This window comes from Lynx rufus, unplaced genomic scaffold (genome assembly GCF_022079265.1).
Source record: "Lynx rufus isolate CCGP_SWC_20201006 ecotype Redwood Valley unplaced genomic scaffold, mLynRuf1.p SCAF_2, whole genome shotgun sequence".
NCBI classification, from domain to species: Eukaryota; Metazoa; Chordata; class Mammalia; order Carnivora; family Felidae; genus Lynx; species Lynx rufus.
The window spans coordinates 203,922,275-204,055,484 of record NW_025814834.1 but is presented as its reverse complement, the minus strand read 5'-3'; the positions used below and the strand labels follow the sequence as shown (position 1 = coordinate 204,055,484).

General features: G+C 55.8%; 1 protein-coding gene across 1 annotated transcript; it reads right to left on the bottom strand.

Annotated features, from left to right (window-relative positions):
• Positions 1-26,425: 26,425 nt before the first annotated feature.
• On the bottom strand, positions 26,426-85,922 carry RUNX3 (RUNX family transcription factor 3). Its single transcript, XM_047083618.1, has 6 exons — positions 85,740-85,922; positions 54,441-54,724; positions 52,374-52,530; positions 45,026-45,130; positions 34,119-34,277; positions 26,426-29,481 (listed from the first exon to the last, which is right to left on the bottom strand). Exons 1-6 carry the CDS (start codon positions 85,795-85,797, stop codon positions 28,958-28,960), a joined length of 1,287 nt encoding a protein of 428 aa, XP_046939574.1. The 5' UTR covers positions 85,798-85,922; the 3' UTR covers positions 26,426-28,957.
• Positions 85,923-133,210: the final 47,288 nt, after the last annotated feature.

Genomic DNA, 133,210 nt, shown 5'->3' with positions numbered 1-133,210 from the left:
CACTTTGTGCAGTGCACAACCTATGCAACCGCATGTGGCAACCCTGACCGGCAGAGGTATAATTTGGCTAGTGAGGCAGGGCAGAGAGATACTGTAGCCTGAGAGCAGGCAGGGCGGTGGTTAATAGCGGGCCACACGTCAGAGCGGTAAGGATAGCTGGCGTTTATGGAGCATGTACTCTGTGCGGAGCCCTGCACCGAGTGTTGTACAGAATTCTTTCATCCTTTCTTCATGTCCCCTGTGGAGGAGGTGCCAGTTTTATCCTCATTCTAGGGACGAGAAGACAGGCTCAGAGAGGCTCGGTTATTTGCTCAAGTTTATAAAGCTCATAAGTGGCAGAGTCAGGGGTCCGCCGAGGGTCTTCTGACTCTTGGGATGGACCCTTAAGAATTGTGCCCCACGCTGCAGTTGTTAGGGGCCCAAGAGCCTAATTCTGGGGCTGCCAGGGCAGTGGGGATTCCGTGTAGCAGGTCTGAGGAGGGAGACGGGCAGTCAGGTTTGCAATGAACAGGTCCCTCCACCCTAGCCTGGGGTGACCCTGCTGTGTCCCCAGCCCGCCCCGTTGAGACCCCCTGGATGGCGGGAGTACGTGGAAATCCAGGACCCCAGTCCTCTTTCAGCCACTGTCACTGTCGGGGGCTGCTTGCCAGCCTAAGTCCCCGAGCAGAAGTCGAGTCACCTGGAGGCTAATGATGGGGGGGGGGGGGGAGGGTCAGGAAGGCATCAGGAATCTGTGACTCAGGCCCCACAGGCCTTGTCAATCCCCGGCCCTGCAGCCAGCGAGTGGCCCTACCCTGGCCGTGACTGTCAGCTCGGGCCTGGAGGGGCTGCAGGGCGCGATCCTGAAGCCTGTGGCTCCAGTTCCCTAAAGAAGTAAGGGGAGCGAGGTCCGGTCCGGAAGCAGATTCTGAGCACCCCCCGCTCCCCGAGACCGTCCTTCAGACCATGGGCAGTTTACCACACCCCCGCGCGGACGTTGGCTCACGTTCTGCGTTCCGCGGGCTCAGGGAGGGCTTCAGGGAGATCAGGCACTTAGGCTGTGAGTCCTTCTGGTTTGTTTGTTTGGAGGGAGAGGCACTTGGCAGACATTCTTGACTGTTGCCCCCGGCTGTGGGGGCTCCGAGGTGAGGAGGGGGCGGCCGTGGGCGAAGGGAGCGCCCGCTGCTGGAGGGCACAGTGGGTGGCGTCAGATCGAGCCGTGGGTCCGCGGGGAGATGGGGCCCCAGACTCCCAGGGAGGACGCTGAGGCTTGGAGTAGTCAGGGGCGGGTCACAGTCACACAGTTGGAGGCGAGGCACAACCGAGGACACCTGGCGTCTCTCCAGGCCACCCTCCGTCCCTCTTCTTGGTGCCAGAACCCGTATCTTCCCTCCCCCGTGCTCGGCAGCAGACTCCCTGCCCCCGTGCACCTCCAGGCTCCTTTTCCGACGGCCAGTGACCTCAGACCTCACCCCGGCTCCCTCAACTGCGTGAGGCCTCACCGGCTAGCAGACCCTCACCCTCGGCTGCCTCCTGACCACTGCTGCCCCGGCTCGCTCATTCCCTTCCCCTTCCCACCCCTTGGCCCGGGCCCTCCCAAGGTCACTGCTAATGATAAAAAGAAAAATAATGCCTCCCATGTACCGGGACTGTACCAGACATAGCGCTAAATGCTTACAAGCATCACTGGGCCCTCCCACAGCTCTACGTGGGGGAAAAACGGTCTCGTTCTGCAGCCTGGCGGGGGGGGGGGGGGATGGGGGTGGGGGGAGCTGGCAGGTTTGGAGAACACAGAGGGCCTTCTGATGGTGTAGCTGGTTGGTCAAGAAGCTCCCTCCACCCACCCAGAGAAAAAGAAATTAAAGTCGTGTGTGTGTGTGTGTGTGTGTAATGGGTGTGAGTGGGTGCAGGTGTGTGTGAGAGAGACGGAGAGAGGCCACGTCTTGTACCAGGCCCAGCTCCCATGCCTGAGGAGGGAGTGGGGGGCGGGGGGGACAGGAAGAGAGACCCGGGCCCCCTGCAGGGGACCATGACTCTGGGTGGTCTGCGGGACCCCAGTCGAGCATCCACCGGGCAATGGCAGGCTCTCCTTCGCTGCCCGGGCAAGGCCGTGGAAGGTTCTGCGTGAAGGGACTCTTCTTGGGATGGTTCCAGAGCTCTGCCTTGTCGGGTTTGCTTTCTTCCCTTGAGCCCTTCGTCCCCCAGCGCAGCTCTTTCTGTGTGCGTGCCGGGCGTGTGTGCACGCGTGTGAGCGTGCACGGGCACCCGTGCAGTTCCACCCACCTTTCTCCGACTGCCTGCCTCGCCCCTGACTCGGTCCCCTAGACTTTCCGGAGTCGCCCTCGTTAGCGGCCCGTGTGATTTCATCGTGTGAGGGGACTTAGTGCCTCTCGTAAAACTCCACTTCGCGTTGTTTTCTTTTCTCCCCTCTCTCTCCCGGCCCCTTTGCTACGTACCCTGGGTTTCTCCCCTGCGTTTGGCCAGATATGGAAAATAAATACATCCACTGCGCGGGAGGAAATGACCTTCGGGTTTGGGGGCCGTTTTAATGGGGCCTGAGCGCTGCTGACAGCTCCCCACTCGCCCTGGTTTCCCCTTTCCCGATGTGGGAGCCTGGGAGCCGGTGCTGGGAGTCTCGCAAAGCCCCCCCCGATTCCTCATCTGGCTTCATCCTGCCTTTCCTCTGCCTCTGGGCTTCCTCTGGCGGTGGGATTTTTCTTTACGGTCACAAAGGAAATGTGCGCTCGCCTCTAACTAGGACTATCGACAGTATAGACGCGAAGACTTTCTCCTCTTCGTCCGAACCTCCCTCAGGGCAGGAACCAGGCGACTGGCACCGTCCTAAAGCCGCTGCACGGCTCTCGTCCCCCCCTTTCCGGCATGTAAATGGCTGGAGGCCACTGTTGGAAGGTCTGTTCATCCTTGATAAGCTTGAATGAATGCATGAGGCAATGAATGAATGACAGAAGCCGTGCGTAGTAGTCTATTCCCAAGGGGGCAGTTGATCTCAGAAGACGTGGCTTCAGCCACCCCAAAGTTGGCAGACCCCGCTTTGGGAGGCGGTCCCTCTCCTTCCTCCTGCATGAGCTTGGGCGGCTGTCTCTACTCTTTAGGCCTTCAGTTTATCCCTCTGCAAAATGGGGATATCTCCTGCCGGGCTCGAGTCACCCACCTGTGAAGGTCAAGCGGCAGGTGGGAGGGAACACGGTCCGTGGACGAGAAAGCATGGGACCTCTCTGGGACAGGGCGCTAAGTGGCCCTCACGTGAGGACCGAGGGACACAGGATGACGATGCTAATCAGTTTAGCACCTCCCCCCACTCCTTTATTTCTCCAGAGGAGGAGAAAGAACGGGAAGGTTACCCGACCAACAGTGGTTCCAGGAGCTTCTTCAGCTTCATCTGCGGTGTTTCAAATTTTTGGTAACAGAAGTGTTCCGAGGTTCTGCTTTTGTATCGAAAGTACACGTATCTAAGTAAAATAACATTAGCAATAGTCTCCACGTATCAAACTCTGGCTCCGTAGCAGGCCATGAGGATTATTATGGTGCCCATTTCGCAGATGAGGAAGCCAGAGCCTGAGAAGTGAATGGCCCAGGAGGGGCTAAGCCCTATTTGCTCGTCTTTGAAAAGGTCGAGAAACTACCTACCGTACAGGTTTGGGTGGATTGAGCATGTTGTGGACACAAAAACACCGGGTAAACTGCAAAGTGCTGCTTATTCGTTCCTGAAATGAGCATTTTATAACGTACGTACCCTTCTCTGGGGTCTGGGGAAATAGCAACACGCAGACAAGGTCCTGGTCCCTGGAGGTGACCTTCCAGGGGTCACAGCCGGACGATCAACCAGGAAACCAGGGGGACGGTTTGGAGGGCGAGGCAGTGGGGGACCCGTGAGGACCAGCGCCACGGCGCCACCTCGGAGGAGTCCTTTCTGGGAAGGTGACATCCGGACAGAGGCTGAGAGGTTGGTTGCTGAAGCTCTTTAGGGGAGGTGTTGTAGAGGGACAGCCCCGAGGAGGGGAAGAGCTGGCACGAAGAGGTGAGGCACGAAGGGAGGCCGGCCGGGGTGGCTGGAGCGGAGCAGGGGTGGGAGGCAGGTCTGGAGTCCGCAGGGCACGAGGTATGGAGACATGGGGAAGATGGCGGGTGGCTTTCCCAGGGCTGCTGCTGTGACTCCTGGTCCCCACCCTGGTGAAGCGTCCATGGGGTGGTGGCCGCATACAGGATCTCAGGAGGTGGGCGTGTGCTGGAGGACGTGTGTCCTTTTATTGAGACAGAAAGAGGTTTCCCAGCCTGGATGGGGGGGGGGGGCAAGAAAGCAGGAGGGGTCCTGAGGTAGGGCCACTGGCGGGGGGTGGAGGGGAAGACACACCTTCCAGACCCCCTGGTGCCTCTGGCCCTGGCCGGAAGTTGAGGGGGCAGGAGCAGGGCGTGGGCAGAAAGCAGGGGGCAGCAAGGGGCGAGAGGAGCCCCGAGGTCCACAGGTGCAGGGAGGTGTGGGCGGGCTAAGCAGGTGCCTGGAGCTGGCCCCCCAGGAGGCTCAGGGGCATATTTCCAGAATGGCCCCAGCATCCCTACAGGCAGGGCTTGGCCTGGTCAACCCAGAGTCCCCCACACGCTCCAAACCCCCAAATGCCCAGTGTCCATGCACTCACTGATCATGAGCCTTAGCAAGATGGGTCTTTCCAGGAATGTCATTTTCTCCCCACTGCAATTGGTTTGATTGAAGGTGTTTTCACTTTTAATCTCCCCTGGCGGTCGGCTTTGTCCTTATGGTTCCTGGCTGGAGTGAGTACCAGCCTTTCCATCTCTCTGGCTGTGTAGCATTGGGCAAGTCGCACAACCTCTCTGTGCCTCTGTTTTGCAGAGGAGCTAAAGGCAGGGCTGGCCGAGGTCTGTGACTGTGGTGACAACTCATGTTCAGCTCCGGGCATATGCGTTCACAGACCGGAGGCCTCTCTCAGAGAGGCTTCTGGGGCTTCCCCAGAGGGCGGGACAGCCTTCAGTTGTGAGCATGGCTGGGGGGCAGAGAGATTCGTGTTGGCCACAGGAAGTGCAGCTTCAGCTGCCCGCCTAGGTCACAGTGTGGGGAGGAAGGGGACTCTGGGGGGGTGGGGTGGGCGAGGGAGGCAGCCGCGCCTGGGCCTTCGTGGCGACCCAGACAAAGGACAGTCATCGTGGAGCTCCGAGTGGCCGTGCCCTGTGATGGTGAAGTCCACAAATTCCAAGACACGGCGGTTGTGCCCCCGGGTCCAGCCCTCACCTCTCACCCCCCACAAAAGGGCACCCCACTTCTGGCTCAGGGGCCTCACTGCTCCACGTGTGGACTTGTAACGCCAGCAACTCCCGGGAGGGGGTCAGGAATGCAGATTTCCCGGCATCCTGCTGAATCGGACTCTGTCATCTCCCAAGAGCGCCGGGTAGTTTGGGAGCAAAGTGTGAGCAGCGCTGGGCTAGGGGACAGGTAGGAAGGACGGTGTCCAGCCCTGTCTGTGGGAGGCGTCCGCACTGGGGAGCGGGGAGGGGAGCGTGTGCCCGCAGGGACACGCAGGGATCCCACGTCGTGGGCTGAGTGGAAGAAGCGGGAATGGGGACAAGAACCCACATACTGGAAACGTGCACGTAGAAAAATGACAGAAAGGACAGCGCTGGGCCGGCTGGTGAAGGAATGTGGTCTATATGTCAGGGAACAGTGTGAACTCTCCTGGATGTGATCATTGTCCCGGGTTGTGTAAGACAACGTCCTTCTTCTCCGGAGGCACCCGGGACATTTAGGGATGACGCATCCTGATGTGCACAGCATACTTTGCTGTGGGTCAGCACAAAGAAAGTATATAGATATGTGGAGAGAGAATGCACATAGTCAGATGTTAATAATGGCTGAATCTAGGTGAAAGCGACCCCTTTAGTGTGTTTTTCTTGTCATTTTTTTGAAGGCTTAACTTTTTTCAAATTTATTAATTTTTTAAAATGTTTATTCATTTTTGAGAGAGAGAGAGAGAGAGAGAGAGCACAAGCAGAAGAGGGGCAGAGAAAGAGGGAGACAACAGAATCCGAAGCAGGCTCCAGGCTCCGAGCTGTCAGCACAGAGCCTGACTCGGGGCCCGAACTCATGAACCGTGAGATCGTGACCTGAGCTGAAGTCGGACGCTTAACCGACTGAGTCACCCCGGGCCCCCCCCCTTTTTTTCCCTCAAATTTAAAGTAAAAGAGAATACTAAAAAATTCAGCACAATACATGTGTGTCAATTTAAGGCAGTAACACCCTTTATGAGGACACAGAACCAGACTGACTGGTGAAGGGGACCTCTTGGGGAGGGGAAGTGAGTGAGAGCCGGGCTTTGCTGACTGGGGCCCCTGTGGCTCAGGAGGGCAGTGGGTGCCACGCCTTCCCTGCAGGCGTGGACTCTTGGGGGGGGCCTGGCCCTCCCCTGCCCCCCCAGCCCTTTCCTTGTCTGTAGAACAGGGGAGTGGTAGTGCCCCTCCCTCAGCTTTGCCGTGAGGTTTAAGGCTCTAGAGTTGATAGGACCCTTCACACAGCACTGGGCCCAGAGTCAGGACTCGGCGAACGGGGCTGTCCCAGGACCGGCTCCTTCAGTGACTCTCGGGGTGGAAGGGACTCTGAACATCAAAGAATCAACCCTCTGTCCTGCAATTGAGTCACCTCTACGGTGTCCTGTGGGCCAGTGCCCAGCACCAGCTTGATCTCCCCCAATGACAGGATGCTCACTCCCAAGGCAGTTTATTCCATCTTAGGTTGGTCTGTTGGCAGGTCTTTTTTAACCTTTTTTTTTTTTTTAATGGGACGTAATTGACATACCACAGTATGTGAGTTTCAGGTGTGCAACGTAATGATTTGCTATCTGTATCGACTGCAGGATGACCACCACAGTAGGTCTGCTTAGCACCTGTCACCACACACAGTGACGTCGCTTTTCTCGTGACGAGAGCTTTCACAATCTAGCCTCTTAGCGACTTTCAAATAGGCAATACAGAACTATGAACTGCAGCCATCAGACTGTACGTCACATCCCGATTTTATTATAAAACTGCAAGTTTGTGACTTGTGAGCCCCCTTCACCCCTTTCACCCACCTCCCCACCCCCAACCTCTGGCACCGCCAGTCTGTTCTCTGTGTGTAGGAGCCTGGTTGTTTTTGTTTTTGTTGTTGGTTTCAGACTCCAGGCATAAGAGAGATCATACAATGTTTGTCTTTTCCTGTCTGGTTTATTTCACTTAACCTAACGCCCTCAAGGTGCATCCTTGTTGTAGCAAACGACAAGAGTTCCTTCTTTTTATGGTTGAAAAACATTCCCTTGTAGATATTACCCCATCTTCTTCTTCTTTTTTTTTTTTAATGTTTATTTCCGAGACAGAGACAGAGCACGAGTAGGGGAGGGGCAGAGAGAGAGGGAGACACAGAATCCCAAGCAGGCTCCAGGCTCCGAGCTGTCAGCACAGAGCCCGACGTGGGGCTCGAACCCACAAACTGCGAGATCATGACCTGAGCCGAAGTCGGTCGCTCAACCGACTGAGTCACCCAGGCGCACCCCCCCCTTCTTCTTTATTCACTCGTCTGTCGATGGATGCTCAGCTTAGTTTCCATATCTTGGCGATTGTAAATAGTGCGGCAATGAAGATCTGAGTAACAGATCTTTTTAAACCAGTGTTTTCATTTTCTCCAGATAAATAGCCGGAAGTGGAATGACTGGATCATGTGGTAGGTGTCTTTTTAATTTTTTGAGGAACCTCCATCCTGTTTTCCACAGTGGCTGCACCAGTTTACATTCCCAGCGACAGTGCACGAGGGTTCCCTTTTCTCCACATCCTCCCTGACGCTTGTTATTTCTGGTCTTTTTCATACTAGCCATTCTGACAGGTGTAAAGTGACATCTCACTGTGGTCTTGACTTGCATTTCCCTGACGATAAGCGATGTCAAGCACCCTTTCATGTGTCTGTTGGCCATCTGGATGTCTTCTTTGGGAAAACGTCTCTTCGGGTCCGCTGCTCATTTATAAAATCAGTTGTTTGTTTCGCTATTGAGCTGTAGGAGTTCCTTATATATTTTGGCCATTAATCTCTTATCAGATGTAAGATTTGCAAATATTTTCTCCCATTCAGTAGGTTGTCTTTTCATTTCGTTGGTGGTTTCTTTTGCTCTACAGAAGCTTTTTAGTTGGATGTGGTCTCACTTGTTTATTATTGCCTTTGTTTCTTTTGAGTAGGGCATCAAATCCAAAATATTATCACCAAGACTAATGTCCAGGAGCTTACCTTCTATGTTTTTTTTCTAGGAGTTTTATGGTTTTAGGTCTTTTTTTTTTTTTTTTTGAGACAGAGAGAGAGAGAGGGTGCAAGTGAGTGAGGGGCAAAGAGAGAGAATCCCACAAAGGGAAGAGAGGGAGAGAGAAAGAAGTGGGGCTCATCTAGGGTTTATGTTTTACCTGAAGCAGGGCTCAAGCTCACCTGATATGGGACTCGAACGCATGAACTGTGAAATCATGATCTGAACCGAAGTCAGATGCTTAACGACTGAGCCACCCAGGCGCCCCTTAAGTGAAATATTAAAAACAACTTTATTAACTGTTCTTAGAACAATGGTGCGGCCGTTGGCAGCCACGTAAGTATCATAAGGGGTTTACAGTGAAAAGTGAGTTATTTCTGGGTCCAGACCCCTGCTCCGCCCCAATACTGACCCCTGCTCAGAGTTCTGTCTGCGCTCCTTAACGTGGGCTCCGTCGTGAAGACACAGCAGGTGGTGAGACCATACCGCGTGTGGTCTAACGGTCACCCAGGAGCGCAAGGTGTGGACACGCCGTACTTGGGACCGACCCCCTGCTGATGACACTTAGGTCATCCTTAGCCTTTCACTTTTATTTTGTTTTTTTTTTTTAATTTTTTTTTTCAACGTTTTTTTATTTATTTTTGGGACAGAGAGAGACAGAGCATGAACGGGGGAGGGGCAGAGAGAGAGGGAGACACAGAATCGGAAACAGGCTCCAGGCTCTGAGCCATCAGCCCAGAGCCCGACGCGGGGCTCGAACTCACGGACCGCGAGATCGTGACCTGGCTGAAGTCGGACGCCTAACCGACTGCGCCACCCAGGCGCCCCAGCCTTTCACTTTTAGACAAGGCTACAGTCATCCCACCGCACGTCCTTAGGCCTGTGCCGGAAACATTCCTAAATGGCGGTGCCCCGGAAGCGGGCGGGCTGGGCCACGGCGGCACCCGACTGCAATCAAGCTGATGCAGTGTCGCCAGTGGACCTGAGAGTTCCTGTCTCCCGGGAGGCGGGTCAGGGACAGGATAACACGGGAGGGGAAAGAGCACTGGCCAGGAGCCGCGACCTCCGGGTTCCAGCCCCCGCTCTGCTGCTTTCTGGTTGGGAATTCTAAAAGAGTCACCTTCCCTCTCTGAGCCTCAGTTTCCTCACCCTCCAACAGGATGCTGGCCCAGTTTCCCGGCTTGCAAGTGGGCCCCAGTCTAAAGCTGTGGAGAGAGGGCACCTCTCTAGCTCCCTGTGCAGTTCTTCCCTGTGGTCTAGAACCGGGCCGTCTCTGCTCTGGGTAACCATGGAAGGGCTATTGGACTTTCCTGGTGGTTGGGGTTGGGGTTTGGGGGTATAGTTTCTGTTCCAGGACTTGTCCGGGTGGGGCTGGCCTGCCTGTGGCCCGTGGATGCCTGGGGGAGAGTCTCAGAGGAACTTCTGGACCAGCCTCCTATCTGTGACTTGCAATCCTGTCACAGGACTGCAGGAGGGTCTTGTCACTCGGGGTCCAACCAAGAAACAGAAGCAGTCTAGGTATTTCAGACGGAGAGACTTAATATAGGGAGTTAGTTACCCAGTTATGGAAGAGCTTAGAGCCAAAGAGGGGATAGTGAGTCAACCCAGAGATTAGCCAGTGTGGGAAACTGCCCCCGCCCTGGGGACGGAGGGGCCAGGGCAGGTGGTGGGGTGAGTGGACCCCAGAGCCCTGGGCTGCCTGGTGCCAGCTGGAACCCAGTTGGGTGGGAGCTGGAACACGGAGGAGCTGCTGCTGGTGACCTCACTTGAGGAGAACTATTCCAGCTTCTCTCTTTAGCCCCCTCTCCCATCCCCCCAGACTGTGCCTCGCCGGGCCAGAACCCAGCTGGAAACCCACTGGCCAGGGGACCGGGGACACACAGCCCACAGACATCAGCCCCCCCCGCAACACAGGGAGGAATGCGTTTGAACTTAGAGGCCCGGGACTGGCCCAGTGACACCTTGTACTTACATGCTTCAGGTGCTGGGGAGCTCACTCTCTAACTCTGGAGGTGGCAGCGACGGCCCATCTCATTGCCAGTTGAGTAGGAGCGTTGGCTCAGAATGAGGAAGAAATGTTGGTGTCCCTGTGGCTCCCCGCCTAAACCAAGGGATCTGTCTTTGGAGCATGAGGCCTTTGTGTGGGACGCTTGGCCGCCTCGTGCCTCCTGGCTTTGCTCACACTATCATATCTGCCGGGAATGCCCTTCCCGCCCTCTACTGCTTGGCTAACTTTACCCATCTGGTGAGGTTCAGCTCTCCTGGGAAGCTTCAGGCACACCCTGCACCCTTCTATGGCGCCTCATACTTTCTTCTCTGTTCAGCGCTAACCACACCACGGTGAACGTGGATTTCCGTGTTTGTCCCACCTGATCCATCGAGGGCACGGGGACTGATGGGCTTGTGTGGCGCCATGCTGCAGAGACCTTCTCTGAGCCTCCTCCAGCGTGCCAGGCCCGCCAGGTGCTCTGCATACGTGTTCTAACTTAATCCTCCCAATAACCCCGAAAGTAGCTATGCTCCATCCCCGTTTCTGAGCTGGAGAATCTGCACAGAGCAGGGATTTGAGCCCAGCTTCTTCCGGCTGGGAAGGCCATGTTCCTTATCCATGGACCACACGGTCTGGTGACAGCACAGCTGCACAGCGGGGAGGGCCCGCCTCACTGGGAACGTTTTCGGTTCAGTTTTCTGGCGCCCGGTCCCCCATCCTGTGTCCAAACCCCTACGTCAGCCCCTCACAGACGAGGATGCTGTTCCCATGGCCACTTCTCCATTCTGAGGTGACCGAGCGGCCAGGCTGGGACGGCGGGTCTCACCGCAGATTGACAGATGTTTCCATGTGTGGAAGTGAGCTGTGAGCCTTCATGCAGTCATCTCGTGGTTCCCTTTTTGGCTCTTTCCCTTGGGCAACGTGTCCCATCATGGTTTTGCTACCCTGATGTGCTTCCATGCTTGCTGCTCACAACCTTTAGACCGTTCTTAACAATCTTGTTTTTTTTATTTTTTTATTTCTCTTTGAGAGAGAGCGCAAGCGGGCGAGGGGCAAAGAGAGCGAGGGAGACACACAATCCGAAGCAGGCTCCAGGCTCCGAGCCATCAGCACAGAGCCTGATGCGGGACTCGAACTCACGGACCGCGAGATCGTGACCTGAGCCGAAGTCGGACGCTCGCCCCACCGAGTCACCCAGGCGCCCCTCTTAATAATCTTGTTTTGTGGGCAGAGCACGGTCCAGTTTTCAGGGGCTGTGTACCCGTGTTAGCTCATTGGATCTTCCCAGCAAACCTAGGACTGAGCTCATTTGACAGATCGGGGTTCAGAAGAGTCTAAGTAATGACTTTAGGGAGCCCTAGACTCAGCTCTTACTTAGCCTGCCTCCCTAAGGCACCTGCTAAACCTCGTTCCACAGCTGTAGGAGGTAGGTAGCATTATTATCCCTATTTTAGAATCAGGGAACAGAGCTCAGAGAGGATAACTGACTTCCCCGTGGTCACACAGCAGCAAATCCAGACTTTAGAACCCCATCTCTTAATTCCTGGCCCGGTGTTCTTGAGAACAGGTACAAAACTGAAAAAAAAAATGCGTCTCTACATTTCAGCAAATCTACAACATTCCTGGATACAGACATACCACTCTTCTCGATGCCACAGGAAATCAAAGTGCTGACAGTTAGACTAAGACAATACCTTCTTATCACTCAGAATCTTTTTATTCCACACTTAACAAAAGAGCTCCTTTAGACTTGGATGTGTGACTTACGTACATCATTCTCGTACATATGTAGAAGGAGCATTCAAATGAAAATAAACTTATTCGAAATGAAATTCGATTTACATGAAAAGAAACTTGTTCACATTCGAAATCAGGCTCTGGGTCAGAGTGACCGACTCTGGTGTTTTTTCAAACGGTATTGTCCTCTGTGTCAGCATGTGTTGGTGACCTCTCTCTCTCTCTCTCTTTTTCTGACTTTAAACACATTTGATTCAGCAAAAGCTTGCATGTCATGAAGCGCACACGTCGTAAGGGTATCTGATGAGTTTTCATCCATGGAAGTCTGCGTCTGTGATCAGTGGTGGCTGATGGGTAAATATTTAGGAATTTGGCAGACCAGCTTTTAAACTGTTTGTTGTTCAAAACCAGCCATCGTGAGAATATTTGCACCACGGAAACTGGCAAATGATGCAATTCAGGCCTTTTCCTCCCTCCTCAGGAGCTGGTTTACCAGCACAGTGCTGAGTGTGGCTACCTCTGGGTTTCGGAGAGATTTCCAGCACCCCTACTAACTTTGTGCTCTCCCTAACCCCCTCTCCAACTAGGGAAGCATCCAGAAGCGGCGTTTCTCAACAGAATCCATAGGTGGACTGAGAGCCACTGGTGCTGGTCCTACACCAGCTTTGCATTGCTCAGTGCTCCTCCCTTTGGACTCCCACGCGAGGAATGCTGCTAAACACGTCCGCTTTCCCACCTCCCCTGCCCTGCGCCCACAACCATCTGGTTCCTGGAGGCTGAAAGAATACTCCTGTATTGTCTCCAGGATTTCCTTCCAAGCCACAGAAACCCATACCAGAGTACCGCTTGGCTTGCATAGGCAATGAGAACTCCATCCAGAGGGCCCCTGGCCAACAGCTATTGTAAGACACATCCCAATTTTCAGAAATATTAAAATGGGAAAAATGGTACCCGTTTGCACATCTTCCCTTACTGAAGTACTTTCCTTTGAGAAGTGGCTTGTCTTGAGGACGGAGCCCTATAAAGATGTGCCCATGTTTCCTCGCGGCCCCCAATCTCGCTGGGCATCCTGCCTCCCGATGGGTGGGTCTGCCCACTTCTCTGGGGTCCACTGGCCGTGACCACCTCTGGCCCCGAGCGGGAAAGAGAGGACTGGGACGCTGCGGGAACTCTGGGCTTTGACAGCAGGCTGCTTCTGGACGTCTCTGGGGATTGCTCAAAGTGTTCTTCTCTATGGGATGGCGCCTCAGACACACACCCCTGTGATGACTGTTGCAGGGTCAGCGTCGTCTTCTCAAGCTGGCCGTGACCTTTTGCAACTGGGCTTTTAATAACCCCTGTGTTCCTCAAAGCCCAGCACGCCCCTGCCTTGGGGCAAGTGCCCAGGAAATATTTGGATGAAGGAGCAGATGACAGACCAGCCATGGAGAGACTTCATTCTGAAGCCTGCCCAGCTCACGGCTCTCGAGGAAGCCACTTCTCTGTAGAAGCCACAGGAGCAACTGAGGGAGGGGATGATGCACAACGGCCTTGCACAGGCTCCCAGGGGTTGAGAACACGACTTATGTGGCCGTCGGGACTGCCTGGGCCGCCCTGCCTCAGTCCTGCCTGCTGGAGCCGAGGCCTGGGCCGGGGCAGGGCAGGGGTGGCAGAAAGGAAGAGGCTCTGGGGGTTGGGGGAGGGGGGTGGCGGGAGCTGTGCCCACCAGGCAGTGGATTCAGAGCAGCGGGTTTAGGGAAAATCTCCGGATGGGCAGGGAGATTGCAATGAGTGAGAAGGCCGGAGCGTTGGGTGTCTGGACTTGACCTAGAATGCTTCAGAGGCTGGGGGAGGGCAGGGGGGACGGCAGATTCTGAAGGAAATGTGCCTGCTCCCGGCGGGCCGGTGAAGAGCCTTCGGCCCGGACCAGAATCCCCGGGCTCAAGTCTCAGCCTTGCCCCGTCCTGTCCTCACGAACCCCGGCAGTTACTGACGTTTCTGGGTCTCTGATTCCCCAACCGGAAAGCCAAGATAATAACCCCGGTCCTGCAAGCCTCCCAGCGGTAGTTGCGGGAAGAACTAAAATGTGCTCACGTGGTGTTTGAGTCCTGGATCTGGCGTTGGACGCAGAGCACTTAGCACGACGAATGGGTGCTGTGCTTCTCAAAGCGTGGTCCGCAGGCCGTCAGCGTCAGCATCACTGGGGAACGTGCTCGAAATGCAAATTCTCAGGCTCCTGCTGAATCTGAAACCCTGAGGATGTGGCCGGCAGCTCGTATTTTGGACACGTTCTCCAGAAGGGTCCGCCGAACCCTAACACCTGCGACTCATAGCGTTAGCTCACGAGTCTGCCCACCGATCCCGTGGCACTGATCTCGTACTGTCATCGTGAGGAGCAAAAGCCTCAGTCGTGCCAGTTGGCCCCCAGTCTGTCCAGACTTGAAGGCGATTTTTTTTTTTTTAGGTGTGATTCACACACCGTACAATTAACTCTTTTATAAAATGTACAATTCAGTGGTTTTTAGTATAGTCATGAGGTCACGCAACTATTACCACTAACTCCACTCCGGGATATATTCATCGTCCCCAAAGAAATTTTGTACCTTTTAGGCATCGCTACGCACCTCCCCTCCCCCAGCCCCTGGCAACCTCTCAGCTACTCTCCGTCTCAATGGATTTGCCTGTTCCGGACATTTCGGAATCGTGTAATATGCGGTCTTTTGTTTCCCTCGCATAATGTTTTCGAGGTTCATCCGTGTTACAGCATGCCTCGGGATTCTATTCCTTTTAGTGGCTGAGTAGTATTCCGTGGTACGGATGGACCACGTTTTGTTCACCCGTTCATCCGTCGATGGACATCTGGGTTGTTTCCACCTTGTGGCTACTGTGAATATTTGTGTACAAGCACTTGTTTAAACACCTGTTTTCAATTCTTTTGGGGATGTATCCAGGATCAGAATTGCTGGGTCGTATGGCAGCTCTGTGTTATAACGTTTTGAGGACCTGGCAGACCGTTCCCCAAAGCGGCCGCACGATTTTATGGTCCCACCAGCAATGGGCGAAGCCTGTAATTCCTTCACATCCTTGCCAACACTTGCTGTTTCCTTGTGTTTTTTTTCCCCTTTAATTCTAGGCATTCCAGTGGGTGTGAGGTGGTATCTCATTGCACTTGGGATTTGCGTTTCCCTAACGATTAGCGACCTGGAGCATCTCCGCGTGCTTGCTGGCCACTCGGGTATCATCTTTGGAGAAATGTCTGTTTAAGCCCTTTGCTTACTTGAATTTTATTTTTGTTGTTGAGCTTTAGGAGCTTGCTCTATATTCTGGATATTAATCCGTTATCAGGTATATGATTTGCAAATGTTTTCTCCCACTCTGCGGATCGCCTTTTGACTCTGTCAACAGTGTCTTTTGTTTGGACGATTTTTTTTTTTTGATGAAGTCCAATGTATCTATTTTTTTTCTTTTGTTGCTTGTGCTTTCGTGTCATATCTAAGAATTCGTTGCCAAAATCAGGGACATGAAGATTTAACCTCTATGTTTTCTCCTAAGAGCTTTATTGCTTCAGCATCTACATTTAGGTCTCTGATCCATTTTGAGTTGATGTTTGTATATGGTGTGAGGTAGGGGTCAAGCCTCATTTTATCCAGTTGTCCCAGCACCATATGTTGAAGAGACTGGAAAGAGGCAACCTTTTAAAGAAAGATGTCAAGTGAAATACATGGTGCCAGAGATGGCAAAAAGTGGGAAGGTGGTACTTGAGTGAGTGAGTTTGGGAGAGGCTGGTTCTAGTGAATTCTTGCTCCTTAAGGATGTCCTCTGTCTTGGGGAGACGCTCTGTTCGCTGAAAGATGTCAGGACTGAGGTGATGTGGCCACTGACCTCTCACCCAACTTGGCAAGACCCCAGCTCTGTTTTCCCTCCTCTGCTTTTCCTATGAAAAAGAACCTGCACCTATGAACAATGGGTCTCTGGGAGCAAAGGGGAGTGATCTCTCTCACTTGCTCACCTAGTGCCCAGCTTCTCCCTCCTCTTCCCCTAACTGGACCTTGGTCCAGTCACCAGGCCCAACACCTCTCCCTTCTGGCCAGACGCAGTTCCAAAAACAACCTCAAGAGCACTTGGATTTATTTTCCAGCCCGGACTAATGACACTTCTGTCCACAGCTCGGACCCAAGTGCCTGTTGGGTGGGGTGGCTGTCCTCACCTCCCGAAAGCTGGTGGAAGTGTGTGATTTTTCCTTTTCTCCTTTTGCTTTTGGAACATAAGCATCTTTCCAAGTCTCTCCGGCCAAAAGATGACGGTGTGGGCCTTGTAGCCTCCCCGTCAAAGCCAAGTGGCTCCACGAGCAGCCTGTCTTCCCATCACCCACATGGTCCCAGGTGTATTCATTTCCGAGGACTATCATAACAAAGTGCCACACACCGGGTGGCATAAAATAACAGAAATGTGTTTCTCTCACAGTCTGAAGTCTGGAAGTCCAAGGTTAAAGTGTCCACGGAGTTGGTTCCTTCTGGAGGCTCCGAGGGAAAGTGTGTTCTATGCCTCTCTCCTGGCTTCTGGTGGCGGCCAGCAATCCTTGGTGTCCCCTGACTTGCAGACACATCATTCCAGTCTCTGCCTTCTTTTTCACGTGCCCTTCTCCCTGTGTCCCTGTCTCTGTGTCTCCTCTCCTAAGGACACCAGTCACGTTGGATTAAAAGCCCACCTCACTTCATCAAGATGACTGAATCTGAACTGATTACTAGCAGCCCAAACATTTCTCAAATGTTTTGCAAAAGGAGAGTAGTTTTCTGCTGCCGAACGCCCTAGGAGCCTGAACCAGCACAACACTACTGGGATTTGCCAATGACAAATTGGGACCAACTGGGATTGGGGGATCTGCCCAATACCCCCATCTAGCTCTGTGGCGTCTTCTGATAAATAGAGCTACCATATAATCCAGCAATTTCCCTTCTGGGTGGGTACCGCAAAGAACGAAACGTGGGGTTTGAAGAGATATTGGTACACTCATGCCCTTGGCAGAGTTATTGACAGTAGCTAAAACGCGGAAGCAACCCAAGCGTCCATGAACAGAACAATGAATAAGCAAAATGTGATGTATCCACACAGTGGGATAGTATTCACCACTCAAAAAGAAGGGAAACCTGTCATATGCTACAACATGGATGAACCCTGAGGACATTACGCTACGTGAAATCAGCCAGTCACAAAAGAACACATACTGTCTGATTCCTCTTGGATGAGATACGTCGAGTAGTCAAGATCACAGAGACAGAAAGTAGAGTGACGATGGCCAGGAGTTGAGGAGGTTATCGCTTCATGGGGATGGAGTTTCATTTTTTTAATGTTTATTCATTCTCGAGAAAGAGAGAGACAGAGCGTGCGTGGGGGAGGGGCAGAGAGAGACCCACGCCGAATCCAAACAGGCTCCAGGCTCGAGCCGTCAGCAACAGAGCCCGATGCGGGGCTCAAACTCACAAACGGTGAGATCGTGACCTGAGCCGAAGTCGGACGCTTAACCGACGGAGCCACCCAGGCGCCCCTAGTGTTTCACGTTGGCAGGATGTAGGGGTCTGGAGATGAACGGTGGCAATGGTTACACAACAACGTGAATATATTTAATGCCATTTAAGATGGTAAATGTACACTTCCAATGATTCCGGAGGTCAGAAGCCTGAAATCAAGGCGTTGGCAGGACTGTGCTTCCTCTGAAGGCTCCAGGGGAGAATCCATTCTTCGCTTTCTCTGGCCCCTGGTGGCTCCAGATGTTTGTTGGCCTGTGGTTTCATTAGTCCAATCTCTGCCTCTGCGGTCACATCGCTTCCTCCTCTTCTCTGTGTGTCTCTTATAAGACCATTTGCCATTGGATTTAGGACCTGCTCAGATAACCCAAGGTTACGTCCTCGTCTTGAGATTCGTAATTGTATCAGTAAAGACCCATTTTCCAAATAAGGTAACATCCACAAGTTTCAGGGACTAGGTCAGGGACATACGTTTTGGTGACGCCCTGGCACGCCTCGGCGCCCTGGCTCGTTTATACCTTCATCAACACGGTGAACTTCTGAATCCTCACGGGGTTTATCTTCCACCCTCTGCCACGTGCATTCTTGCCACACTCCCGGCTCCCAAGATTCACAGCAGCAGGTGGGGGGCGCCGGCCCACGAAGGGGATGTGGGTAACTTTCCAGAAGCTTCCACGGCAACGTCCGCGATCATCTTGACATTCCACAGACATCATCCGGGCCCATCGTGTTGACATCGCATGAGTGTCGGCTGCCAACAGGGCACATCTGCCCCTTGCTCCGGAGAACTGCTCTCCGCCCCGTAGTAGGGATCTTACCAGGGCGGTTACGGGTCTCCCGGGGGTCGGCCACAGTCTGGCTGACTCACAGGGGCGGACGAAAGGCTGGCTCTCGGTGCAGATGGGGCACCTCCGTGGTGCAGTTCGTGCTCCAGAGGCCCCTGTGAGACCAGAGCGAGGCCGGTCTCCAGCCCAAAGGCATCACGGATTAGCTCTCTTTCCCTGCTCTGTCCCCCTTCCTCTCCTGCACGTGAATCCCTACCTCTGGATCTGCTTCTAGGAACCTGACCTGAGACAGTCCCTGACAGTGGTACGTTGGGGAACAGAGCATCAACGTAGCCTTTGGGCCGGGCCAGGAATCTGCTCTGCGTCCCTGCCACGTAAGGGAAACCGCTCTGGCTCCTCTCCGCGGCCGGACGTCCTGAAGAGAGCCCTTGCTAAACCAGTAGCTGCCCACGGAATACCAGACGCCGTGCTGGTCAGCCACACTGCAGATCCCGCCTCCAGCACAGCAGCTGGGGTCGGGCCGTACCTGGCTGAGCTCCCGGTCCTGTGCGGTCACCTCCTGACCCTCCCCGACCGAATGTCGCCTCCCAGCTCCCCATCTTCCTCCCGCTCATTCTCCTATTTTATTTCTTATAGCCCTTATTACTCTCTGAAATCATGCAAAAAAAAAATTTTTTTTAATGTGTATTTCTTTTTGAGAGAGAGAGATCGACAGAGTGCGAACGGAGGAGGGGCAGAGAGAGAGGGAGACGCAGAATCCCTAGCAGCCTCCAGGCTCCGTCCGAGCTGTCAGCACGGAGCCCGACGCGGGGCTCGAACCCGTGAACCGCTAGATCGTGACCCGAGCCAAAGTCGGACGTTCAACTGACTAGGCCACCCAGGCGCCCCTGAGATCATGTAATGTATTTGTTCGTGGCCTTTCTCTCCGACTTAGGGCATCAGCTGCAGGGGGCTGGGACTCTGACTTATTCGCAGCTGTCTCACAAGCATCCAGCACTCTAATAGGTGCATCATCAACACCCACCGAATGAACAGAAGAGCAGGCCAATGTCCTTGCACTTGAAGTAGACAGAAGGGAAGAATCTGGGTTTTCTGTGCAGATTCTAAAGGGAAGGCCATATCTGGGGGTCACCGGGGCGGGAGAAAGCAGGTCAAGGTAGGTTGTCTTCCAGGTGCCGAAAATCCCCTTGGCCCGTGCCAGCCCCTCACCGGCCTGTCTTCTTGTTGGGTCTGGCGCGGACCTCAAGGAAACATAACATTTTTAATAAAACCTCAGAGTCAATAAAGCCGAATGGTCTCGGGTGCCGCTCTTGCGGGCCCCAGCTGTTGACTTTAGAAGTCAAGGGGTTGGGGTGTTTCCCAATTCCCACGTAGTCCAGGGAGATATAAGCTAGGAGGGCCTGGCCCATTTTCTACGAAAAAAAACAAAACAAAACAAAACTCACTGGGCCCTGGAAAGATTCCACCGCCAGCCAGAATCAAAGGTCCATTCAGAGCGACAGAACTCCTCACATTCGCTGCTAATGAAAACCAAATTTCTCGTCCCTCTGAGCATTTCCAGGGGCTACGACTGGAAGGGGCCGCCGTGGAGCTCTTGGCCACCCCTCCTGCCACCAAGAGGGCCCCACCGTGTTAAAATAGTTTTATGATAATATGGGCCTCGTATTTTTCTAATTTCAGGCGTCGGTGATTTAGGACTGAGTTGTTTTCATGGAAAAAGAAATGGCACTTGTTTGAGGCAAGGCGAGACTGCCATCTCGGCCGATACTTGCCCTGTGTGCAAATCCAGGGCGAGGGAGCCCCGCCATGAGGCGGTCTGGGGCCCACCTCCAGGGAGGCCTCATTCACGGGGCATCCTCTCGAATGGGGAAGAACGAGCTGGGGGGTCACCAGAGGGCACACAGACAGGGATTTCTGTCTTTCGATTTCGTGCTTCGTGGATGTCAGAACCACAACTCAGAAAGGCAGACACGTCACCCTCAGAGGCAAAGGGCCATAAAGCCTTGTGTCTTTTCTGCGTCTGCTTTTTTTTTAACAAAAGACGAAAAATTAGAAGATGATTTCTTTTTCCCTTTGACGATCAGCCTTTTCTTTTCTTTCTTTCCTTCTTTCTTTCTTTTCTTTTTCTTTAAAGTTTATTTATTTATTTTGAGAGAGAGAGAGAGTGCGTGTGTGTGTGGGGGGGGGGGGGAGGCTAAGATGGGCAGAGGGAGAGAGAGAATCCCAAGCAAGCTTTGCTCCCAGTGCAGAGCCCGATGCAGGGCTCCATCTCACGCACTGAACCGTGAGATCATGACCTGAGCTGAGAACAAGAGTCAGAAGTGTGACTGAGCCACCACGGTGCCCCGATGATCAGTCTTTTTTTTTTTTAATTTTTTTTTTCAACGTTTATTTATTTTTGGGACAGAGAGAGACAGCATGAACGGGGGAGGGGCAGAGAGAGAGGGAGACACAGAATCGGAAACAGGCTCCAGGCTCTGAGCCGTCAGCCCAGAGCCTGACACGGGGCTCGAACTCACGGACCGCGAGATCGTGACCTGGCTGAAGTCAGACGCTCAACCGACTGCGCCACCCAGGCGCCCCTCGATGATCAGTCTTTATGCAAGTAGGAGTCGTGGGGCACAAACTCAGGTGTGCAGGAAATAGCACCTTTTCCCTAAAGTCAGTTCTTACTTTGACTCTGCAGTATCTTCAATGGATGGAAAACAACCTTTTCAGGTATTGCTGTGCCCTCATTAGGATTAGGAGGGAATTCTGTTCTTGTTCCTCAATTTTCTCATCCATAAAATGGGGATAGTGATAGTACACACCTCAACAAGCTGAGTTAAAAATGGCAAAATATTGGGGCGCCTGGGTGGCGCAGTCGGTTAAGCGTCCGACTTCAGCCAGGTCACGATCTCGCGGTCCGTGAGTTCGAGCCCCGCGTCAGGCTCTGGGCTGACGGCTCAGAGCCTGGAGCCTGTTTCCGATTCTGTGTCTCCCTCTCTCTCTGCCCCTCCCCCGTTCATGCTCTGTCTCTCTCTGTCCCAAAAATAAATAAACGTTGAAAAAAAAATTTAAAAAAAAATGGCAAAATATTTACGATATTGCCTGGCAGGGAGTATGGGCTGTTATTGTTGTTATCATTATTATTTCAAAGATAGAGGCACAGAGAAGGCACCAAACCCAGCATGGGGCTATCAAGGAAGGCTCCCTGGAAGAGGTGATGCCTCAGCTGATGTCAAATGAGGTGGTCCAAACTCAATCTTGAACTCCTTTGCTTGGATATTTATCAAGGTCTAGAAGTTTAATATATGATACCCCTAACAAATGTGCTCATTTTAGAGAACTTGGAAAACACTGAAAAACGTAAAAAATGTAAAATAGCTATAATCCTATCCTTCCAGTGATTTCATTCTAGATTACTTCTTTTTTTATTATTTTATTTTATTTTTATTTATTTTATTTTTATTTTTTTTGTTTTTAAACGTTTATTTATTTTTGAGAGAGAAAGAGACAGAGCATGAGAGGGGGAGGGGCAGAGAGAGAGGGAGCAGAATCTGAAGCAGGCTCCAGGCCCTGAGCTCTCAGCACAGAGCCTGATGCAGGGCTTGAACCCATGAACTGTGAGATTATGACTTGAGCTGAAGTCGGATGCTTAACCGACTGAGCTACCCAGGTGCCCCCTAAATTTACTTCTTTTTTTTTTTTTTTAAATTTTTTTTTTCAACGTTTTTTATTTATTTTTGGGACAGAGAGAGACAGAGCATGAACGGGGGAGGGGCAGAGAGAGAGGGAGACACAGAATCGGAAACAGGCTCCAGGCTCTGAGCCATCAGCCCAGAGCCCGACGCGGGGCTCGAACCCACGGACCGCGAGATCGTGACCTGGCTGAAGTCGGACGCTTAACCGACTGCGCCACCCAGGCGCCCCCTAAATCTACTTCTTAAAATTTATTTATTTGAGAGAGAGAGTGAGTGTGAGTTGGGACGGGGCAGAGAGAGAGGGTGAGAGAGAGAATTCCAAGCAGGCTCTGCCCTGTCAGCACAGAGCCCAATTTGGGGCTTGAACTCATGAGCCGTGAGATCATGACCTGAGCTGAAACCAAGAGCCAGAGATTTATTTCTATCTTTAAAATGCATTAATTGATACACTGTACATAGTGTATACCTGGCTAGAAAAGTGTTTATTCCTAGAAAAGTATTTATGTATTTATAGAAAATAAAGTTCTGGATGGGGAACAAAACACCCTGAAATGATTAACAATGGTTATCTTTGCAGGGATAGGATTATGGGTGATTTTTCGTGTGTGTGTATGTGTGTGTAATCTGTAATATCTCCTTTTCTCCCATGACTATGTATTATTGAGTATAATTTAAAAAATTTTTAAACTGTTTATTTATTTTTGAGAGAGGGAGATAGAGAGTGTGAGCCACAGAGGGGCAGAGAGAGAAGACACAGAATCTGAAGCCGACTCCAGGCTCTGTGCTGACAGCAGAGAGCCTGACATGGGGCTCGAACTAATGAACCGTGAGATGATTACCTGAGCTGAAGTCGGACGCTTAACGGACGGAGCCACCCAGGCGCCCCGTGATTTTAAAGTTTAATATACAAAACTTGGGAACCTCAAACTCAGGGTCTTATAACTATTATACCTTTGGGCCATGGAGGAGAATGGGGTGGCTGGGCCAGACTTTGAACCCTGAACCTTTTAGTCTGAAAGGCTACATGGTGTGGTGGTGAGGGGGTTGTCATGAGGCAGGAGGACATAAGGCTTCACTGAAAACCTGTGGGGGGAGGGTCAAGTTGAGGGCTGGGCTGTTGTTAATGAATAGCTGGCAATACCAAGAATGATGATTGTGGACTATTATTGCAACCTTGTCTTTGGTGACTCCATCAGATGCTACGAACCCTGGGAAAGTGAGAAAAAGCTGAGGTTGGGGCACAGGGTGCCCCCTGTGACTTTAGTGCTAAAGGTGCCTTAGGAATGTGGAGCTCCTCCCCCGCCAAGGCCTTTTCCCTCCTTTGCCTGGACTGTTGCAGTAGGCTGTGAACACGTCTGTGCCCCTGTAGGCAGCCCACATTCCATGCCACCAGGGCAACGTCCCCTGGAATGTGCGGCCACGCCTCGGCTTGGCTCCCCAGGGCTGCAGAACCAAATCCGAGCCCCTCGGATTGGCCTCCGGCCCCTGTAACCCGGGCCCTCTTGTCTCGCTATCCCGTCGCCGTTACTAGACCTTCCCCGCCGCCACGGCCCTGTCCTTCAGGCCTGTGCACGTGTGGTGCCCTCTGCTTAGAAGGCCCACCTGCTGCTCCCTGCCAGGTGAATTTCCTGATCCCTCCGTCTTGTCTCATCCCCACCATGTAGCCCATGGGCCACCGCACCTGTTTTCCTTGTCTGTCGGCCCTAGGCCTCAAGAGCACGGCCGGGACTTACCTGCCTTTTCTTGCTGTCTGGCAGCGGATGGTGGGTCGGGCCGTGGGTCTGCGCTTGGCGAATGGGCGAATGAACTCTGGCCAAGGCCTTGCAGACATCAGGCCGAGAGAACAGAGTCGGGGGTGTGTGTGGCCCAAACAGCTGCCACCCATCAGGACACCAACGAGGCCGCAACTGCTTCCAGCGGTCGGCGTGGGCACAAAGGAAGGGTGATTCCAGAAAGCTGGCTCTAGGGCTGATCCACTCCCCTGCGCCTGAAGGCTTCCTCCAGGCCGGGCTCAGGACAGGCTTTCTCTGCCGGTGAATATAAATATGGGAAACGGCACGAGGTTAGCGGCAAAACTAAAAATAGGAAGCCTGGAATCCGGCCCCCCAGGCTCCTGTAGCCGCCGGACCACACAGGTGTGCATGCGGATGTTGGGGGGCGCGGCCCCTCCCCCTGCCAGCTCCCCAGCCCTCGTGGGGAGGAATGGGGGGCACTCTGGGTTTCCACGAGGAACAGTTCATTCTTTCACACTGGCCGCCCCCACCCCCGTTTGTCTGACAGCTCATTTCATTTACGGCCCCCAAACGAACCAACCCACTGAGGTCCCATTCCTTGCTCACGTGGCAAAGCGGGCGGGTGTCCGGTGTGGCTGGGAGCTGGCCCCTGGGCCACGCTGGGGTCTGCGTCCAGCCCCGCCCATCCCCAGAATACCCGTGATGGCCCCACAGCTGTCTCCTCAGACCTCAGGCACATGTCACCATTCTCCGTCCCCATGGCCATCCCCATGGCCAGAATCCCAGCAGTTGCAGGACTGTTCTGAGGTGGGCGGTCGGTGCTCTGTCTGGGGGCCACGTCAGCCCTCGGGAGGTGCCAAGCACAGCCCCGTGCCCACGAGGTCACCTCCGAGGCCTGCTCTCAGCCCATCGCCAGGCCCGCGGCGGGCTGTGGGGTGGCCGTGGGGCTGGTGAGACTGTAGGCACCGCGCAGCCCAGAACGACTCCTGGAGCCTCTAAAAGGGAATCCTGGAGGCCAAGGGTGTCCCAGACTCTGGGACAAAATGGCCTCCTCCAGTTGGACAGGCCACTTCACGTTCTAAGCTCCTGATGGTGCCTCAGGGGAGGTGGGGGCGCCTGACCGGGGCTCCAGGACGCTGGGGTTGCCGAACTAGGTTTGTCAACCTTTCCTTCAAGCTGTGTAAACCCCTGTCCCAAAGCAGGGCCTTTGGGGATCATGGGACCTGTGATTCCACTGTGCACTCCACACAGTGTGTGCTCAGGTACTCTTTGAATTAAAAAAAGGAAGCTCAGAGGGGGGACAGGGACCTCCCACTGCCACATAGCTGAAGGGGGTAGGTAAGCAAATCCTTCTTCCCACGAAGACATTTCCCAGGCCCTTCTGAAGATGAACCTTCCACGGGTAGGAAGCTCCTTGGAGCAACGACCCTGAGGGGACCGTCGGTGCGACCCATCTGCTGCCACCTGCAGGCCACTGTGGTTACTGCAGCGCCTCCCACACAGCCCTCAAACCCTGGGACCCCTGGGGGGGGGGCAGGGGGTTAAGTCCAGGACTTCTTCCTGCCTCAGTTTCCCACCTGGGTGCACTGGTCTGTGCCTGCTGGGTGAAGGTGTGGAGCTTTGCATCAGGGGCTCTGGAGGCCACAGCTCCTCTCCCATCAGCTGTGGCCCCAGTGTGGCTGGTGGGGAGGGGCTTGAACTGTGGTCCCCTCATAATCTCCATCCTTCCCTACAAAGTGACCCAAACAAGCGCATCTATGGAAGCAGAGCCTTGGCCTGTAGACGCTGCTTCAGGCCCAGCCCCGCTCATCCCGGGCAGACGCCGCTGGGAGCACGCTCACAGAGAAATTCTGCAGCGGTGGCTGGGGCTGCTGGGAGACGACCTGCCACCCCCTGGAGCCCAGGGGGTGCTGCAGGGCAGGGGGCTGGGATCAAGGCTTTAGGCCGAGGAAATGGAAACTTCCTGTCGGGTGTTGGGTTTCAGGCAGACCGACCTAACGGAACGGGGGCAAAGCCTTGGGATTAGTTTTGAAGTATTTCCATTAGAAAATCGGGTCGGTTTGATGAAAATTCCCCTCCACAAGTCCCGCCTGGACGGGCACAGCGGGCCAGGCCCTTTTGCCGGCAGGGACCAAGTCAGGTCCGCGTGCAGTCACGCCCACAGCCCCCGTCGCCAGCCACAAACAACTCTGGGGAGACGTGGAGCCGGTGACACCCCCTCTTTGCACCTTGGTTGTGCCATCTGCAAACCGGGGGAGCTGATGCAGCTGCCTGTAGTTGTGATTGCGGCTAAACTGCCCCCGTTCCAGCAAACACAGGTCCCAGCGCGGGCTCTCACTGAGGCTGTTTTACCTCCTCCCCCCCCCCCCCCCCGCCCCTGCCCCACTCTGGGGAGCGAGAGCCACATGGGGTACACCTCTTCTACTTGTGAAAAGTCACAGGCCACTTGTGAAGGGGGGAGAGGTGGTGGCATCTCAAAGGCCTGATGTCCCTCCGGGGTGCCAGCCACGCCAGGAAGGGGCCTCACCAGCTGCGCTTGCCCAGGGTGGTCTCTGGAGCTGGATGCAGGGAGGCCAAGGCGCTGGGTGTGGGGGCGGGGGGGGGGTGGTCTCCAAGGCAGGGGGTTTAGCCCTATTCCTGTCCCCAGGCCCCGCCCTGTTCCTCCTTGGCCATGGTGGGAGGCCCCCAACCCCCGTACACGCAGCCCTAGAAGTCTGGCATTGGCATCCTTCGACACGTCTCCGAGTTATATTATGGTAACAAATCAGTCAAAATTCCATTTTACAGTTAAATAGTACAGAAGACAGACAGTTTACTGTACAAGCAAGTTGTGCATTGAAAACAAACACATCAAGCAAATTATAGTGCAAAGCAGTTTCCACCCCTCCCCACCCTCTTCCCGGCTCTGGGACGGATTTACTGAAGATAGGTGTGTGGCAGGTACTAACACCTCGACGTGACAATATGTCACAAAGGATCTGTACCCGCCACCAACAGGCTTACAGTAACGTGGTATCACAACCCCTCGGTTTCCTTGTGCTTTCTCAGTGTGTTTGCCTAATACAACTTTAAAGCAGCCTCGTAAATAAGGACCCATTTTTAGCAGCCCCTGCTCTCCGTACCCACTATGGGCCTTAGAATCACACTCGGCATGGCTATCATCACTTTTAGTCAGGGGGCGGAAGGGGGATCAATTTATTTCCTGTCTCTGCCCCTACCAGGGCTTGGCTATCAGGAAGGGCTAGTAATCCAGAGTGGGGCTACAAAGTGCTGGGCGCTGGGAACCCAAGGGTGCCTCCCCCCGCGGGCCTGGGGGCCGGTCTGTAACCACAGAGGACAGGAGTGAGCAAGGTCCAAGGGTGATGGGTCTGTAGCTGCTTCCTGAGAAGGGGTGGAGAGCCCCCCGGGTGTAGGGAGTCAGGAGGACACCCCCCGCAGCCATCGTCAAGAGATGGAGACTGCTCTTTCCAGTGAGGACAGGACGAAAGAAACTGCAGCAGGGGAGGTCTGAGTAAGGTTACCAGAAGGACTTCCTAACTTGCCGGAGTGTGTATCCGGTGTGCATCATCTGGCTGCTGTTACAGGTCGGGGGCGGTACGGCAGGCCGAGAGCTATTACAGAGACGACAGCTAAGGAGGGGAGATTGTCACATCCACAGAGGATGTGGCTGAAACTGACGAGAAACCACACGCTGTCTAGCCCTTAAGGGTTTTCTTGTCCTTTTCCATTTACGCCTTTTTAGAATTAAACTCAGACGTGAGACTCTATGCAGCCTGAACCCCGAGGCTTCCCCGTTTGCAAGCTAAAGGGGCGAGACTTCACCTCTGAGCCCAGGGGGTGCTGAGCTGAGGCTGCTGGGCCCTTCATGGCTCTTCTGTTCCGCCATCACGCGGCCACGGCTCTCCGCCCCTACAAATGTCTACGAGCCACGGATGTGAATTCCAGCATCACCTGGGTTTTCCTCTGGTCCCCACCAACGTGGGCCTTTGGTGGAAGTCGGTGGGACGCTTGCTGGAGGAGCATGGCCTCTGGGGGAGGTGTGGAGGGCTTAACAGTTCCACACTCTCAGAAGGCAGAGGGGATGTTCGCTACGATAGGGCTTTACCTGTGACAGACAGGGTGTCTGAAAACATTCGAGGCTTCTTTTTCTAAAATCAGCTTTCGAAACTGGTTTTTGCTCCAGACCGCTTTTGGAGCACAGACTAGTTAAAGATGGAGAGCTGTCAGAGGCTCTGGCCAGGCCTGCCCACAAGGCTGGGGGTTGGGGGTGCACAGCTTGGCTGGACCTACGTGGGACAGGACGCTGAAATCCGGCCCCACGACCTCTCACCCAATGTCTTCTGCTGGGACCTTTCTGGTCCCTGCGCTCTCTTCAAAAATGGCAATTTCGAGACCAGCCTAGAGGGAAGGGGGGATCCCTGGCCCTCCACCAAGAGAACAGAGGGTGAATGCCTTGGGCTGGTAAAGTGCATGGAGGACCTGCCTGCAGGTGTCTTTCCTGGTTTTAGGGACCTGCTGCCATTGGCTAGTCTACTCTGGGGCCTGGGACCCACAGACAGCTGGGGTGGCGGGGGGTGGCTTTGGGCTGCTGGGAACTGTAGGGAAGCAGAGCTGGGTGGGGAGCTGGCTCGGGGGTCTTATCATCTCATCTCTGCCAGCGATTTCCTGGGCCGCTCGGTGGGTCCCTTCCCCATGTATCCGATGAGGAGAAACCCTCTGAGGGGTGGGGAGGCCTTCCAATTCTCAGTTTGTATGAACGTGGAGGGAGGGCTGGGCCCGTGGGGTGGGGGTGGGGGTCTCTGAGGAAGGTGGGGTGGGGCGGGGAGGTCTTTCCAGGGCCCCGTGGGTAAGAGGCCAAGCCATGCGGGCAAACGTCACCTCTGTCTGGAACAGAGATGGTCTCCGCCCCAGGGGACCTGGGCCCTGTGACAGCACCGGGCGTAGCTGGGGACAGCTAGGTCGTTCCGGGCGAGGCGGCAGGAGACTTTCCCCACGTGGGGTGAGATGATGAGGATCTGGGCCGGGGGCAGTGACCTGAGGGAGGTCCCCGCCTGTCTGTACAACGACGTGGCTGGACTAGATGCTCTCGGAGCCACCTGCCGGCTCTGGAGCCCAGGATTCGCGGACCCCGGGCCCGTGACCGGCCCGGAGCGTTAAGTCCCATTCCCGTCCGGGGCCTCAGAGCTGCGCCGGCCACTTGTCGGGAAGGTTCGTGGGGCCCCTGCCTCCGTTGGGAGCAGTGGGCTCTGACCCCGGGCCGGTCAGTAGGGCCGCCACACGGCCTCGTCCACGCGGCCCGGCGTGCTCAGGGCGGTGGGGGAGTTGCTGTGGCTGCCGTCCGCCTCCACGCTGTCGCTCTGGCCGCCCAGGCTGGGGTTCATGAGGTTGCCGGCGGCGACGGAGGCGCCGCTGGGGCAGGAGGCCAGCATGCGGGTGGGGGAGCGGTCGCCCCCGCTGCCGGCCACCATGGAGAACTGGTAGGAGCCCGAGGACGCGCCGTAGTAGAGGTGGTAGGGGGACGGGTTGGCCTGGAAAGGCCCGCTCTGGTTCTGCGGGGCCCCCGGGTAGGGCGGCGGGAGGTAGGTGTGGTGGAAGCGGCTGGTGGCCGGCACGCTGGCCACGCTGAGGCTGCCCGAGGGTGTGGCGCTGTAGGGGAAGGCGGCCGACATGGCCCCCGGGTAATGCATCCTGGGGTCGGGGAAGCGGCTCTCGGTGAAGGTCTGCAGCGCCGGGAAGGAGCGGTCGAACTGGCGGGGGTCGGAGAAAGGGTTCAGGTCCGAGGTGCCTGGGGGACAGCAAGGGGGACAGTCAGTCGCGGCCTGACACCACCCCAGAGGCTTCCGGCGCACGGGCCCTTCGCGGAGCCCCTGCTTCTAGATCTGCCTCTGCTCTCACTGCCCTGGGCTGCTCGTGGGCCGGAGCCTGCCTGACTCCGAGGCCGGCCCCAGCAGGGAGGCGGGCGCGAGCAGGTGCCCGGGCCACAGGCGGCCCCGGGGGCCTCCCTGGGCGGGCGGAGAGCGGGGAGGGCTTCTCTTTCTCCTCACGGAGTTCTCTTCACAGCCCAGCTGCAGAGGCCTGCCGAGGGGGTGAAGGTGGCCCCCACCTGGGGAAGCGGCTTCTGCCTTCCTCCCTCCCTGTCAATAGCTGGTAAGACCGTGGGTGTGCAGACAGTCTCCAATGACGCTCTGAGCTTGGGAACTGGGGCTTGCTTTTACAGATAAGGAAACTGAGGCAGAGAGAGAGAGAGAGAGAGAGAGAGAGAGATTGATTTTCCTGACGTGGCGCAGAAAGGACTAGAACTCATCACGAGGCCGCTGCTTCCCGCTCTCTGCTGCTGGGTGTGCGAACCTCTCCTGCCCAGGTGGGGCTGGTTAGCTTACCTGAGCTCCCACCGGTGTGTGTGTGTGGGGGGGAGGGGCGGGGCTGGGTCCCCAGCAGCTGTCTGTCCCCCACCCTCACATCCCTCACCCCGGGCCTGTGTCTGCGGGGCTGTCCTGTAGGCCGGAGCGGACTGAAGGCCAGACAATGATGAGATGCCACCCTCCCTGCCTCAGCAGCAAAGCGAGATGGCAGCCAGAGGGGCTTAGTGGCCTGGACCCTGTCTTAACCTGGAGAGACCCAGAGTCCAGCCCAGGCACTGCGCTAGCTCCCTCGAGGATGGCTCCCCGCTAGACTCCGAGACAAGGGCATCTCAGCCTCTGCCCCCTACTCTTACAGTCACAGACCCGCCAAACCTCAGCATTCAAAGGGGCTTCGGGACTGAGTCTAATCCCTTCAGTAGGAAAACTCAGGCTCAGAGAGGGTGAGGCACTTGCCCAAGGGTCACACAGCACATCAGACCTGGCACAGAATCCTAGAGTTCGGGTTCTGAGCCCTGACAGGTGTCTGATAGGCAGGCAGCTGTCCCATCTCTGAGGCAGCACAGCACCTGTCCTGGGTCTGACACATAGTAGCTGTGTGTCCTTGGGCAGGACACTTAACTTCCCTGTGCATCAGTCTTCCTACATGAAAAATAGAGACAATAATAGCTCCTGGAGTTAATGCACGTAAAGTGCACAGACCGGACGCAGAGCAGAGGCCCGAGGAGGGTTGCTGCAGTAGCTGTGACCCTCTGTGGCTCTGAGTACCCAGGAGATCTGGCCACTCCAGGGGCTGCAGAGATAAGGCCCTCCCCCTGGTCCTTCCTTGTACCCTGGCCGAGGGGGGAACTCTGGACAGCAGCAGAGAGGCGGGTGAGCCCCTGGCAGTGGTCCTGAGGGCAAGCCTGTCTGGTCCCCACCCCTCTATGCCACCCACCAACTAGGACTCAGGAGGAGACCAGTCGCTGTCACCCGGCCAGCTCTAGGCGGGCACTGCCTGCTCTGAGGACGGAGAGCTGCGGGTACCCTCGCGCCTCTTGATTCCCCAGATCTGCCCGACATGCCGTGTGATGTCAGGTGAGGCCCGTAACTTCTCAGGGCTTTGGGGTCTTCCTGACTCCACTGGGGAGAGCTGCCTTAGCGGCGGGCTCTAGTTCTGGTCCTGGCTGTGAATCAGAAGGGAACAATGCTCCCAGGCTCGAGGTGGGTGGATGTGGGGACAAGGGTCCGGATGACTGCAGCCTTCTGGAACATTCTAACAGGTCCCTTGGCTGGTCAGTGCTGCCTTGAAATGTAAGGGGCCAGAGGTGCCTGGGTCCCCACCCTCGTCCCAGAATGCCAGTGCAGAAGGCCCTGTCGGCAGTGCCTGGCACCCTGAGCAGAGCCAAGTGTGGGGTTGACAACTCGACTCTGAGCCCAGGAAGTGAGTGGTGCCCACCGGATGGGAGCCGCATTCTCCAAACAAAGGAAACCCGAGCAGGGGCCCCAGGATGTGACAGTAGGGCTGCAGCCCAGGACACACAAGGCTGTGCAAGGTGGCCCCGGGTCCGGTGCGTGTGGCCTGTGGAGACCACGTGGCCCTCGGAGTTGCCTGGCCTGCCACTGTCCTCTCCTGCCTCCCTCCCGGAGCGGTGGGGGAAGCGTCTGCCCTCAGCACCCCTGTGGCTGCTGCCCCCCCACCCCACCCCCAGCCCAGTAGCCCCAGGAAACCGGAGCTGGCCAGCTGTGGAGCAGCCAATCCCAACACTGGAAGGAAATGTTTATTTTCTTCTCCAAATTGCCCCAGCTGCTGCATGGTGGCTGAATGAGCCCTTTGAGCTGTGAGAAGCCCCCACTGTGGGCCCACAGCTGAGGGGGCCGGGGGCTGGGGTATGGAGGGCTGGGGGCCTCGGCACTGCTTGCTAGTGACCAAAGCCAGGGGGGTCAAAGGGCACAAGGGGCATCAAGAGAAGCGGTTGGGGGGGGGGTCCTGAAAATGATCCCAGGATAGATTCTGAAGGCAGAGGCTCATCCCACCAGAGGGGGAACACCAATGAAGGGGCCCCAAATCTAGCCCTGCTGACACCCCTCTGCGGCCGGTACTTTCTTCCTCCCACATTACAGATGAGAATACCGAGGTTCAGAGAGGTGAAGGACTTTGCCTAAGATCACGACCGAAGCCTGGCACAGCCCCTAGCCAGGTCCACCTGACTGCAAAGTTCATGCTCCTTTCCTGGTCCCGGTCATCAAGGGCCCTTCCTTCCACTCCAGAGAGGACAAGCCCGTGGATGGGGAGAGCTGGCTGGGGCAGACGGCCACAAAAGGCTGCTGTGGATGGTTAGGGAGGGGCTGGGGGCCCTGCTTCAGGATGCAGTAGAAGGGGAAGGACCGGGTCAGCCCTGCCCCCAGAGTGCAGGTAGGGGTTCTGGCCTGGCCCTCAGACTCCTGTAGCCACATCCACACAACTGTGGCAGCGAGGAGGGAGGCTTTCCTTCCACAGGAGCTGCTGGACAGGAAGCCACTGTTTACTCTCACCTTCTAGATTCCGGGGCTCCCTGGGCCCCAGCTCTGCCTGTAGCAGGGAAAGGCCTAGAGTGTTAGGCTACTGTACCTTGACAAGTGCTGGCCTGTGGGAAATGGAAGCATGCACAGCTTTGGGCAGGGGTGGGCCATGAGCCCAGGGAGCAGAGTACCTCCCACTGGTTCTTGAGGTCAGACCCTTGTGCGGCAGCCCCCTGGGCTCAAGAACTACTGAGTGTCTCAGAACTCACCAGCCCATGGGTCTTTCCCCACCCTGGGGGCTCAGTAGGGCCAAGAGTGGAAGCTTCCCACACCAGAATAGAAGGGACCATCTCTTCACCCCGAGGGACTATCGTAAGTCCCCCTGACACTGCATCATGCCTGGCGGCAAGGTCTCTCTTAGCGGAGAGCCCCAGGAAGCCCTCATATCAGCCTGGAGCATGGAGAAGGCAGTCAGTTTGTGCCCCTACCCGGGCTCTTCCTCCTTGGGGCCCCCTTGTCTGTGCCCTCAGAAGTGCAGGAAGCTCCTGGGGGTAGGTGCAGTGGGGCCCTTGGACCTGGTCAAAGGTCCAAAGTTTTGGGCTCTGCGACCCAAGAGTGGCCCTTAATTTCTTAAGCCTCAACTCGCTCATCTGCCAGATGGGTTCTAAGCAGGCCGAGAACACCCACATCAAGCAGCAGCAGCTGGCCCTCCCGCCTCTGTCCAGCACAGCTGACCAGGGTTCTCGGCCTCTGCCTGGCCAGGGGCCAGCCTCGCACGGTCCTCTGTGCCCCGACCCGCTGGCTGAGAGGGCCCGGAGTGCAGAGTAAATACTCACCACCCAGCCACTTAATGGGCACCTGCCACGTGCCAGGCATCCTGTCTGCTCTGCAAGGCCCCATCGTGCCTGCTGCGTCCACCCAGGCAATGGGGACAGAGACACGGTCTGGGGCTTCGGCCTAGATGCCTCCCTCCTCTTCTGTTTGGAGGAACTCCCTGGGGCGGGGAGGGGGTTGGGGGAAGGGAGGACTTTTCCCAGGGGGTGCTGTGTGTTTCCGGGGCTGCCACATCTCTTTGCTGTTTACGAAGGTTGTCTGAGTGCAGCCCTGGCATTTGAACATCTGACGCCCCGGGGCTGAGGCAGCCACCACTGCCCCTCTTTCAGACGACACAGCAGAGGCTCCGGCGGGGGCCACTGGGACTGGTCTGTCACAGGCTCCTTAGACAAGTCGTGCCCCAATTTTAATGGGTACACACACGGTGGGATTAATGCCCATCTCCCTCAAGGGACAGGGAGTTCCTGGAGAGCAGGGACCGTGTCTATTCATGCTGACCCCCCAGGCACGGCACATGACCCGTGGTGGGTGTCAGTAAGCGTCTGCTGAGTGAATGAACGAAGGGCCCAGCCCAGGTCGGGGCACATCCCTAGGAAACACCTGTAGGAGCAAATGAGCACCAGCGACCTCCTCCAAAAAACAAGGCGGTGCAGCGAGTGACCTTCAAATGAGCTTTCGGTCCGGAGGCGCAGGACCACGCCCCGGCCCCCCGTCCACCTCCCCACTGCCCTTCCCGCCCGTGCCGCACCTTGGATGGGGGTCTGGGCCTGGCTGCTGAAGTGGCTGGCGGTGCTGATGGAACCGCGGGGACTGGGCGCGCTGGGCGTCACGCGCATGCGCAGTCTTTCCAGGTCCCCGAAGCGGTCGGGGAACGCCTTGGTCTGGTCCTCCAGCTTCTGCCGGTGCCCTGCAAAGCATTGGGGGGGGGGTGTGGAAAGCCCGTCAGCAGCTGGTTCCTGAGAATCTCAGGGGGACGGAAATGCCTCACTCCGCTTGGCGGGGGGGGGGGGGGGGAGATGCGGTTCTCCCTGACACCTCTGCAGGGACAATCCTCAGGTTACTACCGACCTCTTTTCTGAGGTTCCCCAGAGACCTCATGCACAGAGAACGGTCATTATGGGCTGCCCTGGGGCTGCCGTGATGGCCCGCCTCACCCCTACCTGCTGGAGCAGGCGTATGTGCTCTTCTACCTGGCCCGCCTCACCCCTACCTGCTGGAGTAGGCATACGTGTTCTTCTACTTGAACCTCAACAGCCCGCTGTGCAGCACAAGTGTAAACTGAAGCAGCAGCCGTGTGAAATGGCTCAGGTGGGCTCCCGGGGGCGTGAGGGAGAGAGCCCCGGGGGCGGGGGGTGCTGCCACCCTTTACCTCCCCACCCCCCCTGCAAGAATAATTGGCCCTGGCCTGGGACAGCTGGCTGCTCTAGCCCTCAGCCATCCGGAGACCCCCCCCAGCACAGCCCTTGTCCTCGCCGGGCCCCAGACAGAAGGGAAAATTCACCGGGACGTGCGGAGGCGGCATGGGGAGGGCCCGAACTCCCACCTCTGAATGGGAGCTGGGGACAGGGGACCGGGGCACCTGGCTTGGGGCATTACACGCGGAGAGACTGCTAGCATCTGCCACCACTTCTCTGCCACAGCCCACCCGGGGAAGGGCCCCAGCCTCGTCTCCTAGGCCCCAGAGGTGCGGGCAGGGCTGGGGTGGCCATGCGCCTGCCTCTGTGCAGCTGGCTGAGGGCTCCCCGCATGGCTTCTTGAATGACATCGGGTTTGTGGGGACCACCCCTCCCCTGCCACACCACATTTTCAACTATTCATTTTCCATTTCATAAGCAACACATGAATCTCTACAAAAACAAACGCACTGCAGAATTACAGATAAGGCTAATGACTCCTTCCACCCACCCTGAACCCCTCCCCAGAAATCTCCATGTGATCAGTTTGGGGGTCTTTCTTTCCAGCCTCTTTTTGGTTTCACATGCATGGAAAACACAGAGCAAGTTTCTCCCAAGAACCTCTGGAGTGGTCTCAGGCTGGTTTATCATTCTGTAACTCGCTTTTCCAGCCAGGTGGACCACCTGTCTCCTGACCTGTAAAATGGCGGGAGTAACCCAGCCCCACAGAAACAACAGAGCTCCTGCTGAACCTCGGGGGGCCTCCTTGGGGCTCGGTGGGGGCTCAGCAAGTACGAGGAGGGCTGATCACTATGGCAGCAGATGTCCCTTGTTCCTGCTGGTCACAGCCCCTGGTGGCTGCCACTCGCTCAGCCAGTCCTCTAGGATGCTTAGGTCGTTTTGAAATTTTCTCCACTCTCCTTCACATGCAATGTCCCTGTCACGGCCCAGAAACATCCCTATTCACACCTCTTTGTGTCTGGGGCTCTCTCCAGCGCACAGACACTGGCATGGGCTGATCGGTCAGACACTAGCCGTGAGCCTGACACCCGACGCTGGCCTATTCCACTCCAATCAACCCTGAGGGAGGAGGCCAGGCCAGGCAGGGAGGCTAGGTTCTCTTTTTTACCAAGAGAATTGCAGCTCAGAGAGGCGAAGAGGCTTGTCTGCAGTCACACAGTGAGGAAGAGGGAACGATGTTTTGGATCTGGGACCCCTTGGAGTAGAAGCATGGGGAGGAGCTGAGGGAGAGGGAAGGCTTGCCTGAGTCCTCGGGTCTGCAGGGGCATGCCGAGTTTTCTAGATTGACAAGGAGAGAAGAAGAGGGAAGTGGGTAGGAAGTGAAACAGAACTCCTCACCATCCTTCCTGAGGCCTGGAAAAGCATGAAATGACTGTTGACCTCCCTTGGGGGTGAGGGGACAGAGTTGGAGGCCTCAGAACAGGTTTGACTTCTGATTTTCAAAATGGGGATGCAACGGATTCTGGCACCACAGACGCCCAGGCTCCCTGCACACCCCTGCCTCGCACGGGCATCTGAGGGCTCTTGGGGAAGAACTTGGGAGTCCTGGGAGGCACAGTGGGCTCGGCAAGTCACCAAGGAGCCGGGAACCCCCCTTCTCCTCCCAGGAGGCCCCAGGCCTGGAGCCCAAGGGACATTTGTCTGCCGCGGCCTCCCAGGACCTTTGGCAAGGGGGGAAATGTAGGCTGGGTAAGTTCAGCTGGAGCCAGGGCTACGGACTCTGAGGCCTCTGGGGGCCGGCAGGCCATGAATGAGGCACTCGGGGTGGGTGGGGAGTGAGGCGGACTGGAAGAGGGAGTCCTTTGCAGGAGGGGCAGTTGTCCCCCGGTCCAGCCGACGGGTGCCCTCGTGGGGGTGGACCCAGTGTTGCCAGACCCACCAGTTTGGCAGGAGAACAATAAACTTGCTTTTATGTGAAATCTTCCATGCTTTCCATGCTGGCAATTCACTCCAATACCGAGAAACAAAACAAAACAAAGAAAAGGAGAAAAAACATCCCAAACCAAGTCGTAGGATGTGTCCTGCTCAGGGGCTGCCAGTTTACAGCCTCCAAGTTCGAGATTTCAGCGTCCAGTTGGTTGTGTAACCTCAGCCCCTGAGGACTGCTTCATGGCTACCCCTCAGGAGGTGGTCTCGAGGGGGGTGCCGCAGGGCTCGGCCCTGATAAGCCTCGGAAGAAATGTTGTTGCCGTTGCTGCTGCGGCCACCGAAGAACCAGCAGGGTGGGGTGGACAAGCTGGAGGGCAAATGAATTCAGAACGATCTCAACAGGCAGGAAGTCGGCCGGATAGACGTGGAGACTGCAGACTGGCCTGACAGCAGCTTGGGTGCGAAGAGTCTGGGTGTCTTAGTCGACCACAAGCTTGAAGTGAGACAACGGGGGCTGCACAAAAACTCGTGCGATACGTCCGGCCTCCTGATGATTGCCATTGTGGAACGAAGCCCCGTTTCTGAGTCACGCTGTGTACGCGGCATTTGCAGCCCAGCGGAAGGAGGGCAGGGTTCACAGCCAGCCTGGGTTCGAGGTAGGGCCCAGCCACTTGTGCAGCTTGGTGGCCTCACTCAAGTCACACGCCCTTTCCCCCACCCCAAGCCGCAGTGTCCCCATTGTGGCCACACAAGGTCTATAAATGCCCTCCAGCTACATGGGTTACTTCTATACCCCAGCTCCTGCCAAGGGAGGGTGAGATTATCACCCCCATGTCAGAGATCAGGACACCGAGGCCACGACTGTAAGCGTGGGACAGAAAACGGGGTCGGCAGAGCCAGCACTGGCGTGCAGACCCCTGAGACAGAGTCCCTTGACGCTTTCCTTTTTGCTCCCACTGTACAGATGGGGCTACTGAGGCTTCCAGAGGAGATCTCTGCTATGTGGTCGGTTTGGGCTAAAAGTCAGGTAATCTGGCCCCGAAGCATATACTCCACCACGCGCTGTGCTGCCGTCACAAAGGGCCCGCCCCCTGGAGTGTGGGAGTTCTCACAGGGCTTTGGGAATTGCTTCCTTGTTGCTGGGGAACAAGGGAGGGGCAGGGGGAAGCTGAGGTGGCTCCACGTGGCCCGGGCGCCGGAGAGTCTCAGAGCCACAGGGCCCCGGCCTTCACACTTGGAGCAGAACGGAACTTCCTGTGCCCGAGGAAAGATGGGCCCACAGAATAGACCTCTTTCATTTGGCCACCCACAGTGGGAGCCGGTGGTGGTGGTGGTGGTGGGGGGGGGCTTGGCCTCGCTCACTCGGTCATCTGGGGCTCAGCCCTTTCACACCGTGCCTCAGTTTCCCCTCTGCACAGCTTGCTCACTGGGGCCCCTCTAAGCTTTGAGAGTCCCTGGCTTAAGATGACCACTACCGGTGGGAGCCACCGGCCATACTCAGGCCTCCAGAAGAAAAGGAGGCAGGGTTGCTTGCTCCATGGGTCACCCACCCCCCACGCCCCCACCCCACCTCTCTCCTCTTGCTGCTGTTCTTAGAGTTTCTCAAGTATGCTCTGCCTCTCACACTTCAGAGCCACAGCTCAGGCACAGCCCCCACCAGGAATGCTTTTCTGTCCTTTGGGGCTCACCCCAAGAGCCCCTCCCTGGCAGGAAGACCCCTTGTCCCAGCACCGAGCCTCTGCAGCACCCCGTAGGCTGAGAGCAGCAGCTAGCGGTGCCGGAAATAAAAATAGCAGCCCCTGCTTGCTGAACGCTCCCTCCACTCCGGCGTCTAAGGTGTTGACATGCATTGCCTTGTTTCACCCTGCATCTTCTCACTGTCCCTCCTTTACAGGTGAGAAAACTGAGGCTCGGTGAGGGGCAGTGACATGTCTGAGGTCACACAGATGGCTTGAGGCCACCTTCTCTCCCTGGAGTCCATCCTGAAAGCAAGGAGCCTGGGTTTTGACAATCATGGGTTCCAGATAACAGGTGTTAGGGCCGAGCCCAGGGCCCAGGGCAACTCTCTGCGGGCCCAGGAGGATGGGCCTGGGAAGAAGAGGAGAGGGTCTCAGTGGACTCCACCAGGAGCCCCGCCCTGCTCTGCAGCTCAGTGCTGAGCGTCCAGCTCTCTAACCACGTTTTGCTCTGACCCACCAAGTCTCTCTCCTCCTCTGGGCCTTAACCACTGCAACGGTCAAGTGGTTTTCATGCTGCCTAACCCCCAAGGTGAGGATAAGCTGCAGGACAGACCCTAAGTGTTTAAAAGTAAAACACTTTGCAGGGAGGATGGGGGCCACCTGGGTAAGGCCCCACCTTGGCCCACCACACCTGTCAGCCTCCAGTAGCTGAGCTCAAGTCACTGCCGGTCCCTGCAGCATGCCTCGATTAGTGCTGTGACCCTCATTTATAGGAGGCCAAGGTCCCAGTGGCCCAGGCCTGTATGAGGCAGTTCTCACCCACTGGGGATCTTGGGCAGGTCACCTTCTCCCTCTGGGCCTCAGCTGTCTCATCTGTAAAATGGAGATCACATTGGAACTCCGAAGGGTGTGGACAGGCTGCAGGAATTAAACAGGTGGTCCGGCCTAGGCCCTCAAGGAAGGCGTTCTGGGCGCCATAGTTCTTCCTTAACGTGTCTATACGGTAGGCATGCCCAGCCTCGCAGGTGTAGGAGAAGGGCCAGAAGCGGGGGAAAGGAATACTGTGGTCCAGCCACGCTGAGTGATTCACCCAGGGTCACACGGTGCTGGAGGAAGAGAACGAGGGCTGGATTCTGGGCTGGGGGCTCCCTTCCCACCAGTCCCTAGGCATCCTTCATCACCACCAGCTGGGCCGGCACGGGGTCCCTGCACCTGCCAAGTACCTGGTGCTTCTTGGGGACCGTCAGGGCCATCCCTCTGCCTTCGTGCTGCCCCAACACAAGTCCCCATGATGAGAGCAGCAACCACTTTTGCAGGCACCTACGAGGGGCCAAGCACCGTGCTAGGTGAGCCACGCATATCGTTTATAAGGGCCATAACCCTCTGAGGGGCTGCTACCATCACCCCCATTTTACAGGTGGGAAAGTGGAGGTGCGAGGTCAAGGTCAAACCTGGACCGGTCAGCACGTTGCACGAAGCTTGGCGGCTGAGGTCTCGGCTTCCCAGGCGCTCCGAGAGAGGAGAGCTGGGCTGACTGGCGGTGAGGTCTGACCGGCAAGTGACCAGCTCGGCGCTCGGCCTCAGCTGGGTGGGAGAGGGACGGGGAGGCAGGGGACAGGGGACAGGGAGAAGCAGAGCCGGGCACAGGAAGAGCGGCGGCTGCCGGGAACAATGCGGGCCCCAATTACGGGGCCCTTCACCCATCCGAAGCCACTCAGCTGCCTCCTCGGCTGCCTGGCCCGGCTCTGGTGCGGTCACGGCCCAGACACAGCAGCCACTGTCCGCCCAGCTGCGGGGTGGGGCCCCCGGGCCCCAGGCCCGCTCTGTGGCCTGTCAGGAGATTTACACCCGACTCTTAACAACCGCGGGGAATCGCAGGCGGGTGCTGGGCCCCGGGTGGTCTGCCTTGAATCGGCCCCCTGTGAGCAGATGAAAGCCGGTCGGTGGCTGGGCTGGGAAACCGGCTGGCCGGGGGCCAGCGGGCAGGGAGGCAAGCGGCTCCCTCCCAGGGCCGCAACTGGGGCTTCCAGCGGCCTGGGGTTGATTAGGGGAGCCCGGGAGGTCTGAGGTTAACCCCTTCCCTCCTGCTGGGTGCACTCCCCTGGGAGTACGGGCCTCTCCTCAGAGGAGTTGCCTCTCCTCAGCCCAGGCCTCCCTCTACCTCCCCACACCTGGAGCGGAGACCGAAATTGTGGCAAGTCTAGGACCCTGGAAGGCCCCGCTACGGGCTTAGGGTCACGCTTCCTGCCCGTGCCGTCTGGAGCCTGTTTGCTTACTTCCTTCAGGCCTCTCTGGTCAAATGTCACCTCCTCAAGAGGCTTCCCCGGTATCCCCTCCCTGCCCACATCCCATCCCTGTGCGCTCTACCCCTCCCCCCAGCTTTGTTTTTCCCCATAAGACTTCTCACAACCTGAGATTAAGTCGACTAATCATTTAGGTACTTCATTTGTTCAACACATATTTACTGAGCACCTACTAAGCGCTCATGTCTGTATTCCAGGGTCTATGCCCGCACGTGGCAAAGCAGAGGAAAGAACTTCTGCCCCATGGAGCGTATGTAATAGTGAGCGGAGATGGGAAATAAATGACATAAATGAGTGAACTCTATTGCATCTTGGAAGGTGATCAGGGTTCTAGGTAAAAATCAAAGCTGGTAAGGGGTAGGTGCGTGTGCGTGATTTGAAACAGCATGACGGTGGTGGGGGTCTCACTGAGAAGTTTGAGTAAAGCCTTCATTCAGGGTGGGAAAGTACAAGCCACGCATCTGGGGGTGTCTGTGTTTCAGAGAGAGAGAACAGCAGTGCAAAGGCCCTGAGGCAGGGATGTGGCCGCCCAGTTTGAAGACCAGCCAGGAGGCCAGGGTGGCCAGAGTGGGGTGAGCAAGGAGGATGTCAGAGAGGAAGTCAGGGGGTAACGAGCACAGATCACGTGGGGTGCTGTGGCCACAGGGACAATAGAACTATTTATACCATCTTTCCCCACCTCTAATGTAGAAGACCCAAGTGGGACGGAGCCTGTCTATTGGGCTCACTGTGGCATTCCCAGTTTCTAGAACAGTGCCAGACACATGAAAGGTGCCCAGGAAAATATCTGTTGAAATCATTCCATGTACATTTTTGGGAAGAAAGGGCCCACAGGCAAGATGCTCGAACTGTCCCCCTTTGCCTCCGGCCGGATTAAAAACTTGGGTCCTACCCTTTCAGGTGCCAGCACCTGCTAAACCCAATCGCCAGGCACCGGACTGCCTCCCGCCTGAATCCCGGACCCTGCTCAGCCACCTGCTTTTGAACCAGCCCCCGGTGACTATGAGGGACACCAGCATCGAGAACCTCAGAAACCAAGGCCACACAGGCAGGAAGCCACCAAGCTAGCCTTCAAGCCCAGCCAGCCACCTGGCTGCATATCGGGCATGCTCTGCAGGGCACCAGAGGGGAACGACCCAGCCACAGAACCCACAGCTGGGCCTCAGGGATCTGCAGACTCCTACTCCTTGGCTCCCAGGACCAGCCCCTACTCCCACCGCCACGCCACACGAGGCTCAACCCTCACATGGGGTGGGGAGTCACAAAGCAGGAGAAAAGCCCAGAAAGGAAATCCTGTGATAATCCCTGAGGGTTTGGGTACTTCCTGCGGGCTGTGCAGCTGCAGGCTCCTTTAACGCTCAGGACAACTCCCCAGAGCAGATGCTCCTATTCTCCCCATTTTATAGATGAGGCACAGTGAGGCAGGAAGGCCCTTCCAAGTGGCCCTCACTTCCCTGAGCCCCAGACTGGAGCCCATGGGGTGCACTGAAACTCACCCTTGGGCACGTGGCTCTGCCTCCTGGCCTGTCTCCTCCCGGGTGGTCGCAGACCTGTTACTGGGGACCTGGCACACGAGGAGTGCTTGGTGACCAGCAGCATCGATCGGGTCTCTCACCTCTTACAGGTGGGGAAACGGAGGCCCGGAGAGGAGGACGATTTGTCCAAGGTCACAGACAAGGCCAGGGTGGGGATGGCAGCCAGGGTGCGGGTGAGACCTGACCTGAAGGCCTGGGTGGGCGGGGGCACAGGCAAGCAGGCCCTCAGGACGGGAGACCTGGAGAACTGCCTCCTCCCACAGCTGCTCTTTTCTATAAATAAGCTTCTGCGAAGATTTTGTTTGAACAAGTCTCTTTAATGAGACTTAAAGGCCTAGAGAGGGGTGCCATTTGCCTCGGGTCACACAGCCAGCCTGGCCTCGGACTCCGGCCCATCTCCCGGGCTGGCTTCTCTTTCCTTCCTCTCGCTGTCTCCCCTCCCTCCGGCCTCGGGTGCCTTGTCCTGTGCAGTCCCCTGCCACCCCCCCCCCCCCACTGCCTTCCCCTATCAGCTCACCCCCAGAAGGGCTGTCTCAGGTCTGGGGACCCCAGGAGAGAAGAGCCAGCAGGGGATTTGAACTGGGGGCTCCCAAAGGCAGGGCCACACCCCTGCCCTTATCCAGGGCCCTCAAGGTGGGGCGGGGGGGTGGTGGGCAGCTCTGGGCTGAGAATGGCTGGACATGGGGGGTTCTGAGGGATTCCAGGCATTGCTGGGCCCCTGGGAACCTTCCTAGCAAGCTCCAAGACCCCCTGCCACATGCCTCTATGGACTGGGTGCTCACTGCTTTGCGGAGTGGCTCCTAAGTGCTGCATCATCGCAGTGAAGCCGACTGTGGCTCCCGTCCGTCCCGATTCTGCCCCTGGAGACAGAGTGGTGTGCCACCTGTTTGATACCTTTAGGGCCATGGCTTGGGCTGCCCCCCTGCTGCGGACCAAGAGTCACCACCCACCGATGGTGCTCGTGGTGGAAATGCACGGTGGTGGCCAGGTGCTGGGGATAACCGAACACCATGGCTCCAGTGACTCACCAGGACCCTCCCCCTGCCACAGCCAGATGCTATCCACATGCCATCACTGGTCTCTAGGCCTGTGGTGTGGGTGGTAGCACCCCACTTCCTGGAGGCGGGGGGGCTGAGGCTGAAAGAGGCCAGCAGTTTCCCCAACATCCCCAACCAGGCAGGCTGTCTTCCGCATCCTGGTGGCTCATGGCTCACAAGGGTTTCCCAGATATCACCACCTCGAGACTCTTAGGGTCACTGACTCAGTTCACAGGTGACAAGACTGAGGCCCAAAAGACAACACGACTTGTCCAGGGCCATGGATCCCAAGGCCAGGGGCATGGACCCATCCACATCCAGTCCCGGCAAGAATCTGGCTGGAGCAGATGCCTGCCTTTGGGTCTGAAGACCATATGAGGGAGCTAAGGGAGGCCGGAGGAGGGGGCCCTGAGGGCCTTCAGGGAGAGTCATCCGGGGACACCAAGCCCAGCTTTAAGCCTTCCCCAAGTGGCCAGACACCGGAGTGGGCCCCGGAATTGGACAGATGGGGAGCTAGGTCAGTCTGATTCCCCAGGAGGAGGGGCCAGCCCTGGGTGGCCCTCACTGACGACACCCTGGCAGAGCCCCATCTGTTCTGAGCCTCCTGGCCTCCAGTCCCCATTCTGTCTTCCTGCCCCAAGTCCACCCAACTTGGAATGGAAATCGACGATGACTGTCTCTGGGAAGACAGGGCCCCTCCCAGCACCAAAGGCCATGGGAGGCCCTGGCAGGTTCTCAACGTCCCCTGGCCTGGACTCTCTCCCCACTGGAACTGGGGTGACCCTTTGGCTCTGCTGTCGTAAGGATCCCAATGGACAATAAATGTGAGAGGGTTTTCTAAACTCTAAAGGGCCACGAGTAGGAAGGGAAAGGCAGGGTAGCTCCCGATACCCCACACTGAGCATGGTACAAGTTGGGGGGTGGGGTGGTTCAGAATGAGCACTCTGGTCAGGGCTCAGAAAGCAGCCAGTCCAGAAATGGCCAGCTGGCCAGCTGGTTCTCTGTTTCTTTCATTCATTCATTCATTCATTCATTCATTCATTCACTCATTTAGTGAACACAGACCTCTGGCCCATTCTGTGGCAGCTGCCCCTCAAGTGCCCATAATGTAAACCTGCAAACAGCATTATCCTTCAGCAGGCAGAAGCAATTAAACACAAACTCTCTTTGATGCTAAAAGGCACACATCAGGACTCCCTGCGCATAGTAGGTGCTCAGTAAATATCTGCAGAATCAAGTTTGCATTCTTGAGTGTGGGTTTTGGGGTCAGAGTGCCCAGGCTGCGTGTGACTTAAGTCACATACTGAGACCCAAAGAAAGTTTCCAAGGAGGGGATGTGGCCTCACAGCCAGACCAACTCCTGTTTTTGATGGCTCCCTCCCTCAGCCACTGGCAGAGGAAGCTGGGACAGAGTAGAGCAAACCTGGCCCGACCTCCCCCCACCCCCAACACTCACAAATACCCTATTGGAAGACTTTTCCATCTAGTTCCTTTCCCTAACAGATGCCAAACACAAATCCATACTCTCTCAGCTGGCTGTCAGTGGGCAGTCCTGGGGGGGGGGGGTCAAGCTGATTCTGCCATTACCCCTTCCTATGGTCCTTGCTGGCCTCCAGCAGTCCAGGGATAAGCACAGAGGGTTTGGGTTTATTGGCAGGCACCCGGAGTGCGCAGGGATGTAGAGCCCAGGAGTGCAGCCCCCTGATGAGAGCGTTTTTAAGGGGATCACTGCCATCTGTCTGACCTCGGCTGCTGCCCTTCCCCCTGCTGGACCCTCCTCCCCACTGCCCAGCGGGCTCAGTGGCTCGGGCACTTACGTCTGGGTTCCCGGGGTCCATCCACGGTCACCTTGATGGCTCGGTGGTAGGTGGCCACTTGGGTGGGGTTGGTGAACACGGTGATGGTCAGTGTGAAACTCTTCCCTGGGGGGGAGTGGAGAATAAAGGCAGGAGGTTGGCACCTGGAGCTGTTAACAACACCCCGTCTCCCTCCCAGAAGGGGCAGATCTCTCTCCTTCGAACCTGGGCAGAAGATGGGGCTGTGGGTGAAGTTCCAGCTGCTGGCCTTGGCATTCAGGGCCCCAGGAGGTCTGGCACCAACTTTATCACCTTCCCCCTCCCCATGCTCTGGCCACCCTGCTAATTTTCTCCCTGCTTCCTGGCTTTTGCGATTTGGGGGTGCGATTTTCGCAGCCACCCTTGCGATTTGGGGGGGGGGGAGCACCGCACGTATAACTACAAAAATATGTATAAAAATGCACTTATTTTTTCCTAAAGGTAATGAGTGATCTTTATAGAAAATTTGGGGAACACAGAAAAATCGCCCACGGTTCAACTAGCCAGGAATAAACACTATTAACATTTGGGTGTTTTCTCCTCTAATCCTTTTTTGTGTGGGTTATGTGTATTTACAGAGTTGCAATGATACCAAAATACATATTTTCATACCCTGGTTTTGTTTTCTTTCATTTAACCTCACATCATAAGCACTTTCTCATGTCGTTAAAAATCCTTCATAAACTTCATTTTTAATGGCTGCAAAATATTTCAACTCACAGAAGCCTCATCTTTTATTTATCTGTCTTACTCTCTGACGCCCCTGCTGACTTCTCACTGGTGTGTGCAGCTGGGGCTGAAAAGGGGCTGATTTGGGAGCTGCCGACATTTCATTTGTACACGCAACTGTTATTTCCAGAACTCTGTTCTATTTTTAGACAGACATTTGGCTCCAAAGTCTCCATTCAAAATTCCTAAGAGAGGAAAAACTTTTAAAATGATAATTTTTTTTAACCAGTTAGAATAAAATGAAAACGACCTTTCGTTTATAAAAATCTTTGTCTCCATCTCTGCTGATTTCCTCAGAAAAGATTCCAAGAAGTGGTGAGTGATTTCATCGCAGTCAGAGGGTTGGGGCGTATTCAGGGGCATTGATCTCTCTGGCGAGATGGTGCTCTAGAGAGTCACCGCGACCGTGACAGCTGTCAGCGCGGTGCCATCGGCAGCATGGCCGCCTGTCAAGGTGGAAGGAAGATCTTACTGCCCCTGACTCCGTTTGCCTTTTGGCCATGCCCAGTGAGACTGAAAGTTTTGACACGTTCATCCTCTGTCCTAACCCAACGCCAACTATCGCCTCGATGTTCCTTTATGCTTTCCTATTGGCATTTCGGCGCCTTTGGGAGATCGCTCTGCAGTAGCCTCTGAGCGCTTTCCCCGCCCTTTGTGTGGCCATCAGTTTCTCAGCTCAGTGGCCTTTCTGTCTTGCGATTTGCTTTTTGCCTTCTGACCCCGAGCTGGTTTGCATTTCCAGTGCTTCCTCTCGCTGGTGCTTTCTCCTACTGTCTTATGTTGAGGCGGGTTTCCCCGTGTAAAAAGCGAATCGAGGCTTCCCCTTGATAAACAGCCTTCTTCTCTACCTTCTACCTCTAATTCTTTGGCTCTTCTGGGGGTATAAGTGGTGGGTGGGGTATGAGGTCAAGATTCTCCTCAAAGGGCAACCCAATTCTCCTCTCACCTTCGCTGAAGTAGGTCTCTCCTCTCCTGCCCTCTTTTCTAGTAGCATCAAAGCCCCCACACGGTCTGAGACTGGGGAGGGTGCGAGGGGAGCCTCGCTGATCCCCTAATGCCGGCCTCCTCCTTCTCTGCCCCTGAGCATCCCTATCTCTGCACCCCAGTTGCAGACCCAGGGGCTCCGTAAGGGCAGGGGCCTGTGGGCCACGGGCGGGCGCCGAGGGAGGCAGCCTGAGTGGACCCCTCTGCAGCCCCTGTACTCCCGGCAACTCCCCAAGGCAGGCAGGCAGGCAGCCAGTCTTGATGTCCCCGCTTCACAGGCGGGAGAGGAGCTCTCAGGGCAGGGAACGCTGCTTAGCGGTTCTCTTTGCACGGTTGGGTCCAGTGATCCATGAAAACTCTAGCCCCCGAAACAGGAGATCCAGAGCGGAAGGAAATCAGGCTTCCGGGGCCCCGGCACGGAACCCTCGGGCTTCTGAGACACCAGGGGGTGGGTTACATTGAGGTGCGGCTCAAACTGGGGAAGAGTGGGGCCTCTCTGGAAGAATTTTCCTGAGCCAGTCCGCTGGAGGCAGGGACGGAAATGCAAACAGCGCCTGCTCCTGGACTCCAGGGTCTGCAGAAATCTAACCCCTCACGCTCAGACCACAGGGGCACTTTCCACGGTTTCTGGAGACTGGAAGTGCAGAAGGTCTAGGGAAATGCCAGGCCGCAGGCTCCCTGCCTACCCCCTCCTGGGACCTGCCTTCCCTCACTCTTTGGTCACTTTTCTCCTGGACTCCTCCCCCTCCCCAACCAGCTGGGCACTTTCTGGGGGGGGGGTCCCCAGGCCTCTGCCACTTCCAATGCCTCCTTGAACTGCCGGGTGCCAGGCTGGATGGACCCCAATTATTGAAGTGCTCCTGCCACTCTCTCTGGACTCCACTGAAAAGTCACCTCCTCCGTGAGGCCCTCTCTGGTCACTTTATCAAAAGCAGGCATCTTAAACCTGGCCTCCGAGGCTCCTTCTCAGAATTAAGTGGGCCCGTGAGCAGGGACAGGAAAACAAAAATGACAATTGTATTGTCCCTAACCTCTGGCTGCAATTTAGCATCTCCCTCAAGTATGACCGTCGGCAGCAAACCACAGAGGTATTACAGAAGTTCCTGTGACCTTGTCACCAACAGACGTCACAGGTATTTACATATCACATTACTGACGTTGCAAATTTCTCTAAATATCTTTTGTGCTCGTCACAACCTCAGAATCGTGGTCGTCATCAGACCCATTGCCACATCTTACCATTTAATACGCTAATAAAGCAGCACATTTATCCCAATTTTAAAAGACATTTTGCTAACTATGTTTTATTGTCATTGGTTTCCATTGTAATCCTTTGTGTTTTATTTGATTCGGTAAAACACATTATTCTGAAACTGTCAGGCGGGCCATAGGGTAAAAAAAAAAAAAAAAAAAAAAAAAGGAAAAAAAAAAAGGCTAAAGACCTCAATCTGAAGCATCAGAGACCCTCTCGCTCCCACCCTACCTTGGGAGGGAGCTGCTTGTCCCTTGTTCACTGCTGCGTCCCCAGCCCCAAGGACAGCATCTGGCACAATAGGAGATGCTCAGTAGATGTTGGTTAAATAAATTAAGGGAGAGACGACCGTTCCCATTTTGCAGATGAGAAAACTGAGGCTGACGGAGGGGCAACGAGTCATCCACGTCACACAGTATTTGGGCAGGGCCCAAAAGGTTAGAATGTGCCGGGGTCTGTGCCCCCACCGCATACTAAGGACCCCCTCCTGGGGAGTGAGAAGCCCCCACTCTCACCAGGCACTAAACGGTAAGCCATCCCTGAGGTCATCGGCCCTCCTCAACAGTTCCCCCCCCCTTTCCAGGCTTGGCACCATCGTCCCGGGTACCCAAAGAGAGGAGGGAGGGAGGAGTAGCTGCCCTGTGGGGCCCTGAGTGACCCCAGACATTCCCGTAGGACCGGGGTGGCGGGGGGGGGGGATGGAGGGACCCTGGACCCCTGGATCAGCACAAACAGCCAGGTCCGGGAGTGTGGCTTTAGGCAAGTCCCTGTCCCTCTTAGACGGGTTCTTGGGTCATAACCCCTACCACAGGGGGATTCATGGGCAGCAGGAGGGGACAAGTCTCAGGGGACCTGGGGGTTTTCTCAGTGTTGGCCAACAGGCCCTCTGTCTCCTCTCCCAGCGGCAGCTGGTAAGCCACACCCTCATCTCTCAACCCAAACCTCTCTCCACAAGCTCTGGCTGCTTTTTAACCTGCCAGTGATAGTTTAGGAGCTCATGCTTTCTTCATTTTCACCTAGGCCGGTGGCTGCCTCCTAGAGGACATTTAGGGAATTTGTGGCGTCTGGTCCTCCAGAGGGGGGATGTGGGGGGGAGGACGCAGATGTCCAGAACTGCCCAGGGCACGGAGGCAGTCATTCTTCCTGTGTGTGGAGAACTTGTTACAAAGAGTCTCTGAGCCACGAGCCTAACTCAATTTGACATAAAGCGAAGGTTTTTTTCCATGCTTTTAATATCTACTGAATTGTCCAGAATGGGAGACAGGCTTTTTGTTTTTTGTTTTTTTTTTAACCCTGCCAAGAATTGCTCACAACTTCAGAAAACTATGTCATTGACAGCAATGCTGTGTTCAGACCTCGGGTCCCGTGTGCCTGGGCTGGCGGCGTGCCCTGGCGGGCACGGGGTGTTGTGCCAGGCACACAAGCGCCCACTCAACCCACAGTGTAGTCTTGCCCAACATTTACGTGTTCAAATGGGTATTTTATCATAAATCACTTTCTCCTTTCTTCCCCGTTATAGTTATGGAATTGTATAGGTTTTGAAACTGCGCGTAAGTAGGTAAGTTACATCGTCTACGCGTTTCACTGTAGGCTGGTGAAGGGGGCGGAACAGAACATTCGTTTTAAGAAGGGCACTGTGTCTGGTGGGGTGGGAACCTCGGCCCTACTGGCTGCAGGAGACACCGATGGCTTGGTTTCTTTCCCTCCCTTTGCTTGGGCCCCACGTTCAGGCTTATCGCGAGGGCTCTGTGGCGGTGGTGGTGGGTATGTGTCCTTCAAGGAAAGCTATTTTCCTAGAATTAAGACAGAATCAAGGAAACAGGCAGAAGTTTCCATCTGGCTTCTCAGTCTTGGCAGAAGTCAGAGGGCCAGGGAAAGGCTCGGGGTCCCGAACTCCAACCTGTCCCCGCTCCCAAAGTGACCCACTGTCTGTGTCAATCGCTGATGTGTCCTCTCAGTGGGAATTTCCCATTGGGCAACATGGGCACAGCAGATACGCTGCTCCGTGCCACCGGACCCCGGCGCCCTCCTTCCCCTCTGCCAGCCGCCTCCACTTCTCCCACTCGACGATTCACACCTTCTGGGTTTCCCCCACCCCGGCCAAACCGCACCACAATCACAGAATCAGTGACTATACCGCTCAAAGCGACTTCAAAGATCTCCAGTGGCAGGCATCTGAAGTAACAAAATCTGTAACATGTATCCCACTCTCGATGTGTGCCAAGTTGATACGCTTGTGCCAATTTCCTTAATCCTCACAAAGTCTCAACAGGGAGGGATCATCGTTGTCCCCGTTACCCAGATGGGGAAACCGAGGCACAGAGAGGTGGAGCTACGCGCCCCATGTCATCCAGCAGAGCTGGGACTGAAATCCAGGGGGCTGGTTGTTGAGCCCAGGCCGTTCAACACCATGAGCCTCTGGGGTCTGAAAATCTCGTCAGGTTCCCCAAGTACTGGATCTCCCATTCAGGCCCCCTGCCTGTCCTCCGAGTCCCACGAGACTGACACTGACGGGAGAAGGGCGGTGAGAATGGCTTACAAACTCAGCCCCCTGCGTCTCCCAGACGCACAACTTCAGCCTCCAAGAGCAGGCGCCTGAACACTAAACAACGTCTGGGGAACCCGCCTCTCTCCCCCAGGCCCTGCAGGGTAAGCGCAGGTCTGTGCGCACAAACGGCATAGAGAAATCATCTTCCGTGGCCGAGTGGCCCGCTGGCCGGCCATGCCCTCGGTAACTCTGGGAATCACAGGGTCCCCTCTTCCTCCCAGGACAGGGAGCAAGGTGGCACGTTCCTGACGCCTTGCTGGCTCCCGGGACCGACCTCGCCTTCTGCCGGCCTCACCAGGGGGCCACAGCTTCGGTGGGCCTCCCTCGGCCTCCCCTACACATCCTCGCCCCACCTGGGCCTGCACACCTGGCCACCGCCCCCAAGTCAAGCTGCATCCCGGCGGGCCACCACCGACGGGTGGCGAGTGACTCTCCACTCAGGGCTGCGGCCGGGATTAAGTTGCAAAAGGCCTGAGAGATTGGGGATGACAAAAGGGGCTCGGAGACTAATTAGGAGCAGCAATGAAAGCTTAATTCATAAAAGCAAACATTTTCCATCCATCAACCTGCAACCAGTTAAGGGCAACGTTTGAAAGAAATCTGTGCATGGGGAAGGGAGCCAACAGGAACAGGAAATGTTTGAAAGAATGTAAACTATTTCAGTTTCATAAAAAGTAACAAGTAAACAGTTATTACATGCAAATAATGCCCTGGTTTTAATTAATGCTGAAAAGTCAAAATATGTTTGACATTTGTATGTATACATTGAACGGTTGGAGAGGAAAAAATGGTGCCCAGATGCCCGTTTCTGAGCAGGGCTGGCGGCTCAGAGGGAACTAAAACCTTGAGAAGGTCTTGTTTATTGGTGATGAAAAGTACAATTCTGCCTCAGCCTCTGTTGAGACTGGCGGCAGAGGAAACCTAGCTTACTTTCTTAGCGAAGCTGGAGGGGCAGGCTGGGTCTTGGGAAGGGCACTCCCCACTTTTCAGCAGGCTGGTCTTAAAGGGCCAGCGAGCCCTCAAGCCACCATTTCGCTGGGGCAGGGTTTCTAGGACTTCTCCACCCACAAGCGATGATGGGTTTCGGGTCCCAGAAGCCTCCCACTCAACAGCCCCGGGCGGCAGCCACAGTGGCCGCGGCTGGTCCTGCCTTCCTCCTGCTGCCAGAGGTAGATCACAGAGGCAGGGTGGCCGACCAGCCTTGATTCTGGGGTGGGGGATGGCGGCTTTCCAGCCGCGCTTTCCAGCATTCGGCATCCTGCACTGCATTCACCTCTGTCTAAACCACCCTAAGGCTCACGGGGCTGGGGAAACTGTGGCTTGGGGAGACCACAGCTGGGGAGAGGCAGCCTCAAAGCTCGAAGCTCTGGGAGATCCCACCCCCGCGGGGAGGGTGGCTGGGGTGCTCGCCCCCCCCCCGCCCCCGTCCCGCAGACCAGCCATTTGTCTAAGCCAGCTGCTAAACCCGCCTGCCACAAAAGAGCTACGAGGCTGTTAAGCCACGATCTGCTCCCAGCATCTTTTATGAGACCAGAACACTCGAAAAAGGGGTGATGTGGATGGCTTTGAGAGTCAGTAAATCCCAGAAACTGGGAGAGAATTGTGTCTTTCTCCGGCAAAGGACCCTAAGTTTCCTCACATCCTCAAAGGGATCTGTAACACCCCCATGGGGTTCCAACCCACTGTTCTAGACCAAGTCGGGCCTGGAGACTTGTTCCTGGGGCTCCCATTGGGACCCCAAGGGATTGCTCTCAGCTGCCTTCCCCCCCACCTCTGCCATTGCCAATGTCAGGGTGCACAGTCTCCCTTCGGCTCACCTCGCCCACTGCGGCCCACGAAGCGAAGGTCGTTGAATCTGGCCACCTGGTTCTTCATGACTGCCGAGGCATTGCGCAGTTCAGCAGAGTAATTCTCGTCATTGCCTGCCATCACAGTCACCACCGTCCCATCAGGCACATCCCCCAGCGCCACCACCTGAGGGCACAGGGGCAGAGGAGCAGCTTAGAGAGGTACGGGGACTGGACGCAAGGGAGAGGTGGGGAGGGGCCGGGCAGCTCCCCTAGGTCCCAGGCGCACTGCAGGATTTCTCAAAGGCAGGGCGGACAAGAGGCTTAAACACAATGGACACCTTCCCCCCCCCCCCCCGCCAGATAACAAAAGCAAGAAGCCCAAAGCTCTGCCTTCCACACCCAAATCCTAGATCGACTGGTTAAGCCGTGTCCTGAGAAATTATTCTTTCAATTAAATCCGAGCGAGAGCTGAGAATGAGCTCCATCCCTACAGCGTGGGGTGCAGTTCCCTCTTGCCTTCGGCTTGAGCAAAAGAGGAATCGACACACTCCTAGCAACAAAGTCCCTACATAAAAATAATATCAACAACGGTAATGACGGGGCTCCTCCCCAAGCTCAATTAATGCAAGAGCCGTTTGGGGTATGAAATTTGGTCCTGAAATGTGGGCCAGGCCCAGGTTTTCGGCCTCTGCAGAGCCTGAATTCGTTATGCAGGGAAAATGCACAGTGTAAAACAAACCGGTGTTTAGAGGGGTGTTGTACAGAAAACCCCTTTAAAATGAGAGAGGGGTTTCTGATAGCAGGAGGATGCACCTGCTGGGAACTGCAGGATGGGGCTGGAGATGCCTTCCTGATTCGTCTCCCCCAGCCCTCACCCCAAGCAGCGGGGAGAGGCAGATGCCTTTTGAAAAGGAATCAGACTGCAAATACAGTCACAGCCATTTAAACGTGGCCACCGCGTGCAGGGACTAAGGGATCCAGATGGTAAAAATTTCAAGGAGAAAATGTTTGGGGTCTGATTAAAAAGGCCAGATTTCCTGTCAACATCCTGTCTTCTTTTAATTTCAAAGATTCCTTTTAAGCTCCAAGTGACAGTAAAACCTCCGATCTGGGGATTAAAGTCACACGGGCCTCCCCCTCCCCCTCCTCCCCGGGAGATTTTCCCCACTGGCATTTTAAGATGTCACCCGGGAGACCTCCAAGAGCCACTCATCCTTTTTTTTTTTTTTTTTTTTTTCAATTTGGAATCGTCTTAATGGGAGCAAGGACGGCCTCAGCTGACAGAAGCCGCGGTTTCCAGCCACCTCGGGCACCCACCACCCCCAGCGCTGGCCCTTCCTGCCCTGCCCTTTCTCACGGCAGCTGTGAGAGGTTTAGGGGAAAACCAAGGCGTTTTCGTTTCATCTCGCTGCCCCCTTAAAAAAATGAAAATGAAACAGTCGCCTACTCCCTAGCAAAGGGAAAAAAAAGATCCTCTGAATGGCTGGGGTCTGCCAGGGGTGGGAGCGCCCCCCTCCCCATTTCGGCCTGACATTCGGGATTCCCGCCCGCAACGGTTTAGGGTTCGGTGCCCCCTTCTCAGCCCTAGAGTCGCCCGGTGTAAAATTTCAGAAGCCAGAGGTTGAGGGTGTGAGCAGGAAGTGTTTCTGAAGCGGTGCAGGAGGAGGGGTGCTGGCGGTGAAGGGTAGGCCCTATCCACCCTCTGCACCCCACCTCCGGTGTCCTCGCCCCGGTTCCGGGGCTCTTCGTCCCCTTTGCCCGCAAGGCTGTGTCCGCGGGGGTCCGGACCGGAGAGGAGCGAGGCCCCATCCGCCCGTTTCCGCATCAACGTCTTCCAGCAGGGCTCCCCGAAGGTGGAAGGGGCAACCCTCCCAAGAGTCATCCGTGCCGGGTGCCTCTGAGAGGCAACGCCAAGGTCCCCAGGCGGAGCGCGCGGCGAGACCGAAAGCGCCCTGGGCCCGGCTGCTGGGCTCTCGCCGCGGGGTGGCGGGCACGTCCCCTCCCTTCCCTTGCCTTCCCGGGGCCCTGGCTCCTGCAGCCGAGACGCCCGGATCCCCAGGACCAGGGGCCGCCCGCCCCGGGCCCGGCACTCACCTTGAACGCGACGGGCAGCGTCTTGTTGCAGCGCCAGTGCGAGGGCAGCACGGAGCAGAGGAAGTTGGGGCTGTCGGTGCGCACGAGCTCGCCCGCGTGGTCCGCCAGCACGTCCACCATCGAGCGCACCTCCGGCCGGGCGCGCCCGCCGGGCCCCACGGGCGCCTGCGCGCTCAGCGCGCCGCTGTTCTCGCCCATCTTGCCGCCGCCGCCGCCGCCGCCGCCGCCGCCGCCGCAGGGGAAGGCCGTGGAGGGAGGTGTGAAGCGGCGGCTGGTGCTCGGGTCTACAGGAATACGCATAACAGCGGCCGTCAGGGCGCCGGGCGGGCGGCGGCGGCGCGGCTCCCCCGGGGGCGGCCGGCGCGGGCGCCTCCTCGGCCGCCGCTGCCGCGAGAAGCGGGAAAGCAGAAGCAGCCGGGCCGCGGCCTCAGGGCGCAGGGGGCGGCGCCCGGGGGCGCCCCGCCGGGGCCCGCCCGCAGCGAGGCCTCGCTGCCCCGACGGCCGCGCGCAGCCTGCCCGCTAGCCCCGCATCCTGGGCTCCCGGCCCGCGTGCGGCCGCCCCTCGCGGCGGGACGTCTGCCTCGGCCCCGGCGGGGCCCGCGCGGGCTGTCGCCGCCGCCGCCGCCCGCCCCCGCAGCCCGCTCGCGGCCGCCCCACCGACCGCGCGGCCGCAGCCCCAGGACAAATCCTCGAGAATCAAGTGGCGGCGCCGCGCGGGCCCGCGCGGGGTTACTATCCCGGGGCCCGCGGGGGCGGGGCCGGCCCGAGCGACGCGTCGCTCAGCCAATCGGAGCCCCCATCGCCGGCACCTCGGCCGCGCTCGGGGGGGGGGGGGGGGAGGAACCGGGACCGCCGAAGGCCGCCCAGCGGGGAGGGGCGGAAGGCCCCGCCCCAGGGAGGACGCCCGGGTCGGGGGCCTGGCGCGTGAGCCCAGGGCTCCTCGAGAGTTCTGGGGCGCCGGGGCCAATGCTAAAAATTTGGTGAAAACGCCCGGGACTCTGCAGGGGGCTCCTTTGCCGTTGTCTGCAGGGCCGCGGCTCCCTGATGCGCGGGTCGCAGGTCCCCTTCTCGCGCCCTTTCCCCGCCGCCAGTGGCGGCACGTTCCCAGCTCCAGCTGCTTTCGGCCTGTGATGCCTGCACTCTCAGCTGGGGGACGCGGGGGGCTCCCAAGGCCGGTGACATCGAGCGGGGAGCTGCCCCAAAGAGGTTTTTCACCCTTCCCTGGCCCCTTCCCGCAAATTATTTTGACCCATGAGCTTGCACCGCGCACGAGATTCCGCGACCACCAGCGGCCTCTGCAGCTCCCAGCCTAGTGCGGCTTTGGGCCCGGCCTCTTTGGTCCCGTTGCCAACCGGGGACAGACGGAAGGGTGTCCCCTGCGGGCCCGTATCTGGCTTGGGGGTGACTAACCCCGTTCCCTTCCTCTCTGCCCTCAATGCAACTTTCAGCACCGTGCAGGCCCCTTGCCTCGTCGTTCTTCGTTGTGGCGGCCTTCGGCCTTCGCCACATTCTTTGAAAAATACGATGGGGGCTGAAAAACGCGAGTGTTTCCCCCTGATTTTTGCCCGGCGCATATAGCCACTGTTCTGCGTGGTGCAAGAGGACCGAGTCACGGACAGAAGAAAACTGCGGAGAACGCGGGAATGGCTGCCAAGCTAAGGGCGCCGGCTTCCAGAGGAGGCAATTTTCTTCCTCTCTGTGGATGCAGACTGGCCCCCGCGGGCCCATGGCCTCGTCTTCCCCGGCTGTGTGCTGGGGCCGCGCCGCAGGGACGCAGACCGCTCTGCCGAAGCACTGTTGCTTCAGTCCCGGCCGCGCGGCCCAGCGACTCCCAGGGCATCACAGCAGTCAATCCTGTCCTCCTCTCCCGCCTCCTAGGCCAAACGAGTGGGCCTAGGGAGAAGCTACAGCGGGGGGAGGAACTGGAAAGATCGAGCCCCCGTTCATTCTGGATTATCGCCCCAGATGCGCTCCCTGGAGTCTAGGGAGCGAACGAACGCGTGCGGAATCTCCCCGCCGTCTTGCAGATTGGGCTGAATATTCGTTGTTCCCGGGCTTGACAGGTGCAAAACGACGAATTCCAAGCTTCGGAAACCAAGAAGCATAGGATCCGAAGGTGGCCGCAGGATCGCGCCCCAGATCTGAACCCGGCCCAGTACGTGCCATTTCGTCCTCTCCAAACGAATTCAAGGCCCTCGTGTGCCCCAGGGGGGACAGGCCGCGGCCCAACCTCGACCACCTGGAGAGCCGGTCCCTGCCCCCGTCATAGCCTCACATCAGCCCCTCGGGCCATTTCGAAGGTGGGAACACCGAAGGACCCTTGCGGGATCCTTTTATGGAGCCTACATCTCGGAGTTACAGATCGCGAGGGCCAAGGCCCTTGCCGTCTCGGGAGCGCTGGCAGTAGCTGCGGAACCAGAAGCAAGCGAGGGACCGGGGCCGTGGCACGTCCGACCCCTGGGAGCTTCCCGCCTGAAGGCCCACCACGTCGTGGCCAGGTACGGCCCAGGGCCAGCGAGGGCGGGCGACGCGTGTGGCCCTGGAGTGGCTGAGGGGGCCAGGACCCGCTGCGTCTCGCGTTTGTAAATTTGATTCGTCTAATGGTTTCGGTTTGCACCCGTGCCCTTGCTTGTCCCTCCGCCTGATTTCTCCCTCATCCTACGGCGGCGGGTTTACAAACGGATATCCGGAAAATGCGGTTCCTGTGGGTATCGGCACCGGGCACAGGATCCGGCGTGCTTCCAGCCCTCGGGAGGGTGCTCACTGCGGATGGGGATGGGCGCGGAAACCAGGGGAAGCTTGGGTCTCCAGCCTGAGGTCGGCGGGGGGCCGCCGGGCCGGGAGCAGTTTCGGGAGCCACCGCTAGTTGGCGCCTGCACTCTGCCCGCCGCGGAGTTGCCCGGCCGGCCCTGCCCACAGATGTGCGCCAGCTGCAGTCCCTTGTCTAGAGGCTTGCCTCCTATGTACTGCCCTTTCTGGACAGACGTGCGGTACGATTCCTCACCATCTGTGCGACCAGGACAAACCAATGGCTTTGTGTCAGACGGAAGGCTCCCCTACCTGCCCCTGATGGGCACCCCTGGCACCCCAGGGTCCCTGTGCCCTCCCACCCACAGAACATTCTCCCTGGCAGAAATGCACAGTTGCTTCCGGTCCCATTCCGGGGGGCCAATGGGTGAGGAGGACAGCTTCTTCCCAATTTCTGCCAATGGCCAGCCTACATCCTTTCCATCCCTGACTGACAGCCTCAGGGTCACTTCTCTCTCTCTCTTTCTCTCCTTTTGATGTTTCGAGAGGCAGTTGGACAGCTCCCACTCCCTTATGTGGGAAACGTGGATACCCTCTCCCTTCCCCATCTTGTATGGACAGACATCTCCTTTGCCTCTTCCAACGGGCTGCTGTACAAATCTGCTTTTTCTTAAATGGCTCTCACCTAAGAGCACCCTAAACTGTCCGCAGCAGGGCTAAGAAGCTGGGAGGTCTGGGCCTACCTTGGCCCAGAGCTGGGTGAATAGCTGGACCTAACCTGGGGTCCGCAGAACTCAGGATCTGGGGGCCACTCCTCCCGCCAGCATCCTTTGCCCTGGGAGTGGGAGCCATGGGGTCAAAATAACCCTGTGTCAGGGCGCCCTCCTCGGGCAGCCCGAGGGTGTCTAGGAGTGCGCTCTAGGTGGGATGCTGGTAGTGAGGTGCTTGCTTGTGTCTCCCCACAGGCCAGAGAGCTCACAAGGGCAGGTCTGATTCCCTGAGAGTCCAGTGCCCGGGGAGGGGTGAAGATCCCCCCAAACATGCCAGACCACTGGACATACGGGACATGGAGAGTCTTCTGAGCAGCTCACTGGTTGTGGACAGAGCCTGGCGGTTTGCCCAACTGCCTCAGTTGGTCTTCTCCCACCATCGACCGTGACCCAGGGAGAATTGCTTAAAAGCTGTCTGACTCTTGTCTATTTCTTCTGTGAACTGGGAGTAAATGAGCCGTCTCCTCACAGAGACGCGTGAAAGGTGCTTAACACAGGCCTGGCACATAGGGGGTGCTCCATCCATGCGAGCTATCGCTGTTGTGAGAAATAAGGCCCGGTCACCCCTTGTCTGGGGCCTTTGGCAAGTCTCTTCCTCTTTGTGGGCCTCACACTTCCCATTTGTGAAACATCCAACTTTCATGTTCAAAGCTTGCCAGGTCTCAGAGCCTAGTCCATTGCCCTGTCCCCCTCGGTTTGCCTAGAGGCTGCCTTGGGGCAGGTGAGGACCATCTGTGACCTGCCTCCAGGCAGAGGCCACTTGTGGGAGGGTTTTCCAGCAACCATCACGGGGCGGCCTGAGCCTGGATCTTGACAAGACTCACCTTCTTTCCCCGAGGCTCTCAGACCCTCACTCTGGAAACCCATGGGTCCCCACCTCCCACCCCCCTACAGGCAGACAGAACTCTCTCCGCTAGGACCTGGGCTTAGCTGATGCTGTTAGCCTCCTCCCCCTCCCCAAGGACACTTGCGCTCCCTTTATCCTGAGTCCCTGGGGGAGCCAGTCCAGTTACTAGCAGAGGACTGTCTTCTAGAAGTTAATCATTTCTCACAGTCTGGCTTCCACACCCTCACTCTGGAGGCACCTATGGTGAAACCCTCCTGCTTGGTGGCCTGGCGCTTAAGGTGGGACATTTCTGTCCTTCACGGAGCCTCAGTTTCCTTTTCTGTGAATGGAGTGGTTCTAATCGCTCCATTTCATAATCGAGAGGATTTAAACGCTCCCTCTAGAAAGGCGGGGGGGGGGGGGCGGCGGCGTTGCGTTTCACCACATCTAAAATGTCATCAATTGTTCCATGTGAAAGAAAAAGGAAGAAAATCCTGCTAATTAAACCAAGACTTGCCTGCATCCCGATTTCAAATATGTGTGTTTATGCGTATATATTATTACACACACACATATGTGAGTTAGTGACAAAGGGTCATGAAAAACAACAATAATACGGTCAAGAGATTGTCGCTGATGGGGTTGGGAGCCCTTATCCCCAGACAATTTCCTTCTGGGCAGCCTCTCTGGAAGGCTCCTGAATGTGCAGAAGAAGGACCAGTGTGCTTCTCAAATTACAGGGTGCCTTTTTTTTTTTTTTTTGGAAAGGGCCAGCCTCTGAGGGAAGGGAGGGGGGAGCTGGAGAGAGCACTGTGGTTAGGACACCACTCCTGGCTCTGCCACTGACTGGCTGTGTGACTTCTGCACCTCACGGAGCCTTGGTCCCCTGGCGGGTAAAATGGAAAGAACAGCACGAGCGACGAGATCGCCCAGGTGTCCCGGTGCCCAGGCACTGCGTTTGTGCTTTAAGCACATCATTTCAGGGGCGCGTGGGGGGCTCAGTCAGCTGCGCATCTGACTTCGGCTCAGGTCATGATCTCACAGTTGGTGAGTTTGAGCCCCGGAGCCCACCTGGGTCCTCTGTCTCCCTCTCTCTCCGCCCGTCCCCCACGTGCTCTCTCTGTCTCTCTCAAAAATAAACATTAAAAAAAAAAATAAGTACATCATTTCATTCCATTCCAGCAATTGTGTGCGGGAGCTGTTATGCCCATTTAAACCAAGAGTAATGGTGCCCCAGGTTTTCTGGGCTAGGGAGAACCAGAGCGGGGTTAAAATCCTGATCGGACTCAAAACTTGGGGCTCAGAGGCACTCCCTGATTATGCCCCCCTGCACCGGTTGAACAAAATACTGGAAAGAGCCGGGGTACAGAGAGCGAAAGTGCACAATACACGTCAGCTCCCACGACGGTGGTGGAGCCGGAGGCGCAAAGGCGTGGGTCAACAGCTACAGGCGTGGAAATCAGCAGACCCTTGAACCCAGGCTGGGAGGCAGCAAGGGGCTGCACGGGTCATCTGCTGAGGCTTCCCCACCTGGTGCTCTCCTCCGGCCTCCGAACCTGCCGGTGAGGAGACAGACTCGGCTGTAGTCCCCGATGTACAGACAGGCACACTGAGGCCCAGAAAGTGGGAGAGACTGGACCTGTTTCACCGAGGAAGAGGCAAGACTTGGGACTCAGCTCTGGCAAGGCCAGGGGCGGCGTGGTGCGACCGAAAGCAGGGCGGGCTGACAGCCACCCCTGACCTCTGCCCACTCTGCCTCGGCCAAGTAGGTGAGCCAGGCCAGGACCCGCATGATGGTCTCCTGGTGCCACCTCACAGCCTGATGAGACCTTGGGCACCCGTTGCTCCAGGGGAGATGTCAGAGTCTGTGAGTCTTCTCAGGTCCTCAGTGTCCCCATCTGAACAAGGAGAGTGCCCTATCATGGTCCCTGTAGGTGCCAGGCTGGCCCCCCTCGGGCCTCCAGGTAAGTTTCACTGTGACTTTGAGGCCAAGCGCACGGGGCTCCTTTCCCTACCTCCGCCTCCTCAGCACTGGTCCTCCTCCGGTGGCACTGGTCCCCTCTTCCCCACCCCCTCCTCGCAGGTCCTCCTGAGAGGGCACTCAGCTTGGGGAATTGCAGAGACAAGAGGGAAGGATGGAAGAGAGCGGTGGTCTCAGTGTGAGCCTGGCCGGGGGAGAGGACGCAGGCCCCATCAGCGGTCGGGGTAGGGGGCTCTCGTTCCGGCTCCCGTCAAGGGGTCTGGTCTTCCTACTGCCTTCCCTGCTCCTCACTTTGGTCATCTATGAAATGAGGAAATAGTTCTGGTAGAGCCTCTTGGTCTATGACTAATAATTGCCCTCATTTGGGCCTCAGAATGTGAGGGCCCTTCTTGCAACGCGATTCCTTGATCCGGGTTCTGTCTCTGCTCTGCTGGCTGGCCAGAGTGCCTTAGACTCTCCATCCACATCAGCGGGTGGGTGCAGAGCTAGCTGCTGGCAGTCATCAAATGAGAGAATTCTTCATCGGGAGGGGGAACAGAGAGCGGTGAGAGGGACCTGGGTAGCTGGGAGCCCAAGAGGGTTCCGGGAAGGGCGTACTCTTTCCCCCGCCCAGGATGGGGCTTCGGCTCTGGCAGTCAGGGAGAGAAAGGGCTCCTCTCAGTGGCTGTCACCTCTTGCACTCCCTAGAGTGGAGGTTTTTCAGGTTTAAAACGCCTCCAAACCTTAATCAGATGGCAAGGAGAGGAGCCAGTCAGAAACCAAGTTTTGGAATTGAATCGGAACCACGGGATTAGAATCTTGAGCGCTGTTAACCATTACTGACAACAGTTAAGGTCTTCTGGTGTGCCAGGCGTGAGCCCACACTTTATGCTCATTTGTGCCTCACAGTGCTCTCACTGGGGAGGTACAGTCACCCCCATTTTACAGGTGAGGGAACTGAAGACGTGAGCTCGCCCAAGGTCACACAGCTGGATCCCAACCAGGCAGCCTGGCCCCACGCTCTGTTCTCATGGACCAGAATCAGATGCCTGAAGTTACAGTCATGGAAGAGAATTAGAGTCAGAATTTTATAATGTCAGCCTCAACAGGGCTCTGAGCTGCCCTGTCCAAGTCTCCCGTTTGTCCAGTGGCAGAACCGAGGCCCGGGGAGGGAGAGGGTCTCGCTCAAAGTCACAGCCTAGGCCAGGGGCAGAGTCTGGAACCCCCTCCCAGTCCCCCACCCCCCAGGTACTCTGGTCCGGGGGGCCTCCCTCTCCATGGCGGGCCCTCCTCGCCCCACCGCCCACCCAGCGGCTCCCTGGCCCAGTCGGTCCCATTAGGGATTTTCCACCTCCCCAAAAAGGTCCTAATGACTGTCAGTCCTTGTGAAGCCTTAATTAATCTCAGAGGCTGATGGCTCTGAGGAGACCGGGGGCTTTGGCCTTACGCAGATGAAGATTACGGCTCCATTTCATGTGGTAGAGAAGGAACGCCTCAGACATTCCTGCCAGCAATAAAAGCCACATGGCTTTCCAGCGTCGCCCTTGGAAAAGAAAAAAAGCGCAGCCCTTTGCGGAAAGAAATCAACTATGTGCTGTATGCATGGCATGAGATAAAAACGGTGGAGAACAGTTGGCCTTTTATGCTGCTTCTAGTGGCCACCGAGAGCGGCAGGGCCCAGCGGCCATGATCCCAGCTGCAGCCCTGGGGAGAGGCGGTGGCCCTCGGCACAGCGATGGCAGCCGCGGTGGAAGGGCCTCAGCCCCTCCACCTGAACTGGGTTTGAGCTGCCCTAGACGTCCCACAGGCAGGGCTGGCTTCCTGGGCCTGCGCCCCGTGGGGTTGGACAGCGGCCTGCTTGCAGAAGGGTCCTATGCTTGCTCTCATGCTCTGCCGTCACCGCCCCTACATTCTCGATACTTTTTGAACAAAGGGCCTGCATTTTCATTTTGCGCTGACCGCCACCCTACCCCCCCCCCCAAATTATGTAACCGGTCCTGCCCACGAGTCACCCCGACGGCCAATGACAACATCTCCCCTATCACGGGCCTGGGCCTGGGCCCGGGGAGCAGTGTTTTTTTAACACCTACTTTGCTGACATTATCTGAGACGAACTTCCAACCAATCTTGTGAACCTGGCAGATGTGGAAACTGAGGCTCAGAGAGGCTGCCCCACGGCAAAGGAAGCCCGGGTTTGGAATCTGGTTCCTCTCGTGCCAAAGCAAGTGTCTTCACCACCCTGCGTTCCACAATATTTTATCTTTACCGCGCTCCGTGGGGGAGGGTGACACACGCAGTCAAGCTTTTTTGTTTCCAAATAGCGGAGGGGGTAACGGAGGCCAGAGAAGCGAAGGTACTCACGGCACACGGGGTGGCTAACGGAGCACCCAGTACCACGCTGTGCGACAGTGACAGGGGCCTGGATCCACTGCGCTGGGGCTGGGGAGGGGGCGGTGTGCCCCAGTTTTATGGTTGTTTGTTCCCCTTGTGAATTTATTAGCGCTCTCTGTGGGTCGCTGCCTCGAGTCTGGCCTGGGACATTAGCAGGAGTCCCGGACTCCCACTACCCCTCACCGGTTAGAAGTTCTCCTTAGTAACTTTCTCCACTCTTTCGTGTTCCGGTTTTCCTCCGCCACCCTCATTGGCTGGGGAAGGAGTTGCACCTTGTATGTTGATAAACTCAAAGGCGTCCCCGTCTTCAACGAATCCTAGAAAACTGGGGCTGCAGGAGGCCTAAAGGCGGTCGTGACCTATAACTTGGGCTAAGCCCAAGACTCATGGACCTGGCTGCTGGCTCCAGGGGAGCCATCCCCTTATTTCTTGGTGGGTGACCCCAGACATGTCCCTTCCCCCTCTGGGCATCCGGGAGATAAGGGCACTGGACCGCACGTGATCCTCAGGAAGACTGTCCATCTTCAATGTTCTAGAATTCCTTATTAATCTATGACAGTCCTGGGGATACCGCGGTCCAGGAGAGGTCAGGGACTTGCTCAAGGTCACATAGGATGCTCACTGGCAGCTGGAGCTGATCTGAAGCCCCTGCCTGCTGGCCCAGCCCTCCCCTGCACCAGCCTTTGGAGGGCCCAGCCTTTGTCCCGTCCTTCTCAACCTCTCAGGCGCCTTAAGCGCCCAGGTCCGGAAGCCACAGCTAAGGGTACCTGGATGCCTGTTTCATTATTATTCTTTAAACATTATTTATATTTTGTATACTCTTCTGTTACTATATTTTACAATAAAATATTTTAAAAGAAAAGCAAGAGATAGAAAAATGGAAAAAGGTCCCCCCTCCCCCTGCCCAGAGCTCTAAAATGAAAACGGACAGAAATGCTTAAATTTGTATACCGTTGCAAAACTGCCCACGGTACATCAAAGCTGGGGAGTATTTATTATTGGCAAGATCACTGTTTCAAGCAGATCGTCCTGTCTACCAGCTCAGTCTCAGCCGAAGGATCTGGTGGCCCTTAAAGGCATCCTCATTATGGCAACACCCCCATGTGGGGCATTTCTGGGTACCCAGACCCTGCTGAGCATGCTCCCTACTGAGCTCCTTAAATCTCATCAGTAGTCCTTCAGATATGTGTCGTTGGGCCTCCTTTATGGGCCGGGAAATGAATTTCACCGAGTGACTCTCCTGGATCCGGTCAGGAAGGGGCGGAGCTGGGATTCGAACCGAGATCTCTTGATGCTGAAACTGCACTTTGCTCACCCCAGGAGCTTCACCCCAGGGCCCGGTCCCCTCAATTGTAATAATAATGCTGTCTACACTTGTCATGTATTGTTTCATTTGATTCTCATGACCACCTTATGTGTGCGGCCCCCTGTCATCATCCTCGTTATAACGCTAGAAAAACCGAGGCACAGGAAATTTGGGGACTTGCTCCAGTTCACAATGTGGGTAAAGGGGAGAGCTGAATGTTGCACCCAGGCAGCTTTGCTGCCCGTGTGGCTGCGTGGAGACCACAGACGCCATGAAAGCAAGACAGAGCTGTGGCCCAGGGTCCACAGATGACCCCCAGAGGCCAAAGGCCAGCAGGGCTGGATGGCTGGGGTTGGGGGTGCGGCCAGGGAGATCTGCCCTTGCGGAGGTGTTGAGGATGTGGGCAGAGCCAAACAGAGGCCCGAGCAGGCTCGTAAATCCCTGCCTGGCATGTCTAGGCCACAGGCTCAGACACTGGGCACTCTTTGTCATTTGCTGTTGGCATGCATTTGTCACTGGCAAGAGTGTGATGTTCATCACCTGTGTGTCTCTGGCCGTACCTGAGGGGGCTTCTGGAAGGGGATCATAGAAGGTGCTCAGACCTAAGGTGGGGGCTGGGCCCTCTTACTGCCCCATCTTTGAGGCTCAGTTCAATCAGGGATGGGCTCGATGATGTGAAGTTCCTTTAGGTCACAGAGGCCTGGCCCCATCCCTAGGAACACAGGCGAAAATGTTGCCAGTCCTATCCTCGGGGAGCCCTGCACTCGATGGGGGGTGGCTGGGATGGAAAAGAAGCAGAGAAATAAGAAACAGATGGGGAGAAGGCACTAGATTCGTTTGGTCAGCAAACACTCGTTGAGCGTCTATAGTCTATGTGCCAGTGGTTCGTTTAGGTGCCAGGGACACTGCTACGGACGAGACGGGCATGGGGGCTCCATGCAGCTTTGATTCCAGCTGGGAGGGCAGAAGATAACCAAGGAGGTAAATAAACAGACGTGCCATATTTGATAGTGTCTTGCGATGTTGGAGGAAACAGACGAGGACAAAGGAACAGAGAGTGACTGGGTGGGGGGGGGTGGTAGGGCAAGGAGGTGGTCACCGATATTTAGACAGGGTGGTTAGCACAGGTGTCTCGGAGGAGGTGACCTCTGAGCCGAGACCTGGAGGCTGAGAGAAGGACCCAGACAGAGGAAGGGAGAACTGTTTCCCCGCCCCCCCCCCCCCGGCTTTCTCACCCCTCCTCTCTACTGGGCATGTCCACGGTTTCTAAGACATTTTCTGCCTTCCGTCTCTGTTGCTTTTCCCACAATGGCCCCAAGAGCCCAGATGGGGTGAATTTAAGTAGCCCTGTGTGCAGTTGAGGCAACTGAGGCTGGAGATGGGAGGGGTTTGTATGGATTGATTCCACCCCTGGCCGGTGCCCCTCCGTCTGCCCCGCTGCCCAGCTTGCTCGTCAACGTCCAGGTCTGGGCGGGCCGCAGCCGGAGGGGAGTCAGGCCGTGGGCACCGTGTCTCAGGGGTCACGGGGCTAGAAACGTGGGCTGCTGGACAGGGCCCGGGAGGGGTGGCAGCTTGGGGCTGGGCGGGGGTCCGGAGCGGAAGGCGCCCAGTCCTGATTGGAACAAGGTGTCTGCACTGGGAGCCCGGCTTCATTGATCTTGCCCGGTGTTCTGGCCACCAGGCGGGGCCAGCGCCGGGCAGGCTGCCGGTTTTCCCAGGTGTGGGGACACCCTGGGGGAATGGCTTTTCATGTGGTTGTGGGGTAGGCATGCCACCCAGCACGTGGGGGAGGCCAGGGCGTCGGGGGCACGCTGGCAGTTTTGGGGGGGGTTGGTCTGGAGACTTGCAATTCCACAGCCAGCAAATATCAGGCTCCTGGAGACGGGGTCGCAGACTTGAGGCTCTGAGACCGACAATGTTAGAATCCTTGTCACTGGAGCTCACGTTTATTGGGTGCTCCCCGTGTGCTTAGCACAGTCCCCATCACCCCACCCTAGGAGGTGGGCCCGGCGACCTTCCCCACTTCCGGCGCAGAGACTGGGGCTCAGCAGGGTTAGGTAACCTGTCTGCGGTCATACAGTTACAAGGTTTCTGTCCCAGAATATACGATCCCTAGAATCGGAGACTCCTAGGGTGTGGGAATCGCAGCGGGTCCACACTGGGAGAGCCTTGAAGATGCTTAAGTCCAACTGCCCTGCATTGGGGAAACAGGTCTGGGGAGGGGACGTGGCTTCCTGAGGTCACAGGATGGCCAGTGGCCATCTCCTCTAGGTCATCTTGGGGGCTTGGCTGGCCCCTGAATGTGGGGTCTCTGGGGCACTGACCCCCCGACCCTCAGTCAAGACGTAGTCTCTCACGTGTTACCAACCTTTCTGGTAGAAACTGATGATTTCCCGCTAACACACGGGAAGCTCTTTTAAACATCTAACCTGAATCCCTCATGTTGCAGGGAAACCTTCCTTCTAATCTTGCAATACCTCTGGGAGGAGTTTGGCCTTTGATGGGAGTACTCTTGGAGTGACCATCAGCTCAGCAGAACAGGATGGCATTACAGACAGGGTTTGGGGAGTTGAGGGCCAGGAGAGGGGAGGGGCGTCACCAATTAGCTCTATGAGTTCCGCATGACCAGCCCCCGCTCCCCCTTCCATCTCTCTGTCTTCATCTCCTTTCGCTCTCTCCCTCCCCGTATCCAGCCACACTAGCTTCCTTGCTGGTCCTTAAATACCAGTCATACCCCCACTGTAGAGCCTTTGCACATATGTTTCCCTCTCCCAGAAGATCCCTGAACATTCTGTCTGTATGGCTCCACTCGCCGCCTCATTCGGGTCCCTGCCCCACTCTGTGAACAGCCTTCTCTGAGCCCCTGTGTTTCAGCAATGGCAGAATAATGACCCCCAAAGATGGCCACATCCCAACGCCTATCATCTATGAATATGCTCCCTTATGTGGCAAAAGGGACTTTGCAGACGTGATGAAGGTTAAGGGCTTTGAGATGGGGAGCCAGTTCTGGATTCCCTGGGTGAGCTCGATGTATCGATATATCTATATTGTGGAAGTAAAAGAAGGAAGCAGGAGAGGCCAGTCAGAGGATGATGTGATATGGACAATTGACAGGGGCTACCATCCAAGGAAAGTGAGTGGCCTGGAGAAGCTGAACACGGCGAGGAGACAGAGTCTCCCATAGCTTCCAGAAAGAAACACGGCCCTGCCGATACCTTGATTCCAACCCGGTGAGACTCACATAGGACTTCTGACCCCCGCCCCCCCCCCCCCGAACCATAAGATAATATATGCATGTCGTTTTAAGCTCTGAAATTTGTAGTAATTTGTCATAGCCTCACTAGGAAACCAATACATCCCTATTTCTTGATTTATACTTCTTCAGCACATTTATCATCACCTGATAAATTATACCTCTCCTCATGAATGGTCTCTTTTCCCCTGTAGAATGTCAAGTCCAGGAGGGTAAGGTTTTTGTTTTTTAACTTGGTGTTGCGTTCCCGGTTAGAGTTGCCAAGTTTAAGCAAATAAAAATACAGAACTTTCAGTTAAGTTGAATTTCAGATCAACGACACACACTTTTTTCTTTTTTAGTATAAAGTGGTCCCCGATATTGCGATTACTCATTTGTCTGAAAACTCAAATAATCTGGGTGTCCTGTATTTGGTCTGGCAACAAGTGTTTGGATACATACGAGCGTCTCCATAAACATCTATCGAATGAATGAAGTACGTACATGAATGAATGAACATTAATTTCCAGCCTAAAACTCCTTTTGGTTTCCAGAACGCCTCCTGCATAAAGTGCGAATAATAGCAAATAATCAAAGCAAACCGTGTTATTTATAGCCCTGCTTACACAGCGGGTGCTGTTCGGAGCGCATTGTAGTTGTTTCCTCGGTTGCTTCTTATAGTAACTCCCGTGAGGTCATTAGCTCATTTTCCAGGTGAGGAGACTGAGGTCCAGAAGGTTTGGCAACTTTCTCAGAGTCACATGACCGCTGAGTGGCACAGTGAGGCAATTCAAAGCCCTTGAAGAACCTGGCTTGCAGAACATTCTAGCTTCGTCTCCGGACACACCTCCCTGTGCACAGTAGGTCCTCTCTAATAGCCCATGATGCCTTTTCAAGGGGTACCGTCCCCCGATCTGGGACCTCAGGACACTTGCTTATGCACCAAAGCCCTGTAGTAATTTCCCCTTGTTATGAGACCATCTCTGATGCTCCCAGGATGACTCAGCCTCTCTCTCTTCATTACTCTGTGGCCCCTTGTCTGAATGCATCGCAAGGACTTGCCATCGCGTCCTTTACTCCCCCAGACTGTGACCTCCCTGAGGTCAGAGCTTTCAGCTCTTTGGCTGTGGAGCTTAGAGCCTGGCCCTAGGGAGACGTCTAGAAGCATTGAGCATGAATGAATGAATGAATGAGTAAGTGAATAAGTATCTTTTTCACACTGGGCCTCAGTTTTAGAGTCTATGAAAGGACGACAACAATCTTTAATCCCCCACCCTGTCTCTTAAAACACATTTCTTTTTGATTATAAGAATAATACACATTCATTAAAGAAAAATTGGAAAATAATAAAATTATGAGGAAGAAAATTAAAACCACCCATAATCCTGCCACCCAGGACAATTGTTAGCATTTTGGTTTTTAGCCTTCTGGTACTCCTACTGTATGTATAGATTTAATTTCTTCTCTCTTCCCCTCCTCCTTCTTTTCCTTTTTAACACTGGGAACGTAGAGTGCATGCTGTTTTCAACCTGCTTTTGAAATGCACCAACATACTGTGCGAGTTTCTCGCGCCCCTCGTGAAGTCCTATCCCCGATGGCAGGGGACGCGTCTGTGCTGTCGGGCATGGGGACACGGGGTAGGAGTGTGACGATTAGTGCCCCCCCCCCCCCCGCCTTCCCCAGACGGACCACCATAGTGCTCCCTTGGGGCCGGCCCTTTAGGGTGTTTCTGCATTTGTCATGAAGACACTGCCGGGAACACCCTGGTATACGCGTCTCAGTCCGTCCCAGATTCCTCCCTTAGGACCAGTTCTGAGCCAGCCAGTCGCACTGGGCTGAAAAATACCCATTTATCCAGCCATCTGTCCACATGATGGTTGAAGGCTTATGGTTTCCACCCCAGATCCTCGGTTCCAACCAGAATAGCCTCACAGATGACAAGAGGCTGAGGGTGCTCGTGACCTCAGGCCGGGGCAGACATCTTACTTGTGAATAATTTGCTACCTGAGCTCACCATCACCATGTCCCAGGCCTTGTGCATCTCCGTGTGTCCTCACGATCACTGTCCGGGGCAGGGATGCTCCCATCTTACGGATCTCAGACTGAGGGTCTGAGAACTAAGTGGCTTGGCTGAGGTCCCAGAGCAAGGAAACAGGGCCCCTGGGAGCCACCTCAGGTCAGCCTGACCTCACGTGAGGCTGACTGTCCCACCCTCCAGGGGCCACACCCATGTAGACCACCAATCCTGCTCTAGGGAATTGTGGGCTTTGTAGTCTGGGGGTGTGAATATCCTGTCCCACCATACCAGATGCCCACTCTATAAGGGGGGGCACAGTCTGGCATCCCCGGGAAGCATGGACAGGGCTTTGGCCTAAAAGCTGGTGGCCAGATCCTGCCCTATGTCCTGACTCCTCTGTGCCTCAGCCTCTCCATCTGTAAAATGGGTAGGCAGAGACTCAGATGACAGCCCCCTGGGCTTTAGGCTGCTTCAGCAGAGTGGTAGTGATACTCGCTGCTGAGTCAGAGGGAGAAAAACTCTGTCAGATGGGTCACTTTGCCACAGACAGCCGAGCCTTGTCTTGGGCGGGGACAAGCGGCGGGCGGTGTTGGAGTGGGCAGGTCTGAGTACCAGGCTGGGCTAGGGGGACCTGACAGCCCCAGATGCAGCCTGGCTGCACACACCCCCCCCCCCCTTCCCCAGCCCCGGCAGATGGGAGGCTATTTTTTAACTGACCCCACAGGAAGAAGAGGCCAGAAATGAGTTCAGGGGGTTAACCCAGGTCCCTAGGGCCCCTTCCTATTTGCATCCTCTTCCCCCACCACCCAGGGAGCTGTGTGGACTTCACCAGGAGCTCCCTGAAGCCTTCCAGAGCTCCCAGAAGATCAGACTGCTGGAGCTGGAGGGTCCCCACGTGGCCGCGGTGACATGTGGGGGGAGGGGTGGAAGCCGAAACCCAGAGCCTGTCTTCCTCACTGCCATCCCTGCTGGGGGCTTCTACTGGGCCAGGCCATCTCCTCCACTGCCACCTTTCTAGGGACCCTGGGGAGCCCCTCCTTCTCCCGGCCTCAGTTTCCCCGCCCTGTCAGATGATGGGTGCCCTGTAGGCATCTCTGAGGCCTCTCCCAGCTGAGAAAATTTGTTCTGGGCCGGGGCCTGTACTCTGTCCCATCTGTCCTGGGTTCCTGGGAGGCCTCCTCCCTCAAGCTCCAGCCCAGTGGACAGGGGCCAGTGGCAGGTGCTGGGGACCCCCCAGGAAGAGGAGGGATTTCCAGGTCAGAGAAGCAGGACCAGCCTGGGTAGGGGGGGAAAGCAGCTTCCCCCTGCGGCCTCTGTCAGACCACATCACCAGGTGTCCCTCGGTCCCCGCAGGCAGGGGTTCCTGAAAAGTTCGGTGTCTGTTGCAATGGGTGTAGCCTCTGATGTGTGTTTGCCCGTGTGAGCATGTGCGTGTTCATATGCGCACGGTGGGGGTGGGGCGAGTGTGGGGGTCGCTGGCACACAGGCGTGGGGGCCTAAGGCGGAGGTGGGGCCTTGCCGAGCTGTGGCAGAGGCAGCACCACCCCGGCAGATCCTACCTAGAACCCCTCGCCGGGGCTGGTCTGACTTGAAGGCCGAGTGTATGTGGGGGAGGGGCGCACGCAGGGCAGGGGTGCATGCCTGGGAGGGCACAGGGCCCAGATGCTCTCAGGGCCTCCAGAGGCTGGGACCCCCGTGGGTGCTCGACAGATGCTGACTCTGACTCGCCTCCTTTCATTTACTGTCTACTTAAAACCACGCTGTTAATACACAGCATGAATTGAATCCCTCACCCAACCCACCCCTGGCCCTGTGACACAATTAGTTTTGGCCCCTTGAACCGTGTGAGGGTCAGGGGCGCTGACCCCCGTGCAGTCAAGACTCTGCATATGAATTTTGACGCCCCCAACCCTTAGCTACTGTTGCCTGGAAGCCGCACCAATAACATAAGCCGTCAATGAACACGTTTCTTGTGTGTCACATGTATCCTATATACTCAAGTAAGCTAGAGAAAAGAAAATGTTATTACGAAAATCCTAAGGGAAAATGCTTTTACAGCACTGTATTTCTGGGGGGAAAAATCCATGTAGAAGTGGATCCTTGAAGTTCAAACCCGAGTTGCATCAGTGTCAACCATACTCCAAGGACACTGGAACAAATTTGAAAATATAGAAAACCATTCAAAAAATGTTGAAGCCTGAAATCTTAGAGCCAGAGTGAATCCTCCGGGCATCTTTGAGGAGGTAGACGTCTGCGGGCTTCTTGATAAAATCATATTCATTCTCCCAGCTGAGCGTTTCACATGGGCCGCTGGTGGAGCTGAGCACTTTAAACACTGTCTTAGTAAGTTCTCTGAACTGTCATTTCTCCCCATTGTGCGGATGAAGAAACTGAGCGGAAGGGAGGGTAACTAGCTTTAGGGAGTGAGGGCAGAGCTAAGATTCCAGGCCTGGCTAACTAAAAAGAAAAAATTTTTAAATGTTTATTTATTTTTGAGAGAGAGAGAGGGGACAGACAGAGCATGAGCGGGGGCGGGGCAGAGAAAGAGAGAGGCACAGAATTCGACACAGGCTCCAAGCTCTGAGCTGTCAGCACAGAGCTCGAGGCGGGGCTCGAACTCACGAGCTGCGAGATCATGACCCGGCTGGCTAATTTGAAAAGTGCAGATCTTCTCAGGGTCCAGGGCTCGGCTCTCTGAGCAGACTGTGTTTCCCCATTCATCCTTCCAGCTGTATTTCCTGAGCACATCCTATGAACTAGACCTAACTCAGCTGTGAACAAGACAGATAAGGCCGTAATCTGAGCCCCCTAAATGGTCACAGACTGAGCTCCAATCTTGACCACAGCTTGATTGCAAGCTCTGGTTGTCGCCGGCTGAGCCATAGTCCTGCCTCCCCCAGGCAACAGGGGCTTCTATGAGCTTTTCATCAGCCATGATATATTTAAAAGCCCAGGTCAGGTGCCTGTCTGATCAACTCATTGTTCACGTGGGCAGGGAGGCCATCAGGAGCCCACCCACCACTTCCGGCCCACTATTCTGGGCCAAGCTTCCCTGGGGCAGGGTGCTGGGTGTTGGCGTGGGGCCTGGTCTGGCAAGGGAGGGCGTAGAAGCCCAGGTCCCCTCTTGCGCTTGACTGATTGCCACAATACCCAATTTGTGCACTCAGTGCAAAACAAAGATACAGAGCCCCTGTTTAAAAAGCAGGAAAACAAAGCTTTTAGCTTTCTTTCGTGATCTCTCTTAACTTGTCGTGGCGTTGGTATTTGGTATTTAACGTTGTACCCCTTGGACACGGGGCCACCGTGGGGTGCGTGCAGACCCTCATAGACATCCGGGCCCCCACCCCAAACCTTGGTGTACGGGTCATGTGCACCTGTCCTCCCCATGCCCGCAATCATGCCCAGCCCCGCCTGTGGCAGGGGCGGGGGGCAGGACTGAGCCCACCTCTGTCCCCGCATTCTCCTCTGTCTCTTCCGACTTCACTTACAAAGCATAAAGGCAAAGATAAAATTAAGAATTTCAAGATGGCGGCTGCAGGGCAGTAACCCAAGTGTGGGGTCCCCTACTGAACTTGGAGCTTTGTGCCACCCCATAGGTCACAGTCTAAGAAGCTGGCCCTGCCTGAGGGAGGGACCCAGCTCAGATGTGAGGGTCAACCACCCAACTCCCACCCCAGCAACAGAGCCCCTGACATGCAGGGGTGCAGGGAAGGTGTGGGGTGTGTAGGTGAGCAAATGTATTCAGGAACCGCCTCTCATGCACTGGGCTGTGCCTGCGGGAGGGGCGGGCAGAGGCTGGGTTTGAACCCCAGCTCTACCGCTTATAAACTATGTGAACTCAAGCCAGTGACTTCATTTCTCTAGGCCTCAGTTTCCTCCCCTGCAAAACGCAGATGAAAATGTTCACCTCGCAAGGTTGTGAACATTAGCAGTGATGTATATAAAGTGTGGAGCCCAGCCCTGGCACAGTCAATTTCAGAGGTGACTCAGGGCAGAGAGATGTATCACCAGGCAAACCCGGGGGTCCCTAACCAGGGGCAGAGGCATGTCTGTGTATCCCGCGCCCCACATGGGGCACCCGAGAGGGGAATTCCAGGGGACTTCTGCAAGATGCCCAGGCCAGTAGGCTTGGGCATGACGCTGGGCCAAACAGAATCCGCACTCGGTGGGAGAGACCGCTTAGGAGAGGAACCCAGAGGGAGGCGCCCTCACCAAAGTGCTCACGGTGCTGTTATGAGAAGGATAGCACGGGCCCTGGCCAGAGAAGAAAGAAGCCCTTTGTTTGTACCACATGTGGACCTGGGCCAGCCATGGGATTTTGGCCTGGCTTTCTGGAGTGTTTGCAAGCTCCTCTTTGGCCGTGTCCTTCCTTGACCTCCCTGGGCCTCAGTTTCCCCATCTGTGCCCTGGTGAGAGAGAGGGCCACCGTGCATCAAGTGCCTTCTGAGTGGACCGCGCACGGTGCCTTACCAACCTCCCCTCTTTGGTCCTCAAATGTCAACTGGTCCATCTCTCAGATGAGAGAGCTGAAGCCCAGGGAAGGCGATGACTCACCCAGCAAAAAAAGGGACGGAGCTGGCTCGCATCGGCCAGGCCTGGTGCTGGCAGCTCTTCCCAGGAAGGGGACCGGTGCAAGCGAAGGAATGTTCCTCAGCCCGAGAAGACCTCGATTAACTCAGAGCTGCTGTGCCGTGGTAAGGTGCACAGGCTCTCCAGACGCAGGCTGCCTGGGGTGGAACCCCAGCTGGGTGGCCTTGGGCAGGTGGTTTAACCTCTCTGGTCTTCAGTTTCCTCATCTATAAAACTGACTTAATAGCATTTGTCTAATAAGGTTGTGAGGATTCACAGAGGCATTAGTGAGAGCTGTATGTTAAGAGTTTGCTGCGAAAGTATAACTACTTAAGAGTTGAGTTGTTATAATTAGGTTTCCTAGACAATTACGCCTTTATCAATGTCAATTTTGTACTTTTCCTTTTTGTATTGAGCACCCAGGTAATTGGTCTTTCAAGTCTTCGACAATTTCCTCTCTCCTTGAAAAAAAGAATTCCCTGACCCCCCCCCCCCCCCCACCTACCTAGACACGGTAGGTTTAAAGGCTCTTGCTAGAGCAGCTTTTCCCAAAGTGGGTTCCTCAGCACACCAGCCCCAGGAGGAGCCTAGGTTCATTAGCATATTAAAGGCTCTGAAAAGTCCTTCAGCAAAATACTCGGCTGGACCTTGTTTGATACAGCCTTCCCCAGTCTGGTTTGGTCACAGAGCCCCTTTATTTCTGCTCGACACCTGACAACATCTGCCGAACACACGGTGGGAGATACCCCCCTCATTTCCTGGTTTCTAGGAAATGGCAGAGCGGAGCGGAGCGAGACGGATGAGTAATGCCCCTCACAGAGATGCGTGGTTACCCGACCCCTGCAGAAATCGTCTGCACCGAAGCTCTTCCCTCGCTTCGCTGGTCCCCTGTGCACTCACCTTCACTGTCTGATACAGTCCCCACAGCAGCCTGGGGAGGTCAGTAGCGTCGATATCCCCATCTTACAGATGAGGAAATTGAGGTTCAGGGAGGTTAAGTGGCCACACAGACAGTAAGTGGCAGATCCGGGAGACAGACCCACAGGTTCTGATTCTAAACCCCACATTCTTTTTATGAGCATTGATAGGAAAAACAAAAATAGATCTCATTCTGCCAGGATCAATCTTCCCCAGTGACATACATGCTTTTAAAAATCTAAAGTGTTTTTTCCCCCTATACACTGAACGTATTACAAACTTAAAATCTTTAGCGGTTTTTTTTTTTCTGATTACAAAAGCAACCCGTGCTGGCTGTGTGTAAGACTTTTTAAACACTTTGAGTTGGAAAAAGAGAAAGTCCACATATTCCCATGCAGCGAGGGGCTACAGCATTGAGCAGGACAGACATAGAACATTTCCGTCATCACAGAAAGTTCTGTTGGACGGAGCCACTCTAGCCTCTTCCTAGAATCCCGACGTATATGCATAATGATTCTTAACATTCTTTTTTTTTTTTTTTTCAACTTTTATTTATTTTTTGGGACAGAGAGAGAGACAGAGCATGAACGGGGGAGGGGCAGAGAGAGAGGGAGACACAGAATCGGAAACAGGCTCCAGGCTCTGAGCCATCAGCCCAGAGCCCGACGCGGGGCTCGAACTCACGGACCGCGAGATCGTGACCTGGCTGAAGTCGGACGCTTAACCGACTGCGCCACCCAGGCGCCCCATGATTCTTAACATTCTTGATGAGGTTCCCGGATACGTTTATGTCTCTGTATGGCCTCACCCATAAAGGGAAGAGAGACTCCAGAGGCAAATACTAAAAAATGGGGGAAAATAGTCTGAAAGGAAATAGATCGAATGATAGTGGTTTTCTCTGGGTGTTGAGATTATAGTTTCTTTTTAAATTTCCTAGATCCTTTAGGAGATCTACAATATAAAATACAGGGTTTCTGATGGATTTGTAGTTTCCCTAATGTTCTCGGTGCTTCTAAAATCTTTAAGCTCTGATCTTACCCTAGGCTTAATTTATCATTATTATTTTTTAAATTATGCACTCATGCGGGCGCCTGAGTGGCTCAGTGGGTTAATGTCTGACTTGGGCTCAGGTCGTGATCTTGCGGTTCGTGGGTTCGAGCCCCGCGTCGGGCTCTGTGCTGACAGCTCGGAGCCTGGAGCCTGCTTCGGGTTCTGTGTCTCCCTCGCTCTCTGCCCCTCCCCTACTCGTGCTCTGTCTGTCTCTCTCTTTCTCAAAAATAAACGTTAAAAAAATAATAATAAAAATAAATTATGGACTCTATGAAGAATGGAAGCCTGCACAAGTCAAGGGAAGGAGACAGAGGTTTCTTCTCGGGCCCTGGGCCCCTCCGGCCCGGGGCTGTTCTAGGCAGAGCTGGCATTACCACATGCCATCCGTGCAGCCGCTCAGGGTGCTTTGCTTAGAAGAACCCCACACTTGGTGTAATGTCCCGCGGTTGCCATCCTGAAACTCCTAGTGATTTTTTGTACAAGGGGCCCTGTATGCCTTTTGCACTGAGCCCTGCAAACTGTGTCGCTGCCTTGGGTGCCGGGATTCTCCCTGGGATGGGTTGCGTTTTGACTGCTCTGCGCCGTCGCCCTTGTCCTCATCAGACCAGAGATGTGCACATCCATGGGGCGCTCTACGTGCCTGAGAACAAGAATGCTTCGGTGGCTCGGATGTATGTCTAGGGAGTGATAAAAATGGGGTTTGCAAGTGGGTGCGGGAGGGCCCCTGTGGTCTCTGTTCACACGCGTACACGCACTCAAGGCGCACGTTTGCACTGGCCTATTTCAGAGGCGGCCTGGTGCATCATGGGATGCCTTGTCCCACATCACTGCCCGACTTGGAGCCTGCCTCCCCATCTTGGAGCCTGACTCCCCGCCTTGAAGGCCATGCCCAACCTCTAGGCCCGCCTCCCCTCCAGCCTTTTCTCCCTCCTCTCCTCAAGACCCCCAAGCTCTCCCATCTCTAAGAAACCCTTCATATATAGTCTTTCTCCGTCCCTTAGCCAGCACTGTTAATTCTGCCTGGACCACTGATGTTCCTTCCTTTCCAGACCTACCCACCTCAGACTCTACCCTTTCTGTGAAACCTTCTGGAAGTATTTGAGAAGGAATTGCACTGGTTGCGTAGAGGAGAATATGAATCACTTTGCCTGGAGGTGTCAGGGAGGGCTCCATGGAGGTGGTGAGGCCAGGCCTTAAAGAGGAAGAGACGTCTGCCAGGTAGAAGGAAGAGCTTTGTTGGGCTGGCTTTGATGTCAGACAGATGATGACACGTATCTGGGCTTCACCCGCTACTAGCTGCGTGACCTTGGGTGAGTCCCGTCCCTTTGCTGAGCCCCAGTTTCCCCATCTGTAAAGTGGGGATAATAACAATAACCCCCTGCTACATGGATTGTGGTAGAGATGAAGTGAAATGAGGTATTCTTGGAAAGGAACCGCGCACAGAGCCTGGCACACCATAAGTCATCAAGAAGTGTGGTTCCCGTGTCCCTTCCTCACTGCCTTCCTCCTCCTAAATATTACTTTCCGCGGGTCACACCATCACCGAGTCTGTTTGTTTATTCATTTCCGCCACGGGGGTGAAGATCCTGTGATGAATATCTAATGGGGTCATGGGAGCATTTATGGAAGTCCTGGAAGGCTGAGGCTCCACATAGATAAGAAGGGCACAGGCCGAGGGGTGCTGGCCTATCTCCCCGGGGCATTTTCCAGAGGTGAACTCTTTCCACTCGTCACTAAAACATCGGCTCCGGGAGGGTGGGTATCTTTGCCTTTTGTCTGCTCCTGTATCCCCATTTCCCAGTACAGTGTGTGGCGTGCATGCAGTTGGTGTTTAATAAATGTCCGCCGGAAGGTTAACAGCACCAACTGCTCCCCATTACTTCCCAAGTCCTGGGCGTTCCGGGAAAACGGTCTCCCCGTGAGGGCCACAACACAGGCCACAAGCGTTTCCTGAGCACCTGCTGTATGCGTGGCTCTGCCCGGCCCAGGGCAGACCCTTCGTTCATAGCCCGACAGGGTTGGGTCCTGGAGGAGGATGACAGACGCGGTGATTTGGCAAGAAGAAGAGAGAGGAGGGGTGGCCAGCGGGGCCCAGGCTGGGCAGGAGCAGGCTGGCCCCACACTGTGGTGTGTAGGCTGGCAGGAGGCCCAGCTCAGTGTTTAAAGGTTTAGAAAACGCTCAGTCACCCAAAGGGTTAGTAACAAAGGCTCCCCGCCATAAGTGCACCATGTAGCATTGACTATGACATTGTGGTGTTTTCCTTCCAGTCTTTTTTCTAAAGTCTTATTCTCAGGGGTGGCTTCCCTTCCCCTTTGGGAAGGTATACGGCGGCTTTTTAGGGGGGAAACAGACTCTCCTTTGGGTCCCCCACCACCGCTAACAAGGGGCTCCTCATTCCCACCATCGTGGCTCTGACACATCTTCCTGAGACATGAGAGTGTCCGGAGCTGTGTGAGGGGCTTCAGCGGGTCTAACCTCCTGCCCCTGCTTCCTCCGTGGGCAGGGGCAGGACTCAGGTCTGCTGAGGGATGACTCAGGGGAAGCCTCAGAGTGGGGGGCACTTCCCAGGGCTATGGGGGTGTCGGTGCTTAGCCATGGAGCACGCAGGTGAGGGCATGGAGAAAATGGACCTTTCCTCTCCTCCTCACCCCCTTCCCTTTTGCTCTCTTTTCCATTGGAACGCCCCCAAGTTTCCTCTTCCTTTAATACCTTCTGCTGGCTCTGCACCCAGCCACCCTTTCCTCTGAACAGAGATGAGCAGACCAGTTGGACTCACTGATGCTAAAGGGTCATGGCTACGGGGTCCCGGATGGGCACCCCAGAGGGGCTGAGTGGGATTTCAGTCACCATGTCACGCAGTGCAGGACTTTTTAAGGGGGGGGGGAGACTTTGGTCACCTCTGCAAATCATAAGTTATGGGCATCCACCCTTTCCGCCCACATGTAAGTCTGAACCTTTTGCCAAAAACACTTTTCCCAGACGCGAAAGAAAACCCCAAAGAGGAACCTAAACCATCACGCTGTGGTGCCGATCGGACGGGAGTGCCCAGGCTCCCACCAACAAGCGTTTCAAAGAATGAGCCAGACGGTAAAGGGGGAAGTGAGGGGGCCACTGGAAACCTCCCAGGCTGGTCAGTCTTGGTTCATTCAATCCCTGGTCCATCCATTCGCCCTTCTCTCCACCTATTTAGCAAGAAACGCTGGGTGGTCCTTCTCGACAAGTGGGGGGTGGGGTGGGTAAGAGTGGGGCAGGACACTCCCAAGGCCTGGAGGGGACAGGGGAAGGCCCGGGAAGGCACCCCAAGGGGAGGCCAGAGGAGAGAGAGGCAACTTTCTCACTTTGCCTATCCCGCTCAGAATCAGACAGGAACTTCCCCCGGGAGGAGGGAAACATTAAATAGCCATAATTTCCAGCATTTATGGAGGGCTTGACTCTGCACTAGCCCTCTGCACTTGACCCTGCGTTAAGCACGTAATATATATCCTCGTTGAACCCATCCAACAAGCTTTGAATTGGCTACTGTTTGTTGTCCCCATTCTAAAGATGGGGAAACTGGGCTCAGAGAGGAGCAACGCTTTGTCTAAGGCAAGCCTCGAGAGGCTGCAGCCTGGGCTGGTAACCACAGTTTATGTTGCCTTGTCCCCATAGAACGCCTTCTTCTCTGCCACCCTCCCAGAGGGCCGTTGGCAAGCGGTCTCATGGTCCCCCTACAGCCTCTTCCGTGCTTACCCCTCTCTGGCACTGAGAAAACCAGACGCGGGGATATCTGCTGTGGCAAATGATGGAATTGGAGGCCCAGCCGAGTGGCCCACGCCCAGCAGGAGACAGACCGCTGAGTGAGCCCTTGCTGCACGCGGGCCAGCACAGGGCTGCGGGACAGGCCCCATTCGCTCTTGGAAAGCACCCTTGGACGGCAGTGCTCCCAGACCCATCTCACAGAGGAGGAAACTGAGACTCAAAGAGGTGAATCAACATGTTGGCTACAAAACCGCTTAAACCCGGTCGGCCTGACTCCTAAACTATGTGCAGGGCGGAAGGTTTGTCGCTGGGTGGGCAAGAAAACTTGGTTTCTTGTTGCTGAATTGGACCTTACCCGGGCCAGACCCCTCTTTGGACCTCAGTTTCCCCTTCTGTATAATCAGGAGGTGGCACTCTCCGTCTGCCAGCTCCGACGTATCCTGCACGGGCTCACTGTTTTGGGTTCTCGCGACTTCCCAAGGTATGACGGGGTCTTACTCCCCTGCTAGTCCCACAATTCCCAGAGCCCCTCCTTGCTTGGGGTTGGGGGGTGGGGCTGCCTTTGGGAGGTGCTCTTTCAAGGCCAATGACAGAGGGCCTGGGCTCCATGGAGGGGCTAAAGCTCTTCCTTCCACCTCCCTCCTCCCTTCTTCTTATTTCTACCAGGTAGGCGGGATACTCAGCACCAAGCTGGGCACCAGGGCTGGCCCTGGGAGGCCAGGGCTCCTGGGTCGTTGCAGGTGGTCCCGGGGAAGACTCCTGGCAGAGGGGGTGTTTGAGCTCAGTTTTGAAGATTGGGTGAGACTCCCCAGCTCCCGGGGCGGGGGGGGGGCACACGCTGGGTGGTGGATTTGAGGAAGGGTCTGCCGATGAGGCATCTCAGGGGACGGGAGTAAGGACGGGCGTATCTGCTGCCCGTTCCTCCCGCCCGGCCAAACCCTGAGCCCAGGCCTCAGTTTCCCCACCTATCGAGCAGTCTGGACTGGCTCAGAGGCAAGGCTGGGATCCGTGGAGGCTGCTCTCCCCTGCCTCTCAGAACCTTCTGGAGGGTCAGGTTTTCAGGCCCTGTTGCTCAGGGGCATCCTTCTCCCAGCTCCGCTCCCCTCCGTAAACTCCCCTACTCGCTCAGGTAACCAAGCAAGCCTCGGCTTTGATGCGGCCACCTCAAGGCCGAGGCGTCAATGGGCCCTCTATGTGACCAGTGGGGCCGCTGGGGGCCGCCAGCTGCCGTAGCGGGCGTGGGTGAGGCCTGGACACACAGTCCCACTGTGTGGGGCTGGCTCATGCCCGCCCAGACCCTGTGGCTGGTGGGGGGCTCCCAGGAATGTCTCCCCGGGGGGCACTTGGGACAGACAGGGTGGTCTGGGGAGACGGGTGTGTGCAGGGCAGCCCCGGGAGCCACCGTCAAAGGGGCCCAGCAGACGTGGCGCCAGCTAAGCGCCATAGTGGACGCAGGATGGCTGGCGGTCGGTCTGGTCACTCCGTTCATCTCCCAGGGCTGGGGAGGGAGGGGGAGGCTGCCATGGGCACGCCGCTGAGGGTGACCAACTGTCTTGAGGTGCCTGGGATTTGGGACTTTCAGGGCAAAACCCAGGAGAGTCCCCTGTTGTTGGCCACTGCCCAGAGCTTAGGAAAGGACAGTGACTGACCTCTCTGGTCTGGGCAGCTTCCTCCCTGTCCGGTGACCTCTGAGTCAGACCATCCGGGCTAGATCTGCCCAGTGCCATCTTGTCCACCCTCCGCCTCCACGCAGCCCTGCCTCATGCCCAAGAGGCCGTTTTCCATTTCTCCCGGGCGTCTTCGGGGGGAGGAGCTGCGAGTCAACTGCCCACCCAACCGCGGCTTCGGGAACCTTGGCCAGACTGGAGGCCCGACAGACCTGCTGTCGTCCATCCACTTCAATGCTTCCGCCGGCTCCAGCCATCCCGGGGATGGGGGCGCCCAGAGTCATCTCAGTCCTGTCTCCACACCTTTGCCCCAGGCTGTTCTCTCTCTGGGGGATGCCTTTTCCCCCCTTGTCACCTCTTCACCCCGCAAGACCCAGCCAGACCCAGCCTGAATGTCTGAAGTTCTCCAGAGGAATTGCTGTCTCTTCCCCCAGCTGGGTTAGTACCCCTCTTTAAACTTCTAGACTTCCGTTCTTTCCCCCTTATAACATTGATCACCCACACCCCAGTGCAATTTTCAGCTTACTCATCTCTTTCCACACCGGACCTTGAGCTCTTCAAGGACAGAGAATCTGACCCAGTCACCCTTGTGTCCAAGATCCCAGCGCAAGGCCAGGCTCGTGGAAATTATAAGAACGAAGATGTTTGTGGGGCGTGTCGCCCGGGCTAGGCGCCCTATTCGTCTAATACTCTCCAGAGCCCCGTGAGGTTGGTATAATCATCACCCCCATTTTACTGGCGGGGAGACAGGTACAGAGAGGTGAGGTGACTTGTCCCCGCCTGCGGAGTTAGCGAAGGAAGGGCAGAGTCAGGGTCCACAGCTTGAGCTTGAATCTGGGCTGGGCCCTCTACTCCCTGATAGGCTTTTGCAGAATTACCGGATAAACGAGAACCCCTGCCTCCCCAGGGTCTCCTAAATCCCGCATGGGGCAATTCAGGCTCATCTCCTCCAGTTTCCTCCCCAGAAGGCTCCCCTCCTTCAGTGTCCTGAGGGGAGCGCTTTTGCCTGCGTGGGTGCCGTTTAGGGGTGTGCTGCCAGGGGGGTGCCCCAGAGAAGGGCCTCATGCGCCGTTTAGCACAAGGGCCCTGGCCTTCAGTGGAGCTGCGGATGGGCCCTTGGGCCTCCTCAGAGCCATCGCCTGCGTTTGTTAGATGGGGAAACCGAGGCCCGAAGAGAGGAAGGGACTTGCCCATAGATGCACGGTACGTCTGAGTCTCAGGGTCTCCGTTTGCCAAAGAGAAGAATAAATACCCTGTGTCCGGGTCTAGTCCCGGCAGACGAGGAGGGAGAAGGACGGAGACCTGTGGAGGGTTCAGGGGCCACCCCAGGAGGCCTCTCACGCCTTCTGTCCTGGTGCCTGGAATTCTGCCAGCAGCCTGCCAGCCTTTTGAGTTGAGCATTGCCCTCTGCTTTCCTCCTCCCCCGCTACTTCAGGGTGGGAACCAAGCATCTCTCCACCCTCTTCCCCAGCCTGTTCTCCAGAGTGACCTGAGGTGAGTTTGGGAACTGGGAATCCACGTGTTTCAAGGCTCCCCAGGGGCGGAGACGTCCTGAGAGCCGCTGAGGGACCGGGGCCCGAGGCCTGGAGTTCTGCTTTTGCACGGAATTCAGGACATCTGTGGACTGGGGTGGGAAACACGTGACATCCTTCCTTTCATGAATCTCTAACTAAAATTCAGCCTCTATTTCCACCGTGATTTTGTCGCCAGTGGAAATCCTAGGTGTGCTTCTGTCTCCTCGGGGCCCGTCCCAGATTATCCAGAAATAATAATGTTTCCGCTCATCCACTGGGTTGCGGCCGCTCCCGGGCCTCCTGAGGTCTTTTCACTCAGCGTGTCCCGACAGAGACCTCACCCCTTGCTTTTTTGTCGTTTGATAACCGTATTTCCACAGGTTTGGTTTCCTGCACTTAAAAAGTGTGATTCTGAGAAGGAGTCTATAGGCTTCCTGGGACCCCAGAAAGATCTGTGACTCAGGATAGGTTAAGGACCCCACGTGGGGCAGTATGGAGCCCGGGACTGTACGGCCCAGAGGTTGGATGTCTCTGGGGACAGAAGTGGCAGATTGGGGGAGACGGATCCCCCAAAGTAAGCGTGCCGTAAACGGAATGTGGGAAATGGAGCTGGGCGGGAGAGAAGGGGTCGGTCAGAGAGTGTGGACGGACGCCTCGGGCCCCAGACCTTGAGCCCTCCCCGCGGGCCCTGTCTTACAAAGCACATCTGTGTCCCTGTCCGTCAGGAATCCCATCTGTGGGCGCACGTGGGGCCCAAAGCCGCCAACTCTCCTCTCCCTCCCGCTCCTTGCTGCCGGCTGCCCTCTCTCTCTCTCGGGCTCCACGGCGTCAGGAGCCCATCTTCGGTGGCAGGTCCCTTCATCTCGTCTCCCCAGATTGCTTTGTTTTAAACTCTGCAGCCCTCCATCTTGCTCATGGAGGGAGAAACACTGATTACAAAGACCCAGCAAATGGTTTTTATAAACTCTTATTTTCTTGCCACAGACTGCCTTTAATTAGCTCCGAGGACTACAAAGGGGAATTGCGTTATAATAGGAGCAGCTTGAAGGAAGGCTGTCAGCTCCCAGACCTGAGGCTGCTGCTTGTCACCAGCCACAACCAGGTTTGGCGGGAGTGTATCCGCCTCAGAGGTGGCGGCCCCTCCTCCCCCCCCCCCCCCCGCCACGACTCCGTCCCCATCTGCAGCCATGCAGCCGGCCTCAGCCTCTCTCTAGGGAGGAGGAAGGGGTCCCACCTCAGAGAAGCCCTTGCAGAAACCTTTAAACAATAAGCACCCAAATGTGCCTCGGTCCCTGCCCGGAGCTGGCCGCCCAGGGACTGTCTCTGAGTCACTCCGTTAGCCAGCAGTGGGACAGGCCGATGGACAGAAAGGCAGACAGACGGTCAGACCAACTTCGGTACCTCAGTTGACCACCTCAGCTGAGAAAAGGCAACCCCAGCTCCCTGAACCTTGGAGTTGCAGACCCCACGCAGCTCCTCTCTCTATTCTGGAGGAGAACCCGTCTCCGTGAGTCACCCAGAGGCACTGCCCTCCTGCACGGCCCATCCACAGCCTCAGACGATCGGAATGTCCCAACCGGAGGGGTCACAACAGAGAGGTTAAGTTACTTGCCTAAGGCCACTGGGCAAGGTAGCCACTGACCTGGGACGCAGGCTCAGGGCCACTGGACCCCCAGTCTCAGGTGCCACAGCCCCACCTGGACTCCTGCTGGGGGTAGGCGGGGGGGTGGGGGAAGGCAGCAGGGGGTTGCCTGAGACCATGGCGCATCAGCCCTACGAGCCGGACAGAGGCAAGAAAAGTCTCCCCCTGAACCCTAGCTTCCATCAGCGGTCCCAAGTGGGGGATCCTGGAACCCTATCTTTTTCGAAGGACACAGCCCAAACCTCTGGGTCACTCACTCTAGGCCATGAATAGAGGCAAATCCAGCCAGAAACACTTTCTTCTCCTCTGTGACCAAGGTTATAAACCTTCCCCAGTCCTGCTCCCCCCGCCCCCCGACACTTAGCCAGTTTCAGTGCGCCCCAGAGCTATGCAAGCTCTCGACAAAAGCCTGTAGCCATCTCTTCCCTCTGCTTCCCTCAGTCCGGGACGACTTGGAAAGCACTGGAGAAGTCCTCAGAAAGATCTTTAGATCCATGGCTCTTGACAGAAGCTGGTCTGGCTCTGGGAGGACTGAGTGTGCCCCAGAGCCCGCATCTGCCTGAGCTCAGGGGGAGGGTCCAAGCTCTCCAGGTGGGCCAGGGGCCCCGTCAGTGAGGCAAGAAGCCTCAGGTCACAGGGACTCCCTCCATGTCCTCTCCGCCCCAGGACCCTTCGAGGTCGGCCTTTGAGGTCTTGTGGTATCCATTTCCCCTACTACTTGCTGTCCCCACCAACTGAGGATAAAAGTCCCACAAAAGTCCACTCCAGGAGACCACGGAGGCCACCAACCCCTCTTCCCACCTCAGGCTTTCAAGAGTCCGCGGATTTAGGTAGGCAGGCCGTGCCCTTGAAGGCAGCCAGGGTGCTCGGTGGAGGGACGCGGTCCGGGGCCTGGCCACAGCTCCCCACCCGAAAGGCTCAGCCCAGGGCCCTGGGCAATCGTTACTCACCGCGGATGAAGGTTGGCGAGTAGGTCGGGAAGGAATCGAAGATGCTGTTCGAAGCCATGCCCCTCTCTGAGGAAGGCGAGAAATCAGACCTTCAGGGGGTCGGGTTGGGATTGACTTGGTTGGTTGTTGTTTTATTTTTTCCTGGCTACTTTTGAAAATAAAAGGGGGGGGGTGGTGTCGCTTTTTGTTTGTTTTTTTGTTTTGTTTTGTTTTGTCTCTTTCCCCCCCCTATTGCTACGAAAAAGAAAAAAGGAAAGAACGCGAGAGTGTGTGTGTGAGCGAGAGAGAGAGAGAGAGAGAGAGAGAGAGAGAAAAAAATCCCCAAGGAAAGTAAGTTTCTGTTTGTACCCAAGAATTTGGATTCCCAGTCCCACAGGAATGTCTAGCCACAAATTTTCAACAGAAGCGTATGCAGAGTGTATCATTAGATGGCGGGAAGGGGCCTTCGGCAGCCAGGGCGGAGAAGCATGTAGGGCAGGGAGAGCAGAGCCAGGCCCAGCATCAGCGCCACGGGGAATGAATGAATGAGGCTCACCCCCGACGGAGCCCAGGCTCCAGTGGGTGCGAGGGCGGCCCGGGGGTGGGGAGGACCGGGAGCCAACCAGCTCCCGCGCAGGGCCCTGAAGGCGGCTGAGGGCCTGGCCTTGTGGTTCTGTGGTTGAGGGACCAGGCCTTCACAGTGTCAACCCAACCTCAGCTCACAGGATACAAGAAGCCAGCTCGCGGCCTTGGCCCATTGGCTGGGCTGTGGTCACCTGGGCTGTGATGTCACGGCCTCTTAGAAGATCTTGTGGTTGCCTCTCTCTCTTTTTGGAAAAAAGAAAAAAAAAAAAAAAAAGAGGGAGAGAAAGAGAAAGAGAGAGAGAGGGGAAAAAAAAAAAAGTGATGGCTTTTATTTGTGGGGCTGGCCTCAGCACGCGGCCCAGGAGCAGAACCGAAAGCAGTTGGAGGGGGTGGCCGGGCGGTGGTTTGGATCTTGCAGGAGACTCATTTTTAATTAAGGCCAGTGTTGGCCTGGGCGGGCCCGGAGGCCCGAGGGCCCTCCCCAGACCCACCGGCGGGTGGCAGGGCTCTCCTCCGCGCCACCCAGCCCCTGGGCTGCGGCTGACACCCTGCCACGGTCCACCGCCACCGTTGCCGGGGAGAAGCGTCCACATGTGTGGCACTGGAGGGGGATTTTATGGGACGTGGGATTAATACACAGGGAAATTCGTGGAGTGGCCTCACCAGGGCTCACACCCCAGCGCAGCCTGCACGCTGAGGGCTCCCTTGTGAAAGCTGGCGGCGGGGGGCCCGTCCAGGCCAAGGAGCCCTCAGCAGGGCTCGGGTTCTGAGCCCCTGAGCTTGGCATTCAAAGCCCTTTGCTCATTTTGCCCGCTTTCATGTCCTCGGGGTTCTCTGTTGCAGCCTAATGTGCCTGGGCTTTCCGGCCTCCAGGGCTGGCCCCGCCCCGCCCCGTGGCTCTTAATCAGGGCACTTTTTGAATCCTTTGTGGCCCAGGAGGTTCAAGGGATTCTGAAGTAGAAAAGACATGGGAAATGATTCACTTCTACACTTCTGTGTCCCCAGGTGTGTGTGTGTGTGTGTGTGTGTGTGTGTGTGTGTGTGTGTGTGGCGGGGGGGGAGGGTGGTGGCTTTCACCATTTCCCTTGCAAGCTGTACTCGCCCATTGCATAGGTCAGACACTGAGGCGTAGGATGTTGAAGTCAGCTCGTGCAAGGCCACAGAGTATTGTAGTGGGATTAGAACCCAGCGTCCGGTTTATGAGCCTGGGCCTCAGCCGTAGTAGCACACAGCAGCCTGCCGCACCCTCTAAGCTCCGTCCTGAGACTCAGAAGCCCGGGCACTGGCCCCTGGTCCCTCTCAGGGAGCCTGAGTGTGGAGCTGAGTGTGTGCCCCAGCAACCATCCTCGGATTCACGGTGGTGTCTAGGCCGACGCAGACCAGGGCGGGCCTCTAGAGAGAGGAGAGGCTTGTCCAAGGTCCCACGGAGACCTGTTTCCGCCCACAGCCAGGCTGGTCACTAGGGAGCAGGCCGCCCTCGGAGGAACCCCGTGAAGGCTCAGTCTTCTGTTCCTCAATGGCGAGTTGGCGGTGGTAGAGTCGGTGATGGGTTGTCATTCCTCCAGGGAGGAAGCAGGTTTATGGTGAAAGCCACAGGGCTCTCGAGTCAGATTTGAGTTCCACCCTCAGCTCTGCTGAATCCCAGCTGCAAGGCCTGGGGCAAGTCATCTCCCCGCTCTGGGCCTCAGTTTCCTTCCCTATCAAATGGGGATAACACATTTCTCGGAGGGACAGGCGACCGGGTGAGGACACCGTAAACATTTCCTTGCCAGAGTCTCCGTGACGTAATTTGGGGTCTGTTATGAGTAGGCCCAGGTAAAGAGGCCTCAGTCACATCGGAGGGCAGACTGCCCCCACTGGAAACCCACCAGCCGGCCTGGCCTGGGCAGGGCTACTTGAGTCAGGAGCACACACGGGGCCCCGGCCTCCTGGTTACATTTGGAGCGTTTTGGAGTCTGCCGTGTTGTGAAATAGATCAGAGACAGACACGGCAGGAAAGACCCTCTTTAACCGAAGTGGAAACTGAGGTCCCCGGAGGGGCAGAGACTCAGCCAAGCTCACCCAGTGAGTCAGTGGAACCCTGGCCCCCTGCTTCCCAGCCCGGGAGCTGTTTCTGACATACCAGCACCACCTCCAGTTTCTGTCATCCCACCCTACACGCTTTGCTGTTTTTTCCACGTGTCAAAGTGAGTCCCCCTATAATACTTGTAACTTGGTCACCCCGAGGGACTTCCCCTTCCCCGGAAAGCTGAGCCCGGGCCCAGGAATGGGAGGAGGCCCAGGAGGCTGTGTCGGGCCCAGGGGCACCTCCGCACGGGGGGGGGGGGGGGTTGGTTTAACGCGTCCCTGCGACAATGCAGCAAGCACACGCCGGGTACCACGCTTGCTCCTGCCCTCGAGAGGCTTAGAATCTCCGCGTGGCCCTCAGAAGCATGTGCCAGACTGAACGAACCTCTGGAGGCCGCTGGGGAAGCAGAAAGAACATTCCTGGAACCTGACTTTGGGATATTCCTGAAGCCGCGCGATTGTGGGCGAGAGGCTTTATTTTTCCGAGCCTGCTTCCTGGCCTGTGACACGGGGCCGACTGCAGTACCTACTTGCAATTGCAGAGAAGGTTAAATGAGAAAATACTGTGAGTGCGCCTGGCACACAGTTTCTCAGTTTCTGGAGTTCCCTCCTTTTAGCTCAGACTGCGCACTCCCTTGGCGTGCAGCGGACAGCTGGGTTTCCTCTGCGCGTTCGACGGTCTTCCTCCGGTTCCGGCTCACGCCAGCCCAGAAGGCATCTCCTACAATTTCTTCCTTAAAGAATGGGGATGTAGAGATGCATACGAAGCCATCAGCTCCCAGGAGCATGTAGATTTTGCTATTTCCCCCCCAATCTTTCACAGTGTCCCACCCATACCAAATTCAATGTATTCTTTTTTTTTTTTTTTTTTAATTTTTTTTTCAACGTTTATTTATTTTTGGGACAGAGAGAGACAGAGCATGAACGGGGGAGGGGCAGAGAGAGAGGGAGACACAGAGTCGGAAACAGGCTCCAGGCTCCGAGCCATCAGCCCAGAGCCCGACGCGGGGCTCGAACCCACGGACCGCGAGATCGTGACCTGGCTGAAGCCGGACGCTTAACCGACTGCGCCACCCAGGCGCCCCTCAATGTATTCTTTAAAAAAATTTTTTTTCTATTTTTAATGCCTGCTTATTTTTCGAGAGGGCGTAGAGAGACAAAGCCCAAGTTGGGGAGGGGCAGAGAGAGAAGGAGACACAGAATCCGAAGCAGGCTCCAGGCTCCGAGCCGTCAGCGCAGAGCCCGACGTGGGGCTCGAACTCACGAACTGTGAGATCATGACCTGAGCTGAAGTCGGACGCTTAACCGACTGAGCCACCCAGGCGCCCCCGAATTCGATGTATTCTTAGCACCTCGCCTTCACCAAGTCTTTCCGAGGTATTCAGCCTAGTTTCCTAGAAAGAGACGCTCCTGCTTTGCGTCGTATCGTCGATGACTTCGCATCGCTGCCAGTGAGGGTCCCATCGGAAAAACAGAAGCCACTTTGAGTACTGGAAACAGAGGGAAGTTAATTCGGGGGTCGCTGGCGACACAGGTGATGGAAGAGCTGAGGAGCCAAACACTGATCGGAGCCCCAAGATAAGCCACGGCAGGAAGCCGCTGCCACCCTTTGGCGAGAGAGACGCGCAAGGAAAGGTGTCGCCAGCACGCCCTCCCCCACCTGCAGAAGCAGAACGGAATGGCATTTGCTGGAGCCACAGAGGAGACTCAGCCGCCATGGCAATGCCCCCGGGACAAATAAGACGGGGGCTCTCTCTTCCTCCCATCCTTCAGTGTCCTCCCAGTGCCTCCCATTGGTGGAGCGGAGCTGGAACCAGCTGACTTGGTGGAACCAGAGCTTTGCATCTTGCAGCCAAATGGGGGAAGAGGGGAGAATGGATCTGAGGGCAAAATGGCCCCCGGACCGGCCTAACAGCCAATGAGATTTTGTAACCATGAAAACCCAACTGGCAAGAAAGGGTTTGAGAACAAACCCGACTGCTGTTTGGCAAGTTGATGGCTTCAGTGGGTTGGTGGGAGCAGAAGGTGTGGATTCCAACCGGGGATCTGCTAGCCAAGGGGATCGATGGGCATGTAACACCAGAGACGCTAGGAAACCCCAGGAGCTGGTGACATGGAGAATAGTTAAGAAAGCACCTACTATGAGTGGTGATGAAATCTGTTTTCTCAACCCGTGTGAACAGCTGGTACTTCCACGGGAACCTTGGGCTGCTGTGACGGTCGATTATGCCATCAGTCACGGGCACTGGCCGCAGGGCGCGTCTAGGGACTTTGCAAAGATGGCACCCTCCCTGTACCCATTGGGCCTTCCCAACAACCCGGAGGATAGGGGCAGCTCCCTTCACTTTTCTGATGAGGAAAAGACTAATCCCAGGCATTGACCCCCAAGTTCTAGCCTTTCGAAGTCAACACAGCCAGCTTGGACGAAACAGGCAGCGGAATGGAGGCCGGCACTGGTCTTAGAGTTCCGATTCCGGCTTTCCACCAGTGAATCACAGTGCTGGGCTCACGGAAGGCGCTGGAGAGACATCTGTGCAGGCTGCCCGGGAGGGCAGGGGGAGTGGAGGGGGGCGGGCTCCACCTTCAGGCCCCCGCACGGAGACATCAAGAAAATGTTCCCCTCCCTCCCGGTTCTCCCCAATCTCTGCGGGGTCCACCCCCCGCCGTAGCGTAGACCCACATTCAGGCTGGAGGACGAGGCCACCCAGGGGTCAGGATACCCAGGCCAAGTCAAAAGATCAGTAGCTAAGGACCTACCACTCGGCAGGCGCGTGCTGAAAGCTAGGTGAAGAGACCCACCCCGGGGTCCTCCACTCCGCGGGTGGAGGCAGGATTCAAACCAGCCTGCCCTCCACCTGCTCTCTGGGCTCCTTCTCCCCTCCCCACCCCCAGCCTCTCTCTTTCCTGTTGTTTGTTTCATAAAACTGCTCATGGTGCCCCCTCAGAACCAAACCCCTCCCGTCCCCTCCTCCCCCTTCCTGCATCAGCCCCCTTCTCCAGGGCCCCCCTGTGCTGAACCGCTCACTGCCACGTCCGTGTAGCTGCAGGGTATAGCCTAGGCCGTATGTTCAGCTGTCTTTATCCCCAGCACCTGCCTCACCAAGGACCCCCGCCGCTCTTCTCTTAGCGTTTCCTCCTGCCTGAAACTCTACCCTAGTGCACCTTTGGGTCGGGATACGTCGCAGTCGTGAGTCCTCTGTTGCAAAGGCGGACGCGACCGGGTCGGGGAGCAATGGGGGGCCCCAGAGGGGTGAGCCGCCTGGGCGGGGGGGGGGGGGAGGATCGCAGGCTGAATTCCACCCCAAACGGGGCCGGGGCAGGCACCCCTCTCTCTGGTGAGAGCGTCCCCCGTGCCCAAACCATGCCATCGCTGCTGCCCCCCCACCCTACTACCACCTACACACAAAGCCAACCAGGCAGACACAGCAGGGATGGTTCTCCCCATTTCACAGCCAGGAACACTGAGGCTCGCGGAAGGAAAGGTCTCACACACCGGCCGCTTGGCGAGAAGGGGATTCAACAGCAGGGGTGCCGCTGCCATGTCCCCCAGCCCCAGGGTCCCCCTTGACCTCCCCTCTCTCCCTCATGTCCCGTTTGGAGAGGTCCAGGTGCTGGGGACTTGGAGTCAGAAGAGGCAGGTTTGATCCCAGCTTTGGCAACTTCCCAGTCCCGTGGTGTCCGTTGATCCTGTGAGCACCTCACCGCCCTCACCTGTGAAATGGGGAAAATCAAAAGCCCCTCTTTCCCAACGTGTGTAGATAGAGGGGATCCCCGGGAAGGGTTCGCAGCAGGCACTGGGCAGGTAAGCTGCTAACACGGAGAGCCCTGGGCAGCCAGAGGGGTGGGAGGGGGGCCTGTGTGGAGAGGAGGAGGGGGGAGCTGGCGGTGGGAGGGCGCCTGTGGCTGCCCCCAGCAGAGAGGGGTCCCAGGGTCCTGAACCTGGGTCCCAGGCTGCAGGACAGGGCACTGGGGAGGTCCCTCTGGCCACAACACATCCTCCCGGAGATGCCGGTCGGCCCAGAGGCCTCTTGTGTTCCTCTGAGACCTGGAAAATCTTGCCCATAAGACGCTGCCCTCCCTCAGCGTCCCGGGCCCCTCAAAGGAAGAAAGGAAACCCCAAACTGCAGCCCCTTTTGGCTCATAAAACCATCTTTCTCTGGGTCTTTCGGTGGAATAACCTATTTTTAACATCAAAGAGCTCTGCCAGGGGCCTAGACCTGCTGAGGGACCAGCTTTGTGTGACCACAAAGGGGCGGGAGGCGGGCACTTCTCACCGGCTGGGGCGGGCAGGAGGGTGGCAGGAAGGGTGCTCCCACCCGAGGGCTGGCAGAGGGGGGCCTCGGAGGGCCGCCAGCTGGGCTTCCTCCCTTCCCATTCAGTGAGCTTCTCTGGGCCCGGCCTGTGCCCCCCGCGCCTTCTCCCCCCTCCTTCTTGCACATTCTCCCCACAAACCTAATAATAACAACCATGACAATAATCATAAACTATTGCTCACCATGTGCCAGGCATTCTTCCAAGAACCTTATGTAAATTAATTCACTTAATTCTCATGGTGATCTGATCATTTCACAGATAAGCATCCTGAGACTCACAGAGGTTCATGGACTTGTTCAAGTTCAGCCCAGAGGGGTGGAACCAGGACTTGAACCCAGACAGGCCATTTCACCATTATTTAGTCTCACTTTACAGCTGAGGAAAAGAGGCTCAGAGAAAATGATGGACTTGCTCCAAATAACCTGGGTGAGAAATGGTGAGGTCAGGGGGCTCCCGGGTGGCTCAGTCGGTTAAGCGTCCAACTTCAGCTCAGGTCATGATCTCGTGGTCTGTGAGTTCAAGCCCCGCGTCGGGCTCTGTGCTGACAGCTCAGAGCCTGGAGCCTCCTTCGGCTTCTGTGTCTCCCTCTCTGTCTGCCTCTCCCCCTGATCGTTCTCTTTCTCAAAAATAAACATCAAAACATTTTTTAAAAAAAGAAATGGTGAGGTCAGGATTCACGACTGGGATCTCTGACCCCAGACCCCTGCCTCTGGGCTCCTAGAGCGTGGCACCCTGGACCTCGGTTAATCCTCTAACAGATGGGGTGTGTATGGGCGGGGTATTCCCATCGCACTAAGAAGGAAACGGAGACCCAGAGGAAAAGAGACTGCTCTGTGCTACAGAGCTGGGAAGTGGTGGAATTGGGATTCCTGAAGCCTTTTCAGCAGACTCCCCCATCCACCCTGCCCCCCCTTCTGCCCTGCCCCCGGCCCCTGCTGCTTTCCTTAAGGGGGCTGGGCCCCTGGGGAAGCCAGGATCGGTTGTAAATTTTAAAAACCGATTTGGTCTTAGTGTTATTCCTCCCCCCCCACCCCCGCTTTATCTCGTTCCCTTTCTCTCTCTCTCTCTCTTGCTCTCTCTCTCTTGCAATCGTAATGACCCCGTTTGCAGGGGTGTGCCGGCCAGCAAATTTGCTGACCCAGGCAAAAGGAAGGGGGGGTGTCATTATGTGGTTGGGAAATGGTGGGGCATTTCGTATGCCACCGATCTAGCATCCCAGGAATTTCAGAAACCCTCAAGGAAATTAGAGAATTAGCTACCATCCCGGGCTGTGGCTTCCTTGTCGCTGTGTGTGTGCATTTTCTTGACTTTAAACTAGGGCACTTGGAGCATCTGTACATAAGGGGCAGCGTCCCAGGCAGAGGGGCTTTCTGAGGTAAGGAGAAAGCCTCTCCAGCCAGTGAGGCTATCGGCCGAGGCTGACACTTGGGGGGACCAGGCTCAGAGAAGGGCGGGAACTTGCCCTGGGCTACACAGCTAAGGTTAAGATCTACTGCATCAAGTGACTCACAGCTTGAGTCACTTTCTGTGACGCCAGGCTCTACAAGCAACTTGCTGTGTGGAACCAGAGGAGTTTTCTTCCTTCCCTGGGTCATTTCTCCTCATCTGTGGAAGGAGGGAATGGGATTATGGTCTTAGTTTCAGCTCCCCCAAAGGCAGACCCTGAGTCTCAGGAATACGTGTAAGCGGTGTATCCGGGAAGTGATCCCAGGAAGCAGGGATGAGGGAGGGGAGAGTGACACAGGGAAGGGAAGACAGCCCATCCGTGCAAGGGCAAGCAGCCGCTCTGGGCACCTAGAGCTCTGCCCCACCGGGAATCCTCTAAGGAACTGGCTGGAATACCATGCAGAACTGCTACCCCAGGGGCGAGGGAGCTGGGGTATGAATCCACCAGCGCGCATCTCTCAAGCGTTGAGGGTCGTTCTAAGGATGATGAATCTCTAGCAATTCTTGCTTCTCCCCCGCGGGCAAAGCTCACTCAAGGCCGGAAAACATCCTCGGGCCAACCTGTCCTGGAGGGGAGCGATCTATTCAGACCAGTGGGTGATTTCTAAGGCATCTCTTGGCTCTCATAGGCAAGGATTCATGGTTTCACGTGCACCTTCACCAGTATCCTCTCTTATCCCTCCTAAACTGCCATGACATCAGGGAAATGATGTGTTGGGACAGTTGGTGGGGTTCAAAGTCGCTCCCTCACCACTTGTCCCAGGGCCTGAGATTCCCCTATCCGTGCTTCGGCTGTTAGCCACTGGTTTTTAAACCTACCAGAACCCCTGGTAGGCAATAGCTTGGGGTGGCCCTGAGGAGGGAATGTGCCAAGGATTAGGCTGAAGGGGGGAGAGGGGACTCTGTTGTGTCCACTGTTTCTACCAGAGAAGTCTGCTTTGTCTGTCTTTTTATTTTTATTTTGGCTTTTATTTTTTTCTTTAAAGTTATAAATGCTCATGTTTAAACAGCCAAATGTTTCTAAGAGACTTTCCTTCCCACTCCTTACAGAAACCACTTCCAACTCCTTTCACTGTTTCTTTTAGTATTTATTCCATTTCTCAAAAAAACATGCTTACCAAGTTCATTGTGATTTTTTAGTCCTAGGCATTACCTGTTGACCTTCCACCATGGAAGAGGGTTTGGCTCCCTTCTGTCTGGCCCTTTTCATACCATGTACCCTTTCCATCCACCCAGGGTAGTTATTTTAGTTTTAGATTAATTATTTTATTAATTGTACATTTTTATTTTAGATTAATGACTACTATTTACTCTATTACTATTTTATTTTAGATTAATTGTTACTATTTGCCTTTTTACAACTGGATTTTTTTTTTTCACAGCTGAGTTATATGTATGCTTTGATTACATTTCCTTGCTTGTACAGCTTTTTGTTTTCCCTGGAGTTGTAGTTTGTTTAACTTTTCATTTGCATAATTTTCTGTGTACTTACCACTGATTCATCCCCAAACTCTCCATGAGTAGTCCAAATCTCCTATTAGGAAATTCACTAACAACAGGTATTTTGTTTATTTTAGTTTTTGGAGTCCTCTTTCCTGGAACCCCCTACCTACTCCAGTCTGGACTGGTTGCTCTCCAGCCTGCTGCTCAGTTGTCAACCTGGGATCTTCGTTTACTGGAATTCTCTTTGCCCCTCTTACACTGAAGCCCTTGTTTTCTGGATTCTTTCTCTTTCTTGGTTAACTCCTTTTGGTGGAGAACATCTTCCAGTAGCTTCCTGAGAAAGGGTGCATGGGAGGTACCCTTTATTTGTGAGCTTGTTACATTTGATGATAACTTCAGTCATACTTTATGGATAGTTTGAAATAAAATTTCCTTTTCAAAGGTATTTTTCCATTCTCTTTTTGCTTTGTGTGCTGCTATTCATAAGTCTGATGACATTCTAATCTCTGAAAATAACTTATTTTCTCTCTCTCCCTGAAGGCTTTGAAGACATTCTCTTTGTCCCACGCATTCTGAAATTCCACAGTGAGATGCCTTTGTGTGGTTCTATTTTCATCCATTGTTCTGGACACTGAATCAGCCCTACGATCTGGACATTCACAGTGATCATTCCCAGGTAGTTTGCATGGATTATTTCTTTGATCATTTTCTCCCTTTCTCTTTGGCCGTTCCCCCTTTTTGTTGAGCTTTCTAAAACTCTAAATTATTTAAGAGTTTAATACCTTTTAAAATTCTCATTCTTTCTTATTTTCTATTTCTTTAGGTTGTGTGTTTTAGTCTTTGGGGGGAAGATATCTTTATCTTTTTCTTTCAGTGTTCCTATTGAGTTTCTCGTTTCTGTTACAGTAATTTGAATTTGTACTTTCTGGGTTCTAATTCTTGCATTTCACAACTGCCTATTCTTATCGCATAGATGTGGTACCTTCTCTTATCTTTCTGAGGATATTAGTGATAGAATTTTTTAAAAGATTTAAACTCTCTGCCTAGTGGGCTTCCTTTAAGTTACTTATTTTATTTTATTTCATTTCATTTTATCTTTTATTTATTTTGCCTTGTCTTTCCCGGTAGAGACTTTCTTCATATGGCTGATGATCCTTCTCCATATGCTCTATTTAATCGTGGGGTACTAAACTCTGATGGGAGGCTCTGTATAATTGTGTGGGACTGCCCGACTCTGGATTTCATATAGAGGGAGGCTGGCTTCATCATTTCCTCATTTAGTATCTTTAGATCTTTCCCCTTAGTCTGCTGAGATTCCCTAGGGCAGATGCTTCTACTGTGCTTGGAGGCTATTGGAGTGGCTGCTAATGTTTTGGGGAAAGGAGGGTTCTAAATTCACATATGTAATGTTCCCTTGATCCTTCACTTTCAGTGTGGTGGCCTCTGCCTTTTACGTGGCTGGTGGTCACCTCCTGTCCAGAGACCCTCTGCTTTTCTTCTCTCTCCTAAAAACAAGCCTCAAATATTCCACTGGGGTGAGGGAGAAGATCTGGGGGTCTAACTACTTCCTGCAGATTTTCAAATATGCCTCCTGTTCTCAGTTCCTTCCTCACCTCCATTTCCAGACACATGGCTTGTGCCCAGTCGCTGTTTTGCCGGGTAAGAGGTCGGGCTGCTTTCTGGCTTTCCCCACTGCTCTATCTGTGGAGATGCAGTCTCCCAGGTCTGCCAAGACAGTGACTTCTCACGCAGATGCTTTCCAGGTTCCTACGCTCTGTTACTGTTATCTTTCTTCTTGTTCTCCTTGACCTTGTGGGCTCACGCCTAAAAATCCTCCCAAGCTGAAAAACGCACCATCATCACCCAGCTAACTAACAACACTCTATACGTAGGAAGTGACGGTAGATGTAAGCCTTTAATCCACTCCTTTCTGTTTTTTAGATCATGGGGGACGATTTGGTTTGGAATAAAGATTCCAGATACATCTTGTTTGTGTTTGTGAGGACTCCGTTTTTAAAAGATGCAAATACTCCCCAGATTAACTTATAAATTATACTAGCAGATCCAGTCAAAACGCCAACAGGATTCTTTACAGAACCTGAAAGACTGTTCCTAAAGCTCCTGTAGAAGAGTAAATGGCCACGAAAAGCTGAGAGGAGTCTGTAAAAGGGGAACAAGGACAGGATCACTCTGCCAAACACGAGCATCTAGGATATTACGATCCTGAAGTCAGAGAGGCACCAGCACGAGACCGCACAACCAGCCAAGGAGTCCAAATAAAGAACCCAGAACCTGATGCCGCTGTAAGGGTGCATCGGTCAGGATCCCGCAGAAAATAGATGGGGCCTTAAGGAAGCAGTTTTTCACAGAGGTGTGGGCAGGGTTAAGGGGGCCGGCTAGGGGTCCACCAAGGTCCCGGCGCCGATGGGAAGCCATCTTTCAGCCTGAAGGGACAGGGGAGGGGAGATGGTGCAGGAACGCTCTAGTAGCGGGGATGACTCAGAGAAGGAAGGCAGACCCTTCCCAAACCGTGGCTGGCCAGACCAAGCAGCATCTCCTGCCAGTGGCTCCCACTGACTGAGCCCAGCCGGGAAGCCAGAGGGCACAGAGTCCAGACAAGGCAGGCCATCGGCGTCAGCCTCCGGGTGCACAGAGCAGGTAGAGAGAGGTGGGGAGCGGATCTGGGGGGGGGGGAGTGTGTGCGGAGAATGACCAACGCAAGTGGAAATAGCCAACCATCTACCAGATACTCTGAGTTCCCACAGACAAGGCAAATATCCCAGCTCCCAAAGCGACTCCATCAGACGACTCCCCCCCCCCCTTCTGTGAATGACACTGCCATCCACCCTGTCCCCTCACTGGATCCTGGATTTCCTGGTGGCCTGACCCTCGAAATAACCCTCCTACCGCCTCCTGTCTGGTGGTTGGAGCGACACTTCCTCCACCTGTCAGCCAGAGATGTGGAAAGTCGGTGGGTACCCCGCCCCAGCTTTTCACAGCTTCTCATTTCTGACAGGAAACCCTGGTCTTTCCCTCCACCCATTCCTCCCAGCTCCAGCCTCCCAGACCACGCACGGTGTTTCCAGCGCTCCAAGCCGCTTCACATCTCCGTGACTTTGCCCCTGCGTAACCTCCCTTGGGAGGCCTGCCTCCTCCCTGCCCCGGCTTCCCGTGGAGGGCCTCCTCCAGACTCCTTGCCCTCTCCGTACTTCTAACCGAGTCTGTTCCTGTGTCCAGCCCCTTCCACCAGTCCGAGCTGGAGAAGACAGGGAGCGGGTCCCCAACTCCCAACGCAGACATCCACGAATGTTTGTTGAGTGAAGACACGATTGACTGACCCAGTAAGGGATCCGATGAAGGTCCCGCTTTTCTGAAACACCGAAGAAAAGGGAGCTCGGGTAGCTGGGCTGGACGTTCCTCTCATTTACCCAACAGCTACGTCCTGTGCACCTACTATGTGCCATACCCTAAGCTCGGCGCTGAGGATACAACACTTAACACAACGGGTATGATCTCGCCTCTCGTGGGACCTAGAGTCTGAGGGAGGAAACAGACACTCGCCGAGTGATTTCACCCAGAGTTATTTTATTTTAGTTATGAGGGCTTCACGGGTGCCGTGACGGTCATACTTCAGGGGTGGTGTGGACCCAAGTGTGGGGGGCAAGGTCTGGGCAGAGTGGGCCTGGTGGATGAACTTCATGGGCCAAGGACAGAAGAGGGCAAGAGGCTGGTCTGGTTCAGGAAGTGGTGGGAGGTGCAGCCCCGGGGAGAGAGGAGTCGGGACAGGCAGGCAGGGGCCAGCTGGGGGGCGAGGTGTGTGAAAGTGACCACAGGTGAGAAGAGTGGTGACAAGCCTTTGGGCGAGGGTGTGACATGGCAGGGGCACACTTGCAGAATCTCCTCTGGGGGGATGGCGGGCTGGGGTCGTGCAAAGCTGCGGCCCCTGTCGCTAAGCACAGGCCGCACGGGGACCCCCACCTCCGCTCCCTTCACCAGCTTCTGCTGGTGGCTTCCTGCTAACGTCAGCCCTGGGGTTCCCGTCCCAGCCATCCTGGAGACGAGCCCATCCCCTCTGAATCCGCCCCCCCTTCCCAGCCACCCCTCCCGAGGGCTTCCCTGAAGGCGAAAGGGAAAGGGGCACTTTCCCAACTCCCCACCCGGGCCAGCCTGGCTAGAGTGGGCTGAACGGTGGTCCCCAAGAAGATATGCCCACATTCCAATCTCCGGAACCTGTGCTATTACCTTATGTGGCAAAAGGGTGGCTATTACCTTATGTGGGAACAGATGTGATTTAAATTAAGGCCATTGTCTGGGATCCTCCAGGTGGCCCTAACTGCTGTGGTGTGTGTCCTTGTAAGAACGAGGCGAGGGCAGGCAACACGGAAGAGGAGAGGCAGGGGTTGGAGGGATGTGGCCCCAACTCAAGGAATGCTGTTGGCCACCAGAAGCTGGACGGGGCACAGGGATCCAACGAGGCAGAGGATGAAAAGAGCCTGGGCCCTGAGGAGGCCACACCTGCTGCCAGGCTCCGATCGATCACCCGTGGCATCTGACAGCACAGGGGTTTACCTGCGCCACGGGCTAGCTGTGCACCTAGGGCCGGTACCTTAACCTCTCTGAACTTCTATTCTCAGCTGAGGGTCAGGAGGGCGTCAGGGAATTGCACCGGGGCAACTCGTTGGCAGGCAGTTGCAGCAGGTCCCGTATGCCCCAGGGATCAGGCCCACAGGCTCAGACTTGCCCATCAGCCCTCCCCGGGGGGCCGATCCCTTGGCGTCCGTCCTTTCAGGGCCCATGCATCCAAGACCCTCAGAAAATGGTCCTGCCCCTGGGCTGGAAGGTACCCTCCAGGTTTCTTGAGGGGCTGCGGGGAAGTTGCCCCCCCTTGATTCCCCGCCCCCTCCCCACCTCTGCCCCTCACACAAGGATGTTTGGTTTCCCCGTTTCGAGGAAACGGATCAAAGCACCTGAAGTTACCTCCCGAGAGGCCTGGGGCAGGACGGGAGAGCTGATGGCGGGGTGTCGAGCTCTCTTCTCAGTGCACCGTGTGCGCACACGTGTTATCAGCCCTCCTCTTCACCCTCACCTGCGGGCCAAGACGGTACAATCTGTGCCCATTTGATGGGTGGAAAAACAGAGGCTCAGGCCAGGCAAGTCCGTGACCCTGAGGGCCAGGGCCACAGCGGAGCCGACTCCCCGCCCTGGCCCAGGACTAAGTCACTCCTCCTCTGCTTTTCTGCCTCTAGTTATGCTCCCCTCCCCTCCCTGACTACAGACGTCAGCTAAGTTCAATGCCGCGCAGGTGGACAGATGAAAGAAGATGTGGAATTGCCCCAGTCCTATTACCCAGCATAAGCCCTGTCAGTATTTGGGGACACGGCCTCCTCTCGAGTCAACGTCTGTCTTGTTCTCTCCTTCCTTTCCCCAAATGTCGTCATCATGTCTAAATGTTCATGAACCTTCTCCCGTATGGGTAGACACTGCTGTTCAGCTGGCATTCTTTCCCCGGTTGCACAAGCTTCAGGGGGGTCTGGGGAGCCCTGAGATCCACACACGAAGTCATGGGAAATGTGTAGAAGGGTCCCTCGCTTCCATAAAATTCCCCAAGGAGCCTGGGGCCCAAGGAAAGATTCAGAGGAAGAAGGCTCAGCTCACAGACAGGAGCTGTCCTGCGAAAGGCTAACCATTTGAACCCACATTGGGGGATGGCCACCCCGGAAAGCTGGTCTCATTTGTGCTAGAGGCGCCTCTGCAATAAAGGCCTCGATTACACGGGGGTTTTGGGGGCAGAGGTCTGGGACCCACGTGTGTCTGGCGTTTGTGAAAACAGATTCCCAAATTCCCAGCCCGGCTTCTACCCGCCCTTGTGTGCCTGGGAATGTTTGGAAAGCGCCCACCGCTCTCTCCGAGGTGCCCTTGAGCTTTGAGGAGCCCAGGAGGCATGTCCTGCCCCCTGCCATGTGGCTCGTAGGGTGGGGGGGCAGTGAGCCGGAGGGCAGGATGGACCGCTTGCTTCCTCACAGAGATTTGTCTAGACCTGCGATGTACCAGGCGCAAATCTCCGTTCTAAGAGCCACAGTGAACAAAATAAGGTCTCTGTCCTCCGGGAGCTGGGTTCTCATCGGGGAGACAGATGGTTAGCCAACCGAGCCACCCAGGCACCCCCAAAATTACGGTCGTTTTTACATTAACAAGGGAAGGGGCACCTGGGTGGTTCAGTCGGTTGAGCGTCCGACTTCGGCTCAGGTCAGGATCTCGCGGTCCGTGAGTTCGAGCCCCGCGTCGGTCTCTGTGCTGACAGCTCGGAGCCTGGAGCCTGCTTCGGATTCTGTGTCTCCCTCTCGATAATAAATAAACGTTTTGTTTTTGTTTTTGTTTTTTTTCAAAAGAGCTAATGTAAATGTGTGCTGGGCCCAGTGGAGTCCTGCTTCCGGGAAGCTATCGCAGGAAAAGGCGCCGAGAATGAGGGGCGGGCTAGCTTAGGTAGGTGTTCAGGGAGAACACGCGGCAGGGGCCACGCGGAGACAGGGGCGGAGAGTGGGGAGCGGTGGAGAGGATGGAGGGGTGCCAAACGCACGTGGGCACAGGGAAATGTGCTCGGGCTGAGGCAACAGCAGGGACGAGGCCGCGCAGAGGAACAGTAAGGAGGCTCCCGTCTCCCTGCCTTCCCGACGCAGTAGGCCGGCTCTGGCGGGCCCAAGGAACAATCTAGGCAACCCTCGGTCGAGGCCATTTGTAGGCAGGGGGGCACAGCTTGGGCTGGCTCTGGACCCATGCGTTGCCAGATTTGACAAGTAAAATGACAGGATGTGGGGTGCCTAGTGGCTCAGTCGGTTAAGTGTCTGACTCGATGTTGGCTCAGGTCACGATCTCAGGGTTGGGGGCTGGAGCCCGGCCTAGGAGGCTGCTTGAGATTCTCTCTTTCTCCCTCCACCACTCATGCTCTCTCTCTCTCTCAAAAAAAAAAAAAAAAAAAAAAGAAATTAAAATTAAATAAGTAAATTAGAATATAAATGAAAATAAAAGTACAAGATGCAAGATGTTGCATGGGACATACTAAAAAAATGATTCCTTGCCTATCTGCAATTCAAATGGGCATCCTGTATTTTATTTGGCAATCCTTTCTGGGCCCGGACCGGGGACGGGTGGTCCTTGCAGCAGTAAGGGGCAGTTCTAAAGACACAGCTGATGTCCCCTGCACAAGCATTTGCACTTAGTCCTTGGGTGGGCAATGGGGAGCCATGCAGGGTATTGAGCAGGGGGCCCCAGAGGCTCCGATTTGCGCTTGAGCAGAGAGTTACTTGGGTGGGAGGAGGGTTTGGGTGGGAGAGGTAAGGGGACACCTGGGGTGCCGAGGCCGGAAACAGGACAATGCTGGGAGAAAGTGGGGGCTAGAGATGAAGTCAAGAGGCATTTAGGAAGCTGGGAGTTTGTGGCCTGGAGCCCGGGGGGGGGGCGGCAGGGCTCCCCGGGCTGCCCCAGCACGCGGCGGAGCTCATCGAGTCCAGATTTGTGACGGTCCAGGCTGGTCCCGCCGTGTCTGAGCAGAGGAGGTGTCCAGCAGGCAGGTGGGCATACAGCTCTGGAGCCCACAGAAGACCGAGGAGGCGTGTGGTCATCACCTGCCCGCACATGGCCATGGAAACGCCGGGTGTGAAGAGATCCAGACCGAGGGCAGGAAGCCGGGTGCACCGGCCTGAGGGACGGGGAGGGGAGGGGAGGTGAGAAAGTGACTGGGAATGCGGAGGGGGTCCAGGGCAGGGTCTGGAGGGGAGGTCCCATCAATGCCGGCGAAAGCTGCAGGGAGAACCTGAGATAGGACCGTGGGGTTGTGGGGCCGGGGATGCTGGGGACTCATCAGCTACAATTTCAGGGGAGTGGGGTGCAGGAAGGGCAGGAGAGGCAGCAGAAGCCAGACCAGATGCACTTACTCACTCATTCACCCATGGACTCATTCATCCTTTCGGGCTTGGCGCACAGAGGAAAATAGCCCTCCAGGAGCCAAGGGCCAGAGGGCTGGAGGGGTGTGACCAGGGGATGGGGGGAAGGGGGACCAGGAGGGGGATGGCCTAGAGGAACAGAGGGTTCAATGGGAAACCAGGCGGGAGTTGTCTGGGGCGGCATCTGGAAGCAGCCTGCGTAGCGGGGAGTGGACGGAGGGGCAGGCTCTCCTGGAGGGCTGCAGGGAGGTGGTGTCCTTTGGGGATACCCAGATGCAGGGCAGGTGGGAAAAGAAATCTCCTGAAGATCTTGACTCTTCAGAGAGCTGGTGAACCACGGCCTGGGAGACCCAGGACGCTGCGGCAAGGTTTGGTGTGGCGGGGAGAGAGGGGTTGCAGGCCCAGGAAGTTCCGGTGACCAGCAGGGGAAGTCTGCCCCAAAGAAGGCAGAGACTGGCTTCACGAGTCCCAGAGCCCCAGTCTGCCCCTTACCCTGCCAGATTCTTCCTGACCCCGCCCCCCCCATCCTCCCAAATCCCTCTGCTCTCTCGCCCTCTCCCCAGCAGAATCTGCACCCAGTAGGCGGTAGAAATGACTTCCTCTGAGGTTTGACCACAGAACTACCTTCCCGGCCTCAGCCCCCACCCGTGGCGCCCTACCCCGCATTCTGGTGAGTGGACAAAGCAAGCCGAGGGGAGGCAGCCGAGATGGTGGCATTTCGGGCAGGGGTTGCAGAGGCTAGAGGACGGTCTTCCCAGCGGCTCAGAACCAGCCACTCTAACGGTGTTAGGGGACTGGGCCTCCTGTAATCCCGGGGCTGGCCACTTTGGGTCGCCTAATGACAGCCCCCTCTCCATCCCGGCCAGTGGGGCGACAGGAGAATTTCCAAGGCAGAGAGCGGCCTTGAGAGCAGCGAGAGAGAAATCAAGACACTCCCCTCGCCTGCCCCATCAGCTCTGCACATTGAGGCACATCAGATAAGCTTCGTGTCTTGTATGTGGTCGAGGTGTCAGACGGGCTGGCTGCTGTGTGCTTCCCTCCGTGGTTCTCACGGCTCAGCTGGGCCTCCGGGAAGCCCGGGGAGGGTGTGGGCCGAGGCCACTGGCTCTTGGAGCCAGGGCCAGAGTGGACTCCTGGGCCCCGTTGCAGGCCCAGGGGATGCAAACTGCCCGGCCCTCTCTTGGTCCACAGTCTCCCATGGCTCCCTAGGACCGGTAGCATCACCCCCGCGCTCTTCAGCCTGGAAGTGGAGGCCTTCCCGGTAACCCCCTTGCTATGTCTCATCACCCATGTTGCCCTGGGAGGACAGAAGACTCTGCACTTTTCACTGTGGAGCTCAGTGTTCGCAGGGATTTTTTCCTCCTGCAGGTTTCTTCCTTGCTTCTGCATTCTCTGAACCCCGTTCATCCTTCGTGGCTCCGCCTCGACGCCCCTCCTCCAGGAAGTCCCCCAGCTGCCAACCTGACTCTCTTATTCTGCTGTGCCCTTAGCAGCCGAGATGTCAGCCTCCACGTCTGTGTCTCCCCTTAGCGCCCGGCACAGCGTGGTAGGTAGCGTGGGCGTCAATGAGTGCATTCAGCGGCTTTTCTACCTTGTTCGGATTTGGCTCGCAAATATTAAGCGCCTATTACATACAGGCCTTAAATTTCACATACTCAGTCTTCTTTAATATTTGCACGAGAAGGTGGTGGTATCGGTGTCACCGGGTCCATTTTCCATGTCAGGAAACAGAGGCTCAGAGAGGCGAAGGGAATGATCCATGGTCACACAGCCAGCAAGTATCAGAGTTGGGATTACTCTGAGCCCCTCCTGAGTTCAGAACCTGGGTGTTTCTACTCCGCGCCTTGTCCTTCCAGTGGGATCACTCCACGGCTCTTCTATCCAAAGGGGTCTTGAGCAGAGAGGGGAGAGGTTTGCTGTTGGTTCCCTACTGACTTTGATTTCAATCTGCTCTTTCTTCATTATTCTTTTTTTTTTTTTTCTTATAACAAAAGAAATCTATGTTCAGGTCTGGCTCTTTAATCCAGTGCTCTTTCCAAGACACTCCATTCACTGCTTCTCTTCCAGGCGGAGTGCCCGAGCTACAGAGGAGCAGAAAGCTCACCTGGTCCATCCCCCTGCCTCCGGTCAGGACCCTTGGTCATTTCAAATGAAAGAACCCCATCTGTGGCGGCTAATACTAGGTGGCAACTTGGCTAGGACATAGGACCCAGACGTTTGGTCAAATGCCTGCCTAGATGTTGCTGGGGAGGTCGTTTTCAGATGACACTGACATTTAAATCAGTAGCCTTTGAGTAGAGCAGATCGCCTTCCATCATGTGGGTGGGCCTCATCCAATCAGTTGAAGGCCTAAAGAGAGAAAGACGGACTGCCCCAAGGAAGGGAGAATCCTGCCAGCAGTCTGCCTCTGGACTTGGAGCTACAACATCAACTCTTCCCTGGGTCTCCAGCCTGCTGGCCCACCCTGCAGATTTGGGACTTGCCAGCCTTCACAATAGAACGAGCCAATTCTTTAAAATCTCTCCCGCGTGCTCTCTCTCTCTCTCTCTCTGTTCCGCTTTCGTCCGTGTTGGCTTCATTCACGAGCAGGCTCTCCTCAGGAGGCGCAAAGAAAGATGCCAGCGGTTCTGACATCGTCTGAGCTTAGCAAACCACAGAGAGGGAGGGCTGCGTTTTTAATAATTCCAGCAAAAGTCCTGGGGTTGACACTCGCTGGCTTGGCTCACGTGGTGTGATTATCCCTGAGCCAAGTGCTGGGACTCTGTCTGGGCCAGGGGGGCCCGCGGTCCCTCCTTTCTGGGGCCTGACCTGGGTGCCCACATATTTGTTCGCGCCCTGCCCGGAGTTGCAGATCTGGAGAAAAAGCAAGCTAGCGCGACGGAGCCTAAGGATTCATCGAAGGGGGTTGGGGGCAGCACCGAACTTTAAACATTCTCTTGGGAAGCAGTTTGGCCACAACTGAAGTCTGGCTCATGACTCCCCCTCACCCGTCACGGAGCTCAGAAGTCCTCTGCCCGATGCTTGAATCCCTTCTGTGGCCTTTCCAAGTGGTTGCATACCTCTAGTGACGGGGAGCTCATTACCTATCGGGGCAGTGCGTGCTAAATTTGTCAAGCTCTGACTAGGAGAAAGTTCTTCATCGTGCCGAGCTGAAATCTGCCTCCCTACTTTCACTCATCAGTTCCCATTCCGCCCTGTAGCCACCCCCATCCCTTCCCGTTCCAGGCCAGCACAATGCTAATCCCTCATCCACGCCAAGGCTCTCCAGGCCTCTAAGTCAGCTCTTCTATTCAGCTGTTCTCCAGATGCTGAGCCAAGCACATTATTCGTATTATCTTACGTCTGCCTCTTTGAGATGGATGCCGGTATTGTTCCCGTTTTACTGAGGAGGACACCGAGCCTCAGAGGCGTGAGGGGGCTTGCCTAAGGTTACCTGATGAATATGAACTGAGCGGGAGGCCTGCTCTGACCCCAAAGCCCATGTTCTTTGCCGTCGTATTCCCCCACCTTCGACCGTGCCTCGAATGACATGGTTTCGAGAAGAACCCCCTGAGAGATACCCTTGCCTTTTTCTGGTCGTGATCCAGTAGATCAAAAGTTCTCCAGGTGGGTTGTCTGGGACTGAATTGTATGGGTAAAGACTCCCTATTATGGAACTCTCTCTCAAAGCGGCTTAATTATTGGCCCATATAATTGAAAAATTCCAGGGGGTATGGCTTCAGGCATGGCTGGATCCAGCAGCTCAAACAATATTATCAGGACTCAGGCTCTCACTCTCCTTCTGCGGTTCCCCATAATGCCATTCTCTGTCTTAGCCTCAATTTCAGGCTGCCCTTTCCCTTCGTGGCCTTCAGCAACCAAAGTTTTATATTTTATCAGTTTAGCAAGCCCAGGGAAAAGAGCAAAGTCCCAGGCCTGATTCTCATTGGCTTGGCGTGGGTAATGTGCTCTTCCTTAAGCCGACGGCTGCATGTGGGAGCTAGCGCTCCGACTGGTCAGGCTTGGGTCGCAGGCTCATCTCTGGAGCTGGGGAATGGTGTCATTTCCACCCAAATCGCATGGACTGAAAGTATGTGTGTATTTGTTGGGGGAGCGGGTGTTGGCAAGTTCCTCAAAAGAGAATAAAGGTGGCGTTTAAAAAAATTTTTTTTTAACGTTTATTTATTTTTGAGACAGAGAGAGACATCATGAACGGGGGAGGGTCAGAGAGAGGGAGACACAGAATCCGAAACAGGCTCCAGGCTCCGAGCTGTCAGCACAGAGCCCGACGCGGGGCTCGAACTCACGGACCGCGAGATCGTGACCTGAGCCGAAGTCGGCCGCTTAACCGACTGAGCCACCCAGGCGCCCCTAAAGGTGGCGTTTAAGAAGAAGCAAGAATGGGTTTAAGAAGAAGCAAGTGGGACCCAGAGGTCCACTCGTGAGCCGGACCTCCCCGATTGCCGGGCACTGGGGATAGGGGAGAAGGTGATTCTCATCTCCTTCATCTGGGTGCCCTACCTTTAGTAATGCAGCTAAGAATCCCAGTGTCAATGTCAGCAGCCATGTCGGCCAGTCGATGAATCTCCGAGGGCCGGGGCGCCGCCCCGCGCATCGCAGCTCAGACCCGCCTCTTCCTGCTGTACTTTGGGTCCGAGTCAGCATTTCCACGTGTCTTGTAACGTGCAAGTGGAAGTCCTGCAGAGGCTGGGGTCTTGGTTTGTCTTGTCCTCTGTTGTGTCCCCACACCCAGAACAGTGCCCGGCCCGTGTGGATGCTCAACGAACATTTGTCGAATGAATGCATGAGACCGGCCAGGCCTCCAGCCGGCCGAGACACCACAGCTAGCTCCCGACCAGAGCGCTGGGAGGCAGGTGCTGCTTGCTTCTCTGGAGGGTGAGGAAGGGGCTCGGAGGGGTCACGTGACTCGCCCAAGGCCACACAACCAGGGTGTGCGGAGCTGAGATCCAAACCCGCACAGGAGGGCAAGGCTGGAGCCCCATCCCACGCAGCTGCCAGGAGGAATCATGGAAACACATACCGAGCACTCGTTATGCATTAAGCATCCTACTAAGGGTTTCGCACGTCTCCCGGCATTTCATCTCGTCTTCACGGCAACCCCGCGGGGTGGACGCTGTTAGATCGTATTTAACTGCGGAGGAAACCGAGGTGCAGAGACATACGGTGACGTATCGAAGTCACTAGTAAGTGGCTGAGCTGGGGTTTCATTCTGGGTGCTTCACAGCGGGCCAGGGCCGCCTCGCCCAGCAGTGACCCGCTCCCGGCTCACCCTCGTCTGATGACTGTGTCAGGCACTAGAGATACAGACATGCAGAATGGACGAAGGCTCCTGACCTCCCAGCCAACACTCTGGTGGAGGCATCAGAGAGAAATCGTAAGGCACAAAGCAAAAAGAAACACGGGACGCAAAGAGCACTGGAAAGGAAGCAATGCGTAGGGTAAGAGGACAGAGCGGAGGTTCCTCAAAACATTAAAAATAGAACCACCCTACGACCCAGCAATTGCACTACTAGGTATTTATCCAAAGGGATACAAAACTGCCGATTCGAAGGGGCACGTGCACCCCCATGTTTCGAGCAGCGCTATCGACAAGAGCCAAAGTATGGGGGAGACCCCACATGTAAGGAACGGAATCTTGCCATTTGCAACTACGTGGATGGACCTGGATGGTGTTCTGCTAAGCGAAGTAAGTCAGTCAGAGAAACATAAGTGTATGATTTCACTCATATGTGGAATTTAAGAGATAAGACAGATGAGGGGCGCCTGGGTGGCTCGGTCGGTTAAGCGTCCGACTTCGGCTCAGGTCACGATCTCGCGGTCCGTGAGTTTGAGCCCCGCGTCGGGCTCTGTGCTGATCGCTCAGAGCCTGGAGCCTGTTTCCGATTCTGTGTCTCCCTCTCTCTCTGCCCCTCCCCCGTTCATGCTCTGTCTCTCTCTGTCCCAAAAATAAATAAACGTTAAAAAATTTTTTTTTAAAAAAAATTAAAAAAAAAGAGAGATAAGACAGATGAACATAGGGGAAAGAAAGGGAAAATAAGATAAAGACAGAGAGGGAGACAAACCGTCAGAGACTCGTAAATACCGAGAACAAACTGAGGGTTGACGGAGGCGAGGTGGGTGGGGGGATGGGCTAAATGGGTGATGGGCCTTAAGGAGGGCACCGGTTGGGATGGGCACTGGGTGTTAGATGTAAGTGATGAACCACTAAATTCTACTCCTGAAATCATCATGACCTAGATGTTAAGTAACTCGGACTTAAATAAAATTTAAAAATCAATAAAAGAGAAAAAAATAAAAATCAATAAAAGAGAGAGAGAGAAAAAAAAAAGAAACCTGCAGGATAAGTGGACTGAAAGTTACATGGGGGTCAGGAAGTCTTCCCTGACGGGAAACATTTGAGCAGAGGGGTGACCTGGTCTGACTCATGAGGGGGGTGACGCAGAGCTGCACCCAGGGGGCGCGGAGGAGGGGCAGCCCCTCACGAGAAAACCCAGATACTGTTTTCAAAGGAAGGAAGGACAGATGCCGAGGGCACTCGAACCCCAGGCACCCACTGCAGAGGAAGGCTGGTACGTAGGACCCGGGGCTGCCCAGCCCGCAGGCGTGATATGCGGGAGCCTGGCCTCCAGCGACCCTCCGCCCCCCACTTTCTCTCTTTATCCTGCCAGGCTGTGGGCGTGCTCCTGCTGGATGGCGTAGAAGGGTCCTGTCTCGGGCACTCGAGGGCCTGACTGTCTTTCCAGCTTCCCTGTGCCCCCCTGCAGCCTCCTCACTGCTCCTGAACGTGCTCTGTCTAGCCCAACCTCCCAGCCTTTGCCCGCGCTGCCTCCTCTGCCCGGAATGCCCTCCTCGCCATCCCCACGGGTTGCGATGCCACCAGCCTGTAAGGGGGACCACGCTGCACTACAATTGGCTGCTGGTGGGTTTGTCTCCCCCACTTGCTTGAGAGCTCCTGGAGGGCAGGAGAACGTGTTGTTTTTCTGTGTCCTCATCACCTTGCCTGGGCAGGTGGGCAGTAAACGTTGGCTGAATAAGGGAGCGAGGGAAGGAAGGAAGGAAGGAGGGAGGGAGGGAGGGAGGGAGGGAGGGGAGGAAGGAGGGAGGGAGGGGAGGAAGGAAGAAGGGAGGGAAGGTGGGGAGGAAGGAAGGAAGGAGGCAGGGAGGGGAGGAAGGAGGGGAGGAAGGAAGGAAGGAGGCAGGGAGGGGAGGAAGGAGGGGAGGAAGGAAGGAAGGAGGGAGGGAAGAAGGGGAGGAAGGAAGGAAGGAAGGAGGGAGGGAGGGAGGGAGGACCACCCAGTTCAAATGTGACCTTTCTTGGGAGCCTCCCCTGATTTCCATGTTTCAAAATCACGTGTCGTGTGTTTCTTAGCACCAGTCATTTCTGGATGTGCCACCTCAACTCCCTTTCTTGTGACTCCATGAAATACGTCTTAATCATCTCTCTCTTTTCCTCTTGCCTCCCCATCCCTTTCCCATGCCCTCGCTGACATACTGCGCTTACAAAGAATTTAATAACTACACGCTGAATTAAAATGACGAAAAGCCTTAGAAACCTACGAGTGTCCTCCCCTTCCAGGAAGACCAGTGCTCTTCTGCTGAATGCGGGTGAGGCTTACACCCATTTTGTTCCGGCAGGGAGACCTCAGCCGTGGAGGGGAGGTGAAGGGGGTAGAGGGGGGCCGGCTTCGGAGTTCTCTAAGGGAACAAGGGCATGTGCGTTGGTGCCCAGGTACCGATGCTTCATGCAGACTCCGAGTTTATTTCCCCGGCCGCCTGTCTCTTCGTCTCCTAAGTGCACAGGTGGGGAAACTGAGGATCGCAGAGTGCCACAAAACCAAGGTCACTCCGCTCTCAGATGACACGGCTGGGATTAACCCCAGGGGTGTGTGGGTGGTAACCTGGCTCTTAAGAGGAGAAAGAAGGACACGAAAGGAAAGGAGTCCTGATCTGTAGTGTGGACCAGTTTCCGTGGTGTAAATACTCCCACCAAGGCCAATTCCCAGCTACCAACCACGGGCCTGTGAAATTCCCAAATATGTCATGGTTGCCTCTGGCAAGGGAGCCGCAGCCCAGGGTGGCCCCGGCCGGCCGCCACCGGAAAGGTCTGTGTGACCACCCAGCCAGGTCTCCTCCCACCGCCCAGACTGGGCCAAGGCAGAGGCAGCAGGGGGGGTGGGGTGGGGGGACGGCCGGTGGAAGACAGCTGGTGGCGGGGGGGGGAGGCGACCCCGCCAGCCTCGGGTTCCCCCACCCCACTTCTCTCCTTCTCGCTGGCTCCCCTCATCCCACTCTGCAGGTGGCTCCGGAGGGAGGTGTCCCCACTCCAGCCTCCCTCCCAGAACCCCCCCCCTCCGCCTGTCTTTCTCTCTCACTCTTTGTCCTTCTGACGAAGTTCCCTCCCACTTTGCTCTGCGGGGCTCTCTATCTCTCCTTCTCTCGAGCTCTCCCTCCCTCTCAGGAAACATTTCAAAGTCTGTTTAAAAAACAACACCGCCACTGACTTTACAGGTTTTTTTTCCCCTCTTCTTGAGAACAGGACGTGAGAAGGCCAGGTTGAACTTCCTGTGTGAAATGATGTGGGGGGGTTTCTGAGCAAAACAAGGGTCAGGCTGTTGGACCCGGAGGGGCCGATGCCAAGGTCAGCTGGAATCAAGCCTCAGACAGGGCAGCCCACGGGGTGCCCAGGCCACTGCCGCCCTCCCTGGGGGCCAGGTTTTCTGGACGTGGGCTGGCGGGGAGCCGGGACGGGCACAGAACATTCCACCACACGCCACAGTTGTGCCCCGATTCATCCAGGCCCTCACCACGGGGCAGGAGGGCCCCCCCCACCTCTTCCCGCTGCGGGTGTGGCCCAGGGTGAGTCACTGCCTCCCCAAGCCTCAGTGTCTTCATCTGTGAAATGGGGTGATGAGCCTGATGTCGGGGTCAGGCCGGTGAGCCTCGACGTACGTAACACACCCAGCAGCATGCCTGGCAAGCCGGTGGGGCCAGGGCGATGGTAGTTATCCGTCCAGCAGGGACGAGGAGGAAAGGAGGTGTTCTGTATAAATACGAGCCGGAGTCTACCCTGTTAGCTGGCAAGACCGTGGTTGGTTGAATTCTCTTAAAACTTCCAATAACTGGCTGTCGGGCCTTAAACACATTACTTAACCCATTCGTGCCTCAGTTTCCCAATCCGTAACGTGGAGCTTATGATAGGACCTACCGTGTAGGAGTGTTGCATGGGTCAAATGAGTTCATAGGTAAAAAGTGCTTGACACAATGCGTGGTATATAGTAGGTGCTTAATTAGTGTCTGCTGTTAGGATCGATTTACACATCTCTAAGGGCCACTGGACAGAAGAACATGGTGATGTTTCTCGGTTAAATTCAAGGAGCCTCCTGATCGGGACAATCTCCATGCATTTTCCTCCCAGACATCATCAGTAAGAGGCTCTTAACCTCTCCGTGCCGCCCCCGGGTCCTCAGCTGTGACTTGGGGTGGTAACAGTCCCCACCTGACAGGATGGGAGTGGGCGCCCCTCTTGAGCAGTGCTCGGACACCGTGGAAGGATTATTGTTCTTCTCTTCCCGGCGGCTTGGATTCCACGAGCCACGGACAGGAGGCTACTGCCTCCCTGTGCTGCATCACATGACCTGCGTGGACCGGTCCCAGGGGCTCAGGTGGACCGACCTGGCCGTCCCCTCGGGCCCCCCTGCCCCCGCAGCCACCAGGGCCTAGACCAGGTCTGACCCAGACCCAGCCACCCGGGGCCCCTCTGATGGGTTTGCGGCTGGGCACGTGACCCAAACTGGGCCAAGGAGAACCCCATCCGGGCAGAGGGGTCCCAGCAAGTGTGATGTCCGCCCTCTGTTAGGGGCTTGTCGCCGTCCCATGCCAGTTTGTGCGTGAATTCGTCGACCCTTCTCGGCCTCTTTCTGTGCCTTTTACAGGTGGAAACAGGAGTCAAGGGGCCTGATTTTGGTCCGGGTCCCACCACTGACTCCCTCTGTGATCTTGGGGAGGTCCTCTCATTTACTGACTCAACAGTTACCTCCGTGTCAAGTGCCGAGGAGTGATAATACCCTCTAACGTTTACTGAGCCCTCGTTGAGCCCTAAACACTTGGCATCTGAGAGAAATGCTAACGTTCCCATGTCACGGGTACCTGTGAATGGAGACTCCCCAAGTTCAGAGTAAGTGGTTGAGCTGCGATTTGAACCTGTGTGTCCGGTTCCTCGTTGAGGCCCCCAAACCGCTGGCTGTCCCACCTCTACAGAGCCGGATGCCCAGCATCTCTGTCCTCATGGAGCTCCCGCCCCCTCTCTATGGTTTCCCGGTAGGCTCTAGTTTCAAGGAGGAAGAATGGGCTGTGTCCCAGATCTGGGTGTCCCAGCTCCGATCTGGCCCTGGGCAGGTCTTGGCTCCTCTCTGAGACTGTTTTCCTCTATTAATGAGATACATTCTCAAGGGGCGCCTGGGTGGCGCAGTCGGTTGAGCGTCCGACTTCAGCCAGGTCACGATCTCGCGGTCCGTGAGTTCGAGCCCCGCGTCGGGCTCTGGGCTGATGGCTCAGAGCCTGGAGCCTGCTTCCGATTCTGTGTCTCCGTCTCTCTCTGCCCCTCCCCCGTTCATGCTCTGTCTCAAAAATAAATAAACATTAAAAAAAAATTAAAAAAAAAAAGATGCTTTACGTTCTTCCCACCTTCTGGCGACAGCTGGGCTCTTAGCACACCTCCACACTCTACCCCTGTCCCAGGCTGTCCATTCGTCTCATCCCCAAAGTCTGTCTGCCCCTCTGGGGACTCAGTCTTAGAACCAGTAGGCTGTATATCTCCTGGTCTCCCTTCCTTAACGGGGGCGGGGGCAGACAGCTGGGCCAGGTGAGATGCCAAGGTCCTGGGTTGGGACGGATCCACTGCCCCCCGCCGCACGAGCCTGTCTGGCCTGGCGAGGGGCAGGGCTGTTTCTATTGATTGGAGCTGTCAGCACGGGGAGAGCGGCTGTTTTCTTCCAAATCTAAAATCGATGGGGCTCGACCCAGCAGATACGGGCGGAGGATTTGGAGCCAGGAATAGTACCCCTTGAGTTTCAGAAACACCGGGAGGGTCAGCTGGTGCGGCAGGACCGCAGAGCATGCTGGGAAGCCCTGGCCTGTGGGGAGGAAGGGGCCAGGGCCAGGGGGCACCTTCTGGGCTTGGGTCCGACCCCCGCGCTTTGGCAACTTTGTGCTTCAACTCATTGCTGTCTCCCTCTGGTGGGTTGGTGGTGCAGGTCTGATGGTACTGGGCTGGGGTCATCAATCTGGTTCTAGCCTCCCTCTGACACTGACCTGCTGTGTGGCCTTGGGCAAGTCTCTGTCCCTCTCTGGGCCTCAGTTTCCCCAGCTGCCAAAAGAGGAGGTCAGAACAACGATCAGTCACGATAGTCCAGCTTTGTCCTCAGTGATGGTGGCGGCACTGTTCCTCCCTCCTGTCTGGACGCGCTGTACTCCCCAGGGAGGGCTCACGGAAATGGACATGGCCCTTGTGGGGGCATAACTGGTCTGTCTCACACTCTGGATCCTGCCATCCCAGAGCGTCGATTCCCGTCCCCTAGTCACACGTTCCTACCCCCTCTTGGCGACTTCCCTTCGAAAAGCCTCATGATATCCAACCCCCATCCTTGGGGCCTACCGCTGTCTCCCAAGAAGGCTGTAGCTCCCCATGGGGTTGGGGACCGGGCTCTGGGTCATTGGCTATTTCTGTGGTGACGAGGCTGGTGCCCAGAAAGGGGATCTCAGGAGCTGGGCCTTCAGATAGGATCCTCACGATGCTCTCCGCAGCTGGGCTCCAGTATTTGTTGGGCAGCCAACACTGGGTTGATGGTCTACACTGGGTCCCAAGCCCTGGACACACCCCAGTTTCTGGCCCTCAGTGTCCCCCTCTGCAAAAGGAGTATGCTGAGCTGGGACAGCTTGAAGGGCCCTTCTAGACTGAAGTCCTCACATCACTATCACTCTCGGTCCTCTCTACGTTTCCTTGACTTCCTGCCCTCCTCTCCTCCTCTCTCCCTTCTCTGCTACTCCCCTCTTGGGATCTGCTCCTCCGTTCCACCTGTGGCACCCTCATGGCCTCCTGACCCAGACTAGCCCTTCCCCCCACTGTCTTCCCCTCTACCCTTTAAGAAGAGCTTTCAAAAGCACCTGCCTGACCCTAATCTGCCCAGCAACCTCCCTGGCTCCCCGTTGCCCAAGACCTAGAGATCCAGTCCCCCAGACCTTCATGACCTTCTGTGACCTTCTGTGCTCTGCTCCCAGCCCACACTTCCATTTCCGTCAGGCTGTTCCCACCAATCAAGCAGGGTCCACGGCCTCCCTACCTCTTGGCCTTTGCTCTGGCCCTTCCCTCGTTTTCCCTTCTGTCAAACCCTGCTCCTTCCTCACGACCCACACATAGGGGCATGTCAGCCATAGTTCCTCATGTTCAGAGCTCCCCCAGCCCTGGCTGCAGCCTCCCCCGTGCTACAGGCCTGGGTCAGATTCCAGGTGGGCCCCACAGCGGGAGGATTCAACAGCATGGAGGCCATCGACTCCTCCCGAATTCCAGGACACTGTGAGGTCCCTGAGAACAGGGCCTTGGTCTTCTTCATGATACCCCTCAGGGCCTTGTTTACATGGAAGGAATCACCTGCTTCACGGATTTGAGCTGCCCTTTGATTGAGAGCATGCGTAGTCTGTCTAGAACGGGGCCGGGATGAACGGGATCAAGCTGGCTTGGAAGGCTTTATCCTAAACCAGGTGGATTTGAGTTAGATGGGCCCAGCCACCCAGGTTGGGTTAGGCTGGGTTATCTGGGCTCAGTTGGATTAGTTCACCTGAGTGCACCGGATTGGGCTAGTTAGTAAAGTTGGCTGAGTTAGATTGGGCTGGTCAGGGGAAAGAGCTTGTTGAGTTGAGTCAAATTGGATTACTTGGATGGGGAGAGCTGGATTGGTTTGAGCTGGGTAAACCGAGTCGGATTGTGATAGTTGAACCAGGATATCGGGCTGGCTTTATTTAGGTGAGTTCAGCTGGGTTGAGTGAGTAGGGTTGGTTTGGGCTGGTTTAGATGGAATTGCCTGGTTAATTGGATTCGATTAGGTTAGTTGTGTTAAACCGTTGAGTTGGGTCTTAGGCTGCAGAACAGAAAACCACAGAATACCGTAGACGGAGGGGCTTAAACAACAAACATGTAATTCTTATAGTGGGGGACACTGGAAGTCCAAGATCAGGGTGCCAGCACGTTGAGGTGCTTGGTGAAGACCCTCTTCCTGGTTTGCACATGGCCATCTTCTTGTTAGATCCTCACAAGGTGGAGAGAGAAAGCTCTGTTGTCTGCATCCCTTTATAAGGGCACTAATGCCATCATAAGGGCCCCACCCTCATGACCTAATTATGTCCCAAAGACCCCACCTCTAAATACCGCCACAGTGATGGTTTAGGCTTCAACATGTGGATTTAGAGGAGACACAAACATTCAGTCCATAGCAAGTTGGGTTGGCTCACTTGGGATGGATTAGCTGAGTTTGGCTAACCAGTCAAGTGAGCTGGGTTAGGGGGGCGAGGCAGGGCCACCTGAGATGGCCTGGTTGGTTGAGCGAGGCTTCGTTAGATGGGTCGAGCTCATTACTTGGGTTGGGTGAGTTGGTCGGGTGATCGGTTTGGGTTGGCGTGGGCAGGGTTAGTTGGGTAGAGCTAGTGGGATGGGATCGGTCACTTGGGTTTCTAGAACTGGGCTAGCTTAAATAGGTTGGGTTGGTTGGCTTGTCGGGCTTGGGACAAGCTGGCTCGGTGGGCTGCGTTCTGGGCTGGCTTGGTTTGGCCTGGGTTCCGGGCTGGCTGGGGGATAGCCACAGTGCTCTGAGCTCTGCTCAGTCTCCAGCTCTGAGCCAGGGCGTGTGGGGGGTGGTGGGCGCCTTGGCCACAAATAGCTGTGGGGAACACAAACAGTTGGGTCTTGAAAGACCTCAGCGGTGGTGGCTGTAACTTTCCACACGGCCCCAGTAAGCACATCTCTGAGCCTCGTGTTTGGGCCCAGCTGCTGCTTCCTCTGCAAGCAAACCACAATGTGGGGGGCGGGAGAGGTGGGGAACATGAGGGCTCTGAGCCCCTCCTTGTCAGGCATCCCCCAGCTTAGATGCCAGGTGCTCTCTGCCAGGGTAAGAGCGAGTGACCCCATGGTGGAGAGCTAACCCTGCAGTGGCCCCCCTGTGCCAGGCCTGGAAGGGGAGGGTGAGACCAGGAAGGACAGTGGGAGGCAGGAGCAGAGAGGGGGCGATGGTTAGACAACAGGCCTGGGAGAGCTCAGGGGTCCCGGGGACTTTGGTTTCTATGTAGCTGTGGTGGGAGCTGGGCTGGACACTCATTCATTGATTCATTCATTCACTCATTCATTCATTCATTCACTCACTCATTCATCTATTCATTCATTCATAACACTATTTCCTGAGCGCTCATCGAGTGCAAAGAGATGGCAGGCAGGAGTCACAGGAAGGAGTGATACTGATGGCTACAGAGACAGACTGGGGCTTCCCGAAGACCTTTGTGGCCCAGCCAGACCCCTGTTTTCTTGCTCCCACCACTTAGACCCCTCTGCCCTCCTCTGAAGGCACCTGCTGTGTGAACAGCTCGGAGCCCTCCTGTGCCCAGACGACATATGCCCCGTGTGCAGAGCCACCCCCTTGGCCAAGCCCAGACCGTAGGGCCTGGCACTCACCACTACCCGCTCCCCACCCGCAGCTTCCCTGCCTCTGACCTTGTGCCACAGCCCACCTTCCCCCTCACCCCGGCTGAGCTGCCCCTGGCCTGGTCCCCGGAAAGGCAGAGCATCGAAACCCAAGGGTCCTCATGGACAGTCAGATCAATGCCTGCCCTTTAGAGACGGGGAAATGGGGCCCAGAGTTGAAGAGTGCCTTGCCTGGGACACACAGCACATCGGAGGCCGGGCTGCACGCAGAGGACCTGATCCCCACGCCAGGAGCAGCCACACGGCTCAGGGAAAAGTCCACGTATTTGTGATTCAAATAGTCCTAGGCTCGCTGTTTACACCTCCGTGGGTTTGGAAAAGTGCCACACAGCCTCAGTTTCCTTCAGGGTGGTGGTTCTGACACTGGACAGTCTCGCCCCTCAGGGGAACGTTGGGAAACATCTAGAGACACTGTTGGTTGTCACAAGTCAGGCGTCAGGGGGTAGAGGTCAGAGGTGCTTACAAACAAGCTACCGAGCACAGGACAGCGCCTTACAACCAAGATGAGCGGGTCCCAAGTGTCAGTAGCGCTGAGGTTGAGCGTCTCCGGTCTGTGATGACCAAGTGTCCCAGTGTTCCCAGAACCGAGGGGGTTCCTGGGACATAGGACTTCCTGCGCTAAAGCGGAGACAGTCCTAGGAAAGCAGGGCCTCCTTCGCTGGAAAAGGGGCCCCTCATCAGCTTCCCCCACCGGGCCGCCAGGACGTTCCTGGGAGATTCTGCATGTGGAGGGCTCAGCACTCCGTGGACCAAGTGCACATCACATTCACTGCACGGTGCTTCTCAGACTCCCCCTTCCTGAGGTCCTTGTTTTGAATTTTCCCTCCTTTATGCCTGGCCCTCCTCCCAAAACTCCCGGATGGAGCTCCGCCAGGAAGCTATCTTGGACCGGCCTTCCCGTCTGCAGCCACCTCTCCCTCCTGGGGCTTCCCGCCATCCCCTTTTTTGTCCCATCCCGTGTCCCCGTTAGCCGTCGGGTATGCTGGGGGTTAAGGGTCTTGCTTCTTTCTTCCCAGGTAGTTCAGCTCTTTGTCCTGGTGTTGTCTGACCTCCTGCCCATGCCCCAGCCTAACTGGGGGCGCCCCAAGTGCAGGAGCCCCGTCAGGTATAGGTGCCCTGATGCCCAGCCCAGGGCCTGGCACAGACAAGAGCAAGCATCCGCTGGATACATTTCCTGAGCCCTCGCCGGGCGCCGGGTGCTGCACTCTACAGGTGCTGGAGACACCGTCTTCTCCGCCGGCCCCTCCCCTGCCCCCATCACGCGTGTCATGGGACAGGGCACCCAGCAGAGGCTCCACCCGGACCTGGGTTTTTGCAGCCTTGATAAATGGCAGGATCGGAGTCAGTAAGGTGGCAAGAAGTTCGCGGTACACAGAGCAAAAGGCCGATCACAAATGGGTCTGTGGGTGTGAGCGCATCTTGGTAAATTACATCCAGACGAAGGATGGGTTTTCTCGGCATAAAAATGCACTTTGACCCTCGAGGGCAGAGGTGACAGCCCTGGCCTGGTGCTTCCCTGCTGTGTAGCCTTGGGCAAGTTTTTTTTAACCTCTCTGGGCCTCAGTTTCCATATCTGTAAACTAGGGATGATACTCCTGCCTCCCTTCCAGGGGAGCTGGGAGGGTCCGATGAGATAATACCGTAAAGGGCCTTCCGCGCAGTCAGTGCTCAGTGGATTATTAGGCTCTGCTCCGATTATCACAACTCGGAGGAGAGGCTTAGTGGCCCTGAACTCCTCTCTGCTTTCCCTTTCCGTCCTGCCTCTCATCCCGCCTCCAGCCCCGTTATGCCAGGACCCCACAACAACAGACGGCAGGCAACGTTGAGGCTCCTGCAGCCACATCCCAGTGGAGAGCCGGCTCTGAGCACCCGTGGTCCCCTGGACCAGGACAGGAAGCTGCGGGCCTGCCCCCCGGCACCTTGGAGAGGCCACGCCGGATCCCCCACAGCATCTGCTCTGGTTCCCCCAGGCGGCCCCTGCCGCACACCCCACTATGGCCACTGCCCGCCTGCCCACCAGGAACAAGGCGAGCCTCTCTGCACGGGCGCAGGCTGGGAAGGGCGGATTTATTTACTCTTTGCCGATGCTGGTTTGTCTGTCCCTGAGGTGGAGGCCCGCCGGTTGCCCATGTTTCCTGCCTGGGTGTTCCCTGCCTGGTGCTGGACTGACTTGTCTTCCAGCCACCCCACCCGGGCCCCCTCCACCCTTGCCGCAAGCTCTCCCGCCCCGTCCCCTCCCTGGCCACCGGAAGTCAGACCCAGGAGCCTCTGGGGCCCCTCGGGTCTTTCTAAGCAGGAAGTTGGTCCCCGCGGGCAGCGGGCTCGGGCCAGCTCGCCCTTTGGCCCTGGTTGGGGTGGCCGCAGACAACACACTGGTCAGCCCCACGGAACACAGCCGAGCCACTGTCCTGCCGGGGGCCAGCCAGGCAACTGGGCCTACAGAGAGACGCTTTCTGCTTCTCTACCTCCGCCCATTGTTAGACAAGAGCATCCTGAACTTGGTGGTTGTGGGGGGCAGAGACCCGGCTTAAACTCCTTGACTTTGGGCTCGATGACTCAGGAAGAAACAGAGACGCACCCCACAGTCTTGGGCGGGAAGGCCACTCTGTGGTGAGCCGTCCTCCCAAAGATGCTCTTTTTTTTTTTTTTTCCCCAAATTTCAGTCTTTCCGGTAACAACCTCATGACTTTTCTTACTGTAAATTCATATCACACATAAGATTCCTTATTTAATGTACATTTTTATGCCCCCGAATCCTTTCTGCTTAAAGAAACTTAGTCTCGTCCTTACAAATCTTATCTGTGGAATCATAGATTTGACTCACTACAGAAACCACGAAACGGGTACACGTCGGTCAGCATACCGTCTATAAGGCGGTCGCTTGGGAGCAGTGGGTGAGCCCCCGGGCCCATTTCTTCTCAGACCCCTGAGATGGCACAGCCTGGTGCCTTCTGAGCCACCCCCAACATCAGGAGCCCTGAAAGCTACCTGGTGTCACAGGAGCTGCGTGGGAGCCGAAGGCCGTCCGGCCCGGCTGCTACGTGAGGCCAGAGGAGTTCTGAAGTCTTGCCTGGCTCGGCTCAGGAGGCAGGCCTAGCGATGATAACCCCACGTATTAGCACGGCACTTTACAGTTTGTGGAGCTCACCATGACCAGCCTGAGCTCACGTGGTCAAAGAGGACGATGCTGAGACCGATGGCCCAAGTCCCAGCACGCAGCTGCTGGCAAGCCCGGACGCTGTCTGTCTCCGGTGTCCCCGAGGCTGGTCTCTGAAGCGGTCTGAGGGGCCGTCCAAGGGGCATTGACTCGCTTGCAAAGGAGTGTGCTTCCCGTCCTTGCTCACGCTTCAGTCGCCCTCAGGGTGGAAGCCTCAGTTGGGTGCTGGTGTTTAAGACCCCTCTTCTACTTGGTGGCCTTCCCCCTCCCCCCGCCAGAGCTAGAGGCTTCGGCCCAAGAGTCTCTAGCTGGAGCTCTATGACATTTGGGGCGGGCGGCATTTTCCAACGGCCCCGGGACTCCCAACATGAATCGTTCCTCTTGAGCGGGGACAGGACCCGGAGAATGTGACTTAGTTCATCAAAGGGCGTGTGTCCTGGGTGGGCCGTGACTAATCAGAGGAAACCTTACAAGAAGGCGAAGTGCCGAGGGGTGGGCTCCTGCTGGCCTGGAAGACACCGGACAGCCCTCCTGTGAACTGCCTGTGGGCGGCCACATAGGAAGGAACTGTGGGCAGTTCGGAACGCCGGGAGGTGAGGGTGGTCCTTGGCTGACAGCTAGCGAGAAAACAGATGAAGCCACACAGCCACCGCGGACTGAATTCTGCCACCACCCGCGAGTCTGGAAGAGGAGCCTCAGCCCCAGGGAGGTTTCAGCTCTGCCAACACCTTGCTTTCAGCCTGGTGAGACCCTGAGCGGAGGAACCTGCTCACCCCTGCCTGACTCCTGGCCTATGGGAACTGAGAAATGATACGTTTGTGTTGCTTGAAGCTGATCAATCTGTTACACAGCAATAGGAAAGTGATACCGGTTTTTTGCTTCCCTTACACGTATTTGGGCAGGTACTTGATATTATTGGTTTTCTTTTTTTTTAATTTGTTTTCATGTTTATTTATTTTTTTTTTTTGAGAGAGAGAGACAGAGCGTGAGTGGGGGAGGGGCAGAGAGAGAGGGAGACACAGAATCCGACACAGGCTCCAGGCTCCGAGCTGTCGGCACAGAGCCCGACGCGGGGCTCGAACTCACGGAGCGTGAGACAGTGACCTGAGCCGAAGTCGGATGCTTCACCGACTGAGCCACCCAGGTGCCCCATATATTATTGGTTTTCTATTTAGTGTGGACATATAATGTTTCCAAAAAATTTAAATTCATTTGATTTTTGTTTTTATTTTTTAATTGTTTTCCCGTTTATATATCATTATTATTTTGTTATTAAATATAACTTGTTGTCAAACTGGTTTCCATACAACACCCAGTGCTCATCCCAACAGGCGCCCTCCTCGATGCCCATCACCCACTTTCCCCTCTCCCCCGCCCTCCATTCATTCAATTTTTGAAATCAGTGTGGCAAATTAAAATTCTTTGACATTCATGCCACGAAGAGGTATATTATGTCCCCTCTCCCTGAATCCAGGGGCTGGGTGGGGGTGGCTGTGTCTGCTTCCACCAACAGAGTAAGACACAAGTGACAGGATGTGACTGTTGTGTTAGGTCATCAAAGAATATGCAGCTTCTCCTTGGTTCTTTGGGGACACTCATGCTTGAGAAGCCAGCTTTCACAGAAGACCTCTGACTATCTTGGGGCCACCATGCCGGAGACCCACGAGTCGGTGTTCTGGTCACCAGCCCAGCTGTGCTCCCAGCTGCCAGCCAACATCGGCCACCAGCCATGGGAGTGAGCCAGCTCAGACGTCCAGCCCAGTCGAGCCTTCAGATGAATGCAGCCCTAGCCTTGCATACGAGGCCCCAAACAAGAAGCACCTTTCCAGGCACTTCCTGAATTCCTGACCACAACATCATGAACAAAATCAAATGGCTGTTTTGAGCTGTTGCACTTCAAGGTAATTTGGTTTTTTTAATTTTTTAAAAATGTTTTTATTTATTTTTGACACAGAGAGAGAGAGACAGAGCATGAGCGGGAGAGGGGCAGAGAGAGGGAGACACAGAAGCTGAAGCAGGCTCCAGGCTCCGAGCTGTCAGCACAGAGCCCGACGCGGGGCTCAAACTCACGGACTGCGAGATCATGACCTGAGCCGAAGTCGGATGCTCAACCAACTGAGCCACCCAGGTGCTCCCACCAGACAACCGTTCTAAACATGTTAGAGCATTGAAATCCATTTAAAGCCAATGGATGATATTCCTGCCATCTCTATTTTCAGATAGGACACAGAGGCTCAGAGAGGTGAAGTAACTTACAGGAAGGAGGCAGAGGAGAGGCTGGCACCCACACCTTTCTGAGCCCCGAGCCCAAACCCAGCACCTGTCCTGCTTCCCGGGTACACAGGAAGACTGAGGCGGCAGAGAGGACACTCCAGGTGGGGAAACTGCAGCAGCAAAGGCTTGGAGGCTGGAACCTGCTCGCTGGAGCCTGGGGGAGGGGAGGCGAACAGGAGTGGGAGACGGGGCAGGGTATGAATGCCCGCTCAGGATGTCTGCATGCAGTTGCGACGTTTCTGGCTCTTTCGACCAGAGCCTCCCTTTTCTTGCAGGAATGTCTTTTTTTTTTACACTGCAAATGTCTAAATACATACACGTGAGTGTGTGTGTGTATGTGTGTGTGTGCACATTTTTTTCTTCACAAGGTAAATGTCTTTAATCAAAGCTGGCCTCCCTCAAAGGCATTTCGGTGTGCCAAACGTATAGAGAAGCTGGAACCATCTTCTGGTTCCCAGCCCACGGGTCACTTTGGCCCAGGAAGGGCTTTGTGACAGCTGGGTTTATGAGAAACAGTCTCCCTGGCGGCCTGAGACACGTGGCCCAGGAGGAGGGGCTCGAGCACCCGGCCAAGAGGCCAGGCCCTCAGGGCACAGCACGGTGGGGCCCCTTCTCCACCCCTCCTGAGACAGTCCTAGGCCTCCCGCTCTCCCGGGAGGCACAGATGAGCATTGTCTTCTAGAGCCGGAGGACGAAGGGGTCCTTCTACTTCCTGTGCAGGCGAGCCCCAGGAAGGGTATCAGACTTGTCCAAGGTTGTGCAGTCAGGCCACAAGCCAGACCCCTAATGCAGGGCTCTCTCCGTTCTTGGCCATACCACTGGGCGGTAGTCTAGATCAGGTGAGCCTTAAGTGGGGTCCTGGTGATGCCTCTCAGGGGTGGGAGGATGAAAGGAATCTTAGCTGGCCACGGGAAAGCCAGGAGAAAGCCGAGGTGGGAAAAGTCAGCCTTTCCGGGGGACATCTGAGGCTCTGGGAGGAGCGTGCACGGGGAGTCAGAGGCCCAGGGTCTAGTGTGGGGAGGCCGCTGTGCCTCTCTGCGAGCGCAAACATTCGTTGAATCTACTCAGAGAATATTTGCGGAGGATCCATTTGCCTGGCTCTGGGCGAGGGAAGGGCAGAGGGGGAGACGGAGCCAACGTGGGTAGTTCCAGGAGCTCACTGACCAGCAGGGGAGACAACAACAGATGGGAGTACTGTTACGGTGTAGAGTCTGACCAGGACCAGGAGGGAAAATGGAGAGGGCGGGCTGTGGGGGTTGGGATAGAAGCGGTGGGAGAGGAAGCCGATCAGGGGAGGTGTGGAAGGGCATCCCGGCGTGGCACAGCATGGACGGAAGCCTGGAGGCGGGGAGTGCAGGACGGGTGCGGCCCTGCTCAGCTGGGACAGCCCTCGGGAGGGAGTTAATATCTGGAAAGTGTGCTTGGAACCAGGCCAGAGTGGTTCTTGAATGACCGGGGAAAGATTTGGGACTTTAGGCAGCAGGAGCTCTTGAAGGTTTTCGAGGCAGGACATGTCACCAAGCATGTAAAGCAGGAAGAGTCACCTCTTGAAAGTGTAATGCCCTCTTACCTCTCCAGGGCTTAGCTTCTTTTAAAAAAAAAAAAATTATCTTGTTAATGTTTATTTATTTTTGAGAGAGAGAGGGAGACAGAGTGAGAGTAGGGGAGGGGCAGAGGGAGAGGAAGACACAGAATCCGAAGCAGGCTCCAGGCTCTGAGCTGTTTGTTAGCACAGAGCCTGACGCAGGGCTCGAACCCACGAACCGCGAGATCATGACCTGAGCGGAAGTCAGATGCTCAATGACCGAGGCACCCAGGTGCCCCTCCAGGGTTTAGCTTCTTTATCAGTAGGTTGAGGGAATTGGACGAGGTTACAGATAGCAAATACCTGGCATACATATCACTGATTCCCAAACTGTATCCATAGCAGGCATCACTAGTCGATCCCTGCACTTTCTCCCCCTGAGCTTGGTTTAGGCTCCACCACACCCGGGCCAGTCTCTACCATCACACGGAATTGGCCTGAAGGGTGGTGCTGACTGGCCATTTCTCAAAAAGGTGACGCCGGTGATGCTGATCGCAGTGAAGACGCCTCACAGAAGAGCTTTTGTCTCATCTTCTGGTCAACTCACCACTGGGGTCACTATTTCCGGCTGCAGAGAGACGGAGAGGCTCAACAAGGCCTTTTTGCAAAAAGGCTCACATCCGGGAACCAAGGGCTTGACCCCACCTCTCGGCTAAATCCCACCGATCCCGCCCCCGCCAAGCCCAGACAAAGGAGGATGATTTAGGGGGTACCTCCAGCCTTGCCACTGTCCCTTCTAGGGGCTCTCTCCCAGCCCCGGCCGTGGCCCTGGTGGTCCTAGACACGGAGTGCAAGGAGCTCCTAGACTTGGCACAGGACAGACGCCCAGTTAGTTAGAAAAACATGTGGCTTACCCTTCCCTCTCTGGGTCCTCCAGCCACCACCTTCTAATTCAATTTCCCTTGAAAAACAATGGTTTCAGCGGAGGGAGAAAGAAGATTTTCCAAAACTTCGTAAAGTTTTGCAAAATAATTACCCCCCAAACTGGCAGACTCCCTCCCAGCTGGATTTGCCCCTTGCTTCCCCCTGAAGTCGTCCTCCCAGATCAGATCCTGGGCATCAGCTGGGCATGGGGTCCCCGGAGGTCACCGCCCTCCTTCCTGATTTCTCACCTCCTCTTTCAGTGAGGACTGGTCCAGCAGGCGAGGAGGGAGGAGATGGTCTGTCTGTCCCTCAAGCCCGGCCAAGGCAGGGACCAAGCCCCTGGTGGAAACTCCCTGAGCCGGCTCCACCTTCCTGGTGCCCTCGCTGCCCCCACGGATGGGACTGAGCCCCAGGGAGGGTGCATGACTACAACGTCACGAAAGACCCTGAGCCAGAAGTAAGTGGGCAGTGAAATGCTCCCCAGTTCCTGACCCGCAGAAATTGCAACATAATAAATGTTTATTGCTTTAAGCCACTAAGTTTTGGGGTAATCTTTTACAAAGCAAAAGATAATATAACAGCCAAGCCCTCTGCCTGCAGAACTTCCTGCCACTTCTCGCTACAGCCATTTGCCCAGCTTTGTTAAGAAAATCGTCTAACTCTTGGAAATAGGCAAAGAGAAGGCAGCATGTCTTTTCAGTGTCACAGTGGGGCACCATTTACCAGGCTTGCCACGCAGACTTAATCATCTAGAGGGGGTGCACCTTTGACTTAGCGTATGCTGTTAAAAGACCTAACTTTAGTGGCGCCTGGGTGGCTCGGTCAGTTAAGCGTCTGACTTTGGCTCAGGTCGCGATTGTTTGTGAGTTCGAGCCCCGCGTCGGGCTCTGTGCTGACAGCTCGGAGCCTGGAGCCTGCTTCACATTCTGTGTCTCTCTCTCTCTGCCCCTCCCCAGCTCACACTCTGTCTCTGTCTCTCAAAAAAAAAATAATATTAATAATAATAAATAAATAAAAACATTAACAAATTTTTTTAAAAGTCCTGACTTTGTATGTTAACTTACAGATCTCTAATAGAAAACCCCAAAAGGTTGTGGATTGTTTGCCCTTTAGGACATTAACTAGTCTTGTATCTAACTGAGCCATTTTATTCTAACATACTTTCTCTAGTATCCAGGAACTATTCCCCCAGTCCTCCTTCGAAACAGCATTACCATCTTACGGCTGCTCTCATAGCTGAATTAAACACATTTTTAACATTTGTTCAATCTACATTTGAGTGGGAGTCATACTTTAAAAACATATATATCTAGGGGCGCCTGGGTGGCTCAGCCAGTTAAGCGTCTGACTTCGGCTCAGGTCATGATCTCACAGCTTGTGGGTTCGAGCCCCACGTCGGGCTCTGTGCCGACAGCTCAGAGCCTGGAGCCTGCTTCAGATTCTGTCTCCCTCTCTCTCTCTCCCCCTTCCCCCACTCACACTCTGTCTCTCTCTCTCTCTCTCAAAAAATAAATAAACATTAAGGAAAATAAAGTTTTAAAAAATATATATCTATATATACTTTGACAGCTTACACACCTCTGGGAATGGGGAGCTCACTACCTATTAAGGACCCCAGGAATCTTAGGACGGCTCTGAGAACAGGCTTAGGAGCTCTTCCTTATCCTTCTAGCTACATCCCCAGGCTCTGGTTCTTCACTGGAGGAGAACCTCAGGAAGTGAGCTGAATCCCTAACTCCCATGGCATCAACTCACCACTCAGAGCTCTATTACTGAATGCAGAGAGACGAAGAGGCTTCTACAAGGCCGGTCAGCTTTCTGCGGAAGCTTTCTCCCAGGCTTACATTCCAGCCCCAAGGGCTTTTCACTATAGAGTACCTATTTTGTAACCAGAAAAATAAGTTATTAAATTAAGCCAAAAAAAAAAAAAAAAAAAAAGAATGCTATCTAAATTTTGCATCTGTGAGTTGATGGAGAACGGATATGGGGGGAAGAGCCATTTATTGGCAGCGGTCTACTCTGACCCTCTGCCTACTCTCTTCTCTAGGATTTGGAGGGCTCTCACTAGGCAAGATCTCACTGGTTCCCATTCTGGCCCTGCGGCTTTGGGGACGAAGGCCAAATCTCTACTATGCCCCTCTCTGTGCGGCCCGTCCCTGCACACCTCACCCCTTTGTCTCATGCCAACCTCCCCCTGGCCCCTTTCATCCCCAGGAACATTTTCACCCCCTTGAGCTCACCATGATCCCTTGCACCCCCTGGCCTCTTGTCATGCTGTCCTCTCTCCCTGTGACGCAGGCTTCATCCTCCCTGCCTTGACCATTTCCCGCTCTCATGGAGGCTCTCGGAGCACCTGTACCCTGCTCCTCCCCCTGCACTCAGTAGGTGGCAATTTAATATTTCCCTGTGGAATGACTTGATAATGCTGGCCTTCCCCGTTGGACTGCGGGTCACAGAAGGATGGGAACCTCCTCTGCCTTGTCCTATATTTTGCCCCCCACCCCCCGCCCCGCCAGGGCTCACAGTGGGCTTGGTGAGCAGTGGACACTCAGAGCCCATGGGGCGCAGGGCCTGGCAACGAAGAGGCATCCGGCAGGGTTTGCTGAGCAAATATGTAAAGGTTTCGTGGCGAGTGGTGGCGGAATGGGAGGTTAACACCTAAGTTGCTGGGCTCGAGGTCCCGGGCTCCCTCTGCGGCCCCGTGCGCCGTGGGGGCGAACTCGTTGCTTGTTGAGCTGGATGGAAGTGCCTTGGCCTTTCGCATACCCACAAGCCGTGACTCAGGTTATATGAAGAACAATCAAATGCTCCCTCTTTCTTTTTTTTCTCTAAAGACAGCAGCTTACTAGCCACAAGAGACCTCCTGACGCCTACTCACGCCTCAGCTCAGCCAGAGGGTTTTCTTTATTTGAAAAAAACTTGTATAGAACAAGACGTAAATGCTCATTGAAAAAAAAAAACAACAAACGTAAAATGCTACTGAAGTGTGGTGAGAAAACGTGGAAGGCCTCCTGCCGGGTCGCACTCCCAGAAATAACCACTGTAACAGCGTCCACACGTGTAAAATAACCATAACAATGATAACAGCTAACACTGACATGGGGCTCGCTCTCAGGCTACTTTACATACGGAGCGTCACAAAAGCCCAGATGGTGGGTGCCTGATTTTCATCCCCGTTTCATCGATGGAGAAACTGAAATGTGCAAAGAGCTTGAGTAAGTGGCCCAACGTGGCGGGACCCGGGGACTGGAATCCAGGGAACAGGCTGGAGAGTCTAGGAGCTTTTCTAGAGACTTCCTCCTTTTATGCAAGTGTCGACACTTCCCATCTTAGAGCACGGTCGTTCAAGGCTGGAGTCTGGACTTAAGCCTTGACTTAAGCCTGGACTTAAGCCTTGACTGCTCCTTCCCAGCTCCGTGACCTTGGACAGCTTACCAAACCCCTCCGTGCCCCGGCTTCTTCATCTGTGAAATGGATGACGGCAGGGCGGTTCCACTTTTGGATGGTTGTGAGTCGGGGGAAGGACAGTGACTGCAGCACAGTTTGGCACAGTGGTGGGTATGTTGCTGGTGTCACTGCCACCCGCTCGAGGCGTGAGCTGTTCTCCGGGCACCAGGATGCACACTTCTCGCTCCCCCCCCCCCCCCCCCCCGCAGCGAGCCGCTGTCCCAAGCCGGCAATGACCTCCCACCTCCTTCCCTTTACTGGCAGCCCAGGGCCCGAGCCCAGGCTTTCTGAGTTCTGGCCGACATTGCTTCACAAGAGCACAATGGCTGTCACCCTTGTGGCGACCGCTGCGAGCCCGGAGCCCCGCGAGGGCCTTTCTGCCCAGTGGACTAGGGCTGTCGTGGTTGAGAGCTTGGGAACCTGACGGTCCTGAGTTCAAATCTGTACTCGGGCGCTTCCCGCCGCTGCGCTGTGGACGAGAGGCTTTGCCGTTCAGCCTTGCGGGGAGCTCAGAGCAGGTGCGTCGTGAGTGAAACGGGTCTCACTTTCTCATCCGTGAAGGGCGTCCGGTGAGCACCAGCCCGGGGGGATCGAGCAGACGAACTGATTTGATAGGTGCCGGTGCTCGGCCCCACACGCACCTTGTGATCTACGAGATGCCAGCGTGACCTCCTTTTCTCTCCACTATAGCCTCAGAGGTAGAACTCACCAGTGAGGAAACTGAGGCTTCCTGAAGGCAGTCACTTGTCCAAAGTCATATCTCTGGCATTTCCGGAGCTCTGATGGCTCTGAGGTGGCCACGCCCAGCCCCACAGAAGCCAGCAGGCTTCTCTGGCCCCAGGATGGGCCCGCAGCCCCCGCTCCGGTCCCCCTCCTCCCGTCACACCAGGTACCCCTTGCCACTTCTATGACACCCCTGACCCACAGGGCCGCTGGGGACAGTGGGGATGGGAAGGGGAGCCAGAGGCTGCCGTTGCCAAGAGGGAGAGGCCAAGGACTGGCCAAAGGAATTCTAGACTCCCCAGATCTTGGAATGAGAGAAGCAGACCTTCTTGAGATGGTTGGGCCCCCATTTCTGTCCAACCGTCTTCGAATACGCCCGAACCAGCCTGCCCCCTGGTCTGCCAAGCAGTCATCCAGCCTCTGCTCGCACCCCTGCCAGCACAGAGCTTGCTGTCTCCTGAGGCCCCCACTGTGCCCGGGGCTGCACCCCAGCTGGCGGAAGCGCACGAGATCACAACCACAGGGGCTCCGACAGTCGGGTGGAAAAGCATCGGTTCCGAGAAAGCCCTGGGGCAAAGCCCACCGCATCCTCCCTTCGTGCCCAGGGACAATTGACCAGCTGAGGCCCCCTTCCCGGGACTGTCAACCCCACTCTTTCCACACCAGCTTGTCCAGTCCTTCCTCTGCACGGAGCGGATTCTTCACACAACCAGGTTAGGTAATGCTCCCCACACCTCATGTGGGGAAAGCTAGCGCTGTCCACTGATGGAGAAACTGAGGCACAGAGCAGTGAAATGGCATGCCCAAGCACCCATGGCAGTAAGTGACAGAGCTGGACACTGATTCCTACACTCGGGTGAGATGTCAGAGCCAGCAGGCCCCAGACCCAGGATCTGTTCAGGGAACTTCAACCGGCCACTCAGCCGAATCTCCGGGGGTGGGTTTAAGGGGCGCCTACCCCAAACTTAATTAAGTATATGTTTTAAAGGATCCCCAGGGAAGCCAGGATTGAGAATCACTAATGGATCCAAGCCCCGTCATTTTTTAGGTGAGGCAACAAAGGCCCAGAGAGGCCAAGTCACCTGTCCAAGGTCGCACAGCAAATCCATGGCACTAGAACTGGGTCTCGGGGTCCCTCAACCCGGCAGGACTCTGACACTTTTCAAAGTTGATGCTAAATAAACTGATTGCATTTCATTGGTCAATGTGCTGCCCACACCCACCCCTGGCTGCAGCAGCCCAGCCCCCAGCCTGATTTCTCCTCTGGATTGGCTGGGTCCTCTGCATTCAGAAGCAGAGGGAAAATCCACCAGGGAAACTGGCAGGTACGGGGTCCTTTTGCCCGTATCTGCGGGTTTGTCTTCCCCTTACCTCTCGCGAGATGGGCTGGAGGGTAAACAGAGCAGTGTTCTTTGTGGAATGGAGAGGGCCTGTATCTCTTCATAGATGCTAGGGCAAGGGGGCTGGGCAGGAGGGGGGCCCCTCTGGGGCACCCCCTGGCCAGGACTGCAGCAAGCGAGACACCTGGGATAGTGTCCAGCAACCAGGGTCATCTCCCCCCTTCCATTCGCTGGTCGAGTGAACGTAGCCCGAAACCGCCCTCGCGAGTGGACACCCCTCAACAAGCTGCGGCCAGTGGTTGTGTGGCCCTGGCAGGATTAGATGAGATGAGCCACGTCGGGGTCTCCCCGCAGGCAAGTCTAAGCACCTGCTGTCGTCACAAGGCATCTGTGTCAGGGCCGAGTGTGAGCTTGGACCTCACTGTATGACCCTGGCCAAGTCCCTTCTTCCCCGGAAGCCTCAACTGTCTCTTCTGTAAAATGGGAAGAAGATGATTTCTGGGGTCCCTTCCTGCCCAGCTGTTCAGGGTCGATTTTTTTTTTACTGCTTTCAGAGTGTGCTGTAGTCACAAGTTTAGAGCAGACAAGGTCAAGAGCAACACCTGGAATCTGACCCTGATTCTTTCAGCACAGTCAAGGCAGGCACTGCTGACTATCCTCCATGCAGGACGGGCTGGAGGGGCACGTTCCCTTGGGACACAACTTGGACACCGAGGCTGGCTTCTCCTGCCTCAACTGTGCAGTGTTTTCCTGACCCGGAGCCTAGTTCTAAAACCTACCATTTGTCCAGACCTTCTGAAGCTCCCGTCTGTTAACCACCTGCTACGTGTCAGCCCTGTGATGTGATGTGACTTGTCCAGAGTCTCAGTGGCAAGAACAAGCCTGACACGGAGGCCTGTGTGGCCCTGGGTTTCTGCACTTCGTCCCACACTGCCTTACTTTGCGAAAATAGTGCTAATCCTACCTTTTATAAATGCCTCACTATGCTCTTGGGAGTTTACGGCAGTTGGTTAGAAGCGTGGCCCCAGAAGCCAAACTGCCAGGGTTCAAATCCTGGCTCTAACCTTTGCTGTGTGACCTGGGGCAAGTTACTTAACCTCTCTGTGCCTCAGTTTTTACACCTGTAAAATGGCTTACTGACTTCCTTCCAAGGAGAACAGCGTAGAGAGGGAGGGGTCTGAGGGTGGGGAGAGTAACTTGACAGTGGAGAAGCCTGATAAACACCACCTCAGCTTGCCATCAAGGTCAACATCACCATGTGGTCATGGGGATAGTGTGTGCTTTTTATATGATGTGATGAAAATGGCATTTTACCTTGTGGTCTTCCTCCTCAAATCCTACAACTCCAGGCTAATCATGAGAAAAACATCAGAGAAATTCCAACAGAAGGACATTCTACAAAATACTTGACTGTCAAAGTCATTTAAGAAAAGGAAGGCCTAAGAATCTGCCAGGGCCAAGAGGTGCCTACGGAAACATGACAACTAAATGCAATGTGGTGTCCTGGGCGGGCTCCCGGACCGGGAAAAGGACGTCAGGTGAAGACTATGGAAACCTGAATAAC

Coding starts and splice junctions, on each gene's coding strand:
- RUNX3 (XM_047083618.1), bottom strand. CDS start 85,797: ATGGCTTCGAACAGCATCTTCGATTCCTTCCCGACCTACTCGCCAACC. Junction 45,131..52,373: donor CGTGGGCCGCAGTGGGCGAG/GTGAGCCGAAGG, acceptor ACTCCCCCCCAG/GGAAGAGTTTCACACTGACC. Junction 29,482..34,118: donor GGCCCAGACCCCCATCCAAG/GTGCGGCACGGG, acceptor GCTGTCCCCCAG/GCACCTCGGACCTGAACCCT.